This window comes from Vanessa atalanta, chromosome 26, assembly GCF_905147765.1.
Source record: "Vanessa atalanta chromosome 26, ilVanAtal1.2, whole genome shotgun sequence".
Lineage (NCBI taxonomy): Eukaryota > Metazoa > Arthropoda > Insecta > Lepidoptera > Nymphalidae > Vanessa > Vanessa atalanta.
In genome coordinates, this window is record NC_061896.1 from 8308564 (window position 1) to 8410000 (window position 101437).

General features: G+C 34.3%; 1 protein-coding gene and 1 long non-coding RNA gene across 4 annotated transcripts; one reads left to right on the forward strand and one right to left on the reverse strand.

Moving 5' to 3' along the window:
* Positions 1-5485: 5485 nt before the first annotated feature.
* On the reverse strand, positions 5486-82454 carry LOC125073962. Of its 3 annotated transcripts, XM_047685094.1 has the most exons (16): positions 82449-82454; positions 75681-75684; positions 64105-64178; positions 23400-24199; positions 22959-23165; positions 21332-21436; positions 18506-18674; positions 15904-16014; positions 14427-14528; positions 14028-14177; positions 13401-13542; positions 9625-9788; positions 8037-8150; positions 7533-7622; positions 6927-7037; positions 5486-5906 (listed from the first exon to the last, which is right to left on the reverse strand). In XM_047685094.1, exons 3-16 carry the CDS (start codon positions 64151-64153, stop codon positions 5536-5538), a joined length of 2685 nt encoding a protein of 894 aa, XP_047541050.1. In that variant the 5' UTR covers positions 64154-64178; positions 75681-75684; positions 82449-82454; the 3' UTR covers positions 5486-5535. The 3 variants fall into 3 exon arrangements, with proteins under 3 accessions (XP_047541050.1, XP_047541049.1, XP_047541051.1); XM_047685093.1 differs by lacking the exons at positions 75681-75684; positions 82449-82454 and adding an exon at positions 78357-78413 and having other exon boundaries at positions 64105-64235; XM_047685095.1 differs by lacking the exons at positions 22959-23165; positions 75681-75684; positions 82449-82454 and adding an exon at positions 78357-78413 and having other exon boundaries at positions 64105-64235.
* LOC125073964 lies at positions 80293-81513 on the forward strand. The gene is made up of 3 exons (XR_007120078.1): positions 80293-80361; positions 80944-80969; positions 81443-81513. It is a non-coding gene; the product is annotated as an uncharacterized LOC125073964 (long non-coding RNA).
* Positions 82455-101437: the final 18983 nt, after the last annotated feature.

Below are 101437 nucleotides of genomic sequence, written 5' to 3' on the forward strand. Positions count from 1 at the left end.
TGAACTTGAAATTGAGATTTCATTGGCACGTTCTGCTCAACAGAATATATCTTATTAACTGGTGGTAACTTTGCATTTGATTTTATTCTGTAACATGACGATACAAAGGTGCTCGTAGAAACTCACTTAATTTAAATTTATTTTTTATTTTAATATCTATATGACTTGTATAAGGCAAAGCCTTAAATGTAGAGTAGTTACTAACCACATCTTGTGTGGTATCTTACGTCAATGCGTCGCCAACTACGGGAGCGACGTTATATTTTTAAGGAGTGTTACTGTAAAATAATGTTTTGTTTTCGTCTTTCGAATGTCAAATCAAAATACTTACCATCAGGTGGCCTATATGCTCGTCCACCAACCTATGCCTTAAAAAAATATGAGAGAATGAGCGATATTACTATTTATACGCGGAACAAAGTTCATAAAGTAAGGCTGTATGATGTCAGTAGGCTTTAGATGTCCTTGTGCCAGAAATAACATTGGATCACCTAACTTGGAACCATTTAGTTATAGAATATTAGGGATGAACTGTTGGCTTCCAAAGGCACACAAAGCGATACCAGTGAAAGTACTGAAAGGTTCAAACTAGAATATGCCTTCACATGTGCGATTATTTCGTTATACACTGAAGCTGCTCCCCGAAGCTCTTCAATCCTACACTTCGCTGCTTCCACGCACTCACTAGATTAATTTTATTAAATTTTTTCCCTTGTAAAGGAAAATTTCTGCTAACGTAAATGAAATTGAGCTTCCACTCAAAAAAAACACAGGTTTTTTATATCATTTATTTTTCGGTATAGGAGATCTCGTACATGCGATGGATACATGGGTACTGTACATTCAATATCAAAGTAAACGATAATATGTATAATAAACTGTAAATATATATATAGATATATAATATATAATGATCTATTACATAATGTATTGGCACCGATACGACACTTACACGTATCGTGTTATGGACGCTAGTACAAAAAACTACAGAAATAACGTGATGACACAAACGACCGCCCGATGGCGAAGCACGTGCAGGCGACGAGAGTCGAAATACGAGTACACATGAGCACGTGACACTGTCGAGTTAGTCCGAGTAAGCACACTTGAGTGAGTTCTTCAATAATGGTGAAATTTATATCTAAGAAATGTTAGTTGCGATTTTTATATCGTTCAAACATGACTGCTCTGAATGGATGAAACGCTGAGATTCTTTCGGCGATTTTTTTTAGGTCACGGTATTTTCTTTTCCGTACCGGTGGTAGTGTTTGGTGGTGGTGGTACCAAAGAAACGATAGATGAATTGTGTGAAAGACGATATGGTTAGAAAGAATGTTACTTGTGAGATGACGCCCGACAGAGAAGTATGGAAGAAGAAGACATGCTGAGCAGACCCCAAGTAAAATTGGCAGGGGGATGATAATGACCGGTGGTAGTGTTTAAGTTAGAAGTCAATAAGTAAGTTTAATGTTTCCATTTTGAGTAAAGGAATTGTATTTGAGTTGATTAATTGATTTATAGCCAGTGTCACTTGGATTGACGTTAGGATTCTATCGATACTCCACTCTAACCCACATGAACTCCGAAAACATTACACTCCGATTTATTTATAACATTACACCCGGCAGTCACATTACAAGCTTCTTTATCATATCTAAACTAAAACGAATGAATTTTAGTATAAATATGCTAGTTTTTATACCAGCTCAATTGATTGTATCGAACTGGCTTAAAAATAAGTTACAAGATTTGATCCACACTCACTTATAAATGAATTGAAATATAAGCTTGTAGAAATAATAGAAAATATATCATTATTAAAACGTTAAGTAGAGAAAGTGAATATAATTTTTAAATAATTTCACAGTTTGAATAATTTTACAATTCCAAAGGAAACCAATAACTGTCTCAACAAATACAGTGACTGGGCCACTACTCGGTAGTAAGCTACTGTATTATCTATACACACAAACATACTTCTTATGCAAACAATGAGCTGAGTGGCGGCCAATTTTTCAACATAATAATCAACGTTATTTTCTTGTGCTACACATATTTTCATTATTTAAAGTGAACCTTCGTAAGGAACGATTCGATAATCGATCGAATTTTGAGGATGCGTCACGTTTATTCACGTTACTTTACATGAAAGAGAAGATAAGTTTCACTACGTATTATAGAGCTAGGATTGCACGCTCAATGCTCACTAAATGTCTATTCGTATAGGTTATTTACACTCTGTTAGAAGCATTTTTTTATAATTAGTTTCATCTACACTATTATAGAAAGATGAATAGTTTATATATTTGTTTGATCGCGTTAATCTCGGGATCTATCAGAAGCGGTCATATTTGAAAATGAATAAGTATAATACATCAAGCTATACATAACACAAGTGAAACCAATTCGTGTAGTTTGCGTATCAATTACTTCTCTCGAACTCATCTGCCGTAGTGTGTACGTCCTTCGCCATTTATTTAGTTGCCAACAAGACATAACCCAATCAATTACGTTCCATATCATATATCCCGGAACAGTGTAGATAATAATGGCATGATGTGTTTAAAATTTTCCGTTTCTATTATAACATCAACAATAGTATAACTATAGCGTGGAATCAACTGATAGTAATAAATATTCATGTTAAAGGCGATTACGTTTTAAAATTTTACATCAAATATAATGGTTGATGTTCAAATTCGTTGGAACGATAAAGGCGATCCCAAATAACATTTTACTGAATGAAAAATTTATCAAAAACGGTGAGTCAGTAAACACTCCAGGATCGCCTTCGTCAAATTGAGCCTGAAACACAAATTTATTAAAACCATCGTCCACTTACTCGGATTAAAAATACAGGAACCTTTAAAATGAATTGAATGAAAACTAGACACGTGCCATTGATTTTTTATAAGGTTCATGAGCGTAGCTGTTTACTCCGGCGTCGGCAATTGTGAACACCAATCAGTACACAGTCGATTTCGAGATTATTATGCTTCGATCAGTTTTTATCTTAAAAAATAATTCATAGACACACCGAATTTTCGAAAGCATTAAGATACTGCAGGATCTCTTTTAAAGCTACGCCCATGATAAGGATAATATTCACACAAACACTTCGTGGGCTGATCGTTTCTAAAATGATTACACAGACAAGTATACATGTTTTTATAGAGGGGCGGGGGTCGCGGGGTCTAGTCGAGGAAGGGGGAAGAGCCAAACGTGTACGCCAGAAGGTTTAAGCGATTACTCTATCTATAGATTCGTCTAGCTATTGAACTCGCATTACAAGAAGTTAAGGATGGACAGACAGGGTTCTACATAGCTCCTTAACTAGGCCGGACTCCGCAATGGACGGATCTTTACATTCTCATAAACAGGTACGTAAATTAAATTTCGTTTAAAATTACTGTCGAATTGACCAACATTTTTTTTGTCACGGTACAAAAATACATTTAGCTACAATCTAACTTAACTAAACTAATCGATTTTATAATTTCTTTCGTTATTTCGATTATATTTCCGTACACCCGCAACTCGCCCGCGCCTCTTTTATCACAATCTTAACAATTATAACGATGATGATGCGACATTAAAAACTAACGCACATTGCTATTTCATTGCCGATATAATTAAATTACGAATCGGTTTCAAATCGATCGCTTGAACTCAGCCGAATGCAAGCGATTACGGATTAAATTGTTCGCGTAACGTATAAACTGACTACAAAGTAATCTATAACTAAATTGACATTTGTGTTGCAGATTATAATCGATTAAAATGCCATCGATTACACAATTGAAGCCCTAGTGCGCCATGTGCGCTAGCTGAAAGCACTAATAGCTTAGTGCTTAGTGCGCAGTCGGAGCTGGATGGAAAGTAATCTAATAAAACTAACGACCAACATTGAACATGTGAAAAAACTTTCATTACAATCAAAATGTTAGCAAATGTACTCCATACAAAAATCGGTCCGAACTAAACGGACTTCTAAAATTGACATCGAAATTTACATAATCGTTAAGCTATAATACATCATATAATATTAGTTTACGAATTTGACGTCTATATAAAATATATTATAGATATATGCCGGTGGGGCGTTGTCTCCCGCGAGATTCGCGCTCCATCGGAATGATACGCGAATCTCGAAGAAGCGATCTTAACATTACCGATAACTTACAAATTCTAAGTTTCATTTCCATTGGTGTTCATTGCTCTAAACATTCAGACATCATAATATACACAATAAAATTAAATATATTCAATTCACAATTTACCTCCATTAATATAAGAAAATCTATTACAAATATCAACAATTTGGCACATTCCATTCCTGTTTTAAACACTTACTAGAACTAAAATAACAATGGCAAGGAAAGGAACGAGACAGACGAAAGAATATCTACCGTTAGAGATGAAGTGTGCATAGAGGACGCGTTCGTTGCGACGCATTCAAATGTTTCTTAAACGAAAAACGCTAGAATTCGATAGAATTCTTCTATCGAATGACAATCGAATTAAAATACATAAACTGAACATATTACTAACAAATAAAAAATATAATATCTATATCCTTTCACAAAAAGTATAAGACTCGAAATAAAAATCAATCGTTTTATTGAATAAAGTCCTTGGACCAGGAAATCATGAGAAATATTTTAGTATAAGTATGTTATGCAATTACGATTTCAATTCTAGATTTAAAAGGAAAAATGTTCACATTCTATTTAATTTTCTTCCCCACGACGTTAATTTCAAATGTCACTGCAACGAACGTGCCAAGACAGAAAGAGTTCCACTAAATACGTATAACAAATTATGATTATAGGAGCACTACGAAGGCTATATAAGGACACAATTCTACGAAGACAGTGCACGCGATTTTAGTCCCTAAGATACAAGGACTAGTACACAATAAAGTCTAATTTACTGTAATATTTTTAACGACACAGATCGTTTACCATCTATAATACACACTAAGAGTATCGCATTGTCAGCCATTCATGTTCAAGTCTCGATGCGGTCTTCAAAAATTTGGACGATATTACACTTTACTAAATTGACTCTAATTTTGAGGATGAACATTTTAATACAATTTTAACTGATTCGTTCGTCAGTAATTTAACCTCATTAGTACACAAAATGGAAATCAAGTCACAGACTGCCTAATTACAATTTTCAGTCACATTTCTCTAGTACTAAGTTCTTGAGAATAAAGTTGTCTACTAATAATAATCATGATAATTATTTTGATAGACATTAAAAGCTTTATCTGCTGCGAGAACATTTATATATATACGATGGAATAAAATAATGACATTAAATTAATTATAATATAAAAAAACAACAATGATATAACGCAAATAGTATTAGTTCGTAAGCTAAGATTACTAACATTATCTTTTAAAAAAAATGATTACACATTTAAATATTTTAATAATATAATTAATCTTAAAAAAATCTTAAAAAGGTATAACGTTGAGCTAATAAAAACGCTTGATAATGACAACTTCACAGCAGAAAGTCAAATATTTAAATTGACAAGAGTCCATTGATTAGCGCAAAAATATACAATACCGGTATAACGGTCGGATGAGACGCGTTCCCGTGTAAAGCTCTCACCGCGTGTCGCGCTGGTGAGGGAGAGGTCTGTATCGACCTCCTGGGAAACACTGCAACCGCACCGCCGTTAGACGATACAGCTACGCACCAGACCTCATCAGGTTCCGGTACTAAGAGCACTGCTTTCCAGCAATGTTGAGCCAGATCTGGTGTGAGGATGGCGGGTGTGGATCTACCCCCTCTCAGCCATAGCACGCGAAGGTTACGGCCACAAGCACCACATTCTAGCCGCCAACCGTTGGGTGTAGGATCAGCATTTACGGCAGTTGCTGTGGCTCCGCCTAAGGATTTGGGAGACATTATTATATGACACAAATTAGTTTTTGCCATAATATTCTTATTTTTTAAAATGTCCGATACCACAATTATGACAGATGAATCAAAATGCTGTGAACTTCAATTGTACTTCAAAAGTATACTGAAAATGTTTTAATTTTTATGCTATCTTCTAAATTTATATTTTCAATTCGGCGTTTTTAGTTAATCTGGTATTTTTTGTACCACAGCTTTATTATTTTATTTAAATTAATTTTGTATGAAACTTAGAACAAATTATTACAATAAAAGTCATGTATTACAAATGCCAAAAAATTTATTGTTACAAGTAAAACTTAAGAACAGATTACTCACTATTAGAAAAAAAAATGTATTTGTTTGTTTTTTTTATTACTAGTTATTGTTGAAGTTGAATATATTTACATATTAACTTAAAATATTACTTTGATTTAAGACCTCATTGTATACCACACTGGTATGTATTTCAGCCCTTAGGGTAGAATATCCAGAAACGCTTAAATACGTATTACTCTATTGTAATCGGTTTCCCAAAAATAAAGGTTCATGTTTCTAACTTAAAAAATTACGCACTTCCATACTAATTTTCAACCCCTATTTCACCCTTGAGGGGTAGAATTTCCAAAACTTTTTCGTTATTGGGTGTGTACTTAATAAAACGATCCTACTCACCAAATTTCATGGCCCTAACTTTAATAGTTTACGCTCGGTGATGACGTACCAGTCAGTCAGGACATGTCAGCTTATAAGTAAAGATAATTTAACAAAGCCAATAGAAACGGTTGATAACTAAGGTTACCAATCATGTTCTATCTTGATCAAGAAACATCCAAACCTGGACTGATCATTGGCTTTTGAAACGAAATTTCGTTGAGCGCTGCAGAAGCAATGTAATGTTACAAAATGAAATATTTCCAATGCTAAATCTTCTTACTGTCAAGTAAATGTAAAAAAAAAATGTAAAAAATACTTCTCGCTTTTCTCGCTCAATTTTTATGATAACATACCTGTTACTTTAAGCGTCACTCGCTTTAATTCTTTCAAGCGCTTGAGGTCCGGCGCGCGCGCTCCCACGCACCGGTACTCGCCGCCTTCTTCGTACAAGGCTTCTTTAATACCTGCCCAATTCACACTGTTCTAGAATATTCTGTATTAAACTTTCATGTTTACGAATTCTTCCCACACAAACTTAATGTATTTACAATCTTTAATATAATAAAAATAGCTATTGTAAAGGATGGATTACAGTGTCGGTCAAATCTCAAATTCAGAATCTAAAATAAATATTTAATATTTTATGGTAACAAATTTAATGTTTTACGATTATTTATAGGATGCAACTTGAAATAAACTGTAGAGTATTAGTTTATTTATTTTATTATTCGTTCGGTTCGTTTAAGCTTAATTGCGTCCAGAACACAAAACAATAGCTGCTGTTGACGTAACGTATCGAATTACAGTTGAAAATAATTAATTTGTCAGTTGATAATATAAATATTATATAAAATTAAATCTACTTATTTTACATTGCAGTACAAAATACATCGTATACTGAAACTTGATTATTATGCTATATTCGTGAATCTCTCCAAAACTATAAATTTAATTCATACCCAGAACGCCGTGCGCATGATGAGAACCAGCGGGAGCCCACGACTCACTTGAGTTACCGACCACTCGTCTCCACCAGCACCCCACGCTTCCTGTATTACATTCAAGACGTAGTTAATTTGTAGAATAACATTATCTGTATATGAAACAGCATGCTTTTGCTATTTTCTCTCTAAGAAAGAAGTCGTGGTTAAAGTTGTGATGTTCATGATTTCTAAATTTGAATGTCTGAAATCATTAATTTTATCTTTTTTCATTATATCGTTAAGTTTTTCAAAGACTTTAATTATGGAATTCGAATTATATATACCTCTATGTTTATGTTACTTATTTATAAGATAATTTAATTGTAAAACTTCTCTCCACTTAATTAAAATATAAACGAATCATCTTATCTCTGAATTTATTTATATTTTTTATCAGAAACACGTTTCTTTACAAAATAATTATGTAAGTTTATGTTCGTGTTCGTTAAATATATTTGTCTAAGCGTCTTGTCTCGATACCTTTAGGGCAATGTAACTGAACGTTCCCTCCCAAGGGCACTTCAACTTTCTGATGATCTGGTTCTTCGTCGTTAGCGTCCGATTCCGTCGTTTGTGCGTTTTCATCTACAGCTGCTGTATAATAATTATTATTATTAATACAAATAAGCTTATCTTTTAATTTACCGCCGAGACTTTGTTTTTCTTCATATCCCTCGTAGGACTAAATCGATGCTCATTGTTATGAGGCTCCGTTCTCGAGATTGTGGATTTAAACGACGTACCAAAAATATTGGACTTTTCTATCTAAATAGGAGTTCAGGGTCTCGAAATGGGCAGTGATTGTACTGCCGTGCTTCTGAAAGCACCTAATGCCGTTTTTCTAAATTATTGTTCTAAATTATTAGAAGACGTATTTGCAGTTATGTACATAACCAGTGAGATTATTTATTTGTTGCAAGATGCTTAAATCTAAATTATATAGTAGTAATAAAGTACACTATTAGAGCAAGTGATGCATCTCTACAGTGCCATATCTGTACATACATAATTATGTGTACATAAGTATATCAGAACCATTATGCATTCCAATTTAGAAACGGGATCAATTTAATGGTGAATTATTTATAAAATTAAATTGACATATTTAAATCATGATATTTGTATTTGAAATATGTTCTAAATGTTTCAATCAAAATATATTTTCATAAAATAAGTGACATAATATTACGACGACTAAACATTATTTATATGAGCCGAGATGGCCCAGTGGTTAGAACGCGTGCATCTTAACCGATGATTTCGGGTTCAAACCCAGGCAGGCACCACTGAAATTTCATGTGCTTAATTTGTGTTTATAATTCATCTCGTGCTCGGCGGTGAAGGAAAACATCGTGAGGAAACCTGCATGTGTCTAATTTGCAGCGTGGTGGAATATGCTCCAAACCTTCTCCTCAAAGGGAGAGGAGGCCTTTATCCCAGCAGTGGGACATTTACGGGCTGCTTATGTTTATTTTATGTAAACATTATTTTGTAAAATTTGATTAACAAATTTCTAATATAAAAAGATTTTATAAAACAAAACTCAGAGTAGACTCAACTATTGAATCGTTATTTTACAAGATTATGCTGAGTGTAATAACAATGTCACCGAATCAGAATACTATAGCATATACCCTAACTATCTACAAGATAAGACAATTTATTAAATTGAATTACGGGCCTACATGTATTGTATTGTTGTAGTAAACATGGCCATTTCATAAATGGCTATGATCTAGGATCTCAACAGTTATCATAAAGTTAAACACTATTTCTGGTATAATAAACATGGGATCTTAAGCTGGTTTTACATATACCTCAATTCAGTACACTAACGAGACAAATGTGAAGGCATTTAGTCTGTTAGACGCTAATTGGGCAATCAGAGTCGTCACTGCCGCTCTATCCTCTACGATACTATGTAATTTCTTATTATTATAGTTATATAGTAGTTAATAGTCATATCTAAAGCCAGCTTCAGGTTGTCAACGTAGAAAGTGTTGGTTATTGCGAGTTAAAATTTACGTACAACTACTGATTGAAAAATTAATAAAATTTAAATACATACGCAGTACATTAAGGTAGTATCCAATGGAAGAGTACTCGGTGTCCATCCATCGTGCTCGACAGCGATACCACCCAGCATGGGACTCCCTCAGCCTAGCCCAGCGGAGCGTGGCAGAACCCAGAGACGCACCATCTTCAGCGCCAACTTCCAGAGGTGTTGGTGAACTAGGATTGTTGTAAATCGTTCAAAGTAACGCCTAATTGAGGAGTATGATTTTGAACGTATTATACCGTCTCGCTCCAATTTGAGTCGGTCAAATGCGGTCCCTGGTTCGATCATGCATACTTTGATTAATATACATTTATTCAAAAATCAGTTTTTAAATTAATTTCGTATAATCTTTCCAAGATACTGGTACTGGCTTAAGTGGAAAATACTTCTCAGACCGTCATTGCAACGACAACAATAGAGCCAGAGATGTTATATCCCTTGTGTATTCCTTCCATGCATTGACACTGGCTTGAACTCGAAATACAATAATACCACGTCTTCATGTGTTGCAGATCAAGTTTCAAACTTCGAAAGTCAAAGTTTGGAAATTAACAAGGTTAGCGTATCTACAGTGTATCGGAAAGCACATAAAACAGTTGGCTTAAAACCCTGTCTGGTCGTTTAGGATTGCTGTTCCGCCTGATAATGAGAATAAAAGGTGTAGTTGGTTGACTTATTTCGGTAGCCATTCTTCGTTCAGATCCTACCGAAATCGATTATTATATTATTAATAATAATATTATTAATAATAATATTAATAATATATCGAGGCTAACATTTGATTACGGAGACAATTTCCTAGTAACAAATCGCATGCTCGAGGGAAATTTCGATCCAAGAATGAAGCAATTAGATCAGCGCTGACTTCTCGTACAAGAATGGAAGAGTAAATGTTCAACATGAACCATTCAATACGTCTTTGAAACATTACATAGCACTTTCTCCAATTAAACAGACAATAGTTCCCTTGACATTGTTACAGTCAACGCCTGGTCCAGGAAGTTGAAGATGAAATGTGACTTAGCACTCTGAACTTAGACAAGTTTAATTGCGACTATACATAGAAAGCAAGGTTAATGCACTATTTAAACAAATCAAGAATTCTAATTTTATAATTTATTTAAGATATAACTTGTTTTAAATATAGAATATCAATAATTAAGAGTTAAGCTAATTGACAAAAATTGATTGCACAAGTGTATACAAACACAGTTGCACTCAAAACCGTAATTAAAATAAGATCAGACAAATGGAACTCAACTGAATTTATCATAAGCTTTGTCAGATGTTGAGTAGTAACAGATTATCGGTAGATAACATTAGAAGAACAGGAATAGCTAATACGAATATATATAATATAAAAATAATAGGAATACGAACAGCTAACATGTGAATGCTCGTATAATTTCCGTTTTATATTTCACAAGCAGTTTTACTAACGGGAAAATATAATAATTTTAAAAGCATTTGTGCCTCGACTTATAAAAATATTATTTGAAAATATTTCGCTGAATGGAATATTGTAACAATTATTTTAATTAAGCCCCAAACTTCATTTTTATTATAATATGATTTATTTTTAAGTCATTAGACTAAGAATTGAAGAAAACTTCATTTCTGCGGGTTTTCCACGACACTTCATGGATTTTTTTGAAGAAACACAACTGAAATGTAATTATGTTCAAAAAGTTCCTCCAATTAAGAGTAAAGCTCGTGTCAGGAGTGGTTACGATAATAGTCCAGGGCGCTTGGCGAGTATACCGCCGAGCTATTGTACTTTATTCATCCTAAAACTACCAAAACTTTTAAATAAAATAAGTTCTAATGTTCCTTACCATCCGATGAGAGAATTATTATGATAAATTAGCAATAAAAGTTTTAACTTACAACGGGGTTATATTTTTACACTCGGAGTTTTTTGTAAATAACCTCTAAAATGTTAGACTTAAAAGCTTTATAATTTTAGGTAGTGTAATTAATTTTGAATATTTGATGAATAAAGTAACTATTACTGTTATATATTTATGATGGCGTTTGAGACGTAGCTACTGAGATATAAGTTACAAGAAAGAGAATATAAAACCAATAAGTCGAAAATTAATAATGTATTATGATACTATTAAAAATATACAAGTATTTCGGTCGTCTACCAGACGTTTTGTTTAGCGTTAACTTTTTTATATAGCATAGAATACTTCAAAGCTTAAGATCTAACAATGTTATCAGAAGCAAAATAACTCTTTCTATTGTATACTGGAATATTCACTAAAATATATTAATATCTAGACACGTGGTAGCGTGTCAGCCAAGTTCAAATAACAGAGCTGGTGAGCAGCACCGTGTGTAATATTACACGAACCATTTGGAGCCACTTTTGACCTCCTCATAACTCAAAAACTATTTGACATAAACGTGTCAAATTTCGCGAGAAACATTTGTGTTCCAAATTTCATAATCGCGTCTCAAACGCTTATTCAGATATTAACGTCTAAAAATCGTCATTTTTATCACTGACTGACCTATAGATCAAAACTAAAACCTACTTCCAGGTGACCCAGAAAGTTCAAATTTGGCTTGCAGGTAGATAATTAGGCCAATACAAAGGAAAAAATCTGAAACTGGTAAATTTTTATCGTTTTATTATATTTAATTGGGTCTATTAGGAACATGTAAAAAAAAATATGTAAGAACCAGCAATCAAAACTTATGACAGCTGGTCTTAATGTGAATTTTAAGGTCTTCACGTAAATATATAACGAGTTGAATACCACCCTTAATTTTTTTTAATTCAAATATTTCCGTTTTAGTACTTAAGAGTATAGTCGACTTTCGTATTTATTACGTTATTAAGTGGCATTTAGTAAAGAGCAGGCTTACGTTGGCCTCTCCACAGTTAAAACCTTAGATGGAGTACATCTTATCAATTTAGGTCCAAGTCAAATCAAGGCACAAAATCCGGACACTGAATGGGTAATTCACTCGAACATTTCAGAGGTACAGAAAATATAGAACGTATCACAAAAAAGACAATTAAACCCCGTAAACTTAGGACTTGGCTAGTTCTTATATGCTCATAAACACAAATTGTAGTTTGTGTTTATAATAACAAATTATAATTGATTTGTATGATATGGATGATATTGAACAGGCTTAGAACTCGCGAAGGCTATAATATAATTCGTATATGAGAACTGTGCTATGTCCCACCTTTTCATATTTCATATTTATAAGCTGTTAGGCAACAATATATTATCCTAATACTAAATAATAAATACATTTCAGGAAGGACCATTGAACGGCACCCATTTAGATATCACTTCTTTTGTCTTTGAAGTCAACTACCAAGGTATATATCATAATATTGGACTTGGCTCTCATTTTTACATTTATGTTTTTGATGGGATTTATTATTTTACCCGTTGGACGATTACCCCCGGACAAACAGACAGACTGTCAAATATAAAAATAATAGTTGTTTTGGAAAATTGCAAGTAGCTATATTAAAGTTTTATAACGAACTATAAATTAAAAAAAGCTTTCGTAACGGAAATGAAATCTTACAAAAACAAGACATACAAACCAAATGAACGCAAACTTCTGGGTGACTAGTAACAGAAGAGCAAGTCATTGAGCTCCGCTAACGTCCTGCTGGTCCCATTATCGTTAATTCGCTAGATGTCGCAGCACATTTTTGTATTGTCATCCTCATTTCATATTATGCGTCATGTAAACTTCCAAATCAATAAGATAATAAAACATTTAAACGATAGTTAAGTCCGACTTACCTAGAAGGTCTGTCAGTGTCTCTCATCCAAGTTGCTCTAGCCGGAGGGTTGGCGTCCACGTCACATCTCAAAGCAGCAGCCCCACCAGCAGAGAGTGATATCCCGAAGCCTGGCCACCGTGAGATCACGAATGACGGCGGATCTAAATAAAATAATTTTTAGAAGATACTGTAACATTTATTTTTATATTTCATTGAAAACAGTAAATAAAGGTATTTTATACAATTTTATTATAGATAACCTATCTAATATGCCACTTATAATATGTCACTGTCTAAAGGAAACACGATGACGTATTTCGTAGCTATCAACGTTAATCCATCCTCCCAAATTTAATCCAAACCCCTCTGGGGTTAATATTATCCAAATTAAAAACCGATGAAAAGGACCAGGCTCGTGCCAGACTCACCCACTGATACACAGGCACCGAACAGTCGTTGCTTGGTTTGGACGTTTTGACTATAATTATTATTATTTTAAAAAGTGCGCCAGTTTAAGGGGATGTATAGTTGTGATGTTTCAAATATTCCAACTAGTGATAGATAAACAAACAGCAGCAGCCTAGGATTATCTACCCCTAAGTCTGGACCCTCACTTTCGATCACTTATTATGCTGATAATGCTTACAAGTGACATGAACTTCGAGTTTTGCTGTGAGCACGTCGTGCGCCGGCGCGGGCGGCGTGTCCGGACGGCGCTGTCTCGCCTCACACTGTAACGTGGCGTTGTGAAGTTCTCGTGCCGCTGTTACGACCACTCGCGACCACGATACGCCTTCTGTTATAACAAAACATTATTTTATTTTAAAGATTGCAAGGGAAAAAATAAAACTAGATCGAATTTCATTTTTAAAGTCCAATTTCTTAAATCACGGCGATATTTAACGTGTAACCTTTACAGGAACGTAAAAAGTAGTTCTACGTCTGTCACTTCGTAGCCAAATAGCAGTAGAGTGCAAGCAAGATTTTAACTGATAACGACGACACCAACGGGATTATTAGATCTGTCTTGTCGAATATTGCTTACCGATGGTATAATTGGTGTGATGTATGCGAAGATACGGTCGATGATCTAGAGCCGGTTCTAAAGCCAAAAGACGCCATGATAATTCCGGAGGAGGAACCCCACCTAGTAATAAACAAAAAAAGACTTCAAATACAATATGCATTAATATAAAAGTAAGTGGACAATTGTCAATCATTACCTGTTGTGGACGATCAGTACAGCTAGTTTAAATAAAATATGTCGATGGCACCATTCATATACATAAGATATATATTGAAAAAGGTCTGTACAAATATTTTATTTGCCCTATTTTAATAAATATAGTCTTAGTCGAGATGGTCTAGTGGTTAGAACGCGTGCATCTTAGCCGATGATTTCGGGTTCAAACCCAGGCAGGCACCGCTGAATTTTCATGTGCTTAATTTGTGTTTATACTTCATCTTGTGCTCGGCGGTGAAGGTAAACATCGTGAGGAAACCTGCATGTGGCTAATTTCAACGATATTCTGCCACATGTGTATTCCACCAACCCGCATTGGAGCAGCGTGGTGGAATATGCTCCAAACCTTCTCCACCAATGGGAAGTTTACAGGCTGCTAATGAATGAATAATGAATAAATATAAAATGTAATTGAAGAACTCTTCATCAAAGCAGAAAAGAAAAATAGTTGTGATTTGCTTTCAAAACAATGTTCTCTTTTACAAATAATTCACTCACCCATAACTAGAATTAAATGAGAGAATAAATCACGTTCCTGTAACAAATTATACAACATATCTTTTCTTTCACCGTTCCGTATCGGAGTTCACGCCTCTATTGTTCTGCAAATCTTTAAAACTTGACCGATTTCACGCTTAAATCTAAGCCAACTGCACGAATAGCCTCCATTCTCTTTTACCCGTCCAAAGACTTCAATAAAAAGGCTTTTAAGAACTAGCACTGAAAGCATTTGAAAGTTCGAACGCTGCCAGAAAATGCAACTTGTATTGTAAAAGCATTTTTAACTCCAATAGAACCATTTACAAGTATTGGATACTTGGTAATTCTGTTGTTAGCGTTTAGAACGAAAATGCGCTGATCTTAGCAAAAAACTAAAGAGGGATATTCGTGTTAACAATCTAAGCATGTAACGCTTAATCCAAATATTGACCTAAATTACTTATATCGACGTGACTTTTAACAGTGATGGACTTTTAACAGCTTAAAATATACATTTGCTTTTGAATGTTTTGCTTGTGACACTAAAATATAATTTAATAACTTGGGGAATATGAGAATCTAAATTTAGAGTTTAGTTATATTGTTATTTTGTTTCAGACAATTATTAAAAAGATGGTTTTTAAACCATTCAACCTTCTTTAGAAGGCATAAATAAAAATAAATGGAACAATCAGTTCTAAGCAAGAAAACATTGATAAATCTCGTACAAACCAAGAAACTATCATTCTATTTATAAAGTTGAGTCAAACTTAAAAAGTAAATATATATAAACGTTTACCTTCAGCCACACATCTAACTTCGAGCACGGTCTTGTCCCGCACCGGCACCCAAGTGTTACCAGCGTCCAGACGTCTTCCGTCCACTGCCAAATAGACTGACCGCACAGGTTCTGTCGTTCAAGTTTATTAAATTAGATTAAGTTAAGATATGTTTGTATTATTTTGAAAAAAAATTAATTTTCGTGAAAGGATGCTTCCTCTGGTTCTTTTTATATTAATAACAAAGCAGACAATTATACTTTTAATTTGAGCACGTAGTCAAAAGTTAATGTTGCAAGATATTGTGATTCTGACAATATCGCCTGTAATAACCAATGGAATTCGTTAGAAACTTCTTTAAATCCAACCCGGCAGATACGACGGATTCTGGGAAACCCTTTAAACTTTGGTATATTATCATATTTTAATGGGACGGTGATGTGTATGGAAAGAGTAAAGGTATAGGATCGAGAGATTTACATATTTTCCGAAGTATGGGAGTGTACGCACTGACCAACTTCTAAACTCCGAGACGCACTGTGATTTTTTTAACTGCAAAACCCAATAGGCTTAACAATGTCTATAATTGCTTGCGATATGAGTGAAAATCGTCTATGACTTTATAACTATTACTAGAATTACTTCATATCAATGTATTATGTATTATGAATCACTACAAATGAGAAAATATTGTTTGATCGTATTTCAGATAAGCAGCTTACGAAAAATCCAAATAAAGATGGAAACAAAAAGAATATCTGTCACTCGGTGATACTTTCGATTCGAACGTGACGTTGGTGCCACGCCTTTTTCCTGTTGTGAAGGAGTAACAAGTGCACTATTGCTTGTACACTCATTTGTGAATTACAACCTCCTCTTAGTAGTCACCTCCTCCTCCTACTTCACAGTAGTCGGTGCTGAGATTAGTCAACTTGATTGAAATCGTTCAGGAGAAAGTCCTCCTTTATTATTATATTCAATTTAACAAACTAACACCAATTATCGTCTTAACGTTTAAAAATAAACTTTAAACTACCCTTTTTTATTACAACGTAAAAATCATGTCAATGATATACGACCACACTTATAAAGACGGACGTTTCGTGTAACAGTGATTGTTCTCTGTCTATCAACATTGATTTGTTATTTGAAAGAACAGGAAAGCATGTTTAACTAATCACCTATACAAAATTATAGATCTATTCACTCCCGAAGGCGCGCCCCTCCTCGTTGAAATATTATCGTCGTGCATTAGTATGAGTGAGTGTCGCCAAGGCATGTCTTAGTGTGCGTTAGACAACTAAAATGGAATAAAGACGGCAAAAAAATACAGTGTAGATTATCATTATTTGTTGAATTTATTTTATTACAAAATAATTTATTTACCGTGGCATCAATATTAAAATTCCTATGATTTCAAGTCACTTAAAATTAATTCTTGTACCCCCGTACATAATAAAGTTGTTCAACTAGGTCAATGCAATTCTATCCATCCATTACAAATTTAAACGATACTCATTAAAATGTATGTAATGTTATTTTATTGTAAATATTGTTAAATTCCAACCATCCATTCGAGAATAAAAAACTTCTAACTAAAATACTTGCATTAATTTAATTTTATTATTAAATTCATATCAAATTATTCCCTAAATCATAATATCTATTTCACATTATACAAACATTGCGCCTCGGATTAATTCCATATGATAAAAAATTCACTTTAGAAATTAATTATAATTTAAACAAAAACGTGCTAAACGAACTTAGTTGTCCCGGTGGTTAGAAAACGTAAATTTGAAACGTAGATGCGGGAACGAATCCGGGTAAGGTCATCTGAATTTACACGTACATAATTAACTGAGCTTAGTGTTTGTATATAAGTCGATGTAAGTCTCATGTTCGATAGTGAAAGAAGACACGGTGAAAATCTGTGTTGTATAACAAGCCATGTGTGTGCACAAAGCCACAATGGAGCCGAGGGGTGAAATGCCTTATCTAATCATTAAATGGAGAGGAAGACCAGTATGACATTTATTGGCCTTTATTTATGTTACTTGAAATCTTTTTATGGAAAATATACAATTTTATGTTAGTCGACAGCTTTAATTACTAACTAAAGTACATTAATAAGTTTCTGTGAACTATGAATAAATTATTACTGATTTTATTGCTCAGAAATAGGTTGTTAAGTACTTCGTAATCATCTAAATAAGCAATTACTCATGTTATTATATGAACTGAGCTGTTCTAATGGATAAAACGCGTGCAACTGATCGTCAGCTGCAAATGACCGTGGGTTGAAATCCAGGCGAGTACTTCTAAGTTTTTATGCATTTAGTATGTGTTTATTATTAATCTCATGATGGGAGGTGAGAAGACGTCGACACGAGACCTGCGTTTATCATACAAAATACCACATAAATATTGACCAACACATATTATAGCGACGTGGTGATTTAAATTAATAGAAGAGGTCCTTGCCCGTGGAATCTTTAATGACTGATGTTTTACTTTTCTTTCGAAACTTAGCGACATAGCTAATAATATTGTTCACAAATAGAATACTAGGTAATTATGATTAATACGGCAGTAATAATAGTAACGAAGGTTAAATTTTACCATATATGAGAAGCCTCGTTGGTTCACCGGTCACGGTGCGTCCGGACCGGTCACGACCGGAGCACCTCCAGCGCGCGGCATGGCCGCGAGAGGCGCGCGGTATTTCCACGGCATCGCCTTCTCTCCAGGCTGACTCTCCTCCACCAGGCGAAGACGGGAGATTGATTTGCTAAACGTAAATTGTTGTTGGAATATAAGCAGGTTGATTTATGTTGCGCGTTTGATGTAAGTTGTCTTTTTATGCGTGGCAATATCATCTTAGATAGCGAACTTGCGATGGAAGGTCAAAAAGTGGGATTGTCACTGAATACGATGAAAACCAAATTTTAATCAATGGAGAACTTAAACAAATCACAATAAGAAATGAAAAAAAAGAATATGTTAACGAATATTTATGTCTCGGATAGTTAATATCATTTAAAAATAATACCAACAACGAAGGATAACTTTAGCCTGGAAAAATATCGGGGAATGAAGGAAATAATGAAAAATAACACCATCAATACTAATGTAAAGAAAAAGGTTTTCGAAGTAGCAGCATTACCATGTCTAACCTACGGTTGTCAGGTGTGGCCATTTAAAAAAGAGGACGAATAAATGATTGCTATCTGTCAACGTAAAATGGAGAGAAATATGCTCGGATTAAAGCTTTCAGACAAAATTAGCAACGACTACATCAGAAGAAAAACAAAAATAACTGATGTAGGAAAACAAATTAGATTACTCATGGCATTGGGCAGGACATATCTATAGGAGGCGTAACAAAAGATGGACAAAACGTGTCACAGAGTGGTCACCACGAGAGAGGAAAAGAAAAAAGGAAAGACCAAATCAAAGATGGAGAGGTATTTTCACTCAGAGATGTGGATATGATTAAGCGCAAAAGACATGGGAAAGCGATATATGGAAAGATTTACGAGAGGCCTACGCAGAGGGGACTGCATCTTTTTTTTAATATCATCTTATGAAAGTGACTCATTCGGAATATCAGTAAAAATGCTAGTTTTTAAAGTAACGGTATCTGTTTCGACTTATTGAAATATGTTAACTCGTTAAGTAAGGAAGTATTTATTGACATTTCTCTTTACATATGTTTAAAAAAAATATATATCTTTTTAAACAATGTTATAATTGTATGATTGGCAAAGTCAAAGAGGTTCTGTGAAAAGAACATATCGATTTTAGTCAAAGAACGTAGGCTTCTTCTTCTTCGTATCTTATACGAACATTTACCCAGTATTACGTTATGAATTTTAATTTAAGAAAAATGTTGTTTACACTTGTACCATACTTTGAATGTTACCTACATCAGTTATTAATGTTAAGTGCTTATTGATAAGTTGATGGTGTAATTTTTCAATAAATAAATAAAATTATTGTAAAAAAAGCCAATTTGGTACACATCTAAAATTTCTACAATCAATGTGAAACTATATTTTATCACGTCACAAAACAGAGACACCAGTATCACTTTTGATCAAAAATGATATATTTACGTGTTATATACATTAAGTCAAATCAAATCAAATCAATTTCCTTTTTTAAATATAAAAGCATTACATTTACTTATCGATTGATAAATTTAACACTACAACCGGTTCGGAAAAAATAAATACCTGAGAAAGACAACCGATAGAAACTCAGAGGTTTTTTTTTATAAATTTGTGATTATGTATAAATATTCAATTCAATATCAAAAAAGAAATAACCTGGTGGCGGTCGTTCATTCCCAAGATGTGCTACCAACCATGAACTCGCTAATTGCATAAGAGCCTTTTGTTTAACAATTTTTAAAATTTGGCAACAGAGGCATTTTCAATGCTTTCTGGGATCCTGTTGTAAAAACTTTACCCCACAAAAAACAGTTACTGACTCTACGTAGTCGAGTAAGAGAAGAAACAAATTTGAATTTGGTATTTTTTGTGTTTCTAGCATCAATGTATGCATGAGTATCGCTTCTTCCCACAAAGTGGTTAATTTATTTCCGTAGATACATAACACTACAGAATATATATTGATCTATATAGTACTTAATATATTTTGAATTTGATTTTAATTTTCTCGCAGAATTTCCTATATTCAGTAAATGAAGTGCTCTGTATCGTATTTTCGATTCAAAACAGGAAGCGTAACAGTTTGAACGTACGCTGCTTGCTTACGAAACAAATGCTTGTCCAGAATTTGTTTTACATATTAATTACTAATTAACTTCGCTACACGTCGATAGAATATTAATTAAGCAATCTTATGTTATATTTTTCACGGAATATTTTAATTCCAATCTCACGAACTAAAACATTTTAATGTTGGGAGTAAATATTTGCTTCTTCAGCTATCTGATATCTAGTTATGTTATTATCAACTTTATTAACTTTTTATATTTGTAATAATAAGCTTTTTTTATTTATAATAAGATGAGTGGATAACCTCGACTGTGAGTCTGCCTTGCACCATCAAAGCGCCAACAACTACCCATGGCTATCGTAAAATATTAAATCCTCGCGCGTAATTACACCAGCTCGCTCAAGACTTTTTTAATTAATACATTTTAAGTTACTCATTTTTTTCCAACCGAGGCTATTTAATTTCCTTTTTGTATTATAATCTTTTATATGAAATGAATTATTATAATTATTAATAAATTATTACGATTTAAAAATCCCGTTTTTGATAAACAAATTTATATTCATCATTTTATAATTATCACCAGCGTAATATTAGCTCCACCGGTGAGAACAAGCTGTTTTAAAATCCAGTTGCAAGACTAATACTAATTAGTATTGCTGTTGTTAATATTGATAAATAAAGAAAAGAATCAGGACTTACCTCATTATCTTTATACCATCGCAGATTGGTGACGTTGACGAGATCACACAGTATTCGAGCGTGTGCGTGAGGCTCCACGAGTAGCTCCCGTTCTTGTTTTAGCGGCTACGTAAGATAAAAGAAAAATAATCGGTATAAAGGATACTTGTGTTTATAAACAGGGATATAGTTCATTCCTATCGAAACGAAACTAAAAAATATATTATAGAGTACGTAAAATATGATGGCGCTTTTTTCTACCGCACTGGAGCGGACACTTGAGCTACCCCTTAAGTCTCTCTCAACTATCCTTAGAAGTGATAGACTTTAGCTTTATAAGAAATATCATGTATGCGGCTTAGTCCCCGCAAAGACAGTATAAATCCCTTATGTCACTAAAATTACACTGGCTCACTGACCATTCAAGCAGATACATAATAAATAAGTGTTGCTGTTTCGCAGGAGAATAAAATGGTTCCCATCAAAGTTTGCACAAAGACTTATACGAGTAAGAATTATCAAGATAATTAAGTTAAGTAATCGCCTTTGATAAAAAGCATCCCCATTACGTGATTATGAAAGGCAAAACTATTTACCAAAATCTACCTAAAATATTTTTTACAATTTCTTTGGATTTTTTCTATCTATGCCAAATCAACTTCAGTAAAGTTGAAGTTGACGAAGACACTTCGAACTAAGATAATATTTTTTCTATTATTCCTGTGGGTTCATTCAAGTTGTACTGAGCACGAATTGACTTTATTTATATTAGAACACGAGTCCCCAGTAATTGAACGTCGCACGACCACAAACAGCAAGCAGCGAAATTAAATTTAGCTTGTCTATATTTATTTGCGAACCAAAATACAAAATAATTTCACAACGAAAGGAGAAAAAGGAGGGAGCAAATTAAAATTTAATGTCGAGTAAAAGGCCTCCATTTGAAGCGGTCTGTTCCGTAGGACGGGAGGCGACCGTCTCGTAATTAATTGGCTTTTCTTGAGGATAAAATGTTGACTTCGCGATTGAGAGAATGTTTGAGATGTTTTCAGCATCTTTGCGTGAGTTAAGGAACAATTAAGAATTAAATACTTAATGTGTAACGCGTAAAGCATTTCATTTTACATTGAGTTTGATTTTTGGAATACTATTACGATAAAAGATTTTAAGTTAACATGGTTATTTTTATTACTAACAGTATTTAAAACGGGATATTTACCATTTATTTTAATATGGTGGAGCTCGATATTTCGACATTATCTACGGATGTCTTGTTCACGAGAATCAGAGTCAGAAACATGGTAAATATCCCGTTTTAAATACTGTTACGATAAAACTATGAAATCTTATAATTAATACATATTTAAACCGTAACCAAAATGCTAAGACTAAGTCATATGCTAGTGATCAAATAGACATGATCAGATTTCTAAATCTATATATGTATGTAGACAAGTAGGATTTTTTGGAGCATTAGTTAATCTAGAACTAACGAGTATATTGTCAGTCCTTTTATAGTACCAAAATAGTAATTAGATTAATTCTATTAATGCTAATCTAAAAGAAATACTAGGTGCCTATTCGTTAGTGGATATGAATTTTATGAAGTATCTGTTACACCAAATTACTCGCGTATTGCTTAGTTTACCTGAGGCGGTGACGCAGATACTCTATCTCTTCTAGCCTCCCTCATCTGATCTCTGGGCTCATCTCTCATAGCCGGTGCGGGACGGATCACGAATGCATCCACTCGTGATGACGCTCGCATGCCTGGAGCTGCCCCTGCGTCACCAATAGCATCGCGGACTGCTCCGCGGATATTGAGGATTGTGTCACCGGTTTTAACTCGACGTGACTGTGTATTATTTTTGAAAAATGTAGCAAATGTCGCAAAAAATACGCTAGTCTTTATGAGGTCTGTGAAAACCTAACTTAAGTTACCATTTTCAATTAATAAAGATAGTTGTACAAATTGTCCAAGCCTTGGAACTAATATATAATGTTTTATTTCCTTTGTTAAATGTATCTTTAATAACTTATGTTACATTAATTGAAAGTGTTAGCCGAAATATATTTTTTTGTATTTTACCTTAGTTGGTTTTTCCCATTCTTGTCCGCTGCTTCGTTTCTGGCGATCAATAATATCTTCATCCTCGGTTACTTTTTGGGGTATAGACCCTAATATTGTTTCTCTCAACGATTCGTCGAAAGCAAAGTTTTTATTGTCGTCTTGAACTCTGCTTTCTTCTGCCATTAAAATCTTATTTAATTCGTCTACATTGGAACCTCGCGCAACTATAAAACCATTTGATTCTTTTAATTCTTCAGTACCATCGGAGAAAATATTTCTTGAATTATTAACGTCACCCGTTAGTTTTCTGTTTTGTACCATGCCTGCAGTAGTAACATCATTATAATCATTTTCAAATAATTTACTCTTATCTGTATAATCGATTTCATATTTATTTTCATCATATAATTTAGGAACTTCAACAATTTTATTTGAATTTGTTTCAAATTCACCGAATGTAGATTCTTCAGGAGTAACTAGAATGCTACTGTCTTCGATGCTAGTTTCAGGATCATCGTAGTCAACACCGTGCACTTCATTTACATCAGTGTTTTCAATAGAATCCTCATCGTTAAACTCATTTGTGTCAAAAAAAGGTTGCAAATCGTCGCTATTAAAATCTGGGACTAAATCACTTTTTGCTTTGTCGTTGTTTTCTTCGTTGATGTTTCTCTTCGCGAGGTTATTAATATCTACATAGTGGTCAGAGTCACGTAGAGGAGGGTAAAGGGGAGCATCACGGAGAAGCTCTGCCGCGTCGAGGGGGGCAGGGGAGCGTTCAGAACTACTCCTGTCGGAGTATACAGCGGGAAGGAAGCCTGTGGACAAGATAAGTTGAATTATTTATTTGCAATCGATTTTATTTTGAATATAATTAAATATTTTCTAATTTCGATTCGTTGCAAGATATACATTTTAATAAATATATGTTCAAATCACAATATTTCTAATATTTATTTTCAAATATATTGTGATATACGTCACTACGCTGTTTATATAAGAATATAGTAGATATATTAAAATACTAAATATATAATAACAATTTTCAATGTGAATAAAACCAAAAAAAAAAAAAATCGCTAACAGATTTAGAAAACACAACTTCTTCGGATTTTTAATGTTGTAGGCAAGCACTATAAGATCCATTTAAAAGTATCTGAACCATAAAATTTAAACCCAACTTCGTAATTTAAATATAAATAAAAAACACAGTTGACCTCACTTTCATTATTCAACGTGACGATAACCTGACAAAACCGGAGGAGTTCAAGAGCAGGACCAACTTTTATGCATTTTCCACTGCACGAGAGTGAATACACTGCGAGATTTTATCAACCTAAAGAGGTTTACCTGTTGGATCACAGGCCACTAAACTAATGACGTAGTAACGACTATAATACAATATAGGCAACAATTCTGTTGTAAGTACACGGCTTAAATAAATCAGCAGAACTTTCTTGTTTTCTTATTTTATTTATGAACTATATTATACTGAACACATGATTCGCAGCAAACGAAAATGTTTGATTAAAAGTGATAGAGTAAAAAAAAATTGCGCCTACTTTAATACAAATCACTAACAAGATATTCGAGATAGGTATTACGACATCTCATTTAACTCGAAACAAGACGCAATCTAAATGACACGCAATAAAAAACGCCAAAATGATTGACACCCTCACCGAGAGTGGCGCGTTTTTATTTAAATTATATTTCAAATTGTGACAAAGTCGAATTAAATGCTTACAAATTAAATTTATTTTAACTAAGCGTCGCTTCATATTGCAGGGCTTAACTTAACTTCAATTGCGACATGAATTTGTTAAGTTGTTTTTCTTTACGTAATTGTTACATTTACTTATCCTTGTTCATTTATTATCTCATCATTTCATTTCATTTATTGAAATTTTCTTGTAGAACCTACTTTGATTAGAATTAGCTTATCAACCTGAAGGTCAATCGATGGGTTTCCATAAGAGTTGTATGTTTTGTGTTGATTGCACTCATCAAAAACAACAGCACTTAATACCTCCACAATCGATAGTGTTATGGAGATCCAAGAAAGCTTTCAAAGAAGTTGGAATCATCTTATCTTGGCAACAATATTCTTACAATGACACTGGATGGCGGTGATCACTTACTGTGGTAAGTTAAGTAAGCCTTGCTTTTCCAAATTTAAATAAATCATCTTTAATGTGATTTAATCCTCATTAGTATGAAAATTTAACTAAATTTGAATTTACGAGTATTTTAAATTCACTCAAGACTTTTTCTTAATTAATTTGAATAATCGCTAATGCCACTGTCCACCTCCCTAAAGGTTTTTCTTAAAATACCTTCTACTGAGTCGTAATTTTAAGTTAGGTTCTTTCAAAATAAATGATTTGAATTAAGCAGTAGGTAACTTGAAACGTTGAATCAGTCCTGTCGCATAACTTCCAACTCTTAACCCTTCCTCATAGCAAGCGGATCAAAGCTAATAGAGATCGCCAAGTCAGACGTGAATATCCATTTAGCTGTTCTTTACAAGTTTCTGGCGCAACAAAATTTTATTTCCTAACAAATTTTGAGACCATCCCTTTGTTCATTAGGAAACTTTGTGTCGCCGGAATTTTGCTTAAGAAGACGCCTAAGGCTTTCCGACCAAGAAATATGTAGTCAGTCAGAGCCGTCTCTTTCACTCGCTGGTCGGAGGTTAAACGTGAAACAGAGACGATAAATAGATGAAAATTAGATAAAACTTTTGTGGAAGTAAGAAAAATAAATGATTACTCTGAAGTTTCGCAGTTAGTGAATGATAAAGACGGTGTTGAACCTTAATTAGAAATCAACGCTTTGGAAGTCGTAATTACAGCTGAATACAATTTGTTATTAAAACAATTTGGGAATGAAAGATGATTGCTAACCGTATTCCAAATAGATGAATCATTGCGAAAGTTTGTGCACTTTAAAGTATTCGTTATATTTATAGCGTAACTATTAATATTATAAGTACGATAAAATGTATTTTAATCACATAATTTTCAAAGATAATACTTTAGTTTTGAACTGACTTCAAACACGCAGGAGACTCTCCACTCATCTTTCTAAATGTATATGTTTATGTATGTTCTGGTATAAATTTGGTTTGTAGGGTTCAGTGTCGCTCGTAGTCCTATCATATTTAATCTGTATCGTTAACTGTTAAATTTTTATTCTGAAGCGTACAATCCGACAAATTATTATTGCAGGTTTTTATTTGATAAATAAAACTAATAAAGTACACATTTTATATTTCATGTATAATATTTAAACATTTACTTGATATTTTTTTCAAATTAAACTCTTTTGAGTACAATTACTGTTAAATTTCGATTTCAATGTCGATTTCAAACGTTGCAACGTTTCTATAATTAACGTTTATTGCTAAAAATAGAAAATTCACATCATTCACGTTTGTACATTTGCTCGCTCTTTTGGGCTAAAATGAAATAAAACATTAAATATAACCAGACGTAACTTTTAATTGCTTTCGCAAGAACGAAAAATTGATGATAATTTTAAACACAAGCAAGAAAAACGAATAAGCTAATATGAATAAAAAAGTAAAAAGGGGCTTTCCAAACTTCGACCTAAAATCGTGTACTTAAACCCCTAACCAGATTTGCGGCTTCATTTATATTTCACTGAAGATCGCCGACCGTAAGCTATCTCATTACGTCTTAACGAAGATCTCTTTAAATAAAGATTCTCCGGTGCGACAGGATATATCGTAACGTGCATGTTATTTATTTATGTGTAAACATCTTAGCGCTTTGTACACGATAGGGGCTAACTGAAACTTCGAGCAAGCATAACACTTAAAGCGTCAAATGACGTCAACACGGCCCTTGTTTACTTATCAATACACGCGACTTCCTCGGCACTTGCATGTTTTTTTTTGTAGGTACCAACAATGTTCTTAAACATATATAACGTGACCAAAAAACCCTAATTCCAATTTTTTAATTTTGCAGCCGTTCGAGTTAAGTACTATCAGTATATATATTACGTAGATTTAATTAATAAGTATTTATATTCAATTATTAAAATACTTCAAACAATAATTGGTCGCTTCGTCTTTCATAAAATAATACTGTAAGACGAGTTTTTATTAGAGTAATTATTATTTATTACATCTAGCAACACTACACCGATAATTCAAACTAAATATACATAAATCATTTACCATTTGATATACGTTAATATACGTTTTAATATACGTCATTTGATTTTAAACTATTTTGGTAACTTATTTTTCTAGGTTGCTTTGTATCGTCACTTAGATGGTATTGGGGTAGCAAAGACTGTTATATAGATTACTAACGACCCGCCGCGGCTTCGCACGGGTGCAATGTGGGTTATCCCTAAGAAATAGGCATATACCATCGCGGACGTTTTGGAAGATCGTTTTAAGGTATACAATACTGTAGTCCATTATTTTGATCTATCTCGTAGGGTTCATCCTACGATTGCAATTTAAGCGCAAAAAATATGTTTATTTACGACATCATATTAGAAACCTCTAAAATTATCAGTATTTCTCATCTATATAATGCATGTGTTATGCATATAAACTATCCTTTCGAATCACTCTATCAATAAAAAAACCCTCGTCAAAATCCGTTGCGTAGTTTAAGCATACACAGGGACCGACAGCGGGAAGCGACTTTGTTTTATACTATGTAGTGATGCTGCTTACCGAGCATGACATACCATGAGATGATTGGTCTATGTCTCAGCTTTGGTTAAGAAATAAGATATATTTTTTATAAGTATTTATTTAACTTCACCTGATACATTTTTTTTTAAGTTTCTAGTAACTAGACAGACTGGCAAATGTATCACCTGAGTCATTGCCATTTTAAGAAATATTACGCATTCCTAACATCGCTGATGGGTCACCAACTTGGCTTGGGAACTAGGACACTATGTCCTTTGTGTCTGAAGTTACACTGGCTTACTCATCCTTCAAACTGGAATAATAATATTAAGTTTTGGCGGTAGAATAAGTACCTACCAAATCTTGCAATTTAAAAACTTTGTAGACCCGACTGAGCATTTTCTGATTGAGAATTTTCGGTATCGGTTCGTATTGAAGTTTCGCGTGGTGCAGAATATTGTTTCAATAGAAGATTTAAAGTTATTTCGAATTGAATCCTTTCTATTAAATTTAACTTTTAATAATTAATAACTGCCCAAATATATTTACACACCTTCACATTATCACACCACAACACAACGGGTAAACCACCATGCACATGACCAGGAACTGCTCAAGTACCTGTACGAACTGTTATTATTGAATGTTTTTGCCTTATGTCCTTTGTTATCTTAAATATAATGACGATAACGTATTTATAACATTATGCGAGGTTACTATATAACCTGGAAATTAATTAAAAAATATTAAAATTCCAAAAATATGAAATGACCTCGATGTCCTGATTTAGAAATAAAATGTGATCTCAATCAACTTCACAAAACCGTGACGTATAAAAGTACCTTCATTCAGCTTCTTATAAATAATTCCACGTCCCTTAGATTAAGAGGCCTCCGAGAGACTTTTATAGGACACAGCGGAAAGTAATAGCTGCCGCAGGAAGATTCTAAAAACCATCGCCGAGGATTATTTTAACCTCGCAGTTTTAAACTTTTATGTGTATAAGTGACGACTTGTCGTCAAACAGTTTATTTAATATTAGAAGAGATGTTTGATTCTTTGTTTGCAGAAAAATAACTTGTACGCACGGCACTAGTTTAATAGAAGTCATGTCAGCATCATCCTCATATGTGTTACAGTAGGCTCAGATCATTGAAAGGGACTCTATATAACGATTTTTAGATTAAGTGGAACAGAAAAAAAAAACCGAAATAATACAGTTACAAATGTATATGCATTTTATTGCACACGTGGATAAAAAAGTGTAACTGAGGACGGTTGAAGGTAAAAACAAATGAAAAACGGTAATAAATGGAATAAAAATAGAACGGGAACACATAGGAAAAGATTAAGAATGTCGTAATATATATGATCTCAAGTTGGGTTAAAAAAAAAAACATAAATTCGTTTTTATTCATGTTGTTATCAAAACGTCACAAAGATCATATAGAATGTCAAAAAACCCAAAGTGGTTCAAGCCTATCTTATCGGATCATGTACGAAAACTAAATTATCCGTGTTTCGACGTCATCTGTGCTAAGGGCCGACAGGCGACAGCCGACACGCCGAAACGTCGAACATGTACGTTATAAGAATTTTGATAGGAACTAATCGTAGTTACATAGAGAATCTCGGGGCGTGTTAAGTTGAGATTCTTGGCACGTCCCATGTATGAGATCTTGTAGCTGAGGCTGAAGCAACGAACACACTTATGAATTTAAACTTTAGTGTACATACAAATTGCTAGCTTCCGCGTTCGTAACTAGTGTAGGAGATGGTACTGAGGTATAAAGAAATGCTGGACCTACCATTTAATACTCTAAGAGCACATATATTTTTTTTGTATGATAAATACGACGTTTTTCTAATATCGAATATATTTATTTCGTTTGAAAATATAACTGTAGCGTTTCATTTAATAACATGTAACCATAACTTCGCTCATTAATAAATTTAAACCTTGTGTTGAAAAACATAATGAATAAGGTCTATTATTCATCCCGATGAAATACAATGTGCTTACGAGTTTAGTACCTTTTAGTTTTGTATTTTACTTATTTCAAGAATATATTAATTGGTTTTATTGGCGGTTCTTCTCAATAGAATGTACTGAATGTATATATTTATTGTAAGTTGTACGATATGTTCGATTTGGTTTTGAAGTAGTTGACACCTTGTCATAGATCATCATCTTATGTCCCCAGCTAAGGTTATGGGTTAAGTGCGACTAGAATATTTTTTTATGTAATAAAAACAACACAATTAACCCCGAACTTGAAGTTAATTATAACTTGTACGTGCCCGCGGTTAAGAAACACAGAGTCAGGAACTTTAAAGTTGAGATGTATTCAAGCGCCGCGGAACAGTCTAGTTTATTTAACACGGTCCTTGAAAATTTATCGTTTTCTTGACTTACTTCTATTAAGTATATACAAATATATGCCGTGACTTTGCTTGTGTGTTTGGTGGTCTTGTTAATATGAATATATTGTCTTGTTAATATGAACATATTTTAATTTTTTCTTAACCGTTGATCACGGTACTAAGTGTTATTGATGACCGCATTTTTTAATGAGGCGGTATTGAACAAGGTGGGAAGTAATTACTAATAATAATGCACATTTGCATCACCAAAGGAAACTTTTAAAGTTTCTAAATCATATTGGTTCAGAGCTGCCGGCGACGCCCTTCCACGGTGGACACGCGACGCAGAAATACCTTAAAAATCGCGCTCTCATAAAATGCCAGACATTGAAGCGGCTACTTTCCGAATCATATAAAACACACAGAGATAGACTTTCTTTTAAAAATTACCCCTGAAAAGTAACTTACCAGAATATATAGACAAAGTCGTGGTATATTGTAAACAAATAATTTAAATAAGCGAAGCGTCCAAGAAGCATTTCAAATTATCTTCAGAAATTCAATAGTAGCGAGTATTACGTCAGGCAAATTTCAATGTAGAAATTCGTTCGAGTTAGAAGTTTTATATTCTAATGAATGGAAATGATTCTGCGAAACTGTTAAATGAAAACAAGAAGTAAATATGTTGAATATCGCGCGTTCCGCTCTCACGTGACTTCGGACATATTTTAAAGTATTTTACAACTTTCCCATTACAAATTTCTGCTTCAAAAACTTCGATCTAAATTCTATGGACCCTCTCCGGGTAATCACCCGTCATTAGCATCGGAGAGAGACTCACGTAGCGACAATTTGTGGTCCACCCCATCACCTACAGCTTTAGAATCTTTATTACCTTCTGTATAGGGTTCATTATCGCTTGTTTTTGTTATATCTTCAGTATCGCACTAACGATCTTTATTATCATTGTAATAAGGCCCATTATCACTTGGTTCTGGTTTTATTTGTTCAGCCAGGAAACGATTCGTTAGATGTTAAGCATTTTATGAATCTGCTGTAGGTTTGCTAAAAGATAATTTTCAACAGACGTCATCATCTTTAAGTATTAGAAAATTAATCAACAATTTGGTCTTATGAATTATAAATCTTTTATTCCAAAAAAGATTTATTTTGCTATTTTTATAGAAAAATTACAAGAAAACATTATTTGAAAATTAAATCAAAACGATCGAACCGTTACTTTGAATCAGCAGTTTTAAGAGTTTCCTGTTTAAAAACGAGTTTTTATACAATTCCATCGAAAGAGTCAACATTATTAAGACCAGAATGTGTTCAAATACAGCAACGGATACAGTTGTTCCAGTTGTAGCGCTTCATTTGTTTGTGAGTTTACAAAGTTCACTTTAGGATTGGATCGATATTGTTGATTGTTCTGGTGTTAGATAAAATGTTAATATGTAATTATTTTTTTATTTTAAACCTGTTAATAGTCCACTGTTACTCATAGGCGTACCAGAATGTCGTTGCAAAAATATTGAATATCTATATTCAACCCGAAATGAATTCTGTGCTAAAATTAAATTGTTCAGTAAATTTAAGCCAAATTGCCAAAAAAATGAAGTGCAAAATAATGAAATCAGAAAAATAAGAGAATTCCATAAATTTCCGCAGAATTCCGCTGTCTTGCGGCTTACAATAAAATTAACATACACTAATTTACAGTAATAAGACAAACTCCCACGACTCTCGCAGTGCCGAGAATTCTTGATTCGCCCTAAATTTAAATAAAAGGGCCGAGATGTCTCGTTTGATGAGCACTTATGTATTAATCATAGGGTTGGAAATGAATAAGTGAGACTTTTCACGTGATTAATAACATTCCGTAAGTCATCTCGACGGGAAAGGAACGTCGTAAAGAAATTTGCATGTGTCGGTCGAAATAGCCACAGTCCTGAATGAGCATACTTGAACCAATGGCAGAACACGTCGTTCTGCCATTGGAACCAATGGTTGCGGGTTCAAGCTCTTAGGTAAATATCTGCCATATGGTATCTAGCAACCCATATTGGAGTAGCAGCAGCATCCCATGTGTAAGATATTTTTTTATAAGCTGTTTCTTTACTTTATATTTCCTTCACATTGACTATGCGTGCTAGAATCAGTTCTAAGCCTTCTCTTTTATCGGAGAGGTCGTAATTGTCCGAGCATCCATGTTAATAAAATATTATTTGTAATATTATTTTATTGATATATTTGACAATAAAGCGAAATATAAAAAAAAACATCGGCGTTTTTATTAATCGTGTTTTTACTACTGGTAACCTGATATTCGATATAAATATAATTTTTGGTCGCTCTGTTCACCGCATAACTTCAAATTATTACTCAATACAAACATTATATCGGTATAGACTTATTAAGTCCTGCAGATATAACAATTTCATTAATATTAATGTAAGTCGTTAAACAGACCCGAGTGAAGCAAACGAAAATGAACCTTGTCTGTTTGGCATTACAGTGGTATTATATTGTCTCAAAACCATTTTCACATACACATACGAAGGGAAGTAAATTTAACATCTCCGGGTTCTACATTAATTTCAAAGGACCGAAACAGGAATATTGTTTTTACAACGAATCCGCTAAATAGAATTAAGGATGATTACTCGATCCTGATTAAATAATATATTTAATTTATATCTTCTAAACATTTGCTAGAAAACCAGGTAAGGCGAACTTTATATTAAATTTTGAGATTTGTATGTTGGATACAGTACGATATGTAACTATTAAAAACATGTATCTCATACTTTACTCAGATAACGTTCTACGTACGGGGCAAAGCGAAATAAATAAATTTTAAAGGAGAAACGTTAAAAGTTGGGTATAGATATTTAAGAAATCTCGTAAAAGATTTGACTGAAATTTGCCACATAGCATAAGATAATGATCCTTGAGAGTTTATAATATTTATATGTTAATTAAGTATGTTTTAACGAATGGCACTTTCACCTTTTTACTTCTAAGAAATAAGGGGAAACTTAAATAGTAACTTCAACTAAATGCCGCATGTTTCTTTACACCTTATCACAATCATTGAACGCGACTAAAATAGTTTTCACTTCAAAGATATAATTCTTAAATTAATTGACGATGACCTGACCTATTTCAGTCAAGGCGCAACTCTAGAATTTTGCAGGCGATATTGTAATGTTCAAGAAAATCAGCTCTCATTTGGTATAGTAAATCCTTAAATGACGGATATTTTTAGTGTGGGTTTAATGACTGTCGGTGATTCAAAGTTTAATGTTTCAAGGAAATATTATTAAGGTAAGTGCAAGACTACCCGTATAGTCATAATTCATGGAGGAGGAATTATTGTGTAGAGCTACGATGCCCCAGATCTTCGATTTCGAATCAAAATAAAACCAAATCAAATGTTTCGACTTGGACCAAGCATTGAATATAATAGAACAATGAGCCAACTTAAGTCAGAGATAAGTAAGTAAGCAATAAAATCCGTCTAGTTATAAATAGGTAGACGGATATATCTACAGAGCGCTATCGACAGTAATTTAGTGAGATCGCGATATACCCTGATCCCCCTTTATGCCACCAAGTTGATTGAACCTCGTAAAACGGACGGATTCAGGGAACGAATTATGAAGTGAATTCCGTAATACTTGTGTCTGTTGTAACATTTACTAGAGATATTAGAATGTTACTTAATATATTAATTAAAAAAATACCGTGAAGTTAAATAAAAAAAAAACTTTATTTTATCCACGTACTATAAATAATGGGTATACTAGACCATCAATTGTAAACTGTAGAACTGTGTGTGGAAACTGGAATAAGTATATCGAAGAATTAAATCAAAATGTTATGTTACAGTATTATATTAAACATTAACTCACTGATATTATTCTTCTGAGAAAAACGAGCCCGTCAATCAGTTGTTACTATTTTGTATTAGTTAAAAACAATTAAAGTTTTATTTATATAGAATTCAATTGTTACTTTAGAACTCATTTTAACAAGTAAAGTAAAATTTGTTTTGTTGTGGTGCTTTTTGTTGATTTTAGTATAACTTGAAAACTTTTCAGCCTATTAATGTTAAACTTTCTTATCATGATAATTTATAGTTTCAAGATGTATGTTTATTCATTGTATAGTTTATGACATATAGTTAAGTCACAATGTAGTCGGAGCGAATGTCTCCCAGGTGCTTTGTCTTTATCTCCCAAACTCGAGAAGATATATCAAAACTTTGTACAAGGACTTCTAGACTAAAAATAGGTACTAAAAATTCCAAAACAACTGGATCACAATCAAAGTTTTATCATTCGTGTAAGTTATAACGAGAACCTTTGAATGTATTTCATACACTAATACATGTAGTGAGTCTTTTATGTAGTGATGGATTTGCTCACTGAAGCTACCAGTCTAATAGTTGCCCTGAAGAACCTTCTTCACCACCACCGGATGGGGAAGACAGAGAACCGGGATCTTGGGCGCATCATCCGGCAATCCTATGTCAAGTAATGTACCGCGGATGGTTGACTGCGACCCCAAGGAGCGGCAATGTCTCCTGATCTGACAAATTGTACGAAGATCGTTTGCTTGTTCCAAAGTTCACGTTAAATAAGAACTATAATTTATAGTTCTTATAGTACTTATGGGCAGTTGGAGACTAGAGGAGATATTATATGTATGGTTGACTATCGTGCCAATCGAACATAAATAACGTAAAGTGCCTTGACATTTCTTGGCTTTTAATATAAAATTTCCGAGCAAATGAGATTAAACAGTTTAATTCCGAAACTGTCTGTTAGAACCCTGTAACGTTCACGTCATATCAATTTAAGTCGGGTCGTAACGTATTTGCTGTAATTGAATTACAACGAAGCTTTGCAGAAGTCGAGAGCTAATTACATAAGAGGGCAAATTACGGAGGGGTATTCGAAATTTTATTATTATGACCTTTTTGTAACCATTGATGCAGAAGACGCTGAAATCGAGTTACGCGTTTAGTCGATCGGGTCTCTGAGCTAATAATAATTACTTACGCACTCAATTCAAGTATTAACAACCACAACACCTATCAAGTGCTTACTTTACTCTCGGTAACTTCTTTTCAAGATTTTTTTTCTACTTTATCGATAGGAACCGACAAAAAATTGGATTATATTAATATATCGTGTATGAAAATCCACGAATACAACAAAATATCTACGAACTTCAAGTTCTTTTAACATTATTTCGTAAACAAGTACAACCTTTAATTGTTCTACTGCTGGATAAGGCTTCTGCACAGGTATTTTTCGTTACGATGTTTCCCTTCACCGCTGAGCATGGGCGGAATTAAAAACACACATCGAGCACGTGAAAATGATCTGATACAAAAAACGTACATGGTACGTAATACTTTATTGATTGGCTAAGTTTTTTTTAATAAAAAATGGTCCTCAAATGAATCTATCATTTGACAAATCAATTATTTTGTTCAAATACAACAAATTATCAGCATAACGAGTTGATGTTTGTTGTGTAATAAATAAACCGCTTTAATATCGTAAAATAGATTTTATCAGTGATGTTTTCAGACAAAAGCTTCTATATTTACGTATTCATACCAGGGGTGCATAACAAGTAGGAGCGCGAAAGAATGTCGTAATTACGACCGATCATTGTTAGCATTGCGAAGTTCGGAGGTCTTGTCCCTACGCGACTGAAATGTAGTTGCGAGATATAAAATTACTTTGCGGAACTCCGCGACAAAGCCGGTGATCATCCGTCGTAGACTTAATTCCCTAGGGATGGTCTCGTTTCGAAGTCGGTTCTACGTTATATTTAAGATTATTTTAAATCGCTAAGAGAATATATTGATTCAATAAATATTTTTTTCTAAATATATAGTCATGCAACTTCAAGGGCTGGAATCACTGTGTGGTGCAAATGAAATATATTGTTAAAAAAAATGTTATTTAACTTATATACTATATGTATATTTTTATATAACGTTTATATATTCATTTTTATATAATTCTATTTTTTTTATTTTTTATGGGATTGGTTGGCGGACGAGCATATGGGCCACCTGATGGTAAGTGGTCACCACCGCCCATAGACATTGGCGCTGTAAGAAATATTAACCATTCCTTACATCACGAAGGCGCCACCAACCATGGGAACTAAGATGTTATGTCCCTTGTGCCTGTGATTACACCGGTCTAATTAGAATAATATAACACATATAATATTATATTTGTGATTTTTGCTAGGGCTTTGGGCAAGACGGTCAGGGTAGGTACCTCCAACTCATATATTCTACCGCGAAACACCAATACCTATTATTGTTGTATCCAGGTTAACTGTAATATCGTTGGATAACGTAATTATTGTGGTCAACATTTTAGAAACACTTTGCATAATAGATGTTTGTTTTTTTGTATAAAATATAATTCAAAAATAAACAAAATGATATTTATTAATATTCAAACGAGTGGGGAAAATACTTTATCATGGTTTCATATAAATATTAAAGAGTCTACCTGACTAATGACCGGCGGAAAACAATTCGATGTTTTCGGCGGAAACAATGAAAACTTTGTTTTTCCCTGAGTTTAGACTTTCTTTCAATTTGATTTTCTCTGCATTGTATTTAATTAACACAACCGTGAAACAAGAAAGGTGAAGCTTCATTTATATGCCTCTGTTTAAATATAAACTTTTATCCTTTATCGAATGATTAGACTGACTGACTAGCTAGTCAGTTGGCGATCTCGACCACGTGATCAAACCTCAGCTAAACAATATATCCGTAGTTGTAACTTCAATAAAATATATTAGTCTAGCTTAGTAAGCCTTTTCAAAATTATACAGTAAGTATATGATATGTTAGATCTAATGACTATTTAAAGCAGATATTAGCTAAGATGACGTCAGACGTATATAAAAATCTCCCAGAATATTCTAGAAAATCTGAACCGGTTACCGAGAGCGATGAAAAGGAGAGCAGTGATGCAAAGGAAAATACTTAAACATCAAAAGGAAATGTTTTTATTGCTAGTAATATATACCTCAAAAACTAAAAGTATATAACTTTTGTGTATGTGTGAGTAAAACGTGCCGTCGAAGTATAAGATTTATTTATTTTAACAATACTTCTTAGAACAGTTCGAGGTTACTTGCATTTATTATTTGGAAATGATCGAAATTGTTGAATAAAGTAAGTGAGCTTAAGTTATACAAGTAGATAATTCATTCGATATTTGATCGATTAACAATTGGCAATCGATAACGATACGGACGACGAAACTGCATCAGCAAAATTTTTAATAAAAGTAAAAATCAATTCTGACGATTAACGTATAACGTGAAATTTTTAATTTTCAACAAATTGATAAGTTCAACCATAATTGGTAGTTACGCTCTAGAATCCCCTCCCCGTATCCCGTCTGAGCACCACTTAAATATTCTACCGTTAAACAGCAAAACTTTGTCTTGATATGTTCTCGTTTGAAGGGTTAATTAGCCAATCGCTAAACTGATTACAGACACAAGGGACAAAACATCTTAATTCCCGTGGTCGGTAGCGTTGGAGATATTTAAATATTTACGAGCGGTGGTACATACATCCCATGTGGAAGCTTTTCCACCTTTCCCTTTTAAAATATATTAATAAACGCCATACGAGATAACGAGACATTAAGGAATTAATTTTTGCTTTCACGTCGTATGTTATAACAAGATAACGATGCATGTTAAATATATAACCTATATGTTATTATATGTTTAGTATGGTGTCTAGTATTTGTTGGGGATTAGTATTCGCTAATTTTGTATGACATGCATATGATTAATGATAAATATTGAAATAAGTAATTACGGAAACTCTTCCCTATGGTAGGACTAACATTCTGCACCGAAGGCTGTTTTAAATATGATTTATTCTTGTAGAATGACGATTCAAAAAAGCTTGTAAGTCTTTGTGAAATTTATATTTTGATTTTAAAATTAAAGAACGTCTGTAAGTAGTTTTTTAATTGACTTCAATAACATTAATAACAATCGAAATACCCTAGATACCCTGATGAATGTATCTTCTAGAATTTACGACTTTAATATACCTGTATCATTCATTATGGCCGGACAAAAACAATTTATATCAACGATAAAAACATCCGAATTTAAGAGGAAAGTTTTAAAAATATGCCCTTGTTTGTTTCCATTGTGAGAAGAATGATGGTTTCCGCTCGTTTCGATTGCAGTACACTTTGCAGAAAAATTTACGTCAAAAACGCATTCAACTTTGAACTCTATTGTTTAAATTATAAGATGTATTTTGCGTTGTTTTTTGTTATATTTTCATTGGCCCCACACAGAAGACTGACGGAGCATTGAATTTTGATCTTTATTAGTATAGAATGAAGGTTCATTATCATAAGTCATATTTGAGGTCTCGTGAGCGGAACTGTGGTTAGAGGAAAAAGGATCTTACAGCTCTTATTACAAAGACTATGTTTGAGTTAGGGCGAGATAAACGATTTTATTTACCAAATAACTTTACTGTTTAATATTCAGGTGGAGTTTCGTCTGGGGATGTTTTGATGGAGTCACAACTAGTTAGAGCGAACGACTCTGCTTGCCTTATAGATTTGTCTTAACCTACAAAATAACAAACATTTTGACCTGTGTTTTTTATATAGATTAGTATCTTATCGGGTTGCTCCTGACAAGTCAAAACACTCTTACTGGGGCAAAGAATTCGATTCTATAAACATATGTGATTAATCCTCTCGTCACTAAGTTGCTTACGGATAGAAGACATGCCTTCGTTATTTAGAAGAGTTAATAAAACGATTCGTAAGTTACCTTTCGAAGTTATTACAACGATACTTTTTGTTTTGTTATATTTGTATCTCCATTAACATGTTTTCCTTGTACTTATTTTATTTTTTATTTTGGTATGCCTGTATATTTGTATGACCACGCAGCATCACAATTTATGATTGAGGATTAATTATCATTATTATTATTTTTTACGTTTATATAATTTTTATTTCGAATACATGCAGGTTTCCTCACGATGTATATTTAACGCGGATCTCGCGATGAATTTATAATAAACACAAATTAATTATATGAAATTCAATGATGCTTATCCGGCCTTGAACCAGTCAACTTCGGTTAATAAATACGTCTATATATACATACATACATATATATCGATATTTCGACATTATAATAAAATTTTATTATTATATATTTTCCAGCTTAAAGTCCATATCTATGAATCGGTTTACTTAAGCGAATTATAAGGAAACGTTTCATACAAGTTCGAATGTCATTCCGCCCAAAGAAAAGTCAAATATTTAGGATAAATTCCTCCGAATGTATGATTTAAAGTATGAAGGTATATCAAGAAATTCGATCGGAAACAGTCAGGCAGGCGAGCTGATCAATGGTTATCGTCTCTCTCGTCCTGCCCCCGTCTGACGTTCCCTCAGATTTGATCGAACTAGGTCAAGGCATCCGAATGTCTGTACCGATACTTCGAGATTTACTTCGAATAATATTTGTTAAAAAATGTTTTCGTAATTATTTGAAGGTTATTGTAGTATGATCTTGACTCTCTGTTTAACCTTTGATATCTACTAAAACAACTGAACCGATCTTAATGAAATTTTCGGTTGAGGAAGGCTGTCCTCGACCAGAGTAAAGAAGAAAAATAAGAAGAAGAAGAAAAAGAACAGGTAAGTTATAAAGTATGCAAAGGCGGCTTTTTCACTCAGAGTGATCTTTTCCAGGCAAACTGTATTCAGAGTTAAAAAAGGTCATAAATCGGAGATACACACAAAATGTGCACTTAAAATCAAGTTAAATAACTAAAGTTATGTAGTAGTAAGTACCACCCACTTATCAGATATTCTACCGCCAAACCGGAACAGAACAATACTACTCTGTATTGGTTTGTGATTTTTTCAAATACATCTTTGAACCTGATATAAAGCGTTCCCTGGATGACGTCATACGTTTATTATGGGTTTTAACACAGATATCGTATGTGCTGTCGGCAAAATATAACTTAACAGGGAATCAGGTGACATGACGGAGCGAGCCCGTTGTTAGCACAATCATTATGCTAACATGCCTTTGTGTGAAACCAATGAAACGAAGCCTTCAATGACGAACACGGCTTTGTAGCGCAAACGACCGGCCTCTGGCTGCGACGGCAAGGCAATGTTGGTGTTTGTGTATGCGATACGTTACGTTGCGTACATTTCGATGTCTCCAGCTCTTAATGTACACTTAATGTAGTTTCAGCTTACACTGAGCATGTTAAAGTCGGTATTCGATTTACTTCCCCCCTCTACTTCACCCTTTACATCGCAAAAACATTTAAGCAACTCGTATTGATAGTATAATTTATTTTTAGATATATGTATATTTTATGTGAATTATTAACATTAAGTCCTTAAATAACTATGAATTAAAGATAGTTACTGTATAAATCTCGACCCCGTAGAATAGTGGCAAGAATGCTAGCAGCATTTCCCCGTTGAATTGCAATCGTGTTTGCATTTTTAATTTATTTTGATGATATGGGATTTACAAAGTTTCTATTCGTTACAGCATTCAATAGGAGATATACCGATTCACAAACCATATATGTCTTTAAAAGTTCAAGAAAGAGATTTTTTTAGCTTTGACCAACATGTGTTCGGTAACAATTAAATACTGAAGCTGCATAGATAGGAGGTATTTGCCGCAATTCCGATCCCTGGGTAAAAAACACCAGTCATCAGCAGTGGAGGCAATAAGGCGAGGTGTTATACTTTGAATGAAGGTTTTTGCACTACTACTCCAAGGTCCAAGTGCTTCAACAGCAATGAAAAAAAAATGAGACAAAAACATAATTTGGAATAGGAATATTCGTGATATTTGGATCATTTATTCGCTTCAGCTTCTTCCGCAGCGGTTTCGGCTCTTAACATTGTTTCTCGGATACGAGACGGGGCCACCGTGTCAACGCATGTAGCGTCCCGCAACTCCCGCACAAGGGCCCGTCCTCGTTCCCAGGGAACCAATGTCAGTCCATCGGGTCTCTTACCATTGTGTATTTTTATTTACATTTATTAATTAGTTTGTTTTAGTTTAGACGAATGCTATTTAATTTATTATTACAAGCACTTATATTTACTATAATTCCATTCTACTAGTCAAACGAGTAGGTAACTGCCTTCGTGTATATTTGTTTTCTTCTGTACAATTATACAAAAAAGGTTATCTGTTATCAGATATTCCGATGTTATTGTTGTGTTCCGGTTTGAAGGATGAGTGAGCCAGTGTACAAGCGCAAAGGATATGACATGTTTATTACAAGCAAATTGACTTATGATACAAAGGAAAGAGAATCCCTCTTAAATGAATAATACACTTCGTTTTGAACGTCAACCGGCATCAATAATATCAAACGAAATACCAAAGTAAACAAAAACACCAGCACCAAGTACCGAAGAATACTTATTACGTATCACTAAAAGTAAGTCAAACGCTGAAATAGTTTAAGGCAATTTCAACCCTATTTTTCAATGTAATAAGAATTACAATAACTTGGATTCAAAGTTTGTAGTATCATGCAGTATTATTTTCATTTATAATAAATTATAACCCTTGTTGCGTTGGTTTTAAGAGTCAAATTTACTTGTAGAATACTTGCAATCGTAGATTGGAGAATAAATGTACGATTATTGTTGAAAAGTGCAATTATGATTGCACTAACAGTGTCGGTGTAAAGGCGGCGCTGCGGCAACAACACTTATGGCTAGTAGCACGTTTGAAGTCTACTCTACATTACGTCCAACATTTGATCAAATTCATCAGTTGAAAATAGATCTAAACTGACATCAACATTAGCTTACGTTATGTGAATAAAACCTGACAACCAACCTTTAAAATGCGAGCGATGCAGCGGGCGAAAATTAGTTTGTCTTAAAATTAAGAAATAAAGTTTTCATTCTCGCTCTGAGGTCTCACGTCATTAAAGTTGATTGACTTTTATACCGCGAATAAATTAAAATATCATCAACATAAATTTAATTTCATACGTTTCTCAAACACTATCGTACTCTACGTATTGGGCACTTATTTTAATGTCCTATTCCAAATATTCTACAAAATGCCATGCAATTTCCAAGTGATAACAGTAATGCGCAAATATGAAGATTAAATTATAATTGTCTGGGCTGTTTAAAATGAAATGAAGAATAAATAGAAAGTAAGCAGGTAAAACCTAGCTATTTTCACAAGCGTATGTCAGGTGACCTCACGTTAGGGCGACGGCGGTGCGCACTGAAGTGGCTTTCAGCTGCGCGCTCACAAAGGCCCTAATGAACGCGACACGCGAGTTTGTGGCCGCAGTAACACGTGTTACAGCAGACGAAATTAAGTGGACAGGGACAAGGTAACTACAGAACTATAGCCGTGTTTGCATTTTTAACTTATTTTAAAACAATACTTAACTCGTGATATGGGAATTGTAAAGTTTCTATTTGTTACAGCATTCAATAGGAGATATGCCAATTCAGAAACTATATATGTATGTCTTTAAAATGTCAAGAAAGAGACATTTTTTAGCTGCAACCAACATGTCTTCGATAACAACCCTCTACTACTGAAGCAGCATAAACAGCAGGTATTTGCCCAGCAGCGTTGATTCGGTATTTAATCGATTTAAATAAATAAGCATTATTACAGTATTTTATTATTATTAGGTATATTCAAAAAACTCAAATTTTTTAAGCATTGGGGAATTTAGCTTAACATAATATGCATGAGAAGTTTCGTCATTTCATCTTAATGTTCTGTGGGTCAAAACTTACCAATTCCACTAACCAATTTAACTATTTTTAACACTATTAGATCTGTCACAATACAATCAAAGTTAACTAAAAAGCTCTCGCAAAAACTACTAGGTACAACTAGAGAATAGTAGTAGTAGTTTTTACACATGGATTAAATAAAAGCTTGCTTTTAAAATCCTTACATAACATTTTCTATTCATTGGGTCGTTGAGATTTGCAAACTTAGAGCTTTTAAGTTAACGTTGTTTTATGTAAATACGAGGAAGGTATACGCGTTGATATGCAAATGTTCCGCTCAATACTAATTGATTACGTTTGCTCACAGATATTAATAACGCTTGGGACAATTGTGTGCTTTGACATTGTCAATACGCTCTACCCGTGAGATAGGATTCGATACAGCTGCCGAAGCATCGCCGCCTGTAGGGCAATCATTATAATCAATCAAACGTAACAATATAATACCTATACCTCATCCATTTTCCATCGTGATATATTATTTTCACGAATCAACTTACGAATCATCAATAAGGACTTGTAAAAAAAATATGTTACAATTTAAAGAAAGAAAGCTTATTATTTCTAATAGTAGACTTTATCTTAACAAGATTATAATATATCAAATATAACCTAAACGAATGTTATTTAAAAATATAATCTTTACTTAAATCTGACAATTAATTTTATACGAGTGTTTTGATGCAAACGTGATTGTTTATATCGAAACAAAGTCCGTCGAAAGGAGTGGGATACTCCGCGATAAGTCGGCAGCTTTCCAGCGCGCCGACGGGAGAGCTTTCGCTTATAATTTTATTACGAGGCCCCAAGATCAGACGCAATATATTCACAGACCGTAAGCAACCTTTGCGTAAAAATTATACGTTAATTATGTATTTATAAAATTATATATTTAAACTCTTTTAGAACATTTAAATACTACGGTTCCGTTTAAAAGGTTCAGAATGTCAATTACTTTAAACTTATTTTTAGTCGGCTTTCTTGCCGGTTTGATTATAATATTAAGATGACATTGTATAAATGATAAGATAGACATTGAAATTCAACCTTTTTTCGACGCAGATTCTTTTAGAATGTTAGTACAAAGTAATCATGTTTGCCAGAATGGCGACTGTTCAGAGGTAGAGCCGGGCGTGTTCAGAGGACGATAACGTAAGCCGATTACAGTTGTAAAATTTCTTCTCGATTTAAAGTATAATTTATATCGCTCCTCGACAACAGGTCTATTTGTTAGTAAATAAACTGAAGATAAGGAATTTAAATTCCATAAGTTGACATTCTCAGAACCGTTATATAACAAGACAAAAGTATTACGCAATTCTATTGTTGTTTATATCTGTTAATTAAAAATAAAATAAATAATGCTACAAACTGATTTTTCTACACTGTGACGAGTTTAAATTCCTTATCGCTGTTCAAAATTATTTGTCATAAATTTGAGGGTAGATTTGTTAACGTGGAATTGTACTGTGTAACACCTTTCTTATAATAGTCAGAATAAATTATTCAAAATCTTAAATAAATTATCCACGACGAAGTTATGAATAAAAATGCTTAAGTATATAACTTACATAGCTGTATGTACTAACATAATCATTTTACTTACTTTTTTTCTATTTGAGTAATAAATACCTTTTAACATAATACACTTAATTAATGAGAATTTTATCAATATTGTACATACCTACATATAATGCTAAAAAAAACAAAAAGAAAACAGAATATTACGGTAAAATTCTGTGAATGTCTCACTGGGCGTCTTCTCTCTTTCAGCTCAACTGAAATGTATTTATCCAGTTATATCCACTTATCATCAATCGGGTCGTGGATTAATCTTAGCTCTTAATCAAATTTAAATTTGAGTCATTTTCCAATCCAAAACCAATATGTAATGATTTAATTCCAGCGACGAGTTCGCTCGCTGCTGGGATTTCATTACACATATAACAGGTTATGGGCACATCTCGTGGCAATTACAGCGGTCCCACTGTAACCGCAGCTGTGAGGCTGTGTGTAACGACTAACGTGAGGTATATTCTAATGCGTTTGATGTGTGTTATTTGATTTGTAAAATAATTTCGTTACTCCAAAATGATTATAGCTCTAAATAAGTTCACCAATTTGCTCACTTTGAGTGTATGGGTACGCTGTCAGGTTTTAGTGATAATTATGTGTATTCTGATTTCTTAGTGACGAGAACTAATAGATATATCTAATATTGTTCATCAACCTAAATAATCATATAACAAATTATGACAACTGCAAAATGTATGCGTCTGAATATAAAGTATTGCTTGCAAATATTGTAGATGACAAAAGCAGCGCTAGGAATCATATAGCTTTAGGTGATGCTGATTTTCTTAGAGATACTGGAGATTTCCAGATATATAAATAAACAATGACATAAAATTATTTTACACATGCGTGCCTTTCCATATCGTCCTGTCTCAGTGTGTCCCAGGGTGTGACACAAGCACTACTTGTCGCGTCTCCTGAAACTGATTCAGAGCAATGAAATATCGACGCGATATCAGCATTTTGTTACCATGACTCAGATAATTTACATTGATAATAGCTGTTAATAGACCGTAACAGAAAAGTTAACTCAAAGGTTGCAGATGATGTTATTTCATTAGAAATCCTGACACCAATGTAAATGAAAACATCAAAAGAAATCTATAAGTAAGAGCGCAATATTTTTGGTCACCAATTAATTTGATCGCGAAATAAAATCCATGCGGACACAATTGAAATAACTAAATAAATATCAATTCATCTTGTTGCTCCATCAATTCGTCGGATTGAATGATCGTTTGCGTAAACAGACGATATTGGAAATTTTAACGGCTGTAAAACGGTCAGGATTCAGAACGAAGCGTAACCGAATGATGCCGAACGTGACCGAACGTTACCGGTCAGTCGTTTCGGTCGGAGGCAATCGGGAAGTTGTTTATTTCGATTGTTCTGCGATATGCTCCATTTGTCGTCCTTGATATAAATTTGAAAGGGTTGATTCGTACCTGACGATACAAAATTATTCAGTCGACCTTTTTACCATAATCGCTTCGGGGTATATTATCTTTCACGAATCGATTGTTTCAGATTACAGTCATCAAATTTAGTCGTATCCAATGTTATTTTAGTAAATTGTCTTTTAATGTCCCCCTGTTGGGCTAAGGAATCTGACCTAATGAGGAGATGATGTTGCGCTTATTTAACTGCGCTGCACTAATACGGGCTAGTGGGTACAGATTAGTATGTCTTAATTTGTGGCAGAATCTCATCCCATACATACGTTTCCCTTTTTGTTTTGGAACGAATTACCAGAATTCTAGTGAAAGATTGTGTTCATCTTTTAATTAAAAGTTATAAAATATTTTTATCTAGCATTTAATTTATAAATATATATAAAATCGTACTTTTGTAAATCTATAATATATACATATTTATATCTATATGTATTTTTGGGTACTTATGATGTGTATTTATAAATTGACGTCCAGACGTTTTTCCCTGTAAATCCTGGATTAGTAGATAGAGAATACGTTCATAATGACGTAATTCACTGGTAGCAGCCATAAGTACTTAATTTACTTTGATAGTGTACCCTTTGGCGAATTTCAGACGGTGGCTATTCTCAAGACCGGAGACTAGTCAGCCGCGCTGAATATTTTGCACAAATGTGTGTGCAAACATTAGGCACTCTCTATTCCTTCATCTTTACTCTCTCGGATATAATCAGGTGGACTAATAGCTTTCCGTGCTCTTTAAATCACGGGGCTGTAAACACGTCCAACTCCAAGCTTCTACAACCTTATAAACATAACCCATCAATAGTATTATAAATCAACTTCAAAAGTGTATTTATTGCGGAGATGAAATGCTGCGGAAATAGAAAGAGTTCCGAGATGATATTAATATAAATCTGTTCCACGGTCAGATGAATAAAAGAGCAATATATATCTGAAGCTGAGCCCGAGCCGGTCAGGCGCGAGTTCAGCAATCCTTGACTCCTCTGTTAATTACTTCGTTGTTTTAAGTCTCAGCTTAGCGCAGGAATACTTATTGCCTCGATTCCCTTTTGGGGATTAACCCGAGATGAAATGTTTTCTCGATTAACGGATCTTAGATTGCGATGAATTTGTGTAAAAAATCATTGCTTCAATTTTTTTACTTAGCATCGTATTTAGTAATTATACGTTTTTCTTAACTAGATTTTTACAATTTAAATTCAAACTTTGACAACTAAGAATATTTACTTTATTTCGTTTGTCATGCTATTTATTCGTGAGCGCTATGACTTGAACTGTTAAAACTATACCCATTAAACTTACGAGATATTCGTCCATGTTACCTTAGTAAAATAATATTATCTATTGTCGACGAGTATAAAGTCGGTCGCCTAGCAGTTCACACGCCGAGGCGGTAAAAATATATTTATAACAAAACTTTGGTCGCCGTCGCGCGTAAACAAACACAATTATCGAAACCATTCACAAGAGATATAAATTGCAATACAAATGAGCCGATACCGCCCGGTGACATCTGATTTATAGAATCGCTCGCGGCCCCGAGGTGCCCAAAGTGCCTAAGTTTTATATTCGCTACATTAATTCTCGGATGCCTCGAGCGACTATTCAATGTGTTACCAATTTAATAAATTCGAAGTTTCTACTGTCTCGTTGTTCTTAGCAAAATCAAATCCCAAGTCGGACAAATAAGAGTTTTTCATTTTCATCAGTTCCTTGTTACGCCTCGCAACACATGTGTAGGCGTTAGTTTGTTGTCTGAACTCTTAGTAATTATAAACATAATACACTACTAACCCAAGGAGGTCTCGCCATGAAAATGTAATTTAATTATTTTCTAGGGTCGCGACCATTTCGCACTATTGATAATACTTCAAAGTAACAAAAGATTATTATTATCGTTGCTTTATAGGTAAAAAATCTATTTCTGTATTCTGTATTATATATTTTTACTTTTCTTTCTTGTATGTTAAAACAGAACGAAAAAGATACCAAAAATATGGTACTTTATAACGATATATATATAAGTAGGTAGGTAGTGGTCTACTATATAAGTAGGCGGGCAAATGGGCCTCCCGATGGCAAGTGGTCCCCACCACGTATTGGCAATGTCGCTGTAAGACACATTTACCATTCCTTACATCGTCATACGTCACCGACCTTGGGAACTAAGATGTTATGTCCATTGTGCCTGTAACTACACTGCCTCACTCACCCTTCAAACCGGAACACAACAATACTGATTACTGCTCTTTGGGGGCAGAAAATCTGATAAGTGGATAGTAGCAACCAAGAAAATTAATTAGACCAGCAAAATAAATGTCGGTAATGGCGATGTCTACTCCCTTTACGCAGTATACCTATACTTCAACATCGATTTCAAATAAACTCGACACAGGATACTTTCTTACTTGAGTTATAAAAATAGTCTAAGACTGCAATCAAACAACTTTGTCTCCCATTCGACGTCCTCAGTCGCGGAAAACTTCTTTGTTGATACAATTATGTAACAATGTATTACAAGCTGTGGTAATGACATACTCTAGACACAAAATAGTCGTGCATGTTCGCTCAAGTCACTCAAGTATGAACTTGTCATTATAATACTTATATCAAGCTTTATAAGCGATGCAATATATACACATCAAAACCGTCTAGGGATATTTTGTATAACATTCTTAAACTCAAAAAATCCTGGTCAGTTTTAAAATCTTTTAATGAAGGACTACCTTGTAAACCTTTTTGGACGATTCTAAATTTGAATTTGAAAAAAATAAATAAAAACAAAATATTTACGCGGCATAATGATAGTGAAATCCGAAAGTTTCGTTTACCTACCATAATATTGAGATATTTTTTTGTGTCAAATTTAAGTTTTATAACAAGTTATCGTTTAATTTCGAGTTAAACCTATTGTGTGCATCATGCAGCGGCGCCATTTCACGAGAGAAGAAATGTTAAGGGCAGTAGGCATGCTTCAAGCTGGGGCTACTCAACGGAGTATTGCTGAGGTGATTGGAACAAGACAAAACGTTATATTTAGGTTATGGTCACGCTACCGTGCTATCGGTGAAGTGGCTGAAAGACATCCAGGTAGGAAGCGCATAACCACTCAACGTCAAGACCTATATTTGCAAGTTTCCGCGAAAAGAGAACCAAATGTTACGGCATTGCAGTTGGTTCAGAGGCTCCAGTCAGAGGACCAGTTGCTTGTGAGTGACCAAACTGTAAGGAGAAGGCTGCATGAAGCTAACCTTCATGCTCGCAGACCGCTTCGTACTCCAGCACTACGTCGAGGAAATCGTGGGCGACGACTAGAGTGGACTCGTGTACATTTGCTCTGGGAAGACAACCAGTGGTCTGTAGTGCTGTTTACCGATGAGTCCCGGTTCGGTTTCCATCCTGATACACGTAGAGTACGTGTTTGGCGAGTCCCTGGTCGTGATAGCCGTCAGCAACATCTTCAGGAAGTCCAGTCCATACCACGGCGGAACAATTATGGTTTGGGCGGGGATTCGTCTTGGGGGAAGAACAGACCTAGTTTGGATCAGAAACACCATGGCGGCTGAAAAATACCGTAACGAGGTGCTAGTGCTGATAATTTACCCCCATAGACTACAAATGGGTCAAGAATTCACGCTCATGCACGATAACGCCCGTCCGCACACAGCGAGAGTGATGACGAGATGGTTGCAGGAACAAGACGTATCGGTCTTAGGCTGGCCCGCTCAATCACCTGATCTAAACCCCATAGAGCACGCGTGGGACATGCTCCAAAGAAGGGCTTTGAGAATTTTCTCTGCAAATATTGCGACGGAAGAGCAACTTTTTTGCATCTTAGTCGGACCTGGGACAATATACCGCAGCAAAACTTGGATAACTTAATCCAAAGTATGAAAAATCGTTGCAGGACCGTTATAAATGCTTAAGTGGTTTTACAGACTACTGATTTTTCATATAACTGTTAAAAACAATAACTGTTCTATATTTTTCACATTTTCTTGAGTCAAACATTAATTGTTAGTTTTACCATTATTTTACGTTTTTTCTTTATTTAAGTATAAAATTGTTTACGCAAAATAATAAGGCTTTTTTTTTTATTCGGGAGTATAGTCAGATAAATGGGCTTTATAAAAATATAAACATGTTGCATGTTATCTTTAATAAATTTTAAAATAATTGAGTAAATTCACAATATCCCTAGACAGTGTTGATGTGTGTCGTATATAAAGATTATTAAATTTCGGTAGAAACTACATAGAGATGGCTAATAATTAATGTTCTATGTGATTTTAATTTAATGTGCAATATATAAAACAAAATCAATGAATATATTTTTTGTCGTCGCAATTCATCGTCAGTTATTAACATAATTAAATTCTTCCACGTGGAATGCCCACGTTAAAATCAAAATTTTAATTTAATCCATATAGTGGCTATTTGTAAAATCATGCATACAACAGACGGACGGCCTGCGAACTCGCTATATACTGTGCAGTTATTACCGCTAGTAAACGCGGACTGATATGATCGCCGACAGTTATTGTTGTTCGAATAATAAATTCAAACAGGCTCCCAATAACATCGATTATTCTAAACAGTTGAACCGATTCGAATAATTATTCGTTTACTTTACCCGATATTCATATTGCAAGTCGATTGTAGTAGAAATTATTATGGTAATAGGTGCCCCTCATTGGCTTCCTTTGTTGTCGGAGCATTAATTAACATCCGATGCACTCGAAGCACTGCGGTTACGAAAACCTACCGAGTGGCGAACTCACTCGATAATTTTATAATGGGAAATTTCTTTGGGTTGCTCATTTAATTTTGTGCGATGGAAAATTTTAGAGGCAGTTCTATTTACATCGCAAAGTGCGACGTCGGGTTCAAAGGAGTTCTTTGTTTTACCGATCTCAATGATAAATTGAAACGGTTTTCTTCAACAGATGTGATATTACTTTATAAAACTCACGAGTAAAGCACGGGTTTCATGCTATACCACGCCATAGTCTGTTCAATCGAAGAAAGAATAAAGACGAACAAGCCTTCGACTTAAGTATTCCAAGTAACACAACACACCAGCAGGTCTTGATTAATATCTCCTTGTGGTGGGAATATACTACACATGCTAATTACCGCTAACTATATCAGAGTTCTTGTAAGTTTACAACAAACATTACCAATTAAACTGGTCACTAGAAATCCAGCAATTAGTCTCGGTGTGATTTCGTACACAAAAGCCATTATGTTTCCTTTAAAATATGTCTAGATTTAATTCCATAAAAAATAATGATGATAATATTGGCATATACATACGTACGTACGAGTGGGTGGTTTCTACTCAGACTATCTTGCACAAAACCCCACAAACAAATAATTAACAATTGAAATTATATTTGTAAAACAATATAAGTCTCATAATACATAACACAAAGTCATTATATTTACAATTAAATTGTTTTTAGTCAAGAACGATTAAACTAAACTAAACCCATCGGAATGTAGACTCTAATAAAAAGCTGAGACGCTCCATATCTACAACTACTGGCAAGTAACACTTGGAGAATTCTCTCAAGTTATCGTTTGTATAATTAAACTTTACACGTATTATATTACTATACAATTGAACATTATTTTTAAGAAACATTTTAAGCGAACTTAAAATAAATATTGTACTGGATAATTGATACGTATTCGATATTTTATACGACTTAGCTACAAATTTCACTGATATTTCAGCCCACTTTAGATTTTCACTTATCATCAATATTATTTAAAAAAAAGGCTATAACCTACATAGCTACTGCTGGGCAAAAGCACCCAACTCACTTAGAAATAGGTATTGAATCCATATTACGCTGATCCAGTGCGAATGGTGGGACATGATCACCTCTCAGAACAAGGCCCTTCTGCTACCCGCAGAAAGTTATAGTAGTAAGAGCAGTAGTAGCAGTACCGTATGGTGTCATGAACAGGGCTGAAGTTTTTGGGTAACAATCCACTCTGTTAATAAGATGCGTAGGTGCTTACGGAAGTCAACTGTTTTTTTTACAATAATAGTTAGCGTCCTGTCATGGAACCCGAGCCTAAATCCAGGCGTGGTTTTCTAAATATTATTATTTTAATTAATAATAATATTTATTATTGAATTTAGTTATAATGAACTTTTTAAATTTAGTAAATGGTAAATTAATTACATTTCCCGGTATCTTATTATAATATATGCGTATACCATAGCCCAAAAACGTTCTCCGTACCGTATGCAAAAAGTGTAGTGGTTACAAGTTTATTGTATTCATAGTATGTATTAATTGTATGTAGTATCAGCTTTTACGGAATACTTTTGTATATTCTTCTATATAAACATTATATTATCATAAATATATTGTGAAGCAGCCGTCTACACCTATTCGTCGTATTGTATATATCGTTGGGCTATTATTATAAATAGTTCATATAGCTGTTTTCTGCAGAGTAAATACTATTGTAATATCTACTGCATAACCATACTCCATAACAACATTCCATATGACAAAATACTATAAAATTTACTAAAATAATCTAGTCTAACTGTACTTACGTATGTCCGTGAGTTTTCTAATTGTTTTTTATTGCATAAATAGTCAGTAACTTAGTTTCTCAGTTAGGGCATACAAATGGGTGTCCCACTGAAGTTTGGAGTCAAGGGTTATCCCTAAAAATGACCGTCGACTCAACAAACTCAAGTGTTTCATTATTCAAAATAACCGCAGAAGAATTTGACTTGATATTTGGCAGGGAAAACAAAATACATTTAGTCTTTTTTGCATTTAGTACCTAGTATTTATGTCAAACCAACCAAGAACCCGCGATAAATCATTGCACGCTTACAACGTCAAAGTTGTTTATTATTCTGTCGAGTTTAAAAAAAAAGGGATGTATCATCTGCAAACAGTACAATGTAACAAGTCTTATTTACAAAATAAGGTAAATCATTTACATATATTAAGAATAGGAGTGGTCCTAAAATTGAACCCTGTGGTACACTCATTAGCGCCAGAGCCCCATTTGATTTTGCACCGTTAACAACAACGTTTCATTAGACATCTCTAAGGCCTTTGACCGGGTCTGGCACGAGGCACTACTTAGTAAACTTCCAGCATACGGCATACCTACTGAGCTCTGCGACTGGATATGTGACTTCCTGAGGGAACGGTTGATTCGAGCTGTCTTGGATGGCTGTTCTTCCGATCTAATGGCAATCAATGCTGGGGTACCTCAGGGATCTGTTCTCTCTGCGACCTTGTTTCTGTTGCACATAAACGATCTTTTAAAACCTGGTATTATTAGCTACGTTCGAGAGTACTGCAGTCATCTCTTGGACGGTGCAGCCAAATATCATCTGGAAGCTTTGGACTCAGTTGACTGAAGAGCCCGTAGGTTAATTAACAACGAAAAGTTCTGAAATAGCAGACTACACACCCTTGAGTATCGTCATCGAGTTGCCAGCTTATCGGTTTTTTATAGGATACACTTCGGAGAGTGCTCGAAGGCTCTTTTCAAACTGGTTGAGCCATCTCCATTCCTTTATCGGACTACTAGGCGCAGGCAAAAGTTTCATCTATATGTTGTTGACATACCCAAAATTCGAGAGTCGCCAAAATATAGAACGACCTGCCTGGGTCTATTTTTCCTGATGAGTTGAACTCTGGAACCTTTAAGAGTAGAAAAGAAAAGAACAGGTTTCTTTTGGATGGGCATGTACCACCTTCGTCTTCATCTACACTTTCCATCGGGTGAGATGGAAGACAAACGCCTATTCCACTACAACGACAAAAAAAAACCTTCAAAACACTTTTATTAAGGTAGGAGAAAATGAATTTAACGCAATCTAACGCAATCGAAAGCTTTTGATAAGTCACAAAAATCTCCAATAGCATTTTGTGACTTCTCCCACGCATCATAAATGTGCTCAATAAATGCTACATCCGCATCAGTAGTCGAGTGATCTTTAGTTAAATCGAACTGCTGTAAATGCAATAGCTTATTCGAGTTATTGTATTTACAGCAGTTTAAGCAGTTAAAGTATAATAATAATAATTCAATTGATTAAGCATGATTTTTTTCCAAAATTTAACTTAATACTGGCAAAATAGAGATTGGTCTATAATTGTTTGGGTCACTTTTTTCACCGGCCTTGAATAATGGGATTACTTTAAATATTTTTTATAAATCTGGAAAAATATCATATTGTACACATTTATTAAAGATGACAGCTAAATAAGGAGCCAAGTCGACAATTATGTTTTTAATAATTGTAACTGATAGATCCCATAGATTGTTGTTGTTTTTTTTTTTAATGTTTTAAAAATTTATAATACATCGTACGGAGCTATACTCTCAAAAGAAAATTCTACCTCATTCTGGGGAACGTAACACTTAAGTAAGTCAAAGGCATCATTAGGTGACGCATTGAGTCCTTTAGTAGTATTCACAGGAATATTAGAGAAATATTCTTCGAATTGGCTGGCCGCATCTAAATCTTCACCTACAATATTCCCTTTTATATTAAGGGATAATCACCCTGCATAAAAATTCATTCTGCCTGTCTCCGAACTTATAATATCACAAGTAGTGTTCATTTTATTTTTAGATTTTAAGATTCTGTTTTTAATATGCAACGAACGAGCTGTTTGACAAACTTGTTTAAATAACTTGGAACATTTTTAACGAAATTGAGAAATTTACAATTACGATTATATTTCTTAAGTTCATAATTATAGGTCATACAATCTATTTGCTCATACATAGGCTTGAATTTAATTTTATTAAATGTATCAATGCAAAGTCATTTCTTTTCGAAATATTAAAGTTCTATACTGAGAACAGCCAAGTGATTAAACGGTGACGAAGATCAAGGTTAACACTTTCGTAGTGCTCGTAGCAATGTTATAGCGTATCGATCTTATAATCGCTACGCAATTAAATTCAGAAAGTCTTTAAGTTTGAAATGAAAAACTGAAGAAGTAAATCTAATTATAATTCATTTTATATTCTATCAAATGTTACGTTGGCTAGTTTACAAAGCTGCCGACAACGAAGCAAAGAGTTTATATTCTGGATCGGAACGATGTATTGTATTTTTTTTTCCACAAATTATCGGTAGTTCCAAGTAAGAAATTCAGCAGTGTTACGCCCCTGAGAAAGCAAGCAAATCTCACTTACAATAACAAGCCCTTCACATACATATTGGCTTTTCGTTGCATAACAATATATTTCCCATCAAAGACTAAGTCGTTACTGCACTCATTTTTCACACTGACACACTTATCTGTCTGTCTGTTGCAATATATAAGAGCACTCGAGTAATGAGTAATAATAGAATAAGTTCAGTACAACATTGTCTCAATGCGAATGAAAAGAAAATGACGATTAATAAAATAAATATTATGACTTCACACTTTTCTACTAAAATTTCTTCTATATTATAACAAATACGAGTAGCAAAGATGCTTTTTGGCAATTATATATTTTTTTATGAACTTTTCAAGGTTTTTAGTTCATAGCTTTCTAAATAACCTATTTCATCTCATTTCAACTCGCAGAGGAAGTTATCTTTAAAGGAATCGAGATGAAGTCGCTCCGCTAATATATTCATGGGTTGAGATTAAAAAATGAAGCCGCTCTCATCAATATTAAAGGGAGCGGTAATTATTCATTATAGACGTTGTTACTTACTTTCTCTTGGCTTTTGTAAATAATAACAAAGAATTATTACTCTAACAAAATATATTTTTTTTATATTAGGGTTCATATCTTAATATTTAGTGTACAAAAAGCGAGCTTAATGCTAGGATAATTCTTTACCAGTCAACATCGTGTAGAAAATGGGGTGTGCCCATAAAAAATGATTTTACAGAAAAATAGTTTACTCATACTCAAACATACACGTAACTACAAAAATGTATAATATCCATGATATCCTTAAATCACCACTCTCGTACTCGAAACACAAAGGATCTTGATCACGGTCTTGAGCACTTTGCGAATCTCTTGAATGAAAAAAATATTGAAAATCAACAATTCTTAGACCAATATCTTGATTTATTCCGAAGACGAGAAAATACTTCAAATAGTATTTAGTAGGATTGCGTACAAGATGGCCGCCGTGACCGCCCAGAGCGTGTTCTGCAGACACGTTGCAAATAATGCTGCGACGGAGCGTGTTTGATCATAGATGAAAAAATGGAAGCGACTTGTTAGGAATGGTTGGAAACTGTTGTGATGATCAGATCACTAATATTTATGGCGAAAATGCTGAATATGTAATGAGTTTCACAATCAGCGTACGGAGTTTACGATTTCACAGTGTTTTATAGACGTTAGATTTAAAGAGTTCAAAGTTACTTAAACCACGAACTGTAAATATATTCTATCTAAATTAAAGTATTTTAAAATTTAAAGCATTCGACCAAAATATAATATTTAAGACCTAAATAATTTATAAAGTATTTCAAATATTCTACAAATAAAGGATTTGGAGGCTGGTTATCGAAATCTCGTTATGGTTAGAATATCGAAATTTGTATATATAATTTTGCTCTTAACTCTCATGCATGAGAGTGATATATATGTGTGAGGGATGTGGGAGAGATGGATGTGAACGATCAGATGACGAACAATAGAGGAGAATGGAAAGATAATACATGCTGCGCTGACCCCAAGTAGTTTGAGACGTGGGCAGGGAAAAGAAAGAGACACATTATGAATTCTCTTACTTTTTTATAGTATAGGTAGGCGGACGAGCAAAGGTCACCTGATGGTAAGTGGTCACCACCGATAGACATTACTGAGTATAACTGTTTGGCGGTAGAATATTTGATGAGTGGGTGGTACCTACACAGACGTTCTTGCACAAAGCCCTACCATCGGGAAAAATCTCAGAACTTATATCATCAGATATAAAGTATAACATTTACATTTGAATTAATCTTATAAAATAACTTTTCAAAAGGGTCAAAGCCAAATCGAACAAAGTATATTGTGATTTGAAATATGCCAACAGAACTAAATAACACGAGTATTTCATGTACGGTAAATAATTACTAAATAGCGTAAACAAAAGGGGACGTAAGCTCGGTTTTTGCGGCAACTTTATCGGCGGCTTATACGGCAATTCGTTAGCGCAATCGATTCGATTACATTTTAAAGTGTGTGTTCCGAGCAACGTAATAAAATAATCTCCGTTTAACCTCCAGTTAACTTTACTGACCAATGTGTATCGGTTTTCAGTTCCATTAGTAAAAAAACATTATTATAATAAATACGAGCACCGCATATCACCGAAGTGTAATTAGATATTGCTGGAGTTAATTCTTATCTATCAGTATCCTTAAATATAAGATATAAGTGCAATCCTTACCAAATATTTTCGGATTAGGAATTAAAATTATCAACTATTTTCTAAATAAGAATACTAACAACATATAGTGAAACTGCACAGCTTGAAGGTGTGTCAATGGACTAATGCAGTTTGAGATGGCTTGAACTCGTTTATAAGATGTCTTTGGAGAATCTTCTCTTCCTTGAATACTCCCCGATTGCGATACTCAATATAAACAGACGCGAAAAGGCCTTTTAATATGTTAATTAGTTTTTTATGACCTTATTTCTCTTCAAAAAAAAGTTCATAATGATGAATTGTATTAAGAACGATTTTAAATGATAAAATCAATTTCAGACTCTGTGTCTTTATGAATGAACTAGTAAGTAGTGTATTGAGAGGCTGGAGGGCTTGTCGTATTTTCCACAACTTTATGGATCCAATAGCTGGTGACAGACCCGTATTAACGGGGAACTAGAGAATTTTAATCAAACCAGTTAAAACTAGTTCCTTAATTAAGCCAACTAGTTAACGATTAAAACGAAAACCAACGCATTGCATTCCCCATCTCACCCCTCAGGGAGCGAAATATTTCAGCGAACAAGCGTTTTATAAGATTAGAGATGAAAACAGCTTTTAGAGATATTCAACAATAGCGCTTCTGCCGCATTTATTCTATGGTCGGCGAGATAGGGGCCATGGAATTCTGTTGATTGTACGGATTAGACGATATTGTTGGAGACAAGCGAATTTGAAATCAAATCCCCGGGGATACAGTCCCAATTTATTTGTAGAGGGGATAGGAATATACGATTTCCGATAATAAAATAGGGAATGTGTCTTTGTAAGGCAGTTTTGGAGATTGCGGGATTCCCAGTTGTTTTTTAGATGCAAATTGTGCTCAACTGCCGGCTTCGTGGAATGTTTTAGCGGATATAAATAAGTATATACAAATTAAACCTAATAAAGTTGCATCTAACATCTTGATTATATTATTATACCGATGAAAGTATGGAGGGGAGGAAAAGATATAGGAAAAATGAACCATTTCGTTTTATGTGTCGTATTATCAAGTGAGTTCACTTGGTATTTTGTGAGTCGCGCGGAGTCTCGTAGAGTACCGATCGTTCTGGAACGTCGGGTTACTTCAAACGGAGTGATTGATTTTATATCTGAGATATTTATAATTGCTTCTTTGATGAAACAAATGAAAGGTTTTAAGTAACGTGTCTGAGTTCCGGCTCACATTGATTGTTTCATACATTACGCAATATTGCTTTTTTTTGTCATCTTAAGTGCTCATAAAGGAAAGAAAAATGAGAAGTGGAAACGGTTCAGATGTACTTAAATTAATATATATATAACTCAAGTGTACTTAAATTAATTGACCAAACTAATACATATATAAAGTGTTTATAGTCATACAAAAATATAATTTTGTAAACTACATATAAAATAAATATTACCGGAAATTTTAAGTATATAGTTGTTTTTTTTTATTAGTGAATGGTGTTTATTGTTGTTCTGTGTATTGACGACGATTGTCTGTACGGATGTTTTTCTTTTTCTCTATTTTCTGACATATCATAGTAACTTCGACGTAGAATAGAAGGACAATATAAAATATACCCAATTTCTTTGTGCAACACAGTTAGTGCTTTGTTTTTTTTATAAACAATTATTCGTTTGATTTATATTAGATTTTTGGAATTTTTTACAACGTGAACCTGAAACTTCTCAAATAAGGTGATTATTGGTACCTCCGGCAATTCTTAAAAATGTTACGATTACGTTATGTTACCGATAGTACTTGTATACAGTATGATTATAAAGATCAATGATTGATTTATAAGGATATTAATTTGCATAAATCAAAATCATAATTATAAGCGTTTCGTCGGTCATTCATGTGACTTAGTATCCGTAGGCGGACAGTCAAATGGGCCATCTGACAGGAAGTGGTAACTGGTAGTAACTGCTCACATACGATAACGCCTTGTGAAATTTTAACCATTCCTTCCATCTCTCCCTTCCAACCGGATCGCAACAATACTAAGTATTGCTGCTTTGCTGCTTGGCATGGCGGTAGATTTATGATGAGTGGGTGGCACGTACCCAGACGGCTTGCACAAAGCCCCACCACCAAAGCTATAAAAACACGAGACAAAGGAACACTAATACTATAAAATATTTTTTTATATCCAATCAGGGCCGGGTACCCACATATCTTTTAAAGAGGTTTGTAATGCACGTCAAATATGTTGGCTATAATTTTAATCGAATAATAGTCGCTGAAATATAAAGACAACAAAGTGATTCTCGAGAGTTCATTACGAGCATCATTATGTACTAGGTTTAATGTAAAACAACTTATGTATATGTTTTCCTAAACATAAATTACTCATATTAATCACAAAACAAGAACCGTTTAAATATTAACTCACGCTAAAGTAATCCTAATTCCTTCACCAATAAAACGAATATTGCGTGCGAGGATTTGCCTTTATACCCTTTCAGACAGAAATTATATCCATTGTTCTATTTGGGCTAATCTCGACTCCATTTATTCGAGCGATGTTACAATTCCCATATGTTTTGTTTTCCCCTAAAATTCTATTTGAATTAAATGCCCTAATCTGTTAATACATACAGTAGTTAGTTGAGCTCGATACCGGCTAATAAGAATAAATCTGCAACACAAGCAGAGCCCGCGACGTCGCCAGCGTACTGTGATCATCATTTATTCCAAAACCTTTTATACCTCTAAGGTATTTTCACCGAAATATTTAAAGTATCTAGAGTAGAAAGTCGGATATTTCAAGAAAATTCGTTAAAAAAATTTATATCGCTTTTAAAAATCTTTAATGATAAATAAACAATAAATACCGATTTTCTAAAAATAAAACATTCTTTATTACGAAAAAAATCAACTTCCTTTATATGAACAAATATTTTTAACAACGAGGAAACGCAAATAAGACAAGAAAGAAAAAGGGCATATTAAAATACCTTAATGATATACATACTTAAAGTAAATGTACCAGGCCAACAGAACGCTCGAGGCAGTGAATCCCGTATGGTAATTCTATACGAACGTTTTACAGCGCCTTGAACAAGTACTACTCACCCACTCGAGCTTTACAGCGCCCAGATAGATATGCGCTCCTTGTACATGCTATCTTAAATAGAAATTCTCTTTCCTTTTGAAAATTTCCATTATCTTTTCTTATAAATTGAATCCATTTTTTTTTAATACAGCTCACAGTACAGCTTTTGTTTTCTGGATAAACTTTGTCAGAGACGAAATTACGATATGTCAAAAAATTATACTGCGCTATTGTCTATACAAAAAAATGATATACCGATTTCAATATGAAAATACCTTGAGATACTTCAAGGGAATTTGACTACCAGCTTTTTACGAGTGAGATACGTAGTGAGTTTTATTCACAGAATAGCAATGCACATAATTATGTCTGATAAAAGAGTCTAAATTAATTAATGCTGTAATTACTGATTTTCTTGAACGGGCTGCATCGCTTTACCATTCAAAAGACTTTCATTTTTAATTTCAAAGATAACGCGGGAGTGCTTGGTTAAATGCAATTCTACGCGGTGAGTTTACGTTCTCAATTAACATATATGTGTATGTTTATAGTATGAAGTGTTGGCGATATTATTCCAAAATAAATGAATATTAATAAAAGTTTATTTTCGACGCAGAATATTTGTGCCCAGCTGCAAATAGATCTATAAATTTGCAAATATTAATATTTCAGTATATCTGCGATGTTTAAGAGTTATTACTTGCGCCACTGAGCACGTTTCCATTTTCCTCATGACAAGCAAAGCGATCGAAAAATAGGTCACATTATATAAGCGATCGCGACTAACTCCTCGAGAAAGATAAAATGTTTTGTGTTTACGCTCATCACATAGCACAAGCAATAAATCAAATTATATGTATAGGAGTCGGAAATATTTCTGTTTACTTAGCAAGGCGATAGAGAAATCATTACATACCTGAATTATGGAACTACCATTTATATTGGACAAATTTTTTTAAACGTCTACAATTGTTTTCTTTCCTTTTCACATGAGGGTATAGTTTATACTTTTGATAGAAATAAATAGTCTTAGATCGTTGATAATAATAATTCGTTCTATATAATAAAAGTTCTTCGGTTTCTATTCTTGAATCTCTTATCCGAAAAACGCTACCAAAATCGCTGTTCTTATGCAAGAGTAACACCTTTAAATGGATGTCAGTTGATTGAATCGGACGTCGCATTGACAGATTACTGCCGGGCGCCGGCTCCGCTACAGGAGGGTGGAAGAAGTTTCTAGAACAGATAACTTACGAGTAGAACAATGAATTAGAAATGACATCGACACTTGTCAACCGTTTTATGAGTTTTCCTGCCTACACTTCCTAGATCAACAAAGATATTCTGGAAGAAATCACTTAGCCACCTGTGAAATGTTGAAAACCTACCTCTGGTGATACGATATTTATATTCATTATATTAGACATAATAATATACTCAATGTGACTCTCTGACAATTTATTATTTTGTTCTGGGGTGGGTCTATAGTTTGTTTCTACAGAATAGTTACACCGATGAATTTTATTCCTAGGTATACTTTATAGATATATGTTTTGGAATTTGAATAACTATTAATAAATGTGAGGTCGTAAATCGAACTTTTCAATTTTCATTTACATTAAATAATAGACAATGTTTAATAACAACCACTAGTGCCTAAAGGTTTCTGGGTTTTTTATCACCCTTACCTGTAACCGCTTTTATACACCATTGCAAAATAATATAATAATAAAATAAGATATATATCAACAGATCGATGTCTACGTGTAATATACCACGTCACCACTACCACTGCCCTAAATATTCTGAGTAACAATCGTCACCAGTCAGGGCGGGTAAGTAAATGCAAGAAATAAATTATATCAATAGTTTAAAAGAATATTTTGTTGGTTTGGTTCAATTCATTTTTTTTTAATTCAATGAGAACGTTGTAATACAAAACTAGTATTCTTCGGGCGCACTTTAGTCCCAAATAAAAAAATAACAACAAAAAAGTTTACTTTGAAGGAGTAGATCAATGTCTGCTGCATCTGTAGTAATTGCTAAAATTCTAGCGAAACTTTAATATATAGGTATATTTATTTTAGTAATGAAGCCGATCAAATATTATGTTAAATTTGTCCATTGCACTGCAGCACGAGATCTAAGACAATAAATATGTCGCTTATGCCTGTAATTACTCTGACTCACCACTCACTCGGAAACACAGCAACACAAAATACTGCGGACTACAGAGTTGGTATTCCCCACGCCGACCCTAGTACTGCTAATAACGACTGTTTTACAACGCCACAAAATTTTTAAATTCTTCCTTTTGCGCTTAGAAATTAAAATGACTTGTAAAAAAATACGTTGATATAAAATAGCATATTATTCATCTTGTGTTGAATGAATAATATGTAATTGTATTTAACTAACACAGCTTTGCATTTTAAATCTTGGAAAAGACTAACTACTGAGTTTCTTGCCAGTTTTCTCGGAAGAATCTACAATCTGAACCGGTAGCTTTACTTAATACAGTTTTGTAAAATGACCACTCATAAGTGCTTATATACTCCTTGAACAAAGTACATTTTGAGTATGATTTTGATTACGAGAAGGATGAGCTTCCCAATGTTTTTATCTCCGCTGTAATCCCGAAATCGGAATTGCTGTTATCTCGTACCGAAGATTACTCTGGTTTACGGTCCACTCGCCTGTCACTTCAGACAGGCACAGCAACACCATTGCTCAGTAAGAATGTGTGCACGTCAATACAATCTCAATGCGAGAATTATGTGCAGAAATTATTCAGTTGCGGAAAACACATCTCACACACACAATATCTCGACAATAACTCGACTTAAAAAAAAAAGTTTTTGGTTTAAAATATTGTACAAGCCATTTATTTTTAAATGAAAAGACACTCAACGACAGCAGTCTTCGTGCAATACCGTTGAAATACGAATTGCGAGCTTAAATTTCTCATTTATTTGATTCTGCCACGGATTCTATGGACAATATCAATATATTACCGATTCAATCTAAAGTCTGTTCCAGTGGCAAGTGGTGAGGACAAATAAACATATTCTACTCGGTTTGTAATAGTTCTGCAGACTAAATCTTGTTAATATTTACACCTTCTGCCATTGGAATCAACAAAATAATCGTTAATATAATTAGTATCAAAATATTAATTAAAATGAATTTCAAGGTCAACGGCTTCAAATAAACAAAATTTAAACAGATTATTACGCATAGCTTAGTTTTAAAGATATTTTATCGTTGAATTATAAAATACTCAAACTTACCAATAAGAATGGTGCAATAGAGCGTGGTTAGAAGAGCGCGGCGCGTCATCGTGCGCGCGGGAGGGGGACGGGGAGAGTGCGAGCGAGACGGAGCGATGCACCGCGCGCGCTCATCTCCATGGACGCTGCATCTGTCAACGTGTTACATCGTCAATACGTTGTACTGTATCTGAGAGCCGAACATGCAATAAACTGTAACGACGTCACATTTATACTGCGGTATTCCATTTCGCGATCGACTTCTGAGTCTTAGATGAGTTTAGCGTTTGCTCCCCTGTAGAATATGTGTCCGTGTGTTATATAGTAAGAAATATATGAAAACTCAGTAGTCATTCAGCACAAACAGGCACCTATGCCATACAGAAAATATAAATAACAGTTTCAATTGTAAGTACTAATAGAACTTGAAAATATGCAGAGAAAAAATACATTTAAATAAAATATAAAAACGAATGAGAATGAAAATAAAAATGTTGACGTGTCCGAATAGTACCGTTCAGCTTCGAATGTTTCAGATCTCAGTCACTGTTATGTGTATAGTCAGATAGCAGAAAACAATCCAACACATGCAGGTTTCTTCACGATGTTGTCTTCAAATGAGAAAGAGAGATTTAATTCCTAAATAATTATAAACAAAAATTAGCCACTTAAGAAATTTGCCTTGCTTATCCATCGTGGTATCTGCTAAGGTTGACGTTTGCTCTAACGTGTCATCTCGTTCTATAAAACGATAATTTCATCATAAAGCCGAGCTGAACCTAAAATCTGAACATCGATTAAACAAAGAATCGATTTCATGAGTAAAGAAAATCGATTTATCAAATCTTAGGCATTGGATCGACCCCCAAAACAATACTAATCAATCTCAGGCTACAGCAACTTTTCAGCTTTATTTCAGATACATTTGTCGATAAAAACGCGTCAACCCTGACTGTACGACTTGTCCCGCAGAAAATTGCTCTTATCTTTTTTTCTATTAATAAATGTTACACAATAATAATACCAAGTTATGCTGGAGAGATAATAAACTTCTATCCAAAATCAACAAACAATAACAATAAGAAACCAAGAAAGGACATTCATGATTAAGTTAACAAAATTCCCGACTGGGGTATCTATTTTCGATGTTCCGAAATTGTATTTGAAAGGGACCAGTTCTAAAAATCGTCATATCTATATGTTTTCAGTAAAAACATAACAAAAAATCGTTAACACTGCCTCGTATAATCGTATTTCTTACAAAACAAAACTTGGAGATATTGCGGGACATGTCAAAAAGAAGAGACAAATTGCTAACAATAAAACTAGTACTTTTCATTTTAAGCCTTATCCTTTTACTGTAAATGTCATTTTTACTTAACAACGTTACATTTCACTGGAAATTCAATTTTCAAACCACTGCATTAGAGCTGCTTTTCATTTAAATCTTCCTCAAATTCGCCAAGCGGATAGACGTGATCAGGTAATACCAATGGATTTTAAGTTGTATTATATTAATATAGGGTGTATATTTGTTCGACAAGTGACGTTCTGAGTTAGGAAGTGTGGAAGGAAGCGTTTAGAGTGCTTCCTGAGAAAGTCGAGAACTTTCTATTGAATATGTGTAGAATATTAATAGTGAAACTTTATTTTATATTTTCTGTCCTTTCGGCGACTTGAGCCGCCAGATGGCGTGCAATGTCTACTGATCAATTACACATCATGTTTTACAAACAGACGAACTGACTGACTCACGTAATGACTCACAGCTTAGTTGGTGGTAGTGTTCAGTAGAAGCAATTAATGGTGGGAATACTATTAGATATTTATATGATCAAGTTAATTTTTCTAATGTAGGGGTAGGTGCTCAAATTGTGGACGAATAGGAGTTCGACAATGAAATCACAGAGGCGAGAGCGTAGCGTACATCAGAATCTCAGAAGAATCTGTGTCCAAAACTTCAGAGTATCGTATTTTTAGTAGTTCTCACCGATATTTTTGTTGCGGAGGACGTACAAACAATGTATCAGCAGTACATAGACTCAGACGTAAAAACTTATATATTTTGCTACTGTTAGTTTTTTTAAGTGAACCAAATACTAAAATGTATTTTTCATTCATATTTTTAGGTGTTTTGTTTTAAGATACTTCAATTTGTTTACGAGTGAGCGTGGCTATTAATTCATTAATGAGCAAATTACCCACTATTGGCCAAAGAATCCCTCTCCTCTCAAAGAGGTTTTTGAGCTAATTCCACCACTCTGCTCTTTGGCGGGATACAAAATGTATGACAGAATTTCAAGCGACATACATATGTATAAAGTTTATCACGAAATCAATTACAAACAAATAATTAAGCAAGAACATACAAACTCAGAGGTGCCTTTACCCCCTTTACGGGTTTGAAACCGCTATCTTTGGTTCAAATACACTACACATGTTCTACAATAAGCGACTTATATAGTTGAGGATAACATTTAAATCTACGTAATTTAAATAAAATATACATAACGGTAATAATACAAGTAAGTTAGAGTTCAAATTAGGTGACATCCGAGTTACGCAATGCAAAACTACGAATCAAGCTTAACAAAATAATATATAAATTGTTTTAAAATGATCGTAGCGTCCTTTGAAATTGTCCGCTCAAAACGTATTTTTAAGAACAAAATGAATCTTAATGCATTGCATTTCGGTTGAAATTACTTTGAAACAATTTTCATCTCTAAATTCCCTCATTTATTTAAAATGTAGCTTTCAATAAAGCGTTAAGGTTGTAATTCCCTTGCACAAAATAGTTCTTATATAGTTTGCCGATTTAAATATTACCGCTATGCAATATTAGCTCTTATGACTACGGTATATGAATACTTTTCCTTCGAACTCGACACCCCACAGCTATCATTACAATCATTCAACGTGTTACAATAAATCAGGGTTTGATTAAAGAGTGCTTCAACACGTGGGGGGAGAAATGATTACTCGGACACGCGGCTCTGTTTGTTCAAACAACTTTATAAAGCAGTTTTATAGAAGCCGCTATTTATCTAATTAAGTTGGTATTTAAGGGTGCTGCGCATCGATTAATGCAGCCACCCAGTTCTCGGTAAATGGTCTTCAACGTGAGCCTGTTAATCGAAGATTCTTTTCGTAACTTAAGAGAAATTCTGCTGGAGAATACTGTAATCCATCTTATTCTGTCTTTAAGACCTGAAGTAATAACGTCATGGTAAGTGAAAACCTCGTTTTTCAATACTTTTAAATTATTAGTTTAACTTAAGGACTAACCTGTAATTCCGGCCGATCTCTGCTCTAAAAGAGAAGGTCGGACTTTTTCGAATAAGCAAATGTGTCAATTTTATTCGATACGGGCAAGTTTCACACAGTGTTTTATCATCGCTGAGCGTAATAAATATAGTTAAAAAAATATAAAACACACGAACATTCTTCGAAATTGAACTTAGGTTGGTAGGTTAGGTTTAAAGTGGAAAGCTCATCTATTGATAATTACTCCTTTTTTTGCAAGGTGGGTGCAACTACTGAGGTCGTTGATTTATATTCCGGAGTCAAGGCAGTAAAAGTTATCGGGATTTTCCGTCAAGAAAATTTAAAAATAGCAGGACAACTAAGGCATTCGCTGTCTTATACCCTCGTGTCTCGAAAAACATGTAAAGCCATTGGGTTTCTTTTTTTGACTTTGTATTTTTATACACATACTAGCGATACGGGTGCAATACTGATACTAAATATACTACAGAATGTCATTATACGTATACCAAGTTCATAGATTTTTGTCATTAGACAATACAAACCGCTATTTCTCTGCATTTTAAATCTGATCTATCTTCGAAAATACTCATTTAAATGACGTGCTATAATTAGGGTAATTGATCTATATGAAATGGACAATTACTTGGACATCTGATTTATAAACAGAAGATATATTAAATCAATTCAATATGTAAGTGGTAGTGCCACACTGCATACCTTCGGGTTGCAGCCGAATGGGCCGGCACGCCCGGGGAAGTACCACTCTCTCACTTAAAATCGGCGTGAAGTGGTAGCTATGTTACCGCGTTTCGTCTGGTATGTGAGAGTCCCGGAGGCCCGATCCCCCCCCCCCCTTAAACATGATGGTTGTGCAGAATTTGGTTACATTACCCCAGGAGGGTACCATCAGCGACTGCGGTGGAGAATCCCTCTCTGGGCATCCATGCTCAGGACATACACCACCTGAGCAGGGATGCCCAGGCTGCCCTCCGAATTCTGGGGGGGGCAATTTTGCGCTCGCCACTGTTCGGGGCAAGCGGAGCAGGCATCATAAGGCAACCCCTACCACCCTCACTGTGGACTTCTGCAACATAAGGGGACTCAACTCGAACTTGAACGCCGTCCACTTTCACCTTGAGACGGCGAAGCCGGCCTTGCTCTTTCTTACCGAGACTCAGATATCTTCTCCTGCCGATACGACTTTTCTTTCCTACCCCGGGTATAAATTGGAACATTCCTTTGTACCACGAGCTGGGGTGTGCGTTTACGTCAGAGATGATATCTGCTCTCGACGCCTCGGCAGCCTTGAAGGACAGGACCTATCAATTATCTGGCTGCGTGTAGATTGTGACGACCATCCGCGAATCTACGCTTGCCTTTATAGGTCCCATAGCGGTAATGCCGAAACCGACCGACTGGTTGAGCACGTCCAAATGGCTACAGATTCCGTACTGCAGCAGATCCCATCCGCAGAGATCGTTATTCTTGGCGATTTTAATGCCCACCATGCCGAATGGCTTGGATCGCACACTACCGATCATGCGGGTAGATCTGTTCTCGACTTCGCTTTAGCATATGATTTGACACAACTAGTCCCCTCGCCAACGCGAATACCAGACGTGGAGGATCATACACCTTCCCTGTTGGACCTTCTGCTGACTTCCCATCCGGATGGCTACCAGGTTATCGTCGAACCCCCTCTGGGCTCGTCGGACCACTGTCTCGTCCGAAGTACAGTGCCGGTTGCGCGTTACTCACGACCTCGTTTCGTGGGCTGCCGCCGAGTGTGGCACTACAGGTCAGCAGATTGGGATGGGATGCGGTCCTTCTTTGCATCCTACCCATGGGGGCAGGTTTGTTTCTCGCCGGATGATCCGAGTGTTGTTGCTGACTCTGTTGCCGATGTGGTACTTCAGGGTATGGAACTATTCATTCCGTATTCTGCGGTCCCCATCGGTGGCAAGTCCCAGCCCTGGTTTGGTCGTTTCTGCAAAACGGCTTCACGCAGAAAATGGGAACGCTACCAAGACTGGGCTAACGCATCAGCGTCTCGTGATGTAAATACCAGCGCAATCAGAAAGGAATATAACTCTGCCTCTAGGTCCTTCAAAAACGTGATTGCTAAGGCGAAGACGGAGTACATTGGCAGAATTGGCGAGAGACTGGTGCGCCTCCCTTCAGGAACACGTGCGTTCTGGTCTCTCGCCAAGGCTGTCTTAGGGAATTTCTGTCAGCCTTCCTTACCATCTCTGCACAAGGACGGTGAGTCATTGGCCCATACAGCGAAGGAGAAGGCTGATCTTTTAGGCTCTCTCTTCGCAGCGAACTCGACTCTGGATGACCGAGGAAAGTCACCACCAACAATCCCGCGGTGTGATACCACGATGCCGGAGGTTAAATTCCGGCAAAGTGCAGTTCGTAAAGCACTTCTTTCCTTGGATATTCATAAGTCGAGTGGACCCGATGGCATCCCTCCAATCGTGCTACGGACTTGTGCTCCCGAGTTGGCGCCGGTCTTAACGCGTCTTTTCCGGCAATCCTATGCATTCGGCGTCGTCCCGAACTCCTGGAAGACTGCTTTGGTGCATCCGATCCCTAAAAAGGGCAACCGCTCAGACCCGTCCAATTATAGGCCTATAGCCATCACCTCCTTGTTCTCCAAGGTAATGGAGTCCATTATAAACTGCCAGCTCCTGCGGTACCTAGAGGAGTACCAGCTGATTAGCGACCGCCAGTACGGTTTCCGTCAGGGTCGCTCAGCCGGTGATCTTCTAGTTTACCTTACTCATAGATGGGCGGAAGCAGTTGAGAGCAAAGGGGAGGCATTAGCAGCCAGTCTGGACATAGCGAAGGCCTTCGATCGCGTGTGGCACAAAGCGCTTCTTTCGAAGCTTCCTTCCTATGGGCTTCCCGGAAAATTATGCAATTGGATTACCAGTTTTTTGGCAGATCGGAGCATCAAGGTCGTTGTCGACGGTGCATGCTCTGACTTAAAATTCGTCAATGCTGGTGTTCCACAAGGCTGCGTTCTATCACCCACTCTGTTTCTTCTGCATATCAATGACTTGTTGCAAATCAGTAACATTCATTGCTATGCAGACGACAGCACCGTAGACACCTCATACACCGGCCGTGCTAATATTTCTCGGGAAAACGTCGAAGAAAACCGGAACAAACTTGTATCTGAAATCGAGTCTTCGTTAAACAAAGTCTCGAACTGGGGTCGGCTAAACTTAGTTCACTTCAACCCCAAAAAGACGCAAGTTTGCGCGTTAACCGCTAAAAAAACACCATTTGTCGTATCTCCACGATTCGAGAACATTCCGTTAGCCGCTACAGCTAGTATCGGAATACTTGGCGTTGATGTTTCGAGTCTCGTTCAGTTCCGCGGTCAATTGGAAGGCAAAGCCAAATTGGCATCAAAAAAGCTTGGTGTGCTCAGCAAGGCAAGACAGTATTTCACGTCGGCCCATCGTCTAAGACTATACAAGGCGCAAATTCGGCCTCACATGGAATACTGCTCTCACCTCTGGGCGGGTGCTCCCCAGTACCAGCTCCTTCCATTTGACCGTATCCAACGTAGAGCGGCTCGAATTATCGACGATCAAGCCCTTTCCGATCTGCTTGATCCTTTGGCTTTGCGTAGAGATGTTGGATCGCTCTGCATCTTCTACAGAATTTATCACGGGGAATGTTCCGAGGAATTGTTCGAATTAATCCCGGCTGCTGAATTTCACCTTCGGACATCTCGTCAAAATTCCAAATATCACCCGCACCACCTAGATGTCCGAAAATCCACAACAGCGCGATTTTTAAGACATTTTCTGCCTCGCACAACCACTCTGTGGAACCAGCTTTCGCCGGCGGTTTTTCCGAACCGATACGACTTGGGAACCTTCAAGAAAAGAGCGTACTCTTTCCTGAAAGGCCGGCAACGCACCTGCAAGCCCCCCGGTGTTGCAGATGTCCATGGGCGGTGGTAGTCACTTTCCATCAGGTGAGCCTCCTGCTCGTTTGCCACCTTATGACATAAAAAAAAAAAAAAAAATAATTCATAAATTAAGATCTCAGAAGATATTTAATTTAACCTTACTTGAGTAGTAACAAATTTATTAGTAAATAGATCGGAAATCAAATTCTCGGACGTAGGTATATTTTATTATATTAAATAACAAATATAGTTATCGACATGCTTATCAAAATTACATTAGCGTAAGATTTGTCATCATAGAAACTTGTTTTTGTTTTTTTTCCTGTAGAAGTACTAAACAGCATAAATTAAATAATATCAAATAAACAGTTCAATAACAAAATTTGATAACTGCGAAGATACGGTATAAATTAACATTCTTTACTATTCTCAATCTGGAATTTATGTTATGATATTTAATCAGGTCGGATATTTACCCGGATAAAGCTTTTCTGCGGATACAATACTGATACGAATAGATCTTTAATATATTATGTGTGTACCAACCTTTACGTGCAAGAAATGCCAAATAAGGTGATGGAAAAACCAATAATAGAGTATTGATACTGACATCAGTTAACCGAGCGCGTGTTATGAGGTTACTTTGTTGAAAATATAGCCACGCGGGATCAAACTTGGCAGATATTTGAACTATGACGTTCAGAACATTTTTACCAATCACTGAAAAAAAAGGTATCTGCATAAAAATATAATATGGTATTAATGAATAGTTGACAGATCTCATGTGAACATAATGTAATGCTGGTTTAACAAAACTGTAAGCATATCTACTGTATAGAAAAAAACTCAATAAAGTAAATAAATTGACGATCAGAAGCGTTGAGGGCACTTTATCGTGAATTACTTTTAAAAGTCTTTCGTAATATTTTAATTTGTAAAGAGAATTAAATGGCAAAATGCTGTTCAGTATCACGAAAGATTCTTCACGATTAAAAATTTCCCACTCTCAATTTTACGATGGAATTCATTCGAACAATTATATTATTCATTAAATGTGTTGCATTCAACAATAGTTAAATGAGAATGCAAGGAATATAAAATTCACCATCGCGCCGGAGCGTTCATTATTCACTAACTATTTATAATTTAAACTTCATTCCGATATAAAATATTTTATCGTTACACATATGTCCGAATATAATGGCTAATGATTGAATGTGACCACAATTTCGTAGCCAGTAAATAAATAATTTCGAGCAATTTAATCACAACAATTATTTTAAATAAAAGTACATAGATTTATTAGTTTAAATTATATCGCACATCAACCGATGAAACGATATTCGGTCCAAATATTATATAAGCTTCATAATATTCTGCAGAATATTCAGTTGAATTGACAATGAGTATCGAGTCAAAATGTAATCGTATTATATTCTAAAATTGAGCAATGAGATTTATTTACTTCGCTTTAGTAAAGTCTACCTATTTCATAAAAAAATGCTCATCAGTTTCTATAATATAAGCATTTATTATATATAAAATTTAACTTTTTCATGTACTTAAATCATAGGTAGTTGGAATCATTTCAGAATAAAGAAAATTAACCAAAATGTAAGGATATACTTGTATCATTTAGTACCTAGTAAGTTAAGCCTCCAGTACACGCTGCAGGGCCAACGTGCTCGGTCAACTTTGGACTAATATTCTAGTCACGATACTCGTAACAGCACTGCTTACATGTTGGCGTAAAGTTCATTAAAAATAATAATAAAAAGTATTTTAATTCATGAAATAGGGATTCAAGTATTTTTTCCAACATTTACATTTTCTTTAAAAGGCATGATAATAGTATAAGATGAAAAAGTAATAGAAAACGCTGATCAGGACAATCTAACCGCAAGAGGCAGATAAAATTAACTGGACGTAGGTTACGAGATCTCGAGGGAGAGTGAATAATGAACCGCCGGTCCCCGAGGCGTTTCCGTGGAAGCTGCAATTTCAACTTATGTTCTAGATTTTTTATCTCTGACATAAAAAATCCCGACACGCAAAACTCTGAAGCTATATTTAAAAAAAAAGAAAGTTACATTTTAAATTTTGATTAAAAGTGTAGTTTAAAAAAACTTTTTCATGGGTTAAAATTATTTACAATTCAATAATCGAACATGGAACGAAGCTTTAATGCCAAATTTCAGAGGCGAATAGTCGGTTACTTATTCTGTACAAACTTATCAGTTGTTGGCAATTTGGAAGTCATCAGACATCTTCGATCTTGTAATGTTTGAAATTGGAACTTCGGAACGTTGGTGAGGATTGCCTGGACATATTTGGATCGTTATTATCAAGCTCGCTTTCCTAAATGCCATTATGTACAGATGTAGTACTTTTTTACGTCATTAAGCACATTACTATTACAAAAATGATCCGTTAAGATTTATATTTTATATAGACTACGCCTTTCATAGCTCAAAATTAAAATAGCTCAGATACAGCATATTCGAATCTAGCAACGATGATTACTTTCAACCACTAAACATTTAAGGTTTAATAACAATATGACATGATTAGTTCTTTCTATGTAAAAATATATATATCATATAAACTTACCTGACACCATACAAGTACTGGCAAACTGACATTCAAATTTCATCCACCTAATGATGTTAGTACGATTTCTATTTAGTTGAGTTTATATGACGATTTCTGATAAACCTTTTGACGACGAGACTCTAATGTGCTTTGTTAGATGTGTTGGCCGCAGATGGTTCATGTAAGAGAATTTTTGGTCTAGCAGCTATCTTCTAAGGACGCAGATACTAAGAATCCCGTTCCGAATGCCGTTGAAACCAATAACAGTTTTTGATTTTGTTTTGTAAAATATGCCTAAAATATGAGAGAAAGAATGTAAAAAAAAAAAACATTTTTAACTCTCACAGTATTTCTATATATCCCAGCATTTCAATTAGAAGAACATTCTAATAAATAGACCTCAATACCGTTGAACAAAGTTGAACAAAGAACTTATGCGATTTTTCACAAATTACAATATAAAAAATCGACATCAATTGGAATGTTGAATAAACTGATATGGATTTTATTTAAATTTCAGAAATAATTATTTTTGCAAATAATGATTTTCTTCTAAAAATGATCTCTCATCCACATTACAGAAACGGTACGTTGCCGTTTTTTAGTTCTCAAAGGGAAAATTGGAAACTTACGTGTCGTAATGATAGTTTCTTTAATTAACTTAACGACTTGTGAATGATATTGTTGGTGATTATTGACTTTGAATAATGGAAAACACAGAATTTGATTACTATTTTGGTGATTTCTATTTTTATTATTACATGGAAATTTTATAGATATTTTATATATACATATATGTGTGTACTCTCGTTACTTGCACCCTGCTGAATGTCATTCTCCGATTCCCAAGTCCGAGTTGCTTATTTCCGAGCCGGTGGTAGGTTTTTGACAAGCAATAAGCAATTGTAACACTTCTCAATTAATAAAGACTGACTTAGACTCCAGTTATTTTCAAAGACCTGAGATCTATTTTTCCTTCTGATTTTTCAATTTCAATATCATGATTATTGCTTGGTCTTCGTCAACAATATTAAAAGGAAGAATATTTCGAGGGACATGAAAGTTATCAAGACAATATCATCATAGAATATTCGCAATTTCGTCTCCGCAGATTGTCAGCTGTTTCGGGCGACAAACGGCTTGGGAAAAATTTACGCAATAACAAGTTGCGGAGAGGAATCGGTGCTGGGAATTTTATTATTCCTTTAATTTTGTGTTACAACGTTGTAGGCGAGGCCTTAACGTCCCAAATGTCAGATTGAAAATATCCATTTAATCTCGATGGAATTGAATATTTGTTTAGTGACATAAAGTGAAAATGAATTCAGACAACGACCAAAATGACAATAATAAATAAAGGATTATTATCAAAATACTAAATCCAAAACTGTTGCAAAAATAAAAGTGTTTGTTATTATTTCTAATTATATTGATTTATAATTGCTTTTTTGAAATTTTGTATGCCTTTGGGTAGTTCGATTCGAATTGCGAATGATATCGATAAGTAATTTTTTTGTTTGTTATTATTCGTTATTATAAAAATGATTTAATTTCATTGTAAACTGACGACGACGTTTTACATTTGTTTTTGGTTATACAGCCATATCGCGGCTCTCTAGGCGACCAGTAAGTTTATTCCGCTCTATAAGATTATTATTATTTGTTAAATCATAACAATTTAGTAAATTACAATCAAGAATGCTCTTTAATTTTCTGCACATCTCCGGCCGGAGCTCTTCAAAATAAGACCATAACCGATCTTGCAGAGATTGCAACTATCGTCCCATAATCGCTGGGACAAAAATCGGCTTACGCTATTAGTATATATCTAACATATGTTTATTTTTAAAATTTCTTGTTAAATTATGACAAGCTATGTTTCTTTACGCTTTTTCATTTTAGAAGCTACTTTGATAAGACGAATTGAAGATATTGTAATAATCTAACAATATTTTAATGAGCTAAGGTTGTAAACTCTCTGGAAATCGGAATAAACTAGGCGTATTCTATCGACCCTGAATCCGAAGTAATGAAATACGCACTACCAATTTAATCATTATGACACATAATTATTCGATACTTTTATTGACTATATCTGTTGCATATTAATCTCAATGCAATGTAAAGAAAACAAGTATTATACCAGCCGTACATTTTGGACTAATTATTTCCACGTCCATTGTAGCCTGATGTTTACAATTTTCAGAATCACAGAAATTCTTCCATGAATTCCAGTTTAAGTCTCCTTCTCAAATGTTACATTCCAATAAATATTAAGCAATCTGAAATTCCATAATAATTGTTATGCGTAGTCTTAGCTCAGTATATTCGATTGTTCGTTTTGATTTTAATCTGAAATGTATCTTTATCGTTCTCCGAATTGAGCCGAGACCGTTCGATAATATATTTAATAATCTCTCCAAGGAAATCACCAAAGCGTTATATATATACCCTTGACAAAATTGTCTTGAAAACCTTCTCCGTAATCCGATAAAAATAATCCGACGACATCGATTACTGAACTATCCCTGTAAGAACTCATAATACAATTCAGTCACGGACTCGTCTTCAAGGACTGTCTAATTTATTACTGAAGTGGAACTCAGGGCCCGAGCGTTATATTCAGTTTGATTTTACTTTGCTAATTTTAGGACGATAATACATACGGAATGTTATTAAAATATGTGTGAGGATACTGAGGATTATGGCAGGGCATTACAATATTATCAAAAGTATTTTGTTATTTGACTTGAGCTATGCTATATAGACATATAAGTACGAAAGAGGATTGACCGAGAAGAAAAGGTAATAATATCAGTTATTAGTACATAGTCCTGAAAGCCGTGAAAATCAATCAATACTAACTCCTTGTGTAATCTTCTACTGCCGCTTCAAGGAAAATGGGTATAACCCATATTGAGTTGTTACCGGTTTTTTTCTGTAGAATTTTACATTCCGAACCGGTGGTAGCTTCACTTAATACAGTTTTGTAAAATGACGGTGAAAAGTGCTTGTAAAAGTCTACTTGAATATTTTGATTTTGATTGAAAAAATAAACAATAATCGATCTTAAAACAACTGCTGCTTTGACGGTTTTCATTCTCATTTGGTGACGATATTGAATTTTTATCACACCACCATAATATTAGCACTAAGAAAATACTTTAAAGTTCAATCACTGTGGTCCGAGGGAATGAAGCAGATTTACCAAATTGGGGCTATATTAGAGAGGAATACGTTGATGCAATTGCTCTTCAAGCGAGGCAGAATTTAAAAATGCGTTTCCAACTTAACATTCTTAGAAAATCGACAATTGCCTTTTTTATGTGTATTTGTATTTGTGTACGTATTTACCACATATTATAAAAAATATTTTCTGTCTGTTCGGACTCTAAGCTAAAAATATATTTTTACATAATAATAATATTATGTTTATATTTTGAACGTCTTGAATAATCGGTGTTTCTGTTCAGTCGTTGCATTACCGGCTCGGGCAGATCACAATGTGTTAGTTCCGGTGTGAAGGACGAGTGGACTGGGGAAATTACTGAGACAAGATAATTAACATACCAGCCCTTAATTTTATTCAGTTCAGTATGAAACATTTGATTATGGACTCAATGTAATATAAGCTTTGGCGGGGCCCGTTTCAGTCTTTAAATGAACTATTATAATTATTTGAATTATCCGTGTAGTATGCGACGGTACACGTAATGATTGCGTATGTAATGTAATTAAATAGCTATACAGGGTAAACCATAGATGTTATGTATACGATTGATGTAAAAATAAGAAAAATCTTTTTAATTAAAACACAAGTAAATATATAAGTTAATGTAAACAAAATTAAACGATAGCAAAAAACAAAAGCTATATATATAGGATGAAAATTATACAATAACATATACGATTTAAGATCAAATAAATACAGTAAGTAAACACTCAAAGTACCTACTGACAATTATTTTAGCTGTATTTAACTTGAAAAAATAAATATTTATGATCAATTAATTTTTAAGCACATTAATAGCTATGTACTTTAACTTTTTTAAATTGGAACGAATGTTACATTTATCAGTAATAAGAAATTGTGTTTATAAAACTAAAAACACCGTTTCAAATGATACTTTTAGTTTGTTTTGTTTACGTCATAAAACTTATATAAAATACTTACATGGAAAAAATGGTATTTAAAATATACAGCAAATACTATTGTTTGATATAAAAACCAACAACACAATTTATACTAAAAGATACTTCGTATGTTAGGAAATTTATTTTGACGGTATATTAACAAAGTTTCTAGAGAAACTTTATCAGTGCGATGAGTGTTAATAAAGAATGACAACACGCATATCGAGAAAAATAATGAATATGAGCATTAAAATAAATAATACAATTAATAAAATAAAACACATTTATTTTTAACAGCAAACGAGTAGCTAAAAAATCATAGTTACTATTCACAACAACATCTTACCGCGATACGAAGAATATGAGCACACACTACACACGTCTGCGCGCTAAGGCCGTCGCGCCACCACTGATACGGTCCCCGCCCCGACGCTCGCCCTCGGGGAGGAGGTCCGGGAGACGATGCGGGACGATCAGGAGACGATATTCGGTATCTAGTATATTCATTACATTAATCATCTCTGAAGAAGTTGTCTGCACAAAATATACGTCAAAAGTAATATATATAACCGGTTAACCCAAATACACACCTAAAATTGCACTCCCAATGCAAAAACATAATACTCGTCCGTATAAAGATTTTTTTTAAGATTGACAAACAGAACATGCTGCTAACGAACTATATAAAATATAGCTATGTAAAACGATACTTAAACATTTTTTTACTATATCTGTTAATAAGTATATTAAAAATCTAAATGTGATTAAAGTGGGCTCTTATCAGCGCTTTTGAAGCGTCATGTTGGCTTAAATTGTAAATCTACCCCCATTTCGTAATGTAGAAAAGAAAAATCAGTGGTTATTTTATTAGAACTGTATTCAGTTATTTACTTCATTGCAATATATAATAATAATATTTCACACAGACCATCACTCCTTCCAAAGGGTTTAGAAGACTGCATTTGAAAATCGAACGCGTATATTATTTTTTTTAATAGATTATTTATAAGTTACAAAATATTAAAAGGAAAGTCACGCTAACCAGCGTGTTGCCACCACAGAAATAGTCTCTACATAGTATAAAACAACAACCCGCTGTCTGTCTGTCCCTTTATAAGCTTACTTCTTTATATCTTTTTTAATAGAAAGAATGATTCAAGAGGAAGGTTATATGTTAAATAAATACATTCACAATGTAGTAGAAAAACACTGATAATATTAAGGGTTTCGAATGTGATATCGGAAATAAATACAGTTTTTGCGCTTCCATTACAAACGCTGGCTGAACCCTACGAAAGCTAGGCTACTATATAGGCTAGGCTAAGGCCTCCTGTCCCTTTGAGGAGTTACCTTAGCTTGAACCTGCAATCATCGGTTAAGATGCACGCGTTCTAACCAACGGGCCAAGGAATTATTTAAGAATCAAATATGCTTTTTTACCTTTTTTAGCCTCTCATAAAAATAGAAAAGTATATCTTGCTACTCAAATTACTTAACATTACTATATATGTTAACATTATTATATATGTTTACATTATTATATATGTTAACATTATTATGTAAGATTCGATACTTACAGTTATGTAAATGTTATTTATTCTTTGAGACATTATATCGATCGGTCTCCTCGTTGTGTTTAGCTACACTATAAAATAATGAATATCGCGCCGTCTGAAATTATTTGATATTCTTAAATTTATTTTAATACAGTCGACTCTTGTTGTCTGGGACATAACACACTTATGAAAATCTATTTGTTATAGTTTTAATGAGTATATTTTTTTGTTAGAATACATTTCGTGAAACATCTACTTACACGATTCGATGCGCTCTCGATGCGTCTTGAATGGAACTAGCGCAAGGTACTTTATTTTAATGCAAATAGAAAAATAAAGCAATGACTTCAATTATTATCATAAAAATATTATACAACTAGCTCAGCTAACGACATCTGCTGTTTCAATAATCAATATTTTTTTATTTAAATAATAACCATCGCTTTAATTATGTGTCGATATAAAACCATTAATTTTTTTCTTTTCTTTTGAATATATATAAAAAAATTAAAACGAAAGGCCTGTATTTTATTTGTAGGTTTGTTAATGTATACCTATATTATGTTTGTTAATAACTTATATAATTTTCTCGAGGTTCAATACACAAAACATCTCATGAGTACTTTTATTTCAATAAGAATACTTGATCTACATAGAAAATGGATAGTCTGAGTATATAAAGAAATAGTCGCAAATGTAAGTCAGTAGTCGTCGAGTAGTCGTGACGTGACCATGTCGTCCCGTGTGCTGTCATGGCTCCCACACTTCGCTCTCTTGCTGCCTGTCCTGTTGATGGTAAATATAAAAATCGTTTATCCTTCCATCTCAATATTTATTACTATCGTATGAGTCGCTTTGAGGAACATATTACACGACACAAGCGATACGTGTTGTTTGGTGACGATACGCTTATAATATATTATTTAATAAAACTATGCTATTCATTTCATATTACTCCTGTTATGGATTATTAGTCCGATAGTTTGTAACGTACAGAGCTTTTCAAAACAAAGGAAATACAATTAATCTTATCAAACGATGATGATGGTGACGACTTTTGTCTGATTTCTGCCACAGCTGTTTCGAGGGAGACTATCTCACGGCTCAGTATATAACTTGGCACATAAGCGTGAGAGCAAAGACAACGGCACTCTTTCCAATGAAATTGACTATCAGACACGCCCCGAATGAGAGAAGCACGACCAACTTCCAAACTCCAACAAAACTCATTCTTCTTTTTCAAAAATGATGGCGTTTGTTACGAATGTTGCGATTGTTACCATACGAATGTTAGAGTTAACCATGGTTAATGTATCAACTATATTATAATATGTGATATGATAGAACGATACTAATTAACGATTTCTGTAATTTCAGTTATGTTCCTGCGTAAACGGTCAAACGTAAGTATTATTGGAATATTATTTAATTAATATATATTTTAATATTTAGTATGAGGATTATTTTAATAAAAGACAATTTTAATCGAGAGAATTTTAAATAGACCAGCATATAGCTGCCGTACAAAGTCTTTCTTTTCATAAATATACAGTTTTTTTTAATGAATATGAAGCAGAGATGTCCAATAGATATATGAAAACATTGGGAAAATACGAAGGATACATGGAAGCATTAAATTTGGTTTATATTCCCAATAGCTCACCTTTGTGGGTTATAATACCCAAAGATAATTTTAGCTCGAAGTCTCAAAAAGATTCGATCGCGCTACATTATAGGCATTTATTTAAATTATTTATTTCAATGTACCTATCCACTGTTGTAATTTTTTCCAGAGCGGCGCCGTAATATTGACGAGTTAATATTTAATGCCTATTATTAAAACGACGAAAGCCTAACACAGATTATTTATCTCCAGTGACGGCACATCGATCGTGGCAGCTCTCATCATCAACAAGATCGAGAGGTGTATCGACAAATTGAACGCCATTGTCGACGTCATCGGATTAGTGGGATGAGGCGGTGTCGGTACGTCACTGTCAAACTGATTTTCCTACTTATATATTAACGCCAAAACCAGACAATATGTTCAAATGTCACTCAAGTTTACCTTTGTAGAAGCTAATCAAAATACTAACACATGAACTAAAGTTCTATATAAGATTTGTGTTCGTTACAGCGCGTGTCGACGAGGCGATGCTGTGGGCTGAGAAGATGATCTTATTTATATAAAATAATTTGTAAATGATTAAATTTTTATTTTTTTTAAATTACCGAATTTAAAATCAATAAAGGTTTAGTATTAATTAAAAATAAGTATTTCAAATTGTTAATTTATTATTATTTATTGTCACTGCCGTAATATTAAACTGGACAAAATTAAAACAAGTTTGTTTTACTTACCTACTCACACCCGTAAACACACACTCACACCCGTTTTCTAAAAGACCATAACGATAAATTATTTACGCATAAGCCCTCACAAAAATAAATACTTTTAGTGGATTTAAAGGCTTAATTTTATTTTTTACCTTATTAATAGTATTTGATGTGTTTGGTTTTGGCGACGTCCTTGTAACAACAAAATTATAGAGCATTAATTATACATACACTCCAGCGACAGAAGAAACAAATGAACAACTTGGGCATTGAATTAACGTGACGTCATCGAGAACTTGAATATCAATGGTATTTATTACGGTTTCGTTGAAAAATTGCGTTTTTATACCTGACATGTTGTTATTGAATTGTTTATATTATATTTTAAATAAAAATTAAGGTCGACTGGAATATCGAATATCTTCAAGAAACTTTAATTGATAATAGACTTACGTGATTATTATTAGCCATTCTGTTATCGCTCTGACAATTTCGTTAACTATTAATAATTATTATTTTGCTTTGGTTTAAACTGCAAATCAAACAAGAGTACACGTTCGTATAGGCTAGGCTTATGTATTATTACATTATATAATAATAATATATATGTACTATATATAGGCTTTGTATTAACCCATGAAAGCCCTAAATGTAAATAATTCTTACTTTAATGCATCGCTTTTTGGAACGAAGTCTGAATTGGCCAAAATCATCAAGCAAGGAAAAAGCGTTAAGCTTGTTCCTACCTTTCTTTTCTCTTTCCTTTCTCTTTCTATTATATACGATTTTATATAATATTATTTTAGCGTTTAATCTCCTATGTCTACCCAAATTTGAAAATCGTTAAAATTTATAACAAATTGATTGTTGCTTTACGTGCAGTGTTGTATTATAAATAGAGATATATTAATTAAGAACTGTTTGTAGCGAAAATACAGCAGAGCTATTAGAAAATAACATGGGATATGTACATCCAATGTTTGTTTATTTAGATCCTTCTTCGACTGGAATTGGCTACAGAAAGTTAACACAAAATTTTATTGCCTCCGCTAGTGACAGAAGGCTGATTTATTTTGCGTCTCAGAATAATATTATAACAGGAAAAATACTGCATTTTTTTAACATTCCACGCGGTCATGGTATATACTGCAGCAATTATTAACTTCGTTCTGTATGTATTTAAGTTCAATTATTTTAAAAATGCGTACAGCAATATCCTTTAAAGCGTTATAATAATAATACACATACATACACAAATACTTATAAATTTATGACATTTGTAAAAAAGTATTTAATTTCAACCGTTCGAATAAACTTTCTCTAGAACACTCACATACAATTATTCATGTATCAAAATCGTTAGGACGTTTAAATGACAATACAAACATCTCAAATATATTATCCTCTCTAGCTCAGCTCCTCTCAGCCGACATTCAAGCAAACGCCGACGCCCACACCTAATACGCCGACATTATTCGTAATAAGGTTTTTATCGAGATCTAACTGGAAGTAGTAAAAGGTACTAACATCATGTAACTATGTTCCCTTATTAAATAGAATTAAATTTTAATGTTCATCTTTCTATCCGATACATCCACTGTGATGTGTATTGGGTAACTGAGCTAGTTAGAGCTCATGGTCGACATGCAGTGCGTTGCTTTAAAAACAACATCCAGTAAGACTTACGTTCGAATATTGACCGCGTTTAATATACAAGTACCAATTATTATGGTAATCGGTTCAACGGTATAGAAGTCGGTGTCTCGCAGCGCTCTCTATTTACAAGCAGGTTAATAGTGAAGAATCTTCCATAAAAAATACGTCTATGTCGATTAATCTCAAACAAATATACCAACTTCTACTTTCATGTATGTGATTACTCCCTTTGTTATTAAAATCTACTGAAGAATTATCATACTTGGTAATTATATCCGGATCGGTGAGCAAGAAAATACGACAGAGTTCATCGGATATTAAGTATTAAACGAAAGTATAAAATGTATTTAGATGTTTTCTATATATAAATTATTTTAAGGAAACTGTTTACAAACATTTTGCATTTTTATTTGAAGACGTGAGAAGTATCACCTGTTTTAGAAACAGGAACAAGACAAGCTTCGCGATGCGACGTGAAATCATTAGAATTTGTAAGCTCTATAAACTACCTCACCGCTGCCATTCGTAATAAAAATCCCAAATTTTTTGGGAAGACATGTTCCGGAAGGTGTGACCAGGATGGTGGCGGTAATATTCCAAGTCTAAATATCTATACAATTCGAGCCTCAGCCGCGTCTGTTACTTCGTTAACGTGTTCGTTATTTACTAAAGTATGTTTTTCGTCATTCAATTCAATCAATAAACAGGATACATTTGATGAAACATCAGATAGATAAACCAAAAAAATACATATCTTTGACGGTTTTTTCCAATAAATGGCACATTATCCAGATTAAGAAATGTTAAACACCATGTCCTGATGGTGCTGGAGTCGGATTGAAAAACTTGTGAATGAATATCAATTTTTTAACTTAATATTTTAACAAAGGCTTACAAATTATTCAAAGAACTGTAGCAATTCGTTGTCACGTACAGTTCCACCAGTCAAAGAGAACACAATTGGAAAAATATCTTTAACACGTTTTTTGTATTTCATATATTATGACCTATTTAATTTTACATAATATGTTTTGACAACAAAATAAAATATAACCCCATTAAAAATGAATGATTTATTTCAAACAAATATGATGAGATCTACATAAGTACTCGTAAAGTTGCACGTTACTCCCCCGTATGAATAAACTTTGTTTTAAAAAATATTTACAACGACTTAAGTTTTATCATTTTATAAATAGAAATGTAAATGCGAAAGTTATTCTGTCTGTTAGCTTCATGGTTAAACCGCTGAACTGATTTAGATAAAATTATGATTATTATAAATGTTGCGCGGGTAAAGCCGCAGGTGCAGGTAGTTGTTACAAATTTTATTGACATTTAATCTGTTGTTGTTATAAAGAGATAAACTGGATTGAAAGGTTATCAGCTGTGTAATAATAAACTGATAGAATAAATGGAATATAATTACGACACTTACGTTGATGACAATAAGATAACATAACTATAGCTGTATATAATATACACTAGCGGCGCGTGCCGACTTCATCCAATAACTATTATGCTAGTATTTTATTAATTTATTCCAAAAATCCCAGTCGCAGCGCCACCTGCTGGGTCTAAGCTTAACCAACAAGGACTCACTAAAACACACACAAAAAGTAATCAAAATCGGCCCAGCCGTTAAGGAGTTCAGTGACATACATACTTACAGAAAAAGTATATATTATATAAGATATACAACTTGAACTTATTCAAGGTACATAATATATATAATATTATGTACCTTGAATAAGTTCAAGTTTTACCAGACAAACAACTCGTTAATTGGGTGATCGGATTTTCCTTATTTATTAGTATTTTATTGTCCGTTAGAAAACGAGCCTTTTGCCAGCGGGTTAAACCCGTTTCTAACGATATAAACGCGGTGCGCGGCGACTTCGAGCACAGTCTAAGTTCGTGTCTCTTCACTGAAGTAACAGTTCTCACCTTCATCAGCTACGATATATCCTTCGTGTCCGTCAAAATGGTGAAAAATTCAATGTTGCTGTTGGTCTGCGTCACATTCCTGGTGATCGTTTCGTCTCCGAAAAATGCCGTCGAAGCGGACAAACTTATCGGCAGCTGCGTGTGGGGCGCCGTCAACTACACCTCGAACTGCAACGCCGAGTGCAAGAGGCGAGGATACAAGGGAGGTCACTGCGGGAGCTTTGCTAATGTCAACTGTTGGTGTGAAACGTAAAATTACGATCAGACAGAATACACAGACCGAAATATGCATCTAACGACATCAATCGCCCAGCAACTGTTCGCACTTAAGAAGTTGCTGGTTTTTTCAACATATTCAGAGACGGTATATCATTTGTAACATTTTTATTTAGTAATGATTATCTATTTTAATGACAAATTGTCAAGTCAATAAAATGACCTGTTTAAATATTGATCGCTTATTTTATTGCATCCCATGTCAATTTTTCATTTCTTTATTATTATCAAATTGCCGGTATAACACGGCGTAATTTATTTACGGGTTTATAAACATAACAAAACATTAACATTGGATTAACATAATTATAATTCATTAAATGTTTTCCATACCAATGTCTAACATCTTTCGACTGCTATACGAGATGTGCGTATTGTCGAGTTAGAGGTGAATGTTTTCCTAGACTAGTTTTGTGAATGAGTGTACGATACAGTTGAGGCGCATTCCTTGACATTCAGGTGGGGGGTAATTTAAAATAATCGATACGGTTGTTGAGGATTTTCTATGGGAAAATAAAGTCAAGTCATTTTTATCGAGACGCGAGGGAGAGATTTTTTTTTTTGTATTTTGTCTATATGTGTTTTATATTGTAGTTGGTGTGCAAATAGATAAATACAAAACCTAATGACCGCAAATCCGAAGATTGTGGGGTATTCCACGGGGCTTCTACAATGACAACATTGTACGGCAGCAGTTCGTAAGAAATAAATGTGCTCATATAAATTCATTGCCATAAAACATTAGAAAATTCCAAAGCGCACACGCACACGTTTTTATTAGACGTGTAACATGAGGAAAATAAATAAAAAATATCGTTGATTCGTGATTTTTACGAAATTATTTTCTGAGTGTATAAAATAATAAGTTGGAACTTAATGTTTCTATTTACAATAAATATAAATATATAACTATATTATATAAACTACCACGTTTTGTTTTGTTTTGCACCTTTAATAGATAATAAACTTATAAACACCCACACATTGCTTACTAAAATTCTGTTCTATATCTTTATAAATATCTTATTTGTTCAAATCGATCAATAAATAAATACTTTTGTCTCGTCTATAAAGTATCTTTGGCTCTCTGTGATTAGCATGATTACAAAATTTTATAAATTTTTATTAAATTTGAAATTATATTTAAGTTATAAATTCTAGTGTTTCATTTCATACTGAATGCTTTTATAAATAACTAGCGACTCGCCCCGGCTTCGCACGGGTGCAATACTGATATGTTTTAAATCTATAATATCTTCGAAAATATTAATTTAAATTACATGCCGTAAAGGGGCATATTGATCTATATTGAATGCACAATGTATTTAAAGTACTTAATTGGATAAAAAAAATCTCTTCGAAAATAAACCATTATTTCTCATAAAAATATAAAAGACAAAGAATGTTTCTTGTGGGCTATCCATAAAAGATAGACATATACCATCGCGGACTTTTTTGAAGACCTTTTTAAGGTGTACAATAGCGTGGTACATTATTTTTATCTATCTCGTAAGGTTCAGCAGCGTTTCCAATGTAAGCGCAATTAATAATAAAAAAAAAAAATTAATTAAAAAAAATCTCTCTTAAAAAAAATATACTAAAATCATGATTATTTAAATGTAAATACAGTATTAAATAATGATGTGTTAAACACAAAATTATATTTTATATAGAACGGAACACAAATGCTGTAAATAGATTATTGTCATCTTTTAAATACATTCATTTTCACGTTGGTTCTTGGAGTTGTAGTAAACCATTTTTTTTTTGTTAAATTCATACGCGCACGAGTTCGCGGGCACAGCTAGTAAAATTACTAGTAAAATTTTAAGGAGACGTGTATCAAAACGACATATCATCGTAAGTCGATTGTCAAAGCTTTACAAGTGGTTCCTACAGAATCGCACTACACGTCTTGTTGAAAATTATTTATTTTCCCGTTCACTAAAGCTGTGTCTTCAGCGTGTACTGTATATGTCAATGACCTTCACTCTGGAAAATACATTTAATTGTAGTACAACGATATTTTACATCAAAAAATGTAGAAATATATTATAAAACTGTGATCATGGAATCATTATTATAGAACTAATTAGATCTATAGATTTGATGACAATTAGAAACGCTTATTACGACTGTTGCAATATAACAATCATTTAGGTATTATCAATATCCCATCAAAAACATAAATGTAAAAATGAGAGCCAAGTTAAATATTATGATATATACCTTGGTTGTTGACTTCAACGACAAAAGAAGTGAGATCTAAATTTTTGCCAAGTTAAATAGCCCTTCTGAAATTTATTTATAACTACATAAAATAGCATTTCTTCTTATAACTTGGGATAATATATTGTTGCCTAAGGTCTGACTTGGCTAGTTCTCATATAAGAATGATATTATAGCCTTCGTAAGTTCTAAGCCTTTACAAATGAATTATAAACACAAATTAAGCACGCAAATATTCAATGGTACTTGTCTATATATGAACTCGCAATATCTGGTTAAGATTCCTGTTTTCTAGTGACTGGACCATCGCAGCTCTTAATGTACGTATATACTAACTAAGCAATACTGAGCTGTCCTCCATTCTTCTTAGATGTTCTGAGTTATAATTTGTTATTTTAAACACAAACTACAAGTAGTGTTTATAAACATATAAGAACTAGCCAAGTCAGACCTTAGGCAACAATATATTATCCCAAGTTATAAGAAGAAATGCTATTTTATGTAGTTATAAATAAATTTCAGAAGGGCTATTTAACTTGGCAAAAATTTAGATCTCACTTCTTTTGTCGTTGAAGTCAACAACCAAGGTATATATCATAATATTTAACTTGGCTCTCATTTTTACATTTATGTTTTTGATGGGATATCACTACTTTTTGTATATAAATTATTAATAGGTACTTATTAATAACAAAATTAATACCAAATGGTTTTTGTTAAGCTATTCTATTTTCCTACGTTTACGGGGTATAATTGTTTTTTTTTTGATACGTTCTTATTTTTCTTGTAGGTACCTCTGAAATGTTCGAGTGAATTGTCCATTCAGTGTCCGGATTTTTTTTTACGCGTTTTCTGTTTATACTTAATTTGGCCAAGTAGGGGTGGTATAACGTGCGCAGACGGTTGTACTCTACAATAGAGCTCTCTTGTGTCTTGATTTGAATTGGACCTAAATTGATAAGATGTACTCCATCTAAGGTTTTAACTCTAGAGAGGCCAACGTAAGCCTGCTCTTTACTTAATATAGAGGAGCCTATGTCGAAAAGAGCACCGTCAAGGCGAAGGCCTTGTAATTTGTGTATAATAGTAGAATATGCTAAGCAAATAGAGAATTATTTCCTTTGAACATATATGTACATTACTTAATATCTGTAACTTGGTTTTGACTTCTAGTGCGCAAATTAAATTATGTTTAAATTGAATTGTTATTTTACGTGCGCTATTGCTGTTATCGACGTCCCCAATGTACCTTCTCTATTTTTCCATTGGACCCATTCATCAGTCCTTTGCTGACATCAGCATGCTTGCTCGATACTGTTCTTCCAAGCAATAAGGATCCCCGTTTGTAGCGCTAGAGTACAAACTTAAATCATTCCAGTTACGATATACATACTCTACTACAATCTCACGAAACCTATTTTATTGTTGTATACTAGTATACTCAAACAAAAAATATGCAGTCGAATAGATTAGGCAGTTTCCATCGGAAGGTATTGAAATAATTCTTATGAGCGCGGTTGCCACTCGCTCAGACACGTCCGCGGTAAGGTTTAATCGCAACGCTCCTAACCCGCTGCTCCGGCGTCGCGTCGCGCGCCGTGTACCGAAATGCCTATTATTTTTTTTTTTTTAAGTATAATTATTTGGCACCATTGATGTGCGCTAAATGCTAGTTAATAACGTAATAAATACGAAAGTCGGCTATACTCATAAGTACTAAAACGGAAATATTTGGATTTAAAAAACTTAAGGGTAGTATTCAACTTGTTATATATTCACGTGAAGACCTTAAAATCCACATGAAGACCGGCTGTCATAAGTTTTGATTGCTGGTTCTTACATCATTTTTTTATTACAGTTATTACAGGAACTAAGTATCTAACTATATAAGTGTTCCTAATAGACCCAAATAAAATGAAAAATTATAATAAAATGATAAAAAATTACCAGTTTCAGATTTTTTCCTTTATATTGGCCTAATTATCTACCTGCATGCCAAATTTGAACTTTCTAGGTCACCTGGAAGTAGGATATAGTTTTGATCTATAGGTCAGTCAGTGATAAAAATGACGATTTTTAGACGTTAATATCTAAATAACCATTTGAGATGCGTTTATGAAATTTGGAAAACATATGTATCTCGCGAGTCTCAATATATGAGCCAAATTTGACACATCTATGTCAAATAGTTTTTGAGTTATGAGGAGGTCAAAAGTGGCTCCAAATGGTTCGTGTAATATTACACACGGTGCTACTAGCCAGTTCTGTTACTAGAACTTGGCTGACACGCTACCGCGTGTCTAGATTCAGATTAATATTTGTTTATTATTATGAGGTTCTGCACAAAAAATAGGAAGTTTATTTTTAATGATTCGATGTTTGTTTAAATTTATACAAGATATGTGTCTTGTATAAATTAAAAAAAAATAATCTAGTGTTAAATAATCTATCGCAAAGTAACCCACTTAGACTCTAATTGCACCTGTGTATCAGTAGGAAATAAAAATAAACATATAAATATAGATATGTTGGCAAATTCACTTCACTGTTTTAAATATGTTTATGTAGGTCTCTGTAAGATTGTAAAAACGGTTCAAATTACAATAACACAACACAATACAACTTTGATAGCTTATCTCGTCTTTTAGGTTACGTAGATTCGTTAAAAATTTATTTCAAATTAGCCAGTTTTGTTCAAAACAATAACATACATATATACGAATCAAATTCGGTATCGCATTAATTATATACAGGCTGTTGATACCATTTCATTTACTGTGTAAATGTGTTTGGTACGAAGTTGGCTAGCTGTTTTGACAAGTGGCGACACTTGCAGCGAGCTTACTTGATGTGATCGACAGATGCTGAGTTCACTTGTTTTTGTTTCGTAGCGGAGGGATCAGCGGAGGGATCAGCGGAGGGATCAGCGGAGGGATCAGCGGAGGGAAAGACAAATTAAAGTAAAACTGGTCTTCGCCAGACGTTCTTTTTTTAATAAACATGTCGAATTTAAGACCAAAATTTTGTTAATATTTAAAACATAACATGATGTTTCGTATATTGATTTGTATTTCAAATAATAGATTGTAAAGAAAAGGATCCCAATATTGTATATTTCATAAATGAGTGTTTAACGTAGTTGTTTTTGATACTTAATAATAATTTTTGTGTTTACATATAATAGATGAATTAATGTAATTTATTTTTATCGCCACAACTACAACACACATAAAAACAAGAAAATGTTATATTTTAGCGATTTTTATGAGAAATACCTAAAAGATGAATATTTTTTAATCGGTTATGAGTTTAATAACAACAAGCAATAGGTATCGTCTTAAAGTTCAATGTTCAAGTTCAACCAAGACGTATATTTTTGTGGGAGGACCCACCGACATACAAACTAATGGACGGCGACACATACACGATAAAAAATACAATAAATATACATTAACATTATAATTTAATGTCTCTAGTTGCGAAAACATCATTTTTTTTTCACTTGTTTTCACGTATTGCTTGAGATATAGAGACGATTTTATGTCGCGAAAATGTCGCGTGTTCGCATGTCGAGAGTAGAGCTCACGTACATGCCTGCGCGCTGCGCGCAATGCCTTATATAGACAGGTTTGAATCAGCACAAACAATTTGTGAAATTCCTCCCATATCGATTTCGCGAGCCTCAACTGTATGCGGGATGCATACAGTTGAGGCTCGCGAAATCTTAACCTATATCTAAATATTAGAATTAAAACTCTAACATCTCTTTCTTCTTTTCTTTATTTCCCCATAGAAAATCCTCAATAACCGTATCAATTATTTCCAATTACCCCCAATTGAATGTCTAGGAATGCGCCTCAACTGTATCGTACACCCATTTACAAAACTAGTCTAGGCAAACATTAACCGCTAGCTCGACAATACGCACATCTCGTATAGCAGTCGAAAGATGTTAGACATTGGTATGGAAAACATTTAATGAATTATATTTATGTTAATCTAATATTAATGATTTGTTATGTTTATAAACCCGTAAATAAATTACGCCGTGTTATACCGGCAATTTGATAATAATAAAGAAATGAAAAATTGACATGGGATGCAATAAAATAAGCGATCAATATTTAAACAGGTCATTTTATTGACTTGACAATTTGTCATTAAAATAGATAATCATTACTAAATAAAAATGTTACAAATGATATACCGTCTCTGAATATGTTGAAAAAACCAGCAACTTCTTAAGTGCGAACAGTTGCTGGGCGATTGATGTCGTTAGATGCATATTTCGGTCTGTGTATTCTGTCTGATCGTAATTTTACGTTTCACACCAACAGTTGACATTAGCAAAGCTCCCGCAGTGACCTCCCTTGTATCCTCGCCTCTTGCACTCGGCGTTGCAGTTCGAGGTGTAGTTGACGGCGCCCCACACGCAGCTGCCGATAAGTTTGTCCGCTTCGACGGCATTTTTCGGAGACGAAACGATCACCAGGAATGTGACGCAGACCAACAGCAACATTGAATTTTTCACCATTTTGACGGACACGAAGGATATATCGTAGCTGATGAAGGTGAGAACTGTTACTTCAGTGAAGAGACACGAACTTAGACTGTGCTCGAAGTCGCCGCGCACCGCGTTTATATCGTTAGAAATGGGTTTAACCCGCTGACAAACCCAACAAATACAAATGAGTTGCTATTAGTTAATGCACGCTGATAATTAAGGCGGAGAAGCGCCACAGCGATCTGTTACAAACATAATATTTGGAAATTGGAAATCTATATTTAATTATTTCATGATATTTTGAACAGAATATTCAAAGACACTAATGTAGGTACACCTACATATAAGCGTTTCGTATTTTGAGAACATTACCTATTTCAAAACGCATTTACTGCAGAAATTTTAAAGATTTTTAATATTTCTTTTTGGCTTTTTTTTAAACAAATAAAAGTTTCGCATGTCCGTGACAAGTTTTATTTCTGTAATAAGTCTCAAGACAGAGCAACATTCACGTGACTATTAATGCCTTGAAGGAATTAATGAACTATATTAGAAGATCCTTTAGACTTATTTTGTTTTGTACCTATAACAAAATGTAATTTAAAACATTTAATTTATCTCCGTGACCCCGTGCGCGACTTACAAACTTGTTGTTTAACTATAGTATCTGCTATTTGGTAAGGGTCAGTTAAGATTAATAGAAAAATGTTCATTAAAATCAAAAGCTTTCAAATTTAAATACAGTACACACATACTTGTATTGTATATTAATAATAAAGAAATGTTATTACAAACATGTATTTTGCTCGTGCAATCTGAAAATTAAATTAGGAAATGAAGTGTTTACAATTTTGTAAATATTGTAAATTAGTAAAAAGCAATTTGCTCCTAGATACTGTGCCCTACATACGACTATCTCGATATGATAGCGAGACAAAGGTAAGCCTCTATCTCTGTATAAATAACAACCCAATTACATTGTCATGCCACTATCAGCTTCTTAGGTGATGATCGCCTCAGCGCCGTTCGTATAGAAATATCCATATAATAGTTGGAAACATCCGTTGCTATAAATATAAATGTATAATAAAAGTATGGTGCGTGACATCGCGTACTTCGGTTCTCTCCAATTTACTCAAACACACAGTTTGATAATCTTTGCATAATTGACTTTTAATGAACCAACTACGACTGTATTATAATCATTACCTTCCAACGAATATAAAACTAAATTTATTTATTAAAATATCTCTATCCTAATAAATTTAAAGCTGTAAACATTCTTATCGAATCGTAGCTGCGATAGAATATTTATATTTTATTAATTTATTATAATCATATAGACGCTCTCTCTCTCCCGCTCCGACTCTCTTATTTAATTCTTAATTTTGAAGTGAAAACTGCTCTAGCCGCGTTAAGCGACTTCTCCTGGGGTAAAAACGTATGGGATCGCGTCACAATATTTTGCGCTAGACCGGTGACGCATTGCGCCCTGTGTACATATTGTATAACGCATTAATACATCATTACATCTAATAGACATTGTAATAAATGTAATGCTTTTAATCTATCATTAGTAAAATTAAGTTATATTGAGCTTATGCGGCCTATATATTTATTATTTTTTTCTAATTATACTAGCAATGCCATAAATTAATTAAGGAATTACTAATATTGCTATTTACCCCTCATTTTACGCTTGTTACTTGTGTTAAGAGTGGGGACGACAATGGCCCAAGGAGTCAGGATCGATCCTGCGATTTTTACACCGCTAGGCGGGACGTAAACCATTGCGCTATTGACGCTTTATTATTATTATATTATATATGAGCATTGATATGTCAATTAAAAAAAATAATACATCTAAATATTTATTGAAAACACAGCTTCAAGTTGATTTGTTTGAAACTTTGGTTAACTACAGTCTAAAAACGGTATGATTATATGATAATGCGAACAAAAGTTAAAGAACATGAAGATACAAATACAGAGATAAGAACATAGTCCGAGGTGAGTTGAGCTCTCATTGATTGGTCTGCATATTAAACAGGATTCAGCTGAGGCTGATTCGGTTGCCTTATAGTTGAAAAACCTGTATATTTTATTTTTGTTTATTTGGATAAGTACATTGACTTTCTGAATTATTACTATGTTTGTTAAAAATTGGCGTTTCCAATAATAATTAGTCTTGTATGATGTTATTTTGTTTGGATTATGTAGAATATATTGGTTAGGTTAGTGACGCGTGGTTAGATTTTATTATAAAAAACTGTATGTACATATTTTTCTTAGTTAGTAAATACAAACAAACAAAATTAAACTTTGGCTGCATGTGTATATTACTTACTTAAACTTAGACTTTTTTTTTACTACAAATTACTCTGTTGTTTTATTTATCAGGGTGACGTGAATTTAGGTTTGGTACTTACTTTCGTCTACGAGTTCCTACGTTATTTTATTCTAATTTTTATCTAATTTATCTAATCAATGAATTTATCTAATTTTTAAAGAGTGATGTTACATCACCATCTCATCTTCATATCATTCTGATCTCATTGAGTAAGAAATTATTAAATAATTAGAGGATTACAAAAAACTTTTCCATTTTATTTTGTATGTTTGAATAAATTCTATAATAGTATAGTAATCTCCTAAGTGATCTAAGCCCACCAAAGCTATGTCACGGTACCGGATGAAAGGTGATCAATTTGCAACGTGATAGAAGCAGAGATTTTAACGGCGCCGGTGATTTTATGTTTATACCCCGGGTGCCTAACATTCAAAAAACTTTTCGTTTACTTTTAAGTGAGTCCAGTTTACGTTTATGTGGCTCTGTCGCATGTTCGCAACTCCAAAAAAATTTATCCTTTAATCCCCGACGTCTCTACATGAAATATCGTACAATATTTTAAAGATACAACGTACAATATTTAAGATTAAATTATAAATTTAAAACTTTCGGTTTTAGTGGTGTGAGTTATATTGATACGCTCCAACGGCGACTGCGAGAAAGAAGTATTGCGACGCGGTCAGATGGCAAAAGCGGCGGTCAAAAGGCTGGAGAAGATATGGAACAACCGCGGGATTAGTCTGAAGACCAAAGTTAACTTGATGCGGACTCTAATCCTTTCCATCTTTTTATATGCCTCTGAAACGTGGACCCTGATGGCAAGAACAAGGGAACGGATTGACGTTCGAGATGTGGTGCTGGCGGAAAATGCTGGGTATCAAGTGGTCAGCACGCCGCACAAACGAATCAATCCTGAATCAGCTAATGATTAAGACACGTCTCTCCACCATTACTACTCAACGCGTACTTCGGTTCTTTGGCCATGTGGCTAGGCTCCTGCCTAGCTGTCCTCCTGGACAGCCGGGAAAAACTTACAATGGTTGGCCACGTAGAGGGGAAGAGAGGTAGAGGAAGAGCGCCGTCCCGGTGGATAGACACAGTAAAGGCGTCTACAGGATCCAGTGCCCAGGTTTGCCTACGAATGACACAGAATAGGATTGCCTGGAGGAAAGTGGTGTGAAGTGTACAGGAGAGCCACACGCATGGTGGTCACGACCCTCAGTAATGAGGAAACGACTAGAAAGAAGAAGAAGCAATGTGGTGGTGAAGCTCTCAAATAAGTCATATATTTAAAAAAAACCTAATCTTTCCATCCGTTTGGGAACTACGATGCCACAACAGACAACTGATTTTGAGCCTTTTAGTCATGCAAACAGAGTCGCGAGCACAAGCTAGTACATAATATAATTTAAATGATATTATAAAAACAATATGTATACCGGCCTTTTCTATTCTTCTTTAACGAGAGCGGATCTAGCGCGAGGCCCTACATTGTCATGCTGATGAATACGTTGCATTTAATTAAATTTTAACATCTTGAGTCATTGTTCATATAATTTTACTCGCAAATTTCCTCACCATAGTATATAAGTCGCAGTTATTTCACCTAAAGCACAGTTGAAGAAACTCGCCAGCAAAGATGGTGCGCATGTTCTCTGGACTCTCAGCTTTTGCTCTCTCGTCGCTTGTCATATTCATGGTAAGTGAAGCTATCCTGGTATAGCTAGGTAGCTAGTAGAAAGATATAGCTGCAGTTCCTGGGTCGCGGCAACGAAGGGCTTTTGGACAAGAAATTCTTAGGAGCAGCCAGTGAAAAAAATACATTTATTATGTTATAAAGTATTCGGGACGGGCAAGTGGGCCGCCTGATTGTAAGTGGTCACTACCGCCCACAGATATAGACGTTGTAAGAAATATCAACAATTCCTTACATCGCCAACGCGGCACTAACTACTACAAATGCGTTTATGTATGTGTGTGCATTTCGTTACTTTGACTCATTTACCCTTAAAACCGGAACACAACAATGTGATATGTGATGCGTGGCTGTTACCTACTGGACCAAGGTAAAGAACAAAATAAAGTTGAAAAAAAGATGAATCTGTGTCTGTTTCTCGTTGTGCCGGTTCGGCATTGAAAATGCAGAACGTGGTTTTGATTTGATGTACAACAACCGATTATAAAAATATATCTCTTTTACAGATGAGTGCTGGCGTGGAGTGTCAAATGGAGTAAGTTTTGTACCTTCAAAGTCAAAACGACATAATATGACATATATTACACGAATTTTAAGCTGTTATCGGACAGCGTAAAGGGAATTTTAATGTAAATTGATGCCAAGAATAGATCATATGACTTGTACTATCAACAAGTCATCAGATCTAATATAGAGCCAAGCTTCTAACCCCACAATGCTTAAATTAACAAACTCAACACCTTATGTATATTTTTGTTTATCTGGTATAATCCAAACCCAAGTTATAAGGGTTCAAAAAACGATGAAGCGCTTTGAGAAAGGAACCTATTTTGATTATTTCATTTATGATTCTCCAACAAATGATACACTCTAAATACACATTAATCAATGCAAGTTTTACAATTGAGTTATACTTCAATTATAAGATACCACATCACCGATAAAATGTAAAAAAAATTGAAACTCAAATAATAAAATTTAAAGTAAAAACTTATTGATTAAGCATTTTAATTTTGTGAGTTTAATAATTTAACGAGATACTGAATTTGGACAAGCTGTAACGTGTGTTGAGAGAGTGCCTTTGTTTACGAATTGTCTACGAATCCTAGGGTGGATCTGTTTTTATGTACGGCTTAATATAAACTATTCTAACTAGGTATATAGTCACACTTGCTGTCGCCGCCCTCGCCAAACAGCCAGGCTTTGTATTGTGTAATAGTTTGAAGGCTGATTGATTCTGTGTCAATAGAGAAAAGGGATGGGAACATGATATCTACAATAGTAACACAATGTACACGACGCGTTCAAACGCCGAGATTACTCACATATGAACCGGCGTGTATCTAAATTCATATAAAGGTTTAATAAATAACAATATGCTAACGCCAAACAAGGGAGTAGGCATTAACCAGACCTCTGATTAATCACGACAAGGTTGCAGTCAATCGATCGACGTTACTATTATTTATTATTATTTATCTTTGTACGAGTACGCATAGATGGTAAAAGTGTTTTATGTAGCATTAATTTCTGACTTCCGACTGTGAAATTTCATTTAAGTAAAAGAATAACTACTGATTTTCTTGCTCATTCTTTTCGGGATAATAAATACTACTAGATATAGAATTAGTGACATCTTTGTATTGAATCATGTGTCATAGCAAATTATTATTAACTAATTTTGATTTTATTGAAGTTCAGATTTTTACAATATGTTAAAGTTGAAACACTTGACTTGTCGTCAATCAGACTTTACGGACACTGACTGTACTTCAGTAAAACTTGCGAGCATCAGTTCTTTACATATATAGTTCTGATCTATTGCATATTATATTATAGTATTGCGCAGAATGACCCGTTATCATTCTTTGTTGTTATTAGAGATCACGGAAAGGTACACAAATATCAATACTTATATACATCGTGCATCGGTCGAAGTGTCATAATCATATTTTTTATTGCACCTCGATCGGATGTTGTAAAGGAATCGATATTAAACGATAAGATAGATCGTCTTATTGAACAAACCCTTTTATTATCAAAAGACATTATGTATATATGCGTTTGTTTATATTTAAAAACAAAATGACCCTTTATCCTCAGGTTGGCGAGCAATACGAGTGCGCTTTCGTCGCTGATAACCTCCCATCTCGAGCACACCATCGACAACCTGAGCTCCTTCACCAACATAATCTCAATGCTCGGCGGAGTGGCCGGTTTGTATTACCAGTACCTTCACCTTTCCCCAAAAGAGTACTAAGTTTGACTCCAATTTATTTATAATTAATTATGTAGTGTGTCTGTGAGCAAATATTAGATCATTACGAAGTATTAAATATTTTACATAATCACATTAATGTTAACCCTATAACTAAAACTAAAGTAAAGAACACTTTAATGATTAATAACACGTCGCTGTGTCAAAAATGTTTTTTTTATCGGTTCCTCTTAAATCATTATTTTTATGTAATCTAATATTCAATCTTGATTCCAGGTCTCGGTTAGATGCAGACATCTAAATATTTAAAGAAATCAGACAAAATCAAAAATTTAATATGAAAATAAATTATTACAATTAATTTAATTTTTAAAACAATGTTTCACTGCCTTTCTCTTAAGACTATACAATAATAAATACAGTAACAATAAAGCTAACCAACGTGTTTTATTTTTAAATAAATTACGTATTATGTAGCGGGTTATAAGTTACAATGCATTATCTCTTTCCGTCATCATACCACGGAAGAAGATAGCATTGTTTAACTAATCGACGCCTCAACAAACTTGTTACTCTTCTCTGGTATAATCTGACAACATCTATTTCGATCTATCTGAAAAACTGTTAAACAAGCTTTTATTAAGAAGTATTAAGAGCCGAGGTGGCCCAGTGGTTAGAACGCGCGCATCTTAACCGATGATTTCGGGTTCAAACCCAGGCAGGCACCGCTGAATTTTCATGTGATTAATTTGTGTTGATAATTCATCTCGTGCTCGGTGGTGAAGGAAAACATCGTGAAGAAACCTGCATGTGGCTAATTTCAAAGAAAGTCTGCCACATGTGTATTCCACCAACCCGCATTGGAGCAGCGTGGTGGTATATGCTCCAAACCTTCTCCTCAAAGGGAGAGGAGGCCTTAGCCCAGCAATGGGAAATTTACAGGCTGCCAATTTAATGTAATGTATGTAAATTCGATAACGTAATCCAAAAATGCTTTTAAATTATTTTGCGGAAAAATCTGTGTGTTCTTTAGTTACAATATATTATCAACTCCACCATCTTCTATTAAATCAAATCAAACCAAAATATATTTTATTCAAGTACATTTAAAACAATATTATGTGTATTCACGGTAACATTGATCTCTGATAGAATTAGTGATACTCATTGTATGTACAAGAGACGTAAGGATAAGTTCCGCACGCTAGCGAGAAGCAACTGTGGACCAGCGTGTAACTTATGCAAATGCTCCCGCTCAAAGATAAGCTCAGTTAGGTAGTGTGATGAATGTAATAAAATTGAATGCTTGCTCTCAAATGGAAGCGACGATTGGTCTAAGCGACCTCCTACACGTATCAATCCACTAGCATCCATGAAAGGTGTAAGAGTTATAATGCTAGACCGAGAACTCATTGTCCTATTTTTAGCCAATAAGCCGTATTCGACAGGAAATGATTCCTGTTGTGCTACGCGACAAAGTAAATGAAAAGATCCTTGCAATTCTTGCACACTTAATGCTTCTAGACGCTTAGACTTAGGGTTTCTTAAATTGTAAAGAAATCGCAACACGTACGCATACACTCGCTTTAGTCGATTTAATTTAGAAAAGTTATGGAATTGAATTACCGATGAAATGCTATTATCTAGATTAGCAACATTTGCCCTTAACTCTAGACCATTAAAGTCTTGTTGAAGATCTCTGGACAAGGTAGGCAAAGATGATTCGTCTTGCAATAAGAACTCCGGACCAGACCACAAAATTTTTTATTCCTAAGTTCTTCAGGATACGCCCCGCGGGAAATGAGATCAGCCAGAAATAAGAGGATACGCCCCGCGGGAAATGAGATCAGCCAGAAGAATAATATAAGCGATCTGTTGCTGAGTCCCACCCTAAACCGGGAGCGCTGGCAGACTCACTTAAAACCAGTTTATCAGTAGAGCTTGAAGAACAGGAATGCAGAACTAAAAGAGAGTTCTATTTATAGTTATTTGCGTAAATTAAAGCATCCTGCCTTTAAGGCATCCGATACAAAATGTTGAATGCGTTTCAATTCATTTTCGTCATTGCAACCAGTAATTAGGTCGTCGACGTATAGGTCATGTTGTAAAATAGTATTCGTGCGTGGATCCTCACACTCCTCCCCCAGCTGCCAAAGACATCTCGTGCTCAAATAGCTAATGAAACTAGATAGCTTGCGAAACCGTAAGTAATAGTATTAAGTCTCAGTGTTTTGAGAGGCTCACGCTCATCTTCTCTCCATAAGATAAGTTGTAAAACGGATCAGACTCGTCTATCGCAACTTGCCGGTTCATCTTTTCTATATCCGCGGTCAGGTTGTACTTGAACAGGCGAGCCCGAACTAATATGGAAAAAAGAAAGTCTTGAATTTCAGGCCCAACCATCTGAATGTCATTGACAGATACGCCGGAGGAGGTGCGAGCAGATGCGTCAAACACCACCCTTATTTTGGTTGACTCACTGTTCTCTTTAAACACCGGATGATGAGGCAAGTAGTGACATAAATTCAATGTAGGACTATCGAGTGTTACTTCCGAGAGTTGACCCAATTCTGCGTATTTCCGGATAAACGTTATATACTGAGATTTGACCTCAGGCTGTCTCTTAAAGCGCTTCTCTCAATTATAAAATCTTTTCTT

Excerpts from the sequence above, each read along its gene's own strand:
- LOC125073962 (XM_047685094.1), bottom strand. The coding sequence starts at position 64,153 with ATGACGCGCCGCGCTCTTCTAACCACGCTCTATTGCACCATTCTTATT. Across the intron at positions 16,015-18,505 it reads AACGAGGCTTCTCATATATG|AACCTGTGCGGTCAGTCTAT; the intron begins GTAAAATTTAAC and ends CTTGAACGACAG. Across the intron at positions 14,178-14,426 it reads TCACACCAATTATACCATCG|AAGGCGTATCGTGGTCGCGA; the intron begins GTAAGCAATATT and ends TTGTTATAACAG.